Source organism: Nilaparvata lugens, chromosome 13, assembly GCF_014356525.2.
Source record: "Nilaparvata lugens isolate BPH chromosome 13, ASM1435652v1, whole genome shotgun sequence".
NCBI classification, from domain to species: Eukaryota; Metazoa; Arthropoda; class Insecta; order Hemiptera; family Delphacidae; genus Nilaparvata; species Nilaparvata lugens.
Genome location: NC_052516.1, coordinates 16,571,777 through 16,715,955, shown reverse-complemented (window position 1 = coordinate 16,715,955; position 144,179 = coordinate 16,571,777). Strand labels below are relative to the sequence as shown.

At 33.8% G+C, this 144,179-nt stretch overlaps 3 protein-coding genes across 3 annotated transcripts; 2 read left to right on the top strand and 1 right to left on the bottom strand.

Annotated features, from left to right (window-relative positions):
• Positions 1-37,731: 37,731 nt before the first annotated feature.
• LOC111057057 (ATPase inhibitor mai-2, mitochondrial-like) lies at positions 37,732-42,065 on the bottom strand. The gene is made up of 2 exons (XM_039440371.1): positions 41,981-42,065; positions 37,732-37,955 (listed from the first exon to the last, which is right to left on the bottom strand). Exons 1-2 carry the CDS (start codon positions 42,063-42,065, stop codon positions 37,732-37,734), a joined length of 309 nt encoding a protein of 102 aa, XP_039296305.1.
• Positions 42,066-48,607: 6,542 nt separating this feature from the next.
• On the top strand, positions 48,608-135,787 carry LOC111052245. The gene is made up of 21 exons (XM_039440370.1): positions 48,608-48,623; positions 48,712-48,820; positions 51,628-51,894; positions 53,471-53,639; positions 56,595-56,675; positions 59,438-59,638; positions 60,498-60,664; positions 64,397-64,508; positions 85,416-85,597; positions 87,627-87,671; positions 91,925-92,046; positions 93,683-93,844; positions 104,436-105,078; positions 106,976-107,352; positions 110,776-110,943; positions 116,975-117,103; positions 123,012-123,182; positions 129,915-130,054; positions 130,429-130,511; positions 132,595-132,784; positions 133,466-135,787. Exons 1-21 carry the CDS (start codon positions 48,608-48,610, stop codon positions 133,565-133,567), a joined length of 3,636 nt encoding a protein of 1,211 aa, XP_039296304.1. The 3' UTR covers positions 133,568-135,787.
• On the top strand, positions 133,646-135,325 carry LOC111052244 (uncharacterized protein DDB_G0283357). The gene has a single exon (XM_022338875.2). The coding sequence runs from the start codon at positions 133,646-133,648 to the stop codon at positions 135,323-135,325; it is 1,680 nt and encodes a 559-aa protein (XP_022194567.2).
• Positions 135,788-144,179: the final 8,392 nt, after the last annotated feature.

The window sequence follows — 144,179 nt, the reverse complement described above, 5'->3', positions numbered from 1 at the left end:
AATTCGAAGTGAGTGCAATGTGCAAACACTAACAGCAATCATTAAATAATACAGATTAAAATGGACAAATCACCTGCGCCGTATGCCACCAACTCGTCTTCCACTACAAGCTTGGAAGTTACAGTTGGATGGGAAAAGGGACGTCGGAAGACCGAGGAAGCGGTGGGCACCGGAACAGGCTTTACAAGCCTTGTATAATATTTGTAGTTTTGATGTTTACTTTCTTGTTGGGGGCTGCGTCTATTTACATTAAAATTGTATATATATAATAGTGATATCGAGTGACCTGGCTGACTTAGGTCTGATGTCACAGTTGAAAATAAAAATTTGAAATCAGAGTACCCTTCTCAATATATTTTTTTATTCTCCACAATACGTATCGGCGTACATTGGTTTTCAATTTTTGTATGTAGTCTTACTAAATAGGTGGTTTCCATTCAATATGGATATCCACCACAACATCATCTCCATAACACACAGAGCGCCGGTTGCACAACAGCCGGTAAATTTTAATCATGATTAATCCCACGAGAACCATCAGAAAAGCCGTCTTATCAAAAAGGCATTCTCTTATTGTTCTCGTGTATTAACCACGGTTATAATTTAACCGGCTTCTGTGCAACCGGGCCAGAAAGTTGGATATTATCAACTGAACTTGTCAGGAATATTAACGATAGTTGGAAATACATACAAACCTCTGTACTATAACCATGTCAAATAAGTGAAAAATATCGTCAAATCATCTGTAAGATAGGAAAGTTTTTAGTTTTTAGTTTGAAGTGTGGTGTGTGTGTGTGTGTGTGTGTGTGTGGTGTGTGTGTGTGTGGTGTGTGTGTGTGTGTGTGTGGTGTGTGTGTGTGTGGTGTGTGTGTGTGTGGTGTGTGTGTGTGTGTTGTGTGTGTGTGTGTGTGTGTGTGTGTGTGGTGTGTGTGTGTGTGTGTGTGTGTATGAGTGTATGTGCGTCTGTGTACACGATATCTCTTCTCCAATTAACGGAATGACTTGAAATTTGGAACTTAAGGTCCTTATACTATAAGGATCCGACACGAACATTTTCGATCAAATGCAATTCAATATGGCGGCTAAAATGGCGAATATGTTGTCAAAAAAAGGGTTTTTCGCGATTTTCGCGAAAACGGCTCCAACGATTTTGATCAAATTCATACCTAGAAAAGTCATTGATAAGCTCTATCAACTGCCACAAGTCTCATATCTGTAAAAATTTCAGGAGCACTGCACCATCTATGCAAAGTTTGGTTTTAGATTCCAATTATCAGGCTTCAGATACAATTTAAACAAAAAAAATCAAGTGGAAAAGATTGAGCATAAAAATCTCTACAATTAATGTTCAGTAACATTTTCACCTAAAATTGAAAATAAGCTTTAAATTTGAGAAAATGTGATTATTCAATTGCAAATTATTGTTGATTCTATTAAATCATTCACTATGAAGAGATAGCAGACTTCGTGTGTCTGCAGCGCTATTGTCCTGTCACCAGCTGGCTCAGATCTTAGAAAAGTAGACTTGAGATGCGCGGGAACACTAGCGTCAGTTGATCAATTTTCATAACGGCAAGGAAAGTTGTGTGAGTGCACCACACCAGATTTTTATATTCGCTCCAAACGGTTGAAATACTGACCCAGTCGTTGCAGAATGTGGTTGAGGGTAAATTTATTCAGTCAGAGTAATAGTGAGAGCATGTTGATAAACTTAAAAGTCAGGACTGTTGGGTATTTCCTAAACCAACGTTATTTGAATACGAAAACTCAAGTATCATCCCTGGGTTTCCAAATTAATAACTGCAACAAGACCATTCAGGAATGCAGAGCTTCATGCTTGCAGCCAACAATGGGAATTTTTAATGAGGAAGAAATTGGAAAATGAAAACGCTTGGTGTGGTTACTCTTCTGAGCTGGGGGAGGTTATGTACAGTTATACAATCATTACTCTATTTGGCACACATTCATGGTACATTCAAACAATATTTGAGTATTTTTCTGTGAATAATGTGGGCTAATTGCTCGCTTCATCCAATAAATAGATGAGTGAATTTTATACAACTTTGTATCCGTTTGGAACACATTTATCGATCATTCAAGCAATTATAGAATCATGACTCCCTTAGAGCAGATGCATCATTACATTATACTGTCATCACCTCTTAAGCCGAGCCCACACTGACAAATGTTCGACAAACATGTTTGTTGAAAACGTTTGGGCAAATTTTATCATGTTTGACAAGCAATGTTTGCCCGTAGCCAGTGTGGACGCGTCACCAAACAAAATATTTGTAAGTGGGAAGAACAGGTTTTATGTTTACAGCTGTTTTACAGCTGTCGACCCTAAAAATGTTTGTAAAAACGGTAATTTTTGTTTGACAAACAATGATAAAACAGGGGGTTTATACCCCAACACATATAATTTATTGTGGGGTGTATATTTATTCATTGAAGTTATCATTATTCATTGTTGAAACACCGCTGATTTATGTAGTTACACTACAATACTATATTATCAATATTCTAATGTTCCATTCAATCTTCATTGTAATTAATAAGTTTTCATAATGTGTGAAATTTGTTGCATAATTAGCTGTTGTACTGTAATTATTGTAGATTCGTGTATAGACCAGAATGTATTGTGACTTACTTGAATAAATAAATTTGAATTTGAATTTGATTGTCCAAACTTTTTGAAATGTTTGCCCCTGAGCTTCTCAACAAACATGTTTGCCGAACTTGTATGTCGAACATTTGTTCAGTGTGGACACGACTTTAGGTAGAATCAAAACTTTGTGGAATCAGACAATTCTACTGCCTGAAACAATTATGATTGTAGAATCAAAACATTTTGAAATCATAAAATATTGTGAGTTCATTCATTACCAATTCATATGAAATAGAATCGGAACTTTTGAGATTCATACAATTATTGGAGAATCTATGCCATCGTACGTACTAGAATAATACAATTATGAATCCAATTAATAATACAATAAAGCAATCACAATACAATACATTATATAGAACTGGAATCATAGTTCAAATTATAATTAGAATGATGATTTCATATAGTCATACAGTTGTGTATTTATGCCATCATAGGTGCAAATTAGAATAAATTATACATCCATAAATCCTCAGAATCATAGAATTATAATTTCATAGAATATTATACAGTTGTGAATTCCCGCAATCATGTCTTCATACAAGAGTCATACACTTGTAATATTCATGCAATCATACATACATCATAGATTTATACACTAATGAATCCACATAATCATAGAATTATAATCTCATAGAATTGTATAGTTGTGAATTCATACAATCACGACTTCATACAATTGTATATTCATGCAATCATACATACATAATAGATTCATACTCTAATGAATCCTCAGAATCCTAGAATTATAATTTCATAGAATTGTACAGTTGTGAATTCATACAATTGTAATATTCATGCAATCATACATGCATCATAGATTTATACACTAATGAATCCTCAGAATCATAGAATTGTACAGTTGTGAATTCATGCAATCATGTGTTCATGCAAGTTTCAAACAGGACAAGTGGGTTTCGAGAATTGTATTCAGAGGATCTTGTTGTTCAATTGAATCTCCGTATGGGCCAGGCCATTAGAAGGCCCATTGTACCAGGTAGAGTGCCGTCTGGCTTTGTATGATGTGTAGGATAAGCTTCTGAATGGTGGATGAAATGAGATGAATTGAAATCAGAGAGAGAATTTCAGTAGTGGAGGGGAGAGAGAGATAAGACCAGTGAGAGAGATGTAAGAGGTGATGACAGAGAGTTTCAGGTAATCCTAGATCCTAATCCAAAACGCACTTCAACATATTAAAGTACTACTTTTCTAAATAATTTTGTATCATTGAACCAATAAATGGATTAAAAACATTTTCGATGAGCATGATTTGAGCTGCGTTTACACCAAAGTTATTAACAAAATGTTATTAACTTGATCATTATAGATCTATTAGATTGAACATAACGTATCATACACATGATGAACATAAGTGTTTGTCAAGTTACGTTCAATGAGATAGAATCTACAGCATTTCGAAACAGTAAAACGAAGAATCTCAGAATATTTTCAATTGACCATATCTCCTGAACGGTAAGGAATTTTTTAATTTCGATTCCAGATTCGTGCTCCTCGCATCTGAGAGCACACTGTATAAGGATTAACTTATTAACATTTTATTTATAACTCTGGTGTAAACGCAGCTTTATTTTGCTCAGACGACAAACTATTTACAAGATCTCGATGCAAATGTTTCTATGATCATAATCTAGGTGGGCAAAATGATATTCCGACAATAATCTACGAATCAATGTGTAGAAAGGTCACTTACTTTATGAAGAATTCCCGGTTCTGACAGTGAGATAACTCTATATAGAAAATTCAATACTTTATCAATAGATCCAAAATACATTCACTCCATACATTCCAGCTTACAATTTCAGATCGCCATCAAATTACAGTGTTTCCAGGGCAGACCTAATAGTGCCGTAGACAGTTCCCCTATGCAGTAGATAGAATTTTCAAGCTGTTACCCGAAATTTAATTTAGATAGCATCACTAACTCAAATACTACAAAAAATTGGTGTGGCGCACTCACACAACTTTCCTTGCCGTTGAGAATTGATGACTTGACGCTAGTGTTCTCGCGAATCTCAAGTCTACTATTCAAAGATATGAGAACAGCTGGTGATAGGACAATAAGTTGGAGGCACACGAGGTCTGCTATCTCTTCATAGTGAATGATTCAATAGAATCAACAGTTGCCAACAGTTTGCAGCTTATTTTCGATTTAGATGAAAATGTTACTGAACATTAATTGTAGCGATTTTCATGCTCAATCTTTTCCACTTGAATTTTTTGTTTAAACTGTATCTGAAGCCTGATAATTGGGAATCTAAAATCAAACTTGCATAGATGGTGCAGTGCTCCTGAAATTTTCACAGATATGGGATTTGAGGTAGTTGATAGAGCTTATCAATGACTATTTTAGGTATGAATTTGATCAAAATCGTTAAAGCCGTTTTCGAGAAAATCGCGAAAAACCCTGTTTTTGACAACATTTTAGCCATTTTAGCCGCCATCTTGAATTGCATTTGATCGAAATTGTTCGTGTCGGATCCTTATAGTGTAAGGACCTTAAGTTCCAAATTTCAAGTCATTCCGTCAATTGGGAGATGAATATCGTGTACACAGACGCACATCATACACTCATACACTCATACACCACACATACAAACCAACCCAAAAACCACTTTTTGGACTCAGGAGACCTTGAAACATATAGAAATTTAGAAATTGGGGTACCTTAATTTTTTTCGCAAAGCAATACTTTCCTTACCTATGGTAATAGGGCAAGGAAAGTAATGAAACGTATAGAAAATATGAAATTAGGGTAGGTACCTTAAATTTTTCGGAAAGCAATACTTTCCTTACCTATGGTGATAGGGCAAGGAAAGTACAATTGATTGGATTAAATCAACAAATGTTTTTCACCTATTTACAACACAATTTGATTTTTTTTCTCTAGAATTGCCATCAACTTACATACAGTATAAATATGTGTTTTCCCCAATTTCACCTTGATTGAATTGTATGTTATTATAATATTAAAGTTTGGCTCACCTTGTTGAATCAATGTTTTTCTATTGGAAGTGATAGTATCGTTTTCTGTTTTGTACTCGTCACCGGCACTCAAACTATGGTTTTGCTGGCTTCACCGATTAGTATATTATTATGTTGAAAATTATACTTCTTATTCTAAAATATCAATTTTGTAATCTGTATTTATTTGTGATCATTTTTAAGGCAATAAAAATTGATTTGATTTGATTTAGAATAGTTATTTGTGCAACTAGTGCGCAAAGTGACAGTTTGCTGCACCGAAAGAAACGTTTACGCCCGAGCCGTAGCGAGGGCGGAATGGTTTCTTGAGTGCAGCAGAGGAACTTTGCGCACGTATTTCACATGAAGTTTTTCCTAGAGTTACCATTGAATATGAAAAGTGGGTAATTATGGGTAAAATGCCTGAAATCCATCAAATGTATATCTGTGTATTTTATTATTAATAAATAAATAGAATGTAGTATGTGGTTTGAATGGCGGCTGTGTGCTGTCAACTGCTGTCATCCACTGTTGTCCACCCCATCAAGATCTTATAACGCACCCCAGTCACAGTTACTAACTTAATTTTGATTTTGCTGCACTGTTGCTCCATATAACCTACTAACATATTTGCGTTGCCATGTTGCAAATCTGGAGTCCTGGAAAAATTTTTCCCGCACCAGAGCGGAAAAGTGATTCTTTGCGTTCTGTAATCAGTGCAGCAATGGCCACTTTTCAACGTAACTGTAGGAAAATAAATTTCTCTACAAATATAATGTGTGGTTACAATACGCAGGTTTTAAAGAAAGTGAAGCTACATTTTTCTATCACAATCATTTTGTCTTATGTTTGCATATTATGGTTGTGTTCATATACTTTTTATGTGCATAATAAAATTGATAGGCTAATGTACGACATGAGGATACACGTAGTACAGAGATAACAGAGAGAACTACAAAATAGATGGAGCCTCTATGTTGAAGGTGGAGACGGATGTAGGTGGAATAAACCACCTTGTGTCTAAGAGGGGGGTGGGGTGAGAGGGGAAGGTGGTAAAGGGTAAAAGGGGTATTCAAGACCAACAAGGTTAAGGCCGGGACTCTCTCCGTACTTTGCACTATACACCGGATAAACCATGGAAACTAATGGCTTTATTCACGATTCACGTCACTCTGTTCATCCATTCATTCACGCACATGCTCCACGATCCACGATCTCTCTCTCTTAATTCCTTCCTCGCTCTCAATTCCTCTCTCTCTTTCTTGCAGATACACACTTTCAATTTGTTTCTTACTCTTTCTATTTTTGTCTCCTCCTTTCCTTCATCCTCTCATCCTCCCCCACATATCATTATGTTTCTTACCGTTCCTCTCTTTGTCTCTCTCTTCCTCTTTCTCTCTCTCGTTATGTTCCTCGTTAGTCTACCTCTTTTTACCTCATCTTCCTCATGCTTGCATCTTCCCCCCACATTTCTTGCTTCAACTGATTCATCATCTCAATCTAGTCTCTCCGACTTTTTCTCACACTCTCTCTTTCTGTTACTCTCTTTACTCTCTTTCACTCACACTCTCCACCCACTCTCTTCCTCTTTCAAGTCTCTCTTACAATCTCTCTTCCTTTCTCTATCTCTTCATTCTTCTCCTATACTCTTTTTCGCCTCTTTTTTCCACTCTCCACCTATCCAATTTCTGGTTGAACTGGTCCACTATTTCTATAATTATTCTCTCATTATTTCTCGTTCACTAACATCTATATACTTTCTCTCTCCTCCTGTCTCCCATCTGTTCAGTTTGTTCTCTCTCTCGTGTCCCTCTCTTATTGTTCTTTCCTTTCTCTGTCTATTCCACATCCTACTTCTGCTCCAATGGCCTCACTAATTCTATCTCCATTCCCGTAGACTAGAATCTTCTTGAGTTGAAAGTTAAGTATTTGATTGAGATCTTATCTGTATCTTTCTCTGTTCACTCTCTCAAACTTTCTTTCTCTCTTCTACTCCATTTCTCCCTTTCCTTCTTTACTCTTTTCCACACTATTCGTATATTTTATATAAGACTAGCCGTCAGGCTCGCTTCGCTCGCCATATCCGTCTAGCTAGGGGGCTCCGCCCCCTGGACCCCCGACTGGATCGTCCAAGAATGAGATCAGCAGGCTCGCTTCGCTCGCCTGCATTTTTCATTTGAGCATTTTCATCATATGTTAGAACAATCCAGTCGGGGGTCCAGAACGTCTGGCTAAACGGATATGGCGAGCGAAGCGAGCCTGACGGCTAGTAATATAATATTCCCAGCATTGAAGTAGCAGTGCCAAATCAATTTTTCCGCGATAAATGCATTTAAATCTTCAACTTGGTGCCAACCTAACAAAGTCAACTCAACTTAATTCCAACCTGAAAAAATTATTAATTTAGTTGCCAGTTAACAACTGTTTCGAAGAGGTACTCTATGTAGATTATAGTTCTATAGTAACATATGATATGGAGATTTCAATTATAATTAAGAGATTGGGAGAAGAAGAATATACATGCTAAAAGACGAACTTTAAACCCTTAAAAACAACACTTAGAGTTAAAATATTGCCAAAAGATTTCTTAGTGCGCCTCTAAAGGGCCAACTGAACATACCTACCAAATTTGAACGTTTTTGGTCCGGTAGATTTTTAGTTATGCGAGTGAGTGAGTGAGTGAGTGAGTGAGTGAGTGAGTCAGTCAGTCAGTCAGTCAGTGAGTGCCATTTCGCTTTTAATATAGATGAGTAATTTTGTTTATACTAATAAAATTAATTATTTTAATTATATTATTTAGTGTTTCAAATTTATTGAATCTGAATTTGACATCAAGTGATACATCTGGACGTGTTTTTTAATTTGAATTCAATAAATTGGAGATAGAAATGCTGCTACATTGACTTTCTTTTTGTGAAATTTACATTGTCTATGACACTTCCTCACAACTAAACGAGAATGGAATAGGAAAATTCGATTCCAAAGAGAAACTATTGTGTATAACAGAAGGAATGAGAGGAAATATCAACTATCCAAGAGAAAAAATTGAATGTCTGAGCACTTCCAATTTTTTCTCGTAATGACACTGATGAATATTAGAAAATTGAACCTGTCGAGAAAATACCACGGGGTTTATAAACGCTACGTTTTTACGGTTCATCTGACAGAAACACCTCACATCTCCACTTCAATGTAGCACATTTCTATCTCCGATTTATTGAATTCAAATGATGAAAAACACGTACAGAGGTATCACTCGATGTCAAATACAGAATCAGGAATACTTATTGAATACATACACAACCACAAAATAAATGCCCAGGAATACAACAATACAACGGCTTTCACGACCACAAAATGATACAGCTCGTCAATGAATAATACTCGTTGAATAATAATTTTCCCACTCGTCAAATCGTAATTTCCCACACATAATATCTGTCATTAACATACATTTCTCTTGTAGCAGAACTGATATTCATCATTTCAACGTCAAATGTGTCTATTCAAAATGCATCTGATTATGTAGATGTGTGAGGTTCACGTTATAATGGCAGTGGAGAAAGATAGGAGAAGAACGTTGCCCAACCTTTAATAAATTTTCAACATTTTCAACTTTCCTAAATTCTAAATTCCTAGTTTATAAATATTATGGAATCAAAATTGGACAAAAATTGTGAAGTGTGAACATAACCTATTTTTGGACAATTTCTATCTAAATTTGGGAAAGGAACAGTTTTGGGCTTTAAGCCTGTTGTTCCTCTCCCAATCATTCATAGTTGAGAATGATATTGTAATCTATGTATCAATGTATTAATAAATAAATGAATAAATAAATAAAAATAAATAAAAATAAATAAATAAACCTCTGTCTCGTCATGCCTTCTATAGACGGTAGCAGATACAGGTTTATTGATGTGATATTAAACTGTGCATACTCGTTTTAAATAATAAATTATATTTTATTAAGCAATAGATTATATTTTTAAATAATTTCATAATGGATTTGCATAATTAAGATGAAATATTTTATTAATATTAATTATTGTTAATATTCTACATTGTTGAAAGACGATCTGGCAACAGAGCAAAGCAAAAAAGAGATAGCGCTATCCGCTTTGTTGAATGAAAGACAAGGATACAATACCATTGCTAATCAAACACTGCCATTATAACGTGGACCTCACTATAGAGTATGTAGTTTCAAATGATCAATTCTATTTTTTAATAATTTCGTAATGGATTTACATAATATTTCAAAAAAAGCTCTATATAAAAAATTTAATACTGTACCTGAATAAATGTAAAAATATATTTAAACCATACATGATGTCATACAACTTCCGAGCGCAACCGAACTATATTATAAATAGAACTGACTTAACTGTTTGCCGAAGACAATTCACTTACATCAGCAATAAACTTATTAACTTGGTACCTCAACACTTTCTAGTAAAAATATAACTAAGTCACCATAAGAAATATAGTGAATGGATAAGATCTGTTAATGTATCTCACCTCTTCATAATTGATCTCTTATCTTTTGTCACCTCCATATAGATTTTTAGTTTTAATTCAGGTGTTTTCCTATAGCCATCTCTGTAAAAGCACTCTTTTGTTTATTATTTATTTCATTTTATTTATTTTTTTTCAATATTGATATATCGATTAAATGGTTTATTAATTTTGTAAGTTAAGATTTCTAAGATTGATACTCGTTGCAGCACACAAACCTCTGGTTTTGCTGGCAACGCCTATAGCTAATTTTGAGAAGATTATTATTTATTCATGTAATGTTTAAATTAAGTTTTTAATTGTGTTTTGTTTTGAAAAAATTGTATGTATTATGGCAAATAAAGAATTTGAATTTGAATTGAATAAAGATGAAATATTTTGTTGATATCAATTATGTTAATTATTCTACATTGTTAAACGACGATCTGGCAAAAAAGAGCAAAGCGAGAAAGAAATAGCGCTATTCGCTTTGTTGAATGAAAGACAAGGATAGCTACCATTGCTAATCAAACACTGCCATTATAACGTGGACCTTCTATGAGTATGTAGTTTATTTAGATAGAATAATATGTATGCAATATATTTTGAAATATTCAGACGGGATATATTATGAGATTCGCTGAGATATGGGAATAATCCTGAGGTGAAATTGTTGAGTTGACGGATGAAAATTGGAATTAGATTATCGGGAAGAGAGAGACAATTGGAGAGAGTGCAAGAGAGAGGAGGGGAGAATTGATGGGGACGAAGATGACAGAAAGAGAGGAATCAAAGTCTTCTCTGTCACAATTTCTCCCTCCATTCGAGGATGTGATAGAGAGAGGTGTGAGAAAGTCAGAGAGAGAAAGATGAGAAGAGAGAGTGAGAGAGAGAGGGTGTTAGGAAGTTAGGATGTAGGAAGAGAGAGAGTGAGAAAGAGAGGAAGAGAGATGACTGGTTGAGGAAGAGGAAGAACATTATCCCATGGTAATTGCCATGAAATCGAGTCTCGTTCAGATATATACATAACGTGTGATATAAATATACATACTGAACAACCACTTCTTCAACCAATGTGAATGTCAAATCCCAGGGGCAAATCCCCTCCACCCCATCAATTTGCAAACAACCAATCAGATGTCTTGGTTTTGACCGCTGTTAATCATATGGGTCGATTTCACCCCTCAGTGACCTACTGATATAAATTATGATGGGAGTGGTAGCCTTCGGTTACCCTCAACGCAAATGGGAAAACATTTTTCACACTTGTTTACTTCGAATAGCTATGGATTTCTATTTTTTCTCTCACTCCCTCTTCCTCTTTTGCCCACATCACTTTTATTGTAGAGTGTAAATAAAAGTTATTCATCTATCTATAATTTATCTCTCTTAAATTAGTCTCTTGAAGATCATTCTCCAGCATTTGTTCCTTACATGAAAACCCGTTTTTCTAGAAGGATTCAACATATATTTAAACACTGTAAAGCATCGAATTGGGTAGATAAAAATCCCTAACCGAATAGTAATAGGTTGAAAATAAAGTAACTGGCTAATATCGCCAAATAGATAATAACTAAGATTAGATAGCATCAGCTTGTTCTGGCTAAACGGTACAAAAACCTAAAAAGGATTTGAAGGAATTTGTTGCTAATAAATAGATTATTATATAAAATATTTTGAAGATTGAGGTTAGGTATATGTATTCACGGATCGGTGACCTAGAGATCGATCAAATCGAGCAACGTAGAATCTGACCAAAACCCCTTGGCAGAGCTCTATTGCAATCAAACGGTATGCAATGTGAAAAAAACATGATCACGTGGCTAATTATTAGGTAGCATGAAATTAATATTAATGTATAGAATATTAGCTAGCATGTAAAGAGCATAACCAAAAACCAAATAAAAATAATTAAGTGTATTCAGGAAATAGGAGGTACCAGGCGCATGAATACCGAATAAAATTTGCATGCACCAATAGCAAAACGGCAGTTAATAGGCGGCAACTGTAGGCCAATTCAAAAATATTTCTATATATTTATATAAATGTACTGGATTTGGTTAACACATTGTATAGTCTATGTTATCGATATGGCTCGAAGGCAAAGAAATTATTAATCGCACAACCTAAGTAATAATTTGATATTTTTTGTACGATCTATTTGAACCTAAATGGCGGAGGACTAAGATATTCAAATTTTATGTTAATTTGAAAGTCGGAAATAAGATTTGTAAAACTTGAGAAAGGAGAACCAGCACTCGCCAGCCAAATGCCACCATAAGAGGACCCCAAATATTTTAGAGCGTAGTACCTTGCTAATAAATTTGTAAAAGTTAAAGTTAAATCAAATTATTAAATTTCTTAAAAGACTTCGTGATGCTATTGTAAAGCAGAAGTCATTTTCATTTTCAAAAAAATTTATAACCCCTTGGAAGAGACGATTCCGGCTACCATATTCCCGGACCACATGGAGTTGGATCGACATCGGCGGCTTACAAGAAGATTTTCGACACGTGAGTGATAAATATTGAATTAGTGATGGGCGCCCTAGTGCTTCGAATTAATCTAATAATCAAAGCTAGCTCGTCGAAAGGGTTTTTATTATAAATTAGAAATTAATAAGAGTAATACTTGCGCAAGTAAAATTAGTATTAAAGGTATTTTTATTGAAAGAAAAAGATAGATCAATACATTTCAGAAAATTCTATTGAATCAAAGAAGTACAAAATCTAGGCTATTAAAACATATGCATATGATATTTAATTTTTGCAATATAATTTGCGATAGTTTGTTATAGCTCTAATTCACTAGATGAATGGCTCTACCTATTCCGTCAGGTGCCGAATCTTGCACCCTGAGATAAAAATATATATTCGATACAAAGAAATCTGCTAAGTACTAGAGATTTTAATATATATATATAGTTGAATTATTAGTGGCTAATTTATCAAGTTGATCTTAAAGAACATATTTTTTAATTGAATTGTCCAAGTCGACAAGTATTAGCAAGCGCATATCGCAGCTACATGCAAAAGAATGCATATGATTTTAAGATAAAGGCACATGGTAATGATTCGTGCCATAAATCTAGAATATAGAGTTTAGCCTGTGATATTTTACTGATTTCAATTATTGTTCTAGTTTTATATTATATTTTTTTATCGCTCTTTATATATTTTTTGCCTCGATCTATTTTTTTGCATTATTTGTTTAATATATGTATGAAATGTTTATGGTGTGCAATTTATTTTTATTCCTCAACACTATAGTATAAGTATCATATTTATATATATTTATTTTTATTGAATTACAAGAGTTATAGGAGAGGCCCATACCTAGGCCTAGAAAGATTTTTATGAGACTGAATCCTATTAAAAAACCACGACCTAAATATATGATTATATCGAATATCTCATGCTTTACCAACTGATGCCAAGCAGGAGGCTAATCGTTATTTAAATATAAAGAATAACGTGACATAAACATGCCGTACCAACGTGGGACTGATGATGAGAGCCGAGCTCATTGAATAATTATTTGAAATTAAGTCAATAACCATATTGAAAATTATAGATAACTTATACGAGTATTGAGGAAAACTGGCGAAGTAAAATTTGTATTACTTTTTGGGGAATCAATAGCTTTAAATAAAGAGAATTATATGTTTTAAAGAAAATTTTATATTATTAGTACTGTAAAAAATACATGTTTATAGAGAGAGATTATATTTTATAAGCCTAAACTGCTATTACTTTCTAGTCAAAAATATATTATGTGTTTAAGCCGGTTGGAAAATAAGTCACAGCCTGTAAACTAGCAAGAATAAATTAAAACAAAACATTGGGGGCGCTAGAGCATTATAAAAAACTTAAGTATAAATACCTTGTCTTTGAGTATCCAAACACGTTACACATCACTGTTTCACTGTAAGTCCCGGTTTGTGTCTCTTTTTTAAGCATTTTCGCTTATCATTTATCACTTTTTTAATTAGCATTTATCATATTTGACACAATGAATCACACTCCCGCAAACTCTGAAGTTTCATATATGTACGGCGGTTGCACAGATCCCACTTTGTCGACTCCAAGCACATCAAACCCCACCACGGTAGATGCCAATACGCCACGAGAAAGGGAACCAGGAAGCGTCGGGTCGATAGTCTTCGATCCACAAGGTATGCAACCTCTATCATCCACTCGAATCGACGCCGCTGACACACCATTGAATCAACGGATAGCAGAGATCAACTTTGAAGGGGGCGAGGAGCAGCCTGCAGAACCCGCATCGCCGGAGGCCGAGTCACACCTGGGCAAACAAAGTATATTTTCAGTCACAGAGTTAGATCCGTTTCAAAAGGTAATAATGGAACAAACTAGCAGTATGTTCAATATTATGTTACAAAACACAATGGACAATATGATGCAGGAGATTAAAAAAGAGAATGCTGCAATAAAAGAGGCAAATAAAGAAACAGTGGAACAGGGCATGAAAGAAACAGCAGGCGCTATAAAATCAGTAGAACGACGGTTGGATAAGATTGAGACTAAAGTAGAGAATCATAGGGAAGAACTGAAAGCAATGATAACTCTACAGAAAGAAAGTCAGGATAAAGTTACGGCAGGATTATCGGAAAGGTTGGATACGGTTACCTGTGAACTCAACGAAAGGATAGATAACCTAACCACACAAATCACTACACCCATTCAGGATATACCAATAACATTAAGGCCGATTGCCATCAAGAAATCCACAAACAATTACCGTTGCCAATCAAAATTTAACAACTACAGTTGACAAAAATATTAACAGTATTAAAGAAACACAAATAAACAGATTAATATGTCCACAAAAATGAACCAACTGCAAGGTAGCATCAATCAAAATACAGAAACCTGTAAAGCTTTAACGGAACTCTACTAATTCAAAAATCCACTCTGACTCAATTAAATCAAGAAATAAACGCTAATAAAATTACACATAATAGTCAATGGCAGATGACACAGGAAAAATAACAGCATTAGAAAATCATATTCAACAACGACCTCAAGGGATTCAAACAGACAACCTCAACGCACATAGTATATTACAAGGACTGGGCAAATTTGATAATACTGATCGCCATTTGCAACCTCAACCATTCATTGATCAGATAAAATTAGTACAAACTCTTGCACCTACCTCTTGGAGCATGTGGCGTCTTCGTTTGACTAGTTTATTGATTGGCGAACCCCTGATGTTCTTTCGAGTAGAGCCCATGAATTTACATCATTGGATGAGTTTGTAGCTGTCTTCCTGGAACAGTATTGGAGCAGAAGTAAACAGTTGGACGTGCTAGCGGACATTATATCATGCGATTTCAACCCTAACTTAGACGTGCATGTACCACTTTCGTCACTGCCCTACAGTTTAAAAATTCTCAATTGAGCGAGCCCATTAATGAATCGGCATTAGCAAGTATTATTTTAAAAAAGCTACCGTATCAAGTTAGAATGGCACTCGCCACACAACCCATTACTGATTGCAAACAGCTGATAAATCATTTATATGGCATACAGTCTGTGATGGCAATATCAAACCACCGTTCAGACCAGAGATACGCACAAAATCAACATAACTCAAAATTTAATCAGTATAACAGCCAAAATTATGAACCGGTATCATATGATCGCTACCGATCTGCCCCTCAATTTGAACGCCGCTATGAGCACAGGCAAAATGGTAACTGGAATAATGAAAAATTTCAAAATCGCACAACCAACCACTATGCCCAGCAGAGCAACCGTAGGAATCACTATGATGGCCGTGATCGATTAAACTCAAATAATAATCACACTTAGAACAATTACAACAGAAATTATAAACTGCCACCTCAACAAGTAAGCACAAATTATACATTGACACATGCAATAGGATTGAATCAACAAAAAACCCAGAACCCAGCACCCAACGACCCGCCACCAGATATACAGAAAACTACAGCTAATAAACCAGGACTATATGATACCCCTGATATAACAAGCACAAGCTCAAATGAAACAAACCAAGAAAAGCAGGATATTTCAACGTCATACACCACATTCAGAAGTGATTTACCGAAAACATTATTAGAAGAACCGAAAATATTAGAAAAACAGATGTTAATACAAGATAAACCACCACCAAAAACCAGCTGTAAGCATCAATCCCTACTGAGCATCCTGTTCCCTACCAAAGATCCCTCACCGCCGGAGAACACCAACAGCCACCAGGATCATGCACTAATTAAGGAGTTAGTGAATACAGGAAAGATTAAAAACGTAACAGATCCGCGCACCGAAACTACAACCGCCTATCAATCGACCCCACCGAAGCAGACAAAGGACCCCAAGATGGAAGAAAGAGAGGACGGCATACGGAGAAGAGGTACCAACATCACAAGGCCCGGAGACGGAGGCGCCCGAGGACACCCGACCGGTATCAGGACGAGGAGGACAGCATACAGGACCGTAAGAACATGCATCGCAAGGCCCGGAGGCGGAAGAAGCGACGAAGGAGGAACTGCGCGCGCGCATACTGGCCGCATGCACGATTTAAACGCCCGAGGAGGATTCCGGACCGGCACCGAGGAGGACAGGAAGAGATCACCGACGGCGTGCATCCGCGGCACATACGCTTCAAGAGAGATATTCAGCGATGTGACCGAAAAAAGGAATCAAATAATTGGAACAAAACCGGAGCTGCTTACGAAACTATTATGGATTCGTGCATGGGCAACAAGGAAATGGAAGATAGACTAATGAAGAATGGGAGTGTTAATAAGAGTGGAAGAAATAAGGAATTATATTAATAAAATGGAAGTACCTGGCTATATTTGAAAGATTATATTGTTAAAAAGTTGATAAATGTTTTGATATGGTGTGTAATGTTTGTAATAATGGCTGTGATATTAATTAAAGACTGTGTTGTAGATAGGATGAAAAATATTGTATTGTTGTTGTTAAATGAATCTACTATTGATGATTGGAATTTAATATTACAAGAATGTTTGTTGTTGTGAGCCTACTAATTTATAAAGAACTGAAATCAAGAATTTTAAACGAAAAGGAAAGGAAGGATAAGTTAAGAGTGCAGGATGATTGGGAAAGAATGGATTAAAAGGAATTATCATAAATGAAGTAAGGAATTGTTTGAAAGAATACACAGATACCGGGTTTTATATTCATGAAGATAAGTTAATAATAGGACAGCCTCAACAATCAACAACCGGATAGCAGATAACCCAACCAGCCTACAGTATAGCTACAAGCAGAAAGCCCAAAGATACGGGAAAATCACAACATTTTCTACATGCTATATCTTCGAATTTGAAATAAATACGATAAGCAATCAAAGAAAACACCACTATCAAGCCAATTACTAACCTTTCGTAATAAATTTAATATTGGTGAGGCCACCTCGTGTCAACAAATCAGATTTTTCGTTTCCTTCCAACTATCAAAACCTGCAACAAGCAAGGGAGTAATTTTTAAATATGTAATTAAATTAGTTACATCAAATAAAAAAGGACACAAGCGGGGATAAAATATTTAAGATTGTTAATTACCTTTAAAGAGGAAAAATGTAGAAGCTAGGTTACTTGGCAAGACTCAACAACCAGTTCTGACGTAAGCAATGTAAAACGTAGAACCAACAATCAGCTGGCCAAAGCCACCAGAATCAAATGAATGTAACGTCTGTTAAACACATGATTATAAAAAAGAAGCACTGTACCCAAAAGTTATCTATTATTGTTATTTATCATATTTATTAATGTCGGTATATTTATTTATATGTTTTATATTTATTACCTTTAGTTATGCCACGTTTGTTACCTGAAAAACCTAAAGTGAATGCAAGCTACCAAAAAACCAAAGAGTCATTAGCAAAAGAAAAGTATTGTACCTGATGTATAGAAATTTATTTATATTAAGACCTAAGAAGTACTATAAGATATAAGCCCAGAAGTTTTGTAAATCGAAATTATTGTCTGAAAAGAATCAATTGTGAGAATCATGAAATGTGTGTAGTTAGGTTGGCGGCCCTGTGAGCGGAAATTTCAAAAATTACTATGTTTAAGTGTTGTCAGGAGGAGTGCGTTTAGAAGTTTATATTTATGATATTTTATGTGTGTTGAGGAGGAGAATTTATTATTGTATTTGATAAAGGTATAAAGGAGATGCAGCAAATATGTCTGCGAACTGTGATAGAAGTATGAGAGTATAATTAATAAATAAAGTATAGTATATATCGATGTATTGAAGGGTGGGTTTTCATTAAAAACATTGTGATTCTCAAATATTTTGAATTCAAACCCAGGGGCGCGTGTAAAGTATCAAATTTGGGTAGATAAAAATCCCTAACCGAAATAGTAATAGGTCTGAAAATAAAGTAACTGGCTAATATCGCCAAATAGATAATAACTAAGATTAGATAGCATCAGCTTGTTCTGGCTAAACAGTACAAAAACCTAAAAAGGATTTGAAGGAATTTGTTGCTAATAAATAGATTATTATATAAAATATTTTGAAGATTGAGGTTAGGTATATGTATTCACGGATCGGTGACCTAGAGATCGATCAAATCGAGCAACGTAGAATCTGACCAAAACCCCTTGGCAGAGCTCTATTGCAATCAAACGGTATGCAATGTGAAAAACACATGATCACGTGGCTAATTATTAGGTAGCATGAAATTAATATTAATGTATAGAATATTAGCTAGCATGTAAAGAGCATAACCAATAAACCAAATAAAAATAATTAAGTGTATTCAGGAAATAGGAGGTACCAGGCGCATGAATACCGAATAAAATTTGCATGCACCAATAGCAAAACGGCAGTTAATAGGCGGCAACTGTAGGCCAATTCAAAAATATTTCTATATATTTATATAAATGTACTGGATTTGGGTTAACACATTGTATAGTCTATGTTATCGATATGGCTCGAAGGCAAAGAAATTATTAATCGCACAACCTAAGTAATAATTTGATATTTTTTGTATGATCTATTTGAACCTAAATGGCGGAGGACTAAGATATTCAAATTTTATGTTAATTTGAAAGTCGGAAATAAGATTTGTAAAACTTGGGAAAGGAGAACCAGCACTCGCTAGCCAAATGCCACCATAAGAGGACCCCAAATATTTTAGAGCGTAGTACCTTGCTAATAAATTTGTAAAAGTTAAAGTTAAATCAAATTATTAAATTTCTTAAAAGACTTCGTGATGCTATTGTAAAGCAGAAGTCATTTTCATTTTCAAAAAAATTTATAACCCCTTGGAAGAGACGATTCCGGCTACCATATTCCCGGACCACATGGAGTTGGATCGACATCGGCGGCTTACAAGAAGATTTTCGACACGTGAGTGATAAATATTGAATTAGTGATGGGCGCCCTAGTGCTTCGAATTAATCTAATAATCAAAGCTAGCTCGTCGAAAGGGTTTTTATTATAAATTAAGAATTAATAAGAGTAATACTTGCGCAAGTAAAATTAGTATTAAAGGTATTTTATTGAAAGAAAAAGATAGATCAATACATTTCAGAAAATTCTATTGAATCAAAGAAGTACAAATCTAGGCTATTAAAACATATGCATATGATATTTAATTTTTGCAATATAATTTGCGATAGTTTGTTATAGCTCTAATTCACTAGATGAATGGCTCTACCTATTCCGTCAGGTGCCGAATCTTGCACCCTGAGATAAAATATATTCGATACAAAGAAATCTGCTAAGTACTAGAGATTTTAATATATATATATAGTTGGATTATTAGTGGCTAATTTATCAAGTTGATCTTAAAGAACATATTTTTTAATTGAATTGTCCAAGTCGACAAGTATTAGCAAGCGTATATCGCAGTTACATGCAAAGGAATGCATATGATTTTAAGATAAAGGCACATTGTAATGATTCGTGCCATAAATCTAGAATATAGAGTTTAGCCTGTGATATTTTACTGATTTCAATTATTGTTCTAGTTTTATATTATATTTTTTTATCGCTCTTTATATATTTTTTGCCTCGATCTATTTTTTTGCATTATTTGTTTAATATATGTATGAAATGTTTATGGTGTGCAATTTATTTTTATTCCTCAACACTATAGTATAAGTATCATATTTATATATATTTATTTTTATTGAATTACAAGAGTTATAGGAGAGGCCCATACCTAGGCCTAGAAAGAATTTGAATTTGAATTTGAATAAAGATGAAATATTTTGTTGATATTAATTATTCTACATTGTTAAACGACGATCTGGCAAAAGAGCAAAGCGAGAAAGAAATAGCGCTATTCGCTTTGTTGAATGAAAGACAAGGATAGCTACCATTGCTAATCAAACACTGCCATTATAACGTGGACCTTTCTATTGAGTATGTAGTTTATGTAGAATATGTATGCAATATATTTTGAAATATTCAGACGGGATATATTGGATGAGATTCGCTGATGATATGGGAATAATCCTGAGGTGAAATTGTTGAGTTGACGGATGAAAATTGGAATTAGATTATCGGGAAGAGAGAGACAATTGGAGAGAGTGCAAGAGAGAGGAGGGGAGAAATTGATGGGGACGAAGATGACAGAAAGAGAGGAATCAAAGTCTTCTCTGTCACAATTTCTCCCTCTCATTCGAGGATGTGATAGAGAGAGGTGTGAGAAAGTCAGAGAGAGAAAGATGAAGAGAGAGTGAGAGAGAGAGGGTGTTAGGAAGTTAGGATGTTAGTAAGAGAGAGAGTGAGAAAGAGAGGAAGAGAGATTGACTGGTTGAGGAAGAGGAAGAACATTATCCCATGGTAATTGCCATGAAATCGAGTCTCGTTCAGATATATACATAACGTGTGATATAAATATACATACTGAACAACCACTTCTTCAACCAATGTGAATGTCAAATCCCAGGGGCAAATCCCCTCCACCCCATCAATTTGCAAACAACCAATCAGATGTCTTGGTTTTGACCGCTGTTAATCATATGGGTCGATTTCCACCCCTCAGTGACCTACTGATATAAATTATGATGGGAGTGGTAGCCTTCGGTTACCCTCAACGCAAATGGGAAAACATTTTTCACACTTGTTTACTTCGAATAGCTATGGATTTCTATTTTTTCTCTCACTCCCTCTTCCTCTTTTGCCCACATCACTTTTATTGTAGAGTGTAAATAAAAGTTATTCATCTATCTATAATTTATCTCTCTTAAATTAGTCTCTTGAATATCATTTATCTCTCTTAAATCTCTCTATCATTTCTTCTCTTTAATATTCATATTAATTAAAACTTTCACAATATTTCCATTTATAAATCAATCCTTAGTTTAATTAATGGGAAAAATAGTGGGAAGGATATTTTTAATATTCTTTCCGAAGAATGGACATTGATATGTCCAAAGCTCCGCCAATTTATGTAGATGCATAACAATATCTTCTTCTTGTAGTTCCTATCCGTTTCGGATGTTGGCAACCAGCATGGCAAGCCTAATTTTGTCCACAGCCATGCGGAAGAGTTCAGCAGATGTTTTTTCCCGTCCACTTTCTAAGGTTATGCAGCCAAGATATTCTTCTCCTTCCAGGACCTCTTTTTTAGTCATCGATTTTTCCTTGGATGATTGTCGGTAGTAAAAAGTACCTGGAGTCGTTCCTCATGATGTGGCCCAGATATTGCAGTTTCCGGATCTTGATAGTGTTCATAATTTCCCTTTGTTTATTCATTCTTCTAAGTACCTCTTCATTAGTGACATGTTCAGTCAATGATATCCTTAGCATTCTTCGATAAAGTCGCATTTCAAAGGCTTCTATTCTCTTGGATATGTTTTCATTGAGTGTCCAAGATTCTGCTCCATACAAGAAAACAGAAAAGATGTAACATCTCAGAAGTCTCACCTTTGTTACAAGAGTAAGATCATGGCTTCTGAAGAGTTTACTCATTTTTGTTGAAGGCGGCTGTGGCTTTGGCAATTCATGATTTGATTTCATGAGTTGTATCCCAGTTCTCATTTATGCATGTTCCCAGGTATGTGGTGTGTTTAACTCTCTCTATTGGCTGATCGTTGATGAACGATCATAACAATATAATTATCTATATTTATTTCAAATTGCTTTTTCCATATTATATACGGTTCAATAATTATTTTCTTAGTCTATATTATGTAAATATATTTATGTAAATAAATCTATAGTTTTGCTGTATTGTAAGCTATTGCATATAAGTGTATAAGCCAGTATTTATATTGTAATCTACATAAAGTACTCAATCAATCAATCAATCAATCTCTCACACTAAAAATTCGAGCTCCTTCTTCAAATTATCATCGTTGAGCTAGTCTTGAAAAGCTACTACGAAATAAACAAAAAATGTTCTATTCTCTAAAACGTTGTGTCTGTGATCTTCTTCTATACATTATCATCGTTGAGACTAGACTCGAAAAGCTACTACAAAATTTCAATAAAAAATGTTCTATTTGGAACAGTTTCACGGAGCAAAGAGGGTATATTCGGAGTGTCTATTAAATTGATCTTTTGAGCACTTTAAAATAGCTCTTATGAGTCACAACATGCTGTGAATTAATAGAATATTAGAAGGGTACTTTATGATTTCATTTCAATAATAATTTATTGTAGGCTAGTAGCCCTATGGAGGAAACGGTAATATACAGAACTAGCCATCAGGCTCGCTTCGCTCGCCATATCCGTCTAGCCAGGGGGATCCGACCCCTGGACTGGACCCCTGACTGGATCGTCCAAGAATGAGATCAGCAGGCTCGCTTCGCTCGCCTGCATTTTTCATTTGAGCATTTTTCCCATATGTTAGGACGATCCAGTCGGGGGTCCAGACTAAACATCTGGCTAAACGGATATGGCGAGCTAAGCGAGCCCGACGGCTTGTAATATAATATTCCCAGAAGTAGCTCTGATTGAAGTAGCAGTGCCCAATCAATTTTTCCGCGATAAATTCATTTCAATCTTCAACTTGGTGCCAGCCTAACAAGGTCAACTCAACTTAATGCCAACCTGACAAAATTATTAATTTAGTTACCAGTAGTTAACAACTGTTTCGAAGAGGTACTCTCTCTAGATTATAGTTCTATATTAACATATGGTATGGACATTTTTAAATAATAATTAAGAAAATAAGAAGAATGGTCCGGTAGATTTTTAGTTCTGCGAGTGAGTGAGTGAGTCAGTCATTCAGTCAGTCAGTGAGTGCCATTTCGCTTTTATATCTATATATATATATATATATATAATATATATATATATATATATATATATATATATATGAATTAGCAACACGTGATCTTGAGTGTATTTAATGAATATTGCCATAGCCACCTCTAATACGAGGCCCCGGCCTACGATATTATTGCAACGTCGCAGTGTAGGACTGGAGTCTAATACATGATTGGTGAAAAAGATTTTTAAAAAATACCAGCTGATCTTTTTCACCAATCATGTATTAGATTCTAGGCCTACGCTGCGACGTTGCAATATCGTAGGCTGGGGCCTTGAGCACCTTGAGGTGGCTATGGTATTGCCAATCCAAGAAACCATTCTTTCTCATCATCACTCCATTTATAATATTTACATTTATGTTCTTACAATGATTCCTTCTCTTATTTCTCCTTTAGTCTATCGATTTTGTTAGTATTGACTTTTTTGTACTGAAGACATATTCCATCCTTCCTCACGTTTATTCAATATTGTTCAATTTATGAGTTTACAAGAATTTACTTGTATCACTCGCACATTTATAATATCGGGGCACCGAGCTTCGCTTGTTATTTTTATTATTGATAAACAGAACACAATTCTCTAAAATAATCGTGTTCATAATTTTACAGCTGGCTATACGTCGGCTTGTGAATTTCGGGGATGCGATATTTTGATTTTCCACAGAATCACTCGCTCACTTTTTACTTTCCTTGCCCTATTACCATAGGTAAGGAAAGTATTGCTTTCCGAAAAAAATAAGGTACCCCAATATTTCTAAATTTCTATACGTTTCAAGGTCCCCTGAGTCCGAAAAAGTGGTTTTTGGGTGCTGGTCAGTATGTGTGTGTGTGTGTTGTGTGTGTGTGTGTGTGGTGTGTGTGTGTGGTGTGTGTGTGTGTGGTGTGTGTGTGTGTGTGGTGTGTGTGTGTGTGTGTGTGTATGAGTGTATGTGCGTCTGTGTAGACGATATCTCATCTCCCAGTTAACGGAATGACTTGAAATTTCGATCAAATGCAATCCAAGATGGCGGCTAGAATGGCGAAAATGTTGTCAAAAACAGGGCTTTTCGCGATTTTCTCGAAAACGGCTCCAACGATTTTGATCAAATTCATACCTAAATATTTATTGATAAGCTCTATCAACTGCAACAAGTCCTATATCTGTAAAAATTCAGGAGCTTCATCCCATCTATGCAAAATTTGATTTTAGATTCTCAATTATCAGCCTTCATATACAATTTAAACGAAAAATTTCAAGTGGAAAAAGTTGAGCATGAAAATCTCTGCAATTAATGTTCAGTAACGTTTCCCCCTAAAATTGAAAATAAGCTTGAAATCCGAGAAAATGTGATTATTAAATTGCAAACTGTTGGTTCTATTAAATCATTCACTACGAAGAGATAGCAGACCTCGTGTGTTTCCAGCGTTATTGATCTATCACCAGCTGTCTCATATCTTTGAGTAGTTGACTTGAGATGCGTGAGTACACTAGCGTCAGGTGATCAATTTTCATAACGGCAAGGAAAGTTGTGTGAGTGCACCACACCAGATTTTCACTATCCACAGACGACGAAAGTCTCTGATTTCATCCAAGGATGAATTATCCTTTAATGTCGTTCAGCGAGTTTACCCAAGTATGAGACCTAGTACAATCGTGTTTTTATATCATAAACCTACTGTGTTCCAAATTTCGTGAAAATCGTTAGAGCCGTTTTCGAGATCCGTTGAACATAAATAACCAGATATAAAAATATGAAAATATAAACAGATATACAGAAATTGCTTGCTTAATATAATGGGATATAAATGGATGCATCAATACTTTCTATTCACACATGTATGATTATTTTAAATACATTAATACATCGCGAGAGATCAACTTGATAATCCTCTTCACAGATTTGCAGTTATCTACGCTATTAGATCTCAGTTTTATTGGGGATTGTAAAATAACCTGCTCTTACAATGAATCCTTTGCTTATTTCTGTTTTGGTCCAACGATTTTGTTACTATTAACTTTTTTCTATCAAAGGCATATTACATCCTTTTCCAAATTCATTTATCGGAAGTACATGATACATCTCACTCTAACATGTTCAATTACGTTATCAATACATCTCACTCTAAAATGATTGTATAATTACGTTATTAATACATCTCACTCTTACATGTTTAATTACGTTATCAATACATCTCACTCTAAAATGATTGTATAATTACGTTATTAATACATCTCACTCTCACATGTTTAATTACGTTATCAATATATCTCACTCTAAAATGATTGTATAATTACGTTATAAATACATCTCACTCCAACATGTATAATTACGTTATCAATACATCTCACTCTAACATGTATAATAATTACGTTATAAATACATCTTGATAGATCACAATTCTCTACTAAATAATCTTCTACACATATCAGAAGTTGTCTACGTTATTCTATCTCAGTTTTATTGGGGATTGTAAAAGCAACCTGTAACCTAAACAATCTCCAAGAATAGAATGATGCTCCTTACAATCAATAAAGCCGGTAAGGGAATGTGCTGGGAAGACGCTGAGGTGATAGATCGTAATAGAATGGAACCGTTGAGGATCTCAGGCTGGTTTGGGGTGGTCCTGGGGGGGTAGACTGTTGTAGGGGAGGTTGCCTGGGGGGTAGGTTGTTGTAGGGAAGGTTGGTGGAGGTGGAAAGGTTTGTAGTAAGAATAATGGTAGACATCGAGCCCAGATCCCCATGATAATGAAGAGAGGTTTACCGTTGTGGGCTGAAAAACGCATTTAGGGGGAATGAAAAACGCATTGTTTATGTACTTTCCTTCTTCTTTCTTCACTTTTTCTCCTTCTTCTTCAACTTCTCCTGTACTTCCTTCAACTTCTACTCTCCTTCCTTCAACGTTTCTTGTTTTTCCTTTAACTTCTCCTATTCTTTCTTCAACTTCTCTTGATTTTCCTTCAACTTCTCCTCTTCTTCCTTCAACGTTTCTTGTTTTTCCTTTAACTTCTCCTATTCTTTCTTCAACTTCTCTTGATTTCCCTTTAACTTCTACTCTCCTTCCTTCAACGTTTCTTGTTTTTCCTTTAACTTCTCCTATTCTTTCTTCAACTTCTCTGATTTCCCTTTAACTTCTACTCTCCTTCCATCAACGTTTCTTGTTTTTCCTTCAACTCCTCCTCTTCTTCCTTCAACTTCTACTGTTTTTCCTTCAACTTTTCCTGTATTCCTTCAACTTCTCCTCTTCCTCCCTCAATTTCTTTTCCTTATCCTTCAACGTTTCCTTCTTATTTCTCCTGTTTTCTTTATTCCTCTATGCTACTCAACTTTTCCTTCTCATTATTCTTTGGAAATATTACTTCAACTTCTAATCCTCTATTTCTCATTCTTGTGTTCCTCTCCTGCCTTGTCATCTCCTCAACTTTCTCCTCTTACTCTCTATTATCCTATCCTCTTTCTTTTTATGCCTTATCTCCTTACTCTCTTACATCATCTCAATATATATGTCACTCATCTCCTCAGGAGAATCTAGTCCTTCAAGAAGAAGAATCAATAATTTTTATTTGCTACAAAGACTTTACAAAGAGCAATAAGCATCGTCAATCAAATACATTACAATAAAAATACAAAAACATGAAGTAAGGTAAGCTAATAGCATAGAATACTTCTTCTTCAACTATTTGGTTCTCCCATCTGTAATAATTTATCTTCTTTCTCAGCAATTTTTGTCGTGTCATTCATCAGTTTTATCCTTAGTTTTTATTGTCCTATTCCCCTCCATATTATCTCTCTTCCCCATTCTCGACAGTTTAAACTGAAACCACTCTGAAAATAAATGGAAAAAGTGGATCCAAATCAAATCACATTTATTCACCAATTAACAACAGTGTTACAAAAAATTGATAGATCATTTTTTGATAAACAATTGATGTGGCTAGAAAAAGAAAGCTTGTGCTCTAGCCACGAGTTCAAACATTCCTCACTATATTTACTATGATTTTAGAATAATACAGCTCTTAAAAATATATTCAAGACTAGTAGAATACAGATGAATAAATCAAATAAACAAACATATACATAATTAATGTAATGTAGTTGATCATATAATATAACCAAGATACTTCAAATATTCAAGATAAATTGTCAGCATTAGTTTAACGGCAACAGTGGATTTAATCACAATGGTTGCTGAAAGTTGAAATTGAATCTACTCTAAAAAAAATTAATTTCAAATTCATTGACAAATGAAAAAATCCTGATTTGTCAGAATCATTTGAATAGGAAGCTGTAAAGCTACGTATGGGGGATTTCTGACACTTCAGATTGAATTTATAGACTACTATTCTGACAGTTTATAGTGAATCTATCCGGTGTACATTTTGCAGTACAGCGTCGCGTTGTTGTTGAACACACCTGACCTCGTACCCCACTTTCGAAGGGGGAAGGGGGTCTGCAACACCCCCACAACACCCCCGACACTCCCCTAGCTGCCCCTAGCCCAAAATTACCCTAACCCCGGATGCCATATCGATCCTCCCAGTTTACCTGGGCTATAGCCTACAACCCTACAACCCTACAACCCTTACTTGCAATTCACCTTACAACAACTGTTGCTTCAGCCTGGTTCCTCCTCTCACTCACTCTTTCTCTGTTTCTGGAACTCTGGTTATTGCGCTTAGTATGACTCTCCTCGTTTTTTCTTTCTCACTACAATTTTCTTCAATATCGACTCCTGCTTTGTGTTCTTTATTCTTTATTTTTTATTGATTCATACAATAGGTACATCAAAAAAATTATAGGGAGAAACAAACAAAGACCTTAAAGAGATATAGACCTACAATGCCTATGCCTTCCCAATGATAGCTCTTACTTGAAATTGAAGGCCGCCATTGGGGTATTTTAGCACGAGATATTATATATATAATATTAGTAATACTATAGATCACAAAGGCATTGGTGGCATTGGTATGTAATAATCTTATGGTTTGCCCCCTCAATGGCGGATTTCAATTCCAAGTACGACACTAGCGCTGCATGTGAGTCTATGCATCTTTAAGGTCTTTGGAAACAAATAAGGTAACCTTGTGCTATTCCACATCCAAATTTAGATAAGGTTACACATAGTCCAAAATAGTGATGTAGGCAAGGCCTACATGGACACTGATCATGTGGACCCGGTTACCAAGGTGATTGTTTTTGGTAACGAACTGTTGATGATAAAATAACTAGTTGAGGTTTAAGTTGGATTTTGATGAGAGATGTTCAAATATGTTTTATTTTATTTTGATCTTGCTTAATATGTAAACTTTTAATAAATAAATTGACAATTAAAAAGCACATCTACAACAATAGGTTAAGTCTTGCAGTTGTTCACTTCACAGAAGTTTCAGTACTCAATCATTTTCATAAAGTAGATTTCAAATTTAGATGTTTCTAAAGTTCCCTTTCTCTCTCTGTTTTGGTACTTTGGTTATAGTGTTTGGTATTACTTTCTTCTACGTGTTTTCTTTTCCGCTTCTATTTCTCCTCAAAATTAACTCCTCTTATTTTTCCTTCTTCTTCTCTGCTTCTCTTTTAATTTTCATTTATATAATACTATTCACCTCGACTCCTTTATCCGAGTTCCCCCTTACTCTCTGTGTTTTCAAATCAAATTCAAATGTATTCTTCATAAAACATATTTACAAAACAATAGGGTAACAATAATAAATATAAAGAATATACTCCCTGCGTGGATGATTTGTCCGTGTGCAGGGAGGAGTCAAACTAAATCAGAAAGTTAAAATACACTGGTTTGAATTAATTAAGGAAATTATGATACTTGAGCATAGCTTGGAATTGAAAGTACTCTCTTCTCAAATTCTACTTCTTCTTTCTCTACTTCTAGCACTTAGAAGATCCTTATCCCTCTCTTCTCCTACTTTTTCATTTTTTTCTTCCTCTTTTTCCTTTATCATATTCCTTTTTCTTGGAGTCACTGGTTCGTTCTTTCATTCCCTCTCCGTATCTACCTGTACTTTCCCTCCATATACCCCACCAATTTTTCTTCTTATCTGTTCCTAAAGGGGACACGGAATCCCTATCTTAACATAAGGAACATTTTCTCAAAAACTACTGAATATTTTTGCTTTAAATTTTTACATAATCTCAATAGGTATGTTGTACACAACCATGAGTTTTTAGAACAAAAAATATCCAACCGTTTTCAAGGAAATTTTTTTTTATAATCAACATTTTGAAAATTAATTTTTAAGACAAAAATATTCTATTTTATTTTTATTATTCAATTCAGGTTATACAAAAAACTCATGATTGTGTATCTTGGCATCGTACATGATGTGTCAAAGTTTCAAAGGAATTGATTGAATGGTTTTTGAGAAAATGTACCTTATGCACAAAAAAATTCAATTTATGAGAAATGACCAAAAACTAAAAAAACTTGTATTATTTGTAGTTCTAATGAAATACATTGATACTGATCGCTACTATTTTTCACTCTTTTCTCTCTCATCTCTCTATCATCGAATTCATTCTCTTAAACTATTCAAATGGAACTATTAAACTCTATTAATCTATTAAACTATTTAAATAAAGTATTATCTTGAACTATTTCGAATTCATTCCTTAAACTATTTTTCACTCTTTTCTCTCTCATCTCTCTATCATCATATTCATTCTCTTTCATATAAATATTCATTTATTCTCAATTTCCACTCTTCTCTTATTTGTTAACTAAAACAGGAATGTTTTAATCCTCTTATCAACCTTTTTCAGAACTCCTTTTTATCGTACGTTTCTCCCTTCTCCTGTCTCCCTCCTAACTGACTCTCTCATTCTATTTCTCTCTTTTTTGTCTCTCTCTCTTGCTCTTTCCCTCACACTCTCACACTAACGTAGCAGTCTCAATTTGACCGCCACTTGTTGTGTGTGTAACTGCGGTTAAATTGGAAAACTTTATTGGCGAACGAAGTTTTTCTCATTTGGCGAATTTTAGTTGTTGCAGTATGATAACCTGGAACACCTGTAGCAAATTTAATGGTGGATTCACTGAGAGTATTTTTTTTTTTTGAGAAGTTTAAAAGTTCAATAACTATAAACGTATCTATCCGCTAAATTGATCGATGAGAAATGCGGATAACATCTTTAATCACTTGTATAGAATCGGTCATTACTTTATATTTGACATTTTGCCAATTTTTGTACAATTTTACACAATTTGTATAGATTATGAACGTGCAACCAGGTATTAGAGAAGACAGTAATGTTTTTGTACTCTCTATTATTTACTCACTTACTCCTCAGCTCTACAGGTCGCTACAACCCTTGGTCTCCCTCACGAAGCCTTTCCATTTCTCCCTATCCACGGCCTGTCTTTCCCAGTTTTGAACTCCAAGTGTTCTCAAATCCTGCTCTCAATCATATATCCATCTCTGATATCTAGGTTACAAAATAATAAATTGTGCTACGTGTAAGCACAATGAAAATTTAAGAGACCTTTTAATATTTATTTTTCACAAAATTTTTCACACAAAACGTTTTAAGGTGTGAATGAACAAAATTAACATAGTTGAATTGACACTCCCATTTAAAGTATTGTTAATGTTCAACAAAATGGAGCCGTTATGGCATCAGCCAATGAAAGTGAGTTGTGGGCGTGGACCTTTACAATGCACTCTATGTTTACTCGCTCGTGATTGGTCGAAGTTGTGTGACGTAGCAGATCTGTCAGCTGACTCTCAAATAGCCTTTCAGCAATAGGATTAGAGAGGGAGTTTCTGTATCAGACGGTTCTTTCTCACAATAATGATCACTCTATCAATCATTTATTTTCAAAGCATGCATGAAAATGTACATGAAAACGTCAAAACTAAAACTAGCTTAGAGCTAAAGACAAAAAGTGACAGTTTATTAACTGTGAAAGTGAAATTAAGATCTTCTTCTTTCAAACAGGCTATTGCCTGTTCCGACTCACATTCAGCTTATAATAGAACAAAATATATCACGTTATCTATGATAATCAAGTAGTCTATGATAATCACATTAGTCACTAGATAATTCCAATGCACACTACTTGTAGATCGTGGCTTGATAATGTTCAAATCCTTGACCGGATTTGGTGAAACCGGGCATCAGTAATTAAAATGATTATATATATTCTAAATTGCAATAATCTTTGTTCTGATCATTCATTAGCTTAGTTACATGAGCTAAGAACAATGATATATGAATAGCTTATTTCCGTGGAACAAAGAAGAAGATGTAAAATTGATTATTTGCAGCTTCCTTATCTTTATTTAAAGGTTGTTTTAATTGTTACCTATGTGAGTAATGAGAGGAACTATATTGAGGTCCACTTGATAATGACAGTGTTTGATTAGAAATTGTATTGCCATCCTTGTCCATCGTTCAACAAAGCGGACAGAGCTATCTCTATCTCGCTTTGCTCTGTTGCCAGATCATCTTTTAACAATGTAGGAATATAATTAATTAACACAATATTTCATCTTGATTTTGAAAATACATTATGGAATTATTGAAAAATATAATTTCTTGTTCAATAAAATATAATTTACTATTTTAAACGAGAACGAACAGTTAATATCACATCAATAAACCGGTATCAGTTACCATAGAAGGCATTGACAAGAAAAGAGGATCGGCAACGTTGTTCTCCTATCTTTCTTCACTGTCATTATAACGTGGACCTCACTATAGTGTGTGAGATATTATAGTTCATGAATTTTGACTACGCAAACGTCTATGCATTATAATATTTAAAAAGGTGAGATACTTTATTAACTGACCTACTGTTTCATATGGGTTCCAATTTACAAGCAACTCATTTTGGAGCGTGTAACTGTCCCTCATATAATATAATATAATATTTAAAAATATTCATACATATTTATTTATATTATTTGAAAAGGCTGAGATACTGACCCAATGTTCCATGTGGGTTCCAATTTACAAGCAACTCATTCTGGAGCGTGTAACTGTCTCTCAGTTGAGCTTAAAATCTCTACGCAAATCCAACGATTTATAGAGTAGGCCTACTTGGATCCTAATCTCAGGAGACTTATCCTATCTCCCTGCATGGTGATCAATATCAATAAACACTTCCCACTCTGTATTAAATAATTCTCAACGGCGCTGCCTACCGGATTAAGCAGGCCGGGTCTTCTCTAATTGAATTATCAATTATTAACAATTAATCAGCTGATTTCGAGCCTAGGCCATCAATCAATGTCAAATCGGAGTTTATCCGGGGTAAACAGAGTGAGATGGAGCTTTCAATCAATTTCAGCCTCGCAAAGTGGAGAATTAACAGATTCCTGGGGAGTTGAATCGGAACGCTAGAATAACGAACGTCAAGACTCATTCATTCCTCAACTGAAATGTCTCTAATATTCTCTTCTACATCATCTTCATATCCCACTCTATTTCTCCACTTCATTTGCTCTTTTCAATAAAATGGAAGATACCTGTCAAATTTCACGAAAATCTATTACCGCGTTTCGCCGTAAATGCGGAGCATATAAACATAGAAACATATAAATATGAAAAAAATGCAAAACCGTCGACTCCAATCTTAGACCTCACCTCGCTCGGTCAATTATTTCTTCCATTATTCCTCCTATATGATATATTTATCCTATCTTCTCTTCCTCCTCTTTATGACTTCATCTCTTCTTATTCTCGTTTACTTTCACGCTTCTATCATCTCTTATTCCCAGTTTCAAACACATATTCAATCACTCATTTGAGTAATAAAAGGTCAGATAGGAGAGGAAGAAAAATTCGTTTCTAAGGAGATTCTTCGTCTCCTTGTTAATTCTAATGTCATTACGATCTCCCTATTTTTTCCTATCATTCTCTTTTCTTTCTTTCCTTGTGATCTCTTCTTATTTCCGTTCACTTTTGAGATTCTTTCAGCTCTTTAACCTCCTTTCAAACAAGTCAATCTTCCTCTTATTTGCATATTACAATCTAAATCGTAACGTGTTTCGGATGGAAACGTTATACTGTCGGTCCCGGCTGCCTAAAAAGCAGTCGTTAGGTCATGTCAGAGGCCATGAAATTAATCAGTTGCGACCTGAAAAAACTCTGGCACCAGTCCTGAGCCAGCCAGGTCACTCGATATTATTTTATTTTTAATCTCATTACAAGTATTATATTACATGATATCACTATTACAATATAATAGTACTATTCTTCTGTGAATTCGTGTATCATTCCGCATATGCTCTCCATCAACTTCGTCAAGATCACTCATGATCATTCCTTCTCTTTCCTTTTCTTTCTCTACATAACCTTGTCTCTTTTCATACTCTTCACTTCTCTATACTCTTCCTCTTCGTTTTTAAGACGTGAATCCACCTCTATTTTACGTATATTAAACATTCTCTCACGGTATTCCCAATCTCCTTAGAGACGAAATTCTCGATTTCTCTTCCTTTCTTCTCTAGCCTTTCCTTCCATCTCCTTTCGACCCCCTATTTCCTCTCTCTCTCTCTCTCACTGCTTCTCCCCTTTGTATTATCTCACCCTCTCTCACTCTCTTTATTATTTGTTAGAGAGTTAGTGGGAAGGATATTTCGAATATTCTTTCCGAAGAATGAACATTGATATGTCCAAAGCTCCGCCATTTTATGTAGATGAATAACGATATACTTATCTATAGTTATGATATTACAAATTGCTTTTTCATATAATATACAGTTCAATAATTATTTTCTCAGTCTTTATTATGTCAATTCATCTATAAATTGCTGTATTGTAAGCTATTGTATATAAGTATATATTATAATCTACATAAATAAAGTACTCAATCAATCAATCAATCTCTCTCTCCTTCTCTCTCAATGATTTAACCCTCTGTATTTTCTCTCTCTCTCTCTCTCTCACACACTGCTTCTATCTCCCTCTCAAAAAAGGCAATCAATCAATATCTCTATCTCCCTCTGCATCTATCTATCTCTTTCTCTCACTATCTCTCTCAGTGCTTTTTCTCTTTGTATTTTTTCTCTCTTCCTCTCTCTCGCAGACTGCTACTCTTCCACTTGTTGTATTTCATCTCTCTCTTTTCGATTTGCGCTGTTCTCTTCCGAATTTTTAGAAGGATGTGCCAGCTCATTTCCAATCATCTTCTCAGACGGTTAACTGGGAGAGACTTACCATCAATCCTTCAAAGTAGATGCAAATTATTCAGAGATCTTCCACTTCTTATTCTCCTCAGTTTCATTCACTTTCTTCTCGTAGTCCTCCATATTCTTCTTCTACTTCTCCAATATCAATCCCCATTGTTCTTTCTCTCTTTTCCTCAACTTCTTGTATTAAGGCTGCCCTTACATTGCACATATAATTGTTGTTAAGTGGTAGAGTGAATATTATTGTACAAACTTTGCCTCGTCAACAGATAACAGAGCCAGTCTATTCTATTCATATAATATGAATATTCGTATCTGGCAAATGTTTACGTGAATAATACTTCATCATTTGACACAAGAAGTTCATCTCTCCATCAAATGGATACCAATTATCTAGGGTACACTTTATTAGTCGTGATAGGAAAAATGTGATTTCAAGTATTGAGGATATCACGCATTCGGTAAAAATCCATAGAATCTCATGATTCTTTACTTCAATACTTCTACTTAATTCTAAGAATAATTCTTCCTAATGACTTTTCTACTTAATGATTTTATGATCATTACTTCAAATCATTTTGATACTGCTTTACTCGCGCGGGGTCAATATGACCCTAACAAGAATTTTCGTAATGTACTGCTTCTGCTTGGATATCTCAGTAGTTCCTGGTTTCAGTGTCTATATGACAATCATGCACTTAGAACTCTGCTGCCTGAAACGGGGTTTTCTGATTGATCATTTTCCAGGCTGTAGTGATATTTACAGTAGTAAAATAAACATTGAACTCGTACAAATAATGAGTATGATTTTATTTGCTTCTTTGACCTTGATCTACGTGAGACTTTACATTTTAGACGGACAATTTTGGAATAACATCACACAATAGTTCCTCATAAATTCTATTTATACAAGTTCAAGCTACAGTAGATGAATTGTGATACTTCAAAATTCAATTATGATACATTTTATCCTGGATTTGAATAATAATAATATTGTATTACACAGCGTACTGATTAAATTTATTTATAGTTATTTTAATAACTGAGTAAAACAGCGTACTATTTTCTTAACAGTAAAAATTCAAGCAAGTTTACGCAACTTGTAATTATTGAAAAAAAGGTTGACGTGGAGGTTTTATACGTGGAGAAGTCCTCTGAATTCATCCTTCTAGTTAAGGTTTTACTCGTGTGGAATCTTATTGGAAAAACAGTTAATATAACTTCCTTCTTTGTCCAATTCTCCATTGAAGTATCAATTCAGAGACTCTGAGTATCTAATCAGAAGAGAATCTACTGTGTTCTCTGTTCTACTTTTTATTATTTTTCATACAAAAAATATGTGGAGGCAAACAGGTAAACCCCAAAACTTGCCTCCTTAACACAAGTTACATAATACAAAATGCTCTAAAGATATATTTATGTTGTCAGATTCATATCATTGAGGCTCGTACTGAAATTTGTCTGTATAGTAAGCCTTTCTATGTTTGAATCGTATAAATAAATAGAATAAATGAATGAAGTATTAACATTATTTGGGAGAAAAATAAAATCTTCAGTTGATTTAATTTATTCTCGCCCAATCATAGATTCGTTCTCGTGCTTGTGTGAAAAAATTAATAGATAAATACAGTATTAAGAGAAAAACTAGACAAACCCACAAATCTTCTTCATTACTAAATTTCAAAACCAAATCTCCTATCATAAAAATTGCATTTTAGTTGCTGATCAAATTATTCCCCTTGTTTCAAATGTATTACTTCAATTTCGAGAATATTTATGAAGAAACATTTTAGGAATTTGCAGGAGTAAGCTCAATCATGTAGAATAGGTCGACGGTTTATGACAGGGTGTCATAAAAGGGAAGATGGAAATTTTATTACCCCAACTAGAAGTAGCCTACACTATCAAAAGTATTCTTCATCTCATTTCATATTCTTCCGATATCCACTACCAATATCTTATATTATTCCACTTCTATCATTAAAAAATTCCTTTTATGCTGCCGCATTTTGAACTTACCCGCTCTTATCTCATGGTGAAAATAGTATGAGTTGTTACCATCACAAAGACTCTACAACATTGTATAAATGTTGCTTTCTATTATAATTTGAAGTTCCTTCTCTAATCAAGTCAATCTTTATTCTTCATTGATTGCAGTGAATCAATCTTTATTCTTTATTCTTCATTGATTATTTATTTATACAATAAGTACATCATCAAAATTATAGGGAGAGAAAAAATAAGGTAACCTTGTGCTATTCCTCTTCCAGATTAAGATAAGGTTGCACATAGTCCAAATAGGTTAAGACTTTTAGTTGTTAACTTCACTTAATTTTCAGTCCTCAATTATTTTTACAAAGTAGATTTTTGAATTTAGAATCATAATATTTCCTTCCACTCCTGAAGATATACGCCCTCCTCATCGATTCCTTACACTCTACTTTCGATCAACCGATCATGGCTTTTGATCATTGACAATGATTATAATCAATGAGTGGATAATCTATTATAGTGTTCAAAAATGGATTTATTCCCTTGTGAAATCTATGCTCTAGTGGTGGATTATTCCTATTGTAAAACCAGAGTCAGATACAACAACCTTTTCTTAACTTTTCAAATCTATAAGTTAAATCACAAAAAATACATCAATCAACTCTGAACACATCCTTTTTATTACATTGGTTTATCTCCTGTAATAATATTACAAACAAAATATGAGTGTTTGAAAGCTCAATATAGTTTTACAGTTGTGGAATAGAAAAGTTCTTGAGATAAAATAAAGTTCTTTTTGAAATTTCTTGGGACAGTGATTGCAGAGATAAAGCCTGAGGTAACGGAATTCAAAAAATACATGAATCAACTCTGAACACATCCTTTTTATTACATTGGTTTATTTCCTGCAATAATATCACAAACAAAATATTAGTATTTGAAATCTCAATATAGTTTTACAGTTGTAGAATAGAAAAGTTCTAGAGATAAAATAAAGTTCTTTTTGAAATTTCTTGGGACAGTAATTCCAGAGTTGGAGCCTGAGGTAATGCAATTCAAATAACTGATAAAACAGAGAATTTGAAACTCTCTTAGGTACTTCTTTCCGTGGAATGATACTAGACGATCCATCTTTGTCACAATGATAATTTATGAATGAACTGTCTTTTCTAGTTTTCTCATTACTTAATTCTCTCCATCCCATTTTCTTCTACTTCTTTTTTGTGAATTCTTCGAGCATTTTCTCATGCTGTCGTAACTCGTTCTTGAGGTTTTCTATGGACTTTTTCAGATGTTCTATCTGCTTAGGTCTGTCACTTTGCAAGGAATCAAGTTCTTTCCTGGTCTTTTTGTAGAAATATTCTTCCTCTTTTGCTACACCCATTTCACCGAATTTTCCTCCTCCATCTCGAATTTTCCCGTATCTTCTCGATACTGAAAAATTTAAATCAAATCAAATTTATCCTTTAATTATTAACAACAGTGTTACAATATAATAAATAAATAATTTTTCGTTAAATTATTGACCTACGCCAATTAAATCAAATCTATTTTAAATATTAAGTAATGATTGAATTGTAACATTATTGGATCATAATTATAATATTACGTAATATCATGATGTAATTATGTCATGATGTAATTAATCACTACTTTCCATTGTATTTCTACTTTGATTGTATGGGAAGAGATTTGGTATAGACTAACTCGTAATGAAAAGGATAAGACTCTGATATTGTCAGTACTACTATATTGTGATTTTATTATTTATTTATTGTATAGAACATTATAATCATAATACAATTATGACATTGGAGGAAAAACTAGGCTGAGCCTGTACTATTTCTCTCCAAAAATTCTGATAAAATGATAATGTTGTCCAAAAGTTAAGGTTATGTAATCACACACTGCTTCGTCACTTGATTCTCGGTCCAGGGATAATGATCTAAAAATTTTGAATTTTGAAGGTTGATGTTATACTCTTAATGAATCACGGTATATATATGTGCTATACTGTGATCAACCACGATATAGTGGTATTAGCTTATAAAATTAGTCTTATTTTTCTATTCTGCAATATTTTCAACTTTTCAATACTTAAATTATGACCACGAAGAGGAAGGAATCTCTTTCATTCTCTGTGTTATGACGTAGCAGTCTGATTCAGATACCAGACTGGTATATCATAATTCAAGTATTGAAAAGTGATCATTAACAAGCAGTTTGAATGGAAAGAGAAATTGGAAAGCAATATTCTTGTTACATCATGGATAAGTTTACTGTAATGAATCTACATTTAAGTATTTTGAAATCTATATTCTAATAAGGGATTATCAAATTGTAACATTATTCAAAGATAGTGAATGCTACATGGAACTCTTCTATGTTTGATGTTCGGTAGATGATGTTATGATGTAATGATGTCACATAAAAACTAAGGCTAGGCACACACCAGTTTGACAAGACAAGACTAGTCACGATTAGTCACAATACTTCACATAGTTGCTTATGAAGACATCTAATTGCAATGACTAATCGTTGTGTGCTGCTTCAGATATAAGATATGTTTTATTGCCAATAAACATATACAGTGCAGTAATAGGCAAAAGTCACATCATAAGCAACTATGTGAAGTATTGTGACTAATCGTGACTAGTCTTGTCTTGACCAACTGGTGTGTGCCCACCCTAAGGCTGGTGTCACACACCCGATTAGTCAAGACAAGACTAGTAACGTTTAGTCACAATACTTCACGTAGTTGCTTATGGAGTCATGTCTAATTGTAATGACTAATCAGTGTGTGTTGCGTCATAAGCAGCTATTTGAAGTATTGCGACTAAACGTGTCTTGTCTTGACTAACTGGTGCCTAGCCTAATAGATAACCTAGAAATCCAATTATGAACTGAAGAGTGGTTTTTGTGATAAAATAGAGAAACCAATTCAATAAAAATAAAAGTCAATAAAACCACAAAGTGGTTTACATTTATAGCCAAGGATTCAACATATTGAAAAGTTGTAGAAACTAACTCAAATATATGCGTCATACACAATAAAATTATGGAAATATAAGAGGAATGACATATTGACAGCTTGAACAGGCATTAATACAAACTGTTATACTTATTTTTAGAAGAATCTAACGTAGTTGGCTAAAAAAACAAATGAAAGTACAATGAATGAATCAACCTAAAATAGTGAGTGAGGAGCTGTAAGTTGAGTATTAAATAATCATTTAAATAACTTACAATGGAACATAAATAATTTCTGGAAACTAGACAATTCAAGTAGGATTTGTCTTCTACTCATTATTTATCAACTTCTCCAGAACCGCTCAATCAATCTGGAAAATAAAAGTTCACATAGTTCAATTTTAGAAAAAGTATCAGTAGCCTAATACTATAGAGCTTTGGACAAACTTAGATTCAAGATTCAAGATTTCTTTATTGCAGAAAACATTTATACAAATGCATAGCATCGTCATAGATTAAACATGGTAAATAAAAGTATTTAGGCTACATTCAAAGAAATAAAAATACAAACACAAGCATACAAACATCAAACAAAATACCCTCAAATTAGAAACTCCTCTTTTCTATATGGACATATTTCTATTAACATCTTTTTTATGGCTCTTTTAAAATTACCAACTTCTAGCTCTTTTAAATGTGCAGGAAGCTCATTATAAGCTCTTATACCGAACTCCTTAAAACAGTTTCAATGTATTTGCATAATTGCACTGGTTCACTCTAAGCGATTCAGAATTTCTAGTGTAATGGTTGTGAACGTTGCTATTTACAAAAAATACTTGCTAAATTAATTTTTACATGCATAAGACATTCAAGAATGTAAATAGCTGGTACTGTCAAAATCTTGAATTTTTTAAATAAATCTACACAGTGAAAACGACTATTCACATTAGCAATGACTGCTCGTACTTACTGCTCGTTTCTGTAACACAAATACTTTATTTACATTCGTATCATTACCCCAGGCAACAACACCATAATAGAAATGGGAATGAAGATAAGCAAAATACACTGAAATTAAAACACTCTTATCAACAATTCATAGAACATTTATAGCGTAGATTGTTCAGATAAATCTGAATGTATCTCATCTCAATACGAATGAAAAAATTTCAATAACAAGAACAATTAATTTGTCTTTACTAGTTCCAAACCCGCATTTCCATTGGTATTGATTATCCAAATTATAACATAGTTTTAATCTAGTACATTCCTTTTCAAATAATTGAGAATTCGACTTTGAACTGTGTTGCCCCCTATTAGACTATTAGGACAGAGTATTAAGACTATTATTTTATGGACAGAGAATGATGCTTTTAGATTGGAATGACATCTATACGACATAATATCTTGTACCCTATAATAATAACACTTTGATCTATCTTTATAGATTACCTGTAATGTGTTAAATTGTTTCAAGTATGATTAAGGTTAACAAAAATTAATGTCAAGTTCTCAAAACGTTCACTCCACATCAACATCTCGTTGCTGTATGCTCATCACAAAGAAAAACTTTGAAAAAACTCACCTTAGTTTTATCAATTTTGAATAATAAACTAGCTGGTTTTTATCCTTGTATTATACTCCTTTTCAGAAATAATCTATTCTCTAAATGTATTTCTTCATGAAATTTTTATAAATCTGTAGAATGGAATATTGGCTTTGAAGAAATTGGCATGATGTCCAAAACACACATGTCGTCTCCGAGAACAAAACAGTATAATAATCACCTGAAATCTTTGAAGCCTTCCATCAGCTGTTGGAGAGTGGCGAATTTGAACTTTGAGGTCTGGGTAGACAGGAGCCTGTTGAATTTCAATTATCATAAATTCCACATGATCAAATACTTCTTTGATCGTTTTTAATAATATTTTATTACGGTTGAAATTGAAGAGGCTTTTGTGCAACTGGGCTCGAGCAATTTAGCCTAATCACGGTTATAATTGAGGCTTTTGTGCCACCGCGATATAGCCTGAAAATGTATTATTTTTCCAAATTAATCATGTCCAGGATGGAGAGATAAGGAAACCATTATATATTGGCACTAATAAAAGCATTTTTCATTGTAAATCTGAAATTCAGTTCTCGATTTCATTACCGGAATCAAATGGAGAAATATAATTATATGCAAGGATGATGGTGGAGGAATGAAGTAGCCAACTGATTTTAAAACTAATTTAAGAAATTTTCATTTTAAAACTAATTCAGCTCAAAATTTCATTATCAAGATCAATGGAAGAAATATGAATATAATATAATCAACTCTCTTGTTTCAATTTGAACGCTTTTCCTCTACCCTGATAAGCGTTGCGCAATCAGATAGCTACTGCCACCTGTTGGCGGAATTTGGAACTATTCCACAACTGCATACCGACTCCAAAACAATAAATTGCAGACCTGTTGCACACACACTGTCTTCCAACTCTAGTTACTCCTTCTCTTCCTAGTCATCCTCCTTCTCCTCCTCCACCAACTCCTCCTCATCCTCCTCCACATCTTTCTACTCCTCCTCATCATCCACCACCACACCTCCTCCCATTACTCCGCCACCTCCTCATGCATGTCCGACCCTTTCTGCTCCTCCTCTTCCTACTCCTCCTCCTCCTTCTCCTCATCCTCCTCTTCCTCCTCCTCTTCCATCTTCTTCTTATCCTCCTTCATCACAATCTTCTTTATCTCCTTCACCCCAATCTCACTCCTTTCCTTCTTCCCTTTCCTTCTTTAATTCGTTCTTCCCTTACTGTTTGTTTTGCAGCTCGGCTGATGACATAATTATCTTAGTAATTAATTGCTACAGAAAAGCAGCTGGCTTAATTTCTCTTAACCTACTTGTGATAAGTCGACCGCTTCGCAAGCACTTGTTGGATTTCAGTGGCTTTGTACAGGCTTAAAATGTTGTTAAGCCCTTTGTTGTATTCAACTGCAGTACATACTTCATTCTCAAATTCATATTTTATTAGTCATTGAATTTCAAACAGTTTAACTATCAAATCGAATCCATCTTATTGCACAAAAACATTATACAATTGTGATTGATGATAAACCAAGCTCAAGCAAGTAAAGTAACTAGAATATACTATAGATTCGTGACAGTACTTTGGCAAAAGTGAACTTGTACGCCAATATGAAGTCTCAAATTTCTCAAGATTCAAATTCGATTCATTTCTTATAAGATTACAAATCAAACAAACAAAATACAATGAATGTATATTCTAATATCTAGTCAACTCAACTCGGATTATATCTAAATATCTATTTATGAATATCTAATTTACTAAATTGAGGAGTCCAATTAATTATTATTAAATGAAAATCCAAATTAAATGCTGTAATTCACCCCGAAGACTTCTGCTACTGCAAATATTGACAACAGGGCAAACAGCTGGATGGAAATTCGATGAGCGCTACTATTCAAAAATTATTTGTCATTCCCGGGCTGACAAATAATTTTTGAATAGTAGCGCTCATCGAATTTCCATCTAGCTGTTTACCCTGTTGTCAATATTTGCAGTAGCAGAAGTCTTCGGGGTGAATTACAGCATTAAATTGGATTTTCGTTCAATAATAATAATTAATTCATTAGCATTTGAATAAATTGCAATATATCGGTAATTTCCATCTGTAGAGTCCAATTAACTCAACTTATTCACCTGCAGAGGTACTATGCTGAGTACTTCATAATACTTGGTTTCATATATTTCTCCCATCAGAGACTCAGATACATTTTATTTATTTATATTTTTCACAAAGAAGCACTGATTGGGAGAGAAAAACTAAGGATACTCCTTGTACTATTTCTCTCCCAAATTTAGATAACATTTTAAAAGTCCAAAATAGGGTTATGATATCACTTTACTAAAATTTAGTCCATTTTCACTCAAAAACAACGAAAATTAAGATTTTTAAATTTTGACGGTTGAAAACAGAATAAAAAACAAAAATATCACACTTAAATCACCATTAATTAGAATTTTTTTGAGTATTTTACATCATTGACATGAATTGTATTTTTTGTAATGAGTTAATGTGGTATCATGATATCATAAGGTATACATTACATTCATTCACATTCGTGAATGAACAATTACGTTCGTGCACATTCGTTCTTACATCCTTGCATTTGTGGACATTATCAGGGATAATTTGCAACAAATATCAATCAAAAACGTATAACTTGTCAGAATAACAACTGACGTTCCTAAATGAGTGACAGCCATTGATGAAGAGTGCTAAAAATTGATGAGAGAGGGTGATGGAGAAGAAGGGTGAAACAGAGAGACAAAAAGAGAGAGAGAGAGTGAGAGTGAAATCTACACTCGATCAATCACTGGTTTGCTTTCAACGGAGCTCTATTGGCTTCCGTCACAAAACATTGATAATTGCTTAAACGTCAGCTGTCACCTCTACGTTAATTACACCACAATCGACTGCTCTCTCATTCTCTTCTCTCTCTTTCTCTCTCTTTCTCTCTCTCTCTCTCTCTCTCTCTCTCACTCTCTCTCTCTCACTCTCTCTCTTTCTCTCTCTCGGTAGGTAAAGATAAAGGCAGCTATTCTATTCTGTTCTATTCTATTCTATTCTATTCTCGCTCTCTCTTTTAGACATTCTCTCGCATTCTCTTACTCACTCTTTCCTCTCTTCTTCCGTTTATTATTCTCTTCCGATTTCCTTTCTCTTTTTGTAACTCTCCCTCTAGCAACCCCGTTCCCTGAGCAATTACATATTCTAATTTCCTGGCATTTTTTCATAGTCCTTTCTTCTCACAGGCTCTGTCATACCCTAAACCATTGGTCTCGCTTCAGAATAATTTTTTATATTTTTCTTCATTCATAGTAACTTGTGTTTATTCTACAGTAATTTTATCTTGTCATTATCTGTTTTCTCTCTTAAAAGTGTCTCTCTCCTATTACTCACAGACTGACTCTCCATGTCCTCCTCACCTTTGACCTTTTTTCTATCTCCATATCTCTATCTCTTCCTCTTTCTATCCATATCTCTATCTCTTCCTCTCTCTCTCCCCATATCCCTTTCTTTTCCTCTCTCTCTCCATATCTCTTTCTCCTCCTTTCTCTCCTTATCTCAATCTATTCCTCTCTCTTCACACATATTCTAGACAATCTCACAGCAATCGCCCTTTTTTCTGTCTTCTACTACTCCTCACAAACTGAATCCATATCCTCCACACATTTGACCATATTTCTCTTTTTAAATCTCAATCACGTCCTCTCTCAATATGGAGAGAGATATCTCTTTCTCTTTCTTCAAACATATTTTTGTCTCTCTCACAACAATTCCCCCTCACTTCTAATAGCCTACATAGATCCTCTACCCCTACTCTTAGTTTCATGTTCTCTTTCACATTATAACTGCCTTCTTCTCTTTCAGTTTTTGTTTTTCTCTTGTATGTAGTATCATCCGTTTTGCACTCTACTCCCTCACACACTCCCTTCTTCCATCCCTCACAAATTCACATCTTCCCCCCTGACTCTCCAACCATTTCTCTACTTCTTTCTCTTTCACATTATTGACTCTCTCTCTTCCCTCTCTCTCCAAATTACTCCTCTTACTTTCAATATCTTTTTTATCTATCAGTATCTATTTCACCTTGCTTTCTACTTTCTTCTAATATTCTCATTTTTCTTATTCATTCTCTTCACACATGATCATTTCTGTCACGATTCTTCTCTATTAGTCAATGGAGAAAAATTTTGAGGTTCCTTTTCCCTCAAACTTCCCTTACCAACTTCTCCAAACTCACATGATTCTACAAATCTCTCATCATTATCCGCCTAATTATTGACGCACAAGACTAGAGCTCATGTGGGCATCATCCTCAGCTATAGAAACGCAGTTCTTTTTACGTCTAATCCTCATAGACATAAAGTAGAGATGGTTCTGTGGGGGGGGGGGAGATATGGCTGATTCTTCTTGTATGTTTACACTGTATCTGACTGACAGCTGTCTTGAATGGCTTTCTTGTGTGTAATTGATCTCTTTGTGAACTCCACTTCCTATTTTTCTTCTTCATTTCTTCGTGGACTTAATACTCACTTCATTCTCTCCGCATTCTTCTGCTTCGTCCATCCTTGCATCCATGCTTCTTCTTTTTTCTTCTTTCTTTTTCTATTTCCTTGTCGTAAATCATCCCCTATGGTGGTTCCAAATAATAGAAACTGTCAGCGTTGATTGGATTGTTATTCACATTTTGAAGTGAATGTTACGATCGACTGTTGATCGGCTAACTCCATTTCAACTGCTTCTTTATTCTCATCTTGTTGATAGAAAGACCAAAAAATTTTGTGTGGCGCAGTCACACAAATTTCCTTGCCGTAATGAATATTGATCACCTGCCGCTAGTGTTCACGCACATCTCAAGTCTACTATTCAAAGATCTGAGCCAGCTGGTGACAGGACAATAAGGCTGGAGACACACGAGCTCTGCTATCTCTTCATAGTGAATGATTTGATAGAATAAACAGATCGCAATTGAATAATTACATTTTCTCGAATTTCGAGCTAATTTTCAATTTTAGGTGAAAGTGTTACTGGACATTAATTGTAGACATGTTTATGCTAAATCTTTTTCATTTGAATTTCTTTATTCAAATTGTATCTGAAGCCTGATAATTGGGAATCTAAAACCAAACTTTGCATAGATGGGGCGGAGCTCCTGGAATTTTTACAGATTTTACAGACTTATCAATGACTATTTTAGGTATAAATTTGATCAAAATCGTTGGAGCCATTTTTGAGAAAATCGCGAAAAACCCTGTTTTTGACAACATTTTCGCCATTTTAGCCGCCATCTTCAATTGCATTTGATCGAAATTATTCGTGTCGGATCCTTATATTGTGAGGACCTTAGTTCTAAATTTCAAGTCATTCCGTTAATATTGGGAGATGAGATATCGTGTACACAAACACACATACAGACCAATACCCAAAAACCACTTTTTTGGACTCAGGGGACCTTGAAACGTACACACACACACACACACACACACACACACACCAACACACACACACACACACACACAACACACACACCACACACACACCACACACACACAACACACCACACACACACCACACACACACACCACAACACACACACACACACACACACACACACACACACACACCACACACACACACACACACACACACCACACACACACCACACACAACACACACACACACAACACACACACACACACACACACACAACCACACACACACACACACCACACCACACACACACACACAACACACACCACACAACACACACCACACACACACACACACACACACACACACCACACCACACACACAACACACACACCACACAACACACCACACACACAACACACACACACACACACACACACGCACACATTGAAAATCTTTTATCTTCTATTGAATGTTTAAACAGTGTTAGAAAAGTTCTTAAAGAATCCAGCGAATAAGGAGAGCGGTCCTAAAATGTTGATCCACACACGATAAAAAATTGTTTGAAGAAAGATATTCATGAGAGATACTTGATGAAAAATTATTAATGCCTCGATAATCTTCAATCAGGCTTGAACAATCTTTAAGAATGTGGAGCGACAAAATTGTTACAAGCTTGAAAGTGTTGAATATAATGTACTATGTATATAAACCATCCAATATGTGCGCTACTATTCAATTATTGACCGAACGAAGTGAGGTCTAAGATTCAAGTCGACGGTTTGGCATTTCTCTTAATGTTTAAATGTTTATATGTTGCGCATTTACGGCGAAACGCGGTAATAGATTTTCATGAAATTTGACAGGTATGTTCCTTTTTAAATTGCGCGTCGACGTATATACAAGGTTTTTAGAAATTTTGCATTTCAAGGATAATATAAAGGGAAAAAGGAGCATCCTTCATACGCCAATACTACCGTAAAAATCAGACTATAGAATTATTCATCATAAATCAGCTGACAAGTGATTACACAGATGTGTGGAGAAGCCAGTCTATTACTGTATTTGTATAAGGTCTTTAGTTTCAATTAAATAAAGAGGTATGCATCTTAGAGCTTGGTTTACACCCAAGTTATCAAAAAAATGTTAATAACTCAATCCTTATAGATTCTATTAGATTGAACGGAAGTTGACAAACACACATGTTCATCATGTGTATGATAAGTTATGTTCAATCAAATATGATCTATAAGGATTGACTTATTAATTGACTTGGTCTAATCGCAGCTTAAAGGACTCGCCACACCAAGCTCGCCAGTACCGCCGAGGTAGTACCACTGGTGGTAGTTTTCTCGGCTGAGCACGCCACACCGAAAAACGTCCGCTAGCGGTAGTCTCCGAGTAGTGAGTCTAGTAGTGGGGGGAGTGAGACGTACTAGTTGCGTTGTGTTGCAAGGAGGAACGCCGAATGAGTCATCACTCTGTGCGCATGCGCTACCTCTTCGAATCGCCTGTCATGTATTCAGGTTGAGTGCGCCACACTGAGCTCGCTTTGTCCGCCGTACTACCTCTCAGCGAACTTTTGTTGAATCGCCTAGCAGGCGGTCGTAGGTGGTAGTGCGCCGTACTACCGCCGCGGTAGCGAACTCGGTGTGGCGCGATCAACCTGAATACATGGCTAGCGATTTTTAAAATTTCGCTACCGCCGCGGTAGCGAGCTTGGTGTGGCGTGTCCTTTAAGGTATTTGGTTTCGATATTTTGTTTTGCAGTCATGGTATTATTAAGCGTGCCCATCAGTATCAATAGTCTCACATTCGAAAAAACTATTTTAATAATAATTAAATGAACTGAATAATGCTGAAGAAATTATAATATTTTTATTGTAAAAAATCAATTTTCATCAGATGGAAATATTATCACGGAACTGGAAGAATTATATCATATGGGATACAAATTAAAAAGTGAACTGAGTTTGTTAACATTTAAGCAGGTGACATCAGGTACTTGTAGATGAGAATACTGCGTCAGGTCTACTGTTCACATAACTACCTGAAGTACTATGTATTTAAACCATACTGCTCCAATATTTGCGCTACCATTCAAATACATCATGCATTCAACACTCTGTATGTAAACATTATTTAAAAGTTTCTTCTCTGTAAATTTATATTCTAGTTAGAAATTACTTCAATTATTTTCTTCCTCTTTTTGCAGTTTCCGACTTCACCCAGGAACTGAGTCAGATGTACGAGCAGCACGCAGGCGAACTGCAACTTTTAGTGGCCAACTTTAGAAAAAAGAACGCAGAACTTCGTAAAGAAAAGTAAGTAACTTTTGTCCCCAACATCGGAAAAAGTATCATAGGCTGTAAAGTAAATATAAAAGTAATCGCTCGGTTGTGTGCTGCCTACAAATCCCCTCCATTGTATGCTGTCGCTAAATCAGTTGAGATCTTTTTTCCAATCGTCATAATGTAGGGTTGCTTCGCCGACTAGGAAGTCACGTTTCCAGTTTATTACTCTTTTATTGTTAGGAGAGAGATGGAAGGAATTAGTGAGGGAAAGATGTAGGGTAACGAGAGAAAGAGTGAGGGAGAATGCGAAGAAAATTATGGAGGAAATGAGGGAAATGGAGGGTGAGAAAGAGAGAAAAGATAGAAAGTATGGGAGAGGACAGTGTAAGAGAATGTTTGATAGAAAAAGAGAGTGGATTTTAATTGTTTGACCAAGAGAGAGAGAGAGACAGAGATTTGATGGCAGACTACAAATCATTTAGAACAACACATCAATCATTATTATTATTTTTATCGTTGAGCAATAACACTATAAATTACCTACAATGCTCATTATTCGTGTTTTGTTTACTGTTTTCATGTTCTCTATTCATGATTATACAGTGGTTATCCATCAATATTAATATGAATTTATGTCAGTATAATCACTCGAAATCTAATTTCATACACTCTTGTAATTAAAATTCGAAGGTTGAACTACGTATTAACTCTGTGATGTATAGTTAAATGGAATCCTGAAATTGTCACAACACAGGGATTGACATAAAAACTATTATTAAGCAAAAAGAACTACAAAGCTGTGATAGTTATATATTCAAGTTTGTATATATTCGAGAGTAATGAGCTTTTTGATTGAGGTTGGATTAATTTGATATGTTCGTGACCTATAATAGTTAATGGTGGAATAAGGGTTTAATTAACTTTAATTGTTTTATTATCAACCTGTGAGCTATTACAACACCTGAATGGCTTTCCAGTGAAGTTGATTTGGAAAGGGAGTAGCTAGGATTATCAGATTACATTAATTTCGTCGAAAAACAATTATTCTAAAAAAAACTTGTGAATAACGAGAAGCAGGATCAATAAAACCGCCGTTTTTATCATTAAACGAAAATCCCAATTAATTATTTATAAATTAGCATTTGAAAAAATGCAACTTCCAATTCATTTCCATCTGTAGACCGCCGTTTATGTTCATGTTCAAAATTGAATTTGGTCATGATCTGAAAAATAACTCATGATTTTATTGAAATTTAAAATGATAAATAGTATTGCAGTTCTTTGTCGAATCTTCCAAAACTCATATCCTTATCTCATTGCTAAAATAATAAATTGTAAAACACATACAGCTTGGTTTATTTACTTTATTTTTTATTTATTTATTTACAATGCAAATGACAGATGATGATGATGGCACTGGCGTGGTTAAAATGACTCTCCATGTCGTTATCAACCAAGCAGTAGTTTTGTACTATTTACACTATCCACTAGATATTTGAGTTCTTTGAAACCAATAATTATAGCAATGAATGTAGATTATTCAGTGTGAAATTGGTAAAAACAGAGCTATACTTTTTCAAACTACATTCAAAACTCACTCCGGTGATTCAATACTTGTTCTCTACTTGAGCTCAATATTGTATTATCAATTGAAAACGAGAATGATTTAATCTCCAATAATTTCAATAATTTTAATTATTCAGCTTTGAGTCACCAGAGTGGATTTCCAGAGGAGTTGTTTCATAAGGATTATGAATGATCAAAGTTGTTAAGTAACTTTTGAAACACTCTTTATAATCATAATACAGCTCTTCTATAATAAATTACCATGTTTTATGAATAATTCATAATGGATCATTTGAGTTGTAATATGTATTTAGGTCTCGTGAAGGGGAATTGGCCCGTTTGTAGGCCCGAGCATTATGTTTCCAGTCGAGGCGTTAGGCGAGACTGGAATTTTGTTGCGAGCCCTGCAAGAGACTATCACGGACAAGTTAATAGAGTTTCTAATCAGTAAATAATATGTAAATGAAAAAACATCAACAAGTAATTGAAATACGTAACTAAAACATAGTAGTTCAGTCACTGTATACATTGGTGCATGCAATTTTATATTGTAGTTCTGATTTTTTAATATATATTATTTGGGTACATAAGAGAAGTCCAGAACCAATGTCTTCATGCAAAATTTCCTTGTGCTAGATACAGGTGGCCGAAAAACCACGTATTTTCGGCTCAGTTTCCAGCTATTTTCGCCAAATCTCGTAATCGGACAGAAAAATTCGCTCCCGCCTTTTTTTGGATTATGAAATTCTGAATAAAATGAGATAATTCGGAACTCTCTATCTCCCAATGAGTACTGAGTAATGATTTTTCAAAAATGAGTGAAATTTGAAGAAAAATCAATATCGATGAATTTTGGTTTTTGATCAACAATGTATTCCGATTGTTACAATAAATTTAGATGTATAATTCGAAATCACTCTGGGCGTATTTTTGTATTCTACAATCTGATATCAGGTAGAGTGAGTGCTCTATCTAATATAGATTTCTAGGTACACCTGCCAACAATGCTCCTTGTATTGTGAAAAACGCCTAATTTTCAGCTTCAACCATCATCACCAACTACATTGTCGTCACATTGATAATTCGCACAATGATATAAGTTCATGAGATTATGTTCTATGAGAATCACCCGTTAGATGCACTTCATTTCAGTATTTCCTAGTGGAGAGGCGCGTTTAAGGACGCCTCAAGGATCAAAATTTCACAAGTAACTTGTGAAACACTCTGTATTATTACTTGAATTAAATAATTTTTTCTCGATTTGTCCTCAGACCGAACTGCCCCAGCTCCCTGTTCCACACCTGGGAGACGCTTTTGCAAGAGGTGGAGGCCGACTCTCAGGCGCACGGCGACATAGCTTCGGTGTTCGGCCGCCAGGTGTCGCGACCTCTGCTCGAGCGCAGTTTCCATCGCAAAGTGCAGGCCAGAAAGGTGTTCGCGCACCGGGAGAACTTCGAAGTGGTCATCACAAAGGCCGAGGATAAGTTGGCCAAGGTCAGTTGTCATAAGTCCTTCTTCAATATTAAGTATTATGAAAAGTAAGGTTTGAGAAGCTTGTTATACAGATCCACAAGTGTAATTATAGTCCGTGCAAATTTACTTCAGACTTGGAGGAATATGCAGTGCAGAGAAATTGAGGGAGATCAGCCAATTACAGTGATTAATAGAGTCATAGGTAGAAGCGCAGTTGCCAATTTGTCAGAAATCTGACTACTTTCAGACAGGAAACTTCGCATGTGTAGCATGAGCACATGAACAGTCACTAGAAGTTGGAGAACGCTGGCCGCTTCAAAACTGCAACATCGCGCCTCTGTATCCCTCCCGCTGTATGGTTTCTTTCTCTGCTGCGCATGTCCATCCCAAGTCCGAAGTAAATTTGCACGGACTATTGTAATTTCGAATAGTATTATTGAACGAAAATCCTGATTAAATGCTGTAAATCACCCCGAAAACTTCTGCTACTGCAAATATTGCCAACAGAGTAAACAGCTAGTTGAAAATTCGATGAGAGCTGCTATCCAAAAGTTATTTGCCAGCCCGGGATCGAACCCTTTATTAGCAGGAGTGCTTACCCTTACCCTTTTCCCCAGTAATTTTGAGGGAAATCTCATCAATTATATCATTATCGGGAATCACAATCAAATCGAAAATCTTTAATTTCGGCAACACTATTGTGGCTCTTAATGATGAGCCTCTATGGCTGGCCACTAACGGTAGGACATGCAAGTTTATCATTCACACACACACACACATGTTCATCATGCATGTTTTGTCATCAGTGAGAGGCTTCTAACATAAAATAAACAACTAATAATAATAAATAAACCACTGGAAAATTACAAATTATAATAATAAAACAATAATTTATCTTCAAATAGAGCAGGGGAAGAAAATAAACAACAAAAAATCGGATATACAAAAACCTTTCCTCAGAATATTCTGCTCGAAGTCTTTCGCTGTGATGTCACAACAATGTATGACGACATGTATATCCTACCGTTAGTGGCCAGCCTAAGATCTTGCTTTCCAAAATTGATTCAAAAGACAGAAAAGAGATTGCATTATGAAAATTACACTGGACACAGATATGTTGTTCAATTCCTCCATATTAGGTTTGAATTGGATAAGGTACTGTTAGCTCCATATTATTAATTATTACATTCATTTTTCTATTTTAATGTAACATTTCACTGTTCAAGCTTACCACTTTACAATTAGATGAATTGAATGTGTAACATACAGTAACAGTATCTCATTAATTCTTCATTTTCATCTAGCTCTTATGGGAGATATTACACATTTTCAGTCCACCAACGTACAGACGGACTGTATGAAAACTTCTATTAGAAAGAATGGTATTCATTTTCCACACAATGATATTCTTTTATGTATATATTTGCTAGATATACAGAAATAGGTGATACCATTGCTAGCCTCCTTTTTGCTTCAACCAATGATTTTCTAATAATCGGAACAATTCTAATTCATGCAAACTTTTCTCAGTGCGGGAAGATCATTGGATTTATGATATTTCTCATAATTGTACTAGTGATTCTATCTGATAATGATTTGAAACTCTTTGTAAAACTAAGAAGATATCTTGTTTTGTTACAGTCTCGACAAAGACTACAAAGCGGCTTACTTGGCTCACCACAACTCTCCCAATAGCACAGCTACCCTGGCAGCTTACCTGGATGCCCACAATTCCTACGTCTCTCAGTTGCATGCCACAAATGGCATGGTCGACCAGTACAGTCATGAAACACTGCCGCAACTGTTGCAAGTAAGTTGCAAGTCAGGGCATGCAATCTTTGTTCAACTCCAATAAATATTCAGAATCGGATTCAGAGCTCACAATGTTCTATCAAAGTCGATGATAGTGGAATCAGTTGTAATTTTGTCAAAAGATCCAGTATAGTTAGACATACTATAGTGAAGTCCACGTTATAGTATTTGATTAGCTTTGATGTTGCTATCATTGTCTATCATTCGACAAAGAAGGTACTACTATCCTTTTCTAGCTCCGCAACGATGCAAAATCTGTTTTTGGCAATGTAGAAATATAATAATGATTAATGCAGAGAATACGCTGTTCTTCTATCTTTATTCACTGCCATTATAAAGTGGACCTCACTATAGTATCTTGTAGTGACTAATAATGAATAATGACAATTCCTATCTAAATTTGGGAAAGGAATAGTTTTGGGCTTTAAGCATGTTGTTCCTTTCCCAATCATTCATAGTTGACAATTATATTGTATCTATCAATGTATAGATAAATGAATAAATAACCATGAATCTTCGATGAAATAGATATCTTCACAAAGTGATCAGTTGTGAGTTTGTCAATGAATCCAGTCTAGCTACAAGTATCTTGTGACATAGAGAAACAATAGCGTAAGTAGATATCCCATGGTATAGGACGTTTATGTCGCAACATTTACTGTTATCTCAAGCCGATTACTGTTGATTATTGTAGATTTTTACTGTTTTGACCGGGTAAGAGTGTATGAACGGCACAATTTGAGAGACTAACAGCGTCACACAGCTTCACAGGAAAGACCTAAGTGGACTGTCGGCTTGGGATAAGAGTAAAAGTTGCGACATAAACGCCCTATACCATGGGATATCTACTTACGCTATTGTTTCTCTATGGTAGTATTCAGTGAATGATAATCATTTACGATTTGTAACTGGTGTCTCTAGATTACGGCATGGTTGTAGTTCGTGAAGCTGTGTGACGCTCGTAGTCTCTCATACTGTTCCGTTCATACACTCTTACCCCAACAAAACAGTAAAAATCGATAATAATCGACAGTAATCGGCTTGAGATAACAGTAAAAGTTGCGACATAAACACCCTTTACCATGGGATATCTACTTACGCTATTGTTTCTCTATGCTTGTGATGACTGATAATTATTATAAAAACCACAAATCGTTATCGAAACATCTTCTTTATTGAAATAAATACAAACAAACAAATCCTACCAATCAGATCAATCGTTTCATGAAAACCTTGAAATTGATTTTGTCATGAATGTTGAATAATATTTGTTCTTCCTTCTCATCTCCATTAATGAAATGATTTTAATTGAAGAAATCTTGGCAAACTCAAGAATCTTTTCATGGAAAAACTATGCGTGATTCTATTGCGACATTGTGCTTCCTATTCAAGAAGAGTCAGCCTGTGAATTGAAAACTGTCGATCTGGATTCTCACATATATTATAAGTATAGACTACGTGTCTGGTTCATTGGAGATTTTGTTTCCATGAGCCCTAATATTCCAACTACCAATATGATAGTCATGATGGCCATAGTTATTCCAGCTATGAGTATAAATTGTATCATTAGAACTCAGAGGAACTGTACCTGATTCTTGATAATCCGCCCTAACAGAGCTTTGTAGGATAGGCTGATTCAGGTAATATTGGAAATTCTCACATATTATATTTATATTATTGAACAAAACAGAACCAACCTTGAGCTTCACCTGAAGAAACTAACAAAAACATTTCACTATGAAAAACATAGCATCCGAGAAAAAGCAATGTGCTAGAAAAACAGACATGCATTTGTCCCAAACCCTTCCAATTTCAAGAAGAAGCCATTATTAATCTATTATTAGTTCATGGAAAATTTCATTACCTAATCAGTAATAGCATAGCATCCTCTAATAAAAGGCCCTGGCCTACGATATTGCAAAGTCGCAGTGTAGGCCTAGAATCTAATACATGATTGGTGAAAAAGATCAGCTGGTATTTTTAAAAATATTTTTCACCAATCATGTATTAGATTCTAGGCCTACACTGCGACGTTGCAATATCGTAGGCCGGGGCCTTGTATTCGAGGTGGCTACGGTAAGTTAATAGTTGAAAATTGAATGTATGTCCTTAGTCACATTTTTTTTTTTAATTCAAATGACTGTACGTGAAGAAAATCTGTTGGTATGAAGGAGAGATTTGATTTCTAGTCAGTCTAGTCCACTAGTCATATACGCAACGGTATATTATCTATCAAAGCATCTTCATAGTGCCATCAAAAACATAGAAATTCCCTTTAATAGCTCCAACGCTCTATAATTATAATTGCACAATGAATGGAGCTATATGCTCGCTTGGAACAACTCAATACTCGAGTAAGCTCGGAGCGTGTCACGCATTAAGATTAATTGCATAGATTTATGAAAAATTCAGCAAGGGGTGAGTTTCAAATGAAGGGGTAGCTGGAATGGTGGAGTTTGCTCCCATCTGTTGGGTGGAATAGGAACTTGAGTAACTTGAGTTAGTTCACAATCAGCCGCTAGATGTCTCTACTTGCACTGTTTGGACAACTGTTGATTGTTCAACATTGTGTATAGATTTTGGCCTATTTAGAACAAAAGTCTCGATCTGTTTATTTTACCTACAATGGATTGTAACAGGAATTCTCATGAGTAAAATAAGCATGATTATTGTGTATGATAATCCGGCCAGGGTAGCCGAGAGGGGACCCAAGTCGTTGCACCGTTCAGTCAACTAAGACCACCTGGTCCTGGGTTCGAATCCCGCCGGTAGGCATGGACGTTTCATTATCTAACCAATCAACCATGCACTCATTTTCATCAAAGATAATCATGAACTATAAATTATGATAGAATACATGAACCAGGGAAAGCGATCATATTTTTATCAGTGTGATAAAATTTATGAATTTTGTTCTCTTCAAGTTGTTCCTAATTCTGTTCTGGTGTTTCAGGAATTGGAAGATGTCTACACGGATCTGTGCAGTACACTTTCTGATTCAGTTCTTCAAGGTGCCGAAGTTATATCGGCAAGGGTGAGTATAGAAAATTCAGAGTTCTCTCATTTATAGATTCGAATCTAATTCAATCATACTCATAACTCAATGTTCTATTGCACAACAATATTATTTAATAATCGAGAAACTTATAGTAACAAACAGATATATTATATTGAATGTCAAGAATGGTTTACTGGAGATTTACGTTTCGAATCTAATTCAATCATACTCATAACTCAATGTTCTATTGCACAACAATATTATTTAATAATCGAGAAACTTATAGTAACAAACAGATATATTATATTGAATGTCAAGAATGGTTTACTGGAGATTTACGTTGATGTGATATTGGTGTAACAACCAAAACAAGCTTCTCGATTCACCATGTGATAATGATAATTGTCTGTTGTTTGTTGTCTGTCTCCGCCCTGCCAGAGAGTCATCACAGGCGTTTCCGTGGAAGACGTTTTCATCACGCGTCAGCGTTCAAAATGCAGTGCTCCCTCGTGAACAAAGTGAGACCGAAACCCAGACATTTTAGGGAATGTTGCAAAATGGAATTGGGTCCTACACCAACACTCAAAACTCATCTCCAATGATAAAATTTTCTGGAAAGCCTGGGTCATCATCAACTGTGACGCGTCACAAAAAACGTCTCTCACGGAAATGCCTGTTATGTGATATCAGAGAAAACTTCTATATTTGTATTCTGTGGTGATATGTAATATGTTATGTAATTACATGCCTGTTATGTAATATGTGACAACTCTCCGACAGAGTGGAGACAACTGGCGCGAAATCAGCTTTGTTCACAATACCCCAAACCCAAACTAGTAGTCTCTCAGTGCCTCAGCACTCTGGATAGTAGGTCCAATGGCTGTTCATAATTTTAGTTTAGTCCATTATTCGCCACAGTAGAATGAACTGAGGAATTGTCAACTGATCATTTTTCAGTTAAGGCTGTGCAAAGGCTAAAAATAAGCTTTCTACTGATGATATTTTTCAACTTTTTTTTATTTGTATATCATCAAGCTATCAAAATGTAAAAGTTTTCTCAGGAGAATATTTTTTTTTATCATCACTTTTTGAGATATGAGCGCTTAAAGTTCAAATTTTTGGGACAACATTTCAAATTGGGTAAGAGATAAATCCGAAAAATTTTGAGGATTAATCCTCCATGGTATTGGTGATTTAATAAAACAAAAGTTTTCTAAAAATTTCAATTTTTGATAAAGTTATTCAATTTACTAAAAATGACTTTTAGTTGAGCTATTTTCGGTAAATTGAATAACTTTCTTAATAATTGATATTTTTTTGAAAATCTTGTCTTATTCAATCAATAATACCATGAAGAATTTTATCCTGTAAATCTCATCGATTTATCTCTCATGGAATTTGAAATGTTCTGTCCCCAAAAATTTGAACTTTAGGCGCTCATATCTCAAAAAGTAATGTTCGGGAAAAAATCTTTTCCTGAGAAAACCTTTGCATTTTGATAGCTTGATGATATACAAATCAAAAAACTTTGAAAAATATCACCAGTAGAAAGTTTATTCTTAGCCTTTGCACAATCTTGAAGAAGAATGAACAGTTCTTCTGTTTATTGTCAACAGAAAATTATGTTGAACCATTACAGCATTCAATTTGGATTTTCGTTTAGTAATAATCATTAATCAACAGATTGTCTGAAATCGTTTCTGTTGAACAATTTCAACAGAAATATTGGGAATTGTCAACTAACAATCACTTACTTTCCGCACAGTGCATGACGCATGTAGCTAAAATAATTATTTCAGACAAACCGTGAACACTACTGTAACAACGAAATGTATTATTTCTTGGTCGTTATTGATGGGGCATGGCCTGTGAGATTGAGATTGATAAAATTAGTTTTCCTCCACCTACTGTCTAAAGTACTCACTTTACTCCCTGAAACCTAATACTAAAGTGTCACTTTTTCGCTCTCGGTAGTAAAAAACAGAAAAACTCACTAGGGAGTAAAAGTGACTCCATTTAAATAACATGGGGAGCATCTCTATTTTGAAACTTACATTGTAATAGGTTAGAAGGTCTAAGCTCAGATGAGAAAGCATAATAGAGGTGTCTGTCATTGAGTCAACTGAATTCAATACCACAACCAGAAATTTGATCAACTCAGGAAATATATGTTTGTATGATAATTATTATATTCTTAATATTAGTAGACGATAAAAATTTATACAATCTTTAAAATATTTTATTCTATTCAAAATACCAGCCAACAAATATTTTTGATCTGCAATTCAAATCTGAACCGCGTGATCTGGAGTCAGCCATTTTTGGTAGCTGCCCAGCTGATATAATTGTTACAACTTTTGCCGATAGATAGCGCAATCGGCAGTGCCAATCAGACGACCGGTTTTTAGGTTTCAGATTTAGGTTATGTTGTTAGGAATCATTGTCACCAATACGTAAGTTATAAGAATGATTTTATTTGCAGTTTCTATAAAAAAATGTAGATGGAGGAAAAATGTTGTGTACATCACGAGCGAAAAATACTTTTTCTCCCTCAGGAAAATTGCTGCCCTCGGCTTCGCCTCGGGCTTCAAACTTTTTCCCACAGGGAGAAAAAGTCGTACTTTTCACTCTAGATATACAAATAACTATTTTTTAACTCCTGCTCACGTACAAAAACTTCTTACTTTTTGTTGAGTAGTAAAATATTATTGTTTACTTTTTAATTACAGTTTAAATAGTCCTTATTCTTTGAACTCTCTATACTTAAATTTTTTTTAAATTATTCCCTATTGTTTCAGGCAACGGACCAAGCAAAACGCTATGAAGGCCTTTCGTCGCAGTGTCGCACGGTGCAGGCTCCTACTGACCTCTCTCACTTTGTGCGCTGTCTCTCTCCCCTACCTCCTCACCCACACCCTTCCCATAGGTTGCGGCTATTCACCCCTCCCCAACCACCACCACTAGGCGATGGCTCGGATGACAATCCGGCATCTCATAATGTGAGTAGATTAATTATCAGGAAACTATAATAGAAGTTAATTGTTCATTTAGGAAATTAGATAACTGAATGATGAACTGAATAACAATGAAAATCTTAGGCTAGGCACACACCAGTTAGTCAAGACAGGATAAGACATGATCAGTCACGTTTAGTCACAATTCTCCACATAGCTGCTTGTGACGCAAATCTCACTGATTAATCATTGCAATTAAACATGTCTTCATGAGCAAATATGTGAAGTATTGTGACTAAACGTGACTAGTCTTGTCTTGAATAACCGATGTATGCCCAGCATCATTTTGCTGGAATCAACCTTTTTGTTGCATTTGAATTCAACTCACTCAATGTATTTTTTTATAAGAGAACATGAATTGTATTTCCGAAGAAACAATTATTGTACTCCATCAGTACAAAATTACTTCAGACTTGAAGGCATTTGCGGCACAGGGGAATGGAGGGAGATCAGCCAATTACAGTGATGGATAGAGTCATAGGAAGAACCGCAGTTGCCAATTTGTCGATTAAACTCAGTCGACTGAGCGCTTACAGAGAGGAATCATCCGTATGAGTATCATGACCTCTTGAATACTCACTGGAAATGAGAGAACGCTTAGGCATCATAGCCGCCGTTGTATCCTTGCCGCTGTATGCCTTCTCTGCTGCGCATGTCCATCCCAAGTAAGAAGTAATTTTGTACAGAGTATAGGGTGACAATTGTAGACCGGATTATCTTCCTAATAACAATCTAACAATTAAATCAGGTTGCTTAACTGATTCAATTAAACTGATTAAATTATCAATTCTTAGTGTAGCTTGTTTCATTTTTATTTATAACTTGTTGTTTTCTGTAATTGAAGGACATGAACTTTCCGCCTCCCCTGAAGAATGAGCTAGTGATCGACAGGCTAGCCTCAATCAATGTGAGGCAGAAATATGACTCACTTCGCGCTGAGGCAAACGAACTGGAAACTCAAATCAAGCAGTTACAGGATGCCCTGGACTCTATGCAGAGAATACAGCAGAGGTGAGATAAAACTATTATTTTTCGCTGAGTATGTTGCAAAAAGTTGAACTATATTTTTGATCATTTTTATAATATCATCTACATTATTGCTTTTTATAGCTTTATCAGAACGTTTGTGGACAACAACTAATAAAGAGAAACTTTGTACTATACCAACTAATAATGATATGAGAAAGAATGGAAGAATATACTATATTAAATAGTATCATAGAGAAACAATAGCGTAAGTAGATATCCTATGGTATAGGGAATTTATGTCGCAACTTTTACTGTTATCTCAAGCCGATTACTGTCGATTATTGTTAATTTTTACTGTTTTGTTGGGGTGATAGTGTATGAACGGCACAATTTGAGAGACTACCAGTGTCACACAGCTGCATAGGAAAGAACTACGTGAACTATCGGCTTGGGATAACATTAAAAGTTGCGACATAAACGTCCTATACCATGGGATATCTACTTATGCTATCGTTTCTCTATGATAGTATTCAATACAATCATGAATAGAACCTATGCCTATGCGGACGATGTTGTTTTGTTAGCAAGGAATGAGCATAACCTAGAAGAAATGTTTTGCACACAAGGAGGAAGCTACAGTTTTAGGACTTGAAATAAATGTAGATGAAACAAAGTACATGCGAATGTCAGCAGATGAAAGGAGAAGACTGATTAGAAACTTGAAAATAGAAGATGATTGTGAAGTGGAAGGCGTGAGTGAGTTTAAATACTTGGGAGTAACACTGACAGCTGATAATAAAACAAGTCATGAAATATACACCCGAATTATGATGGGTAATCGGAAATATTATGCTAATCAGAGAATTTTTAAAAGCAGATTGATTTCTAGGCAAACCAAGGTAAAAATGTACAAAACATTGATAAGGCCGGTTGTGACTTACGGAGCTGAAACGTGGACCATTTTGAATAAGCGTTGAGGTCTTTCGAGAGAAAGATGTACAGGAGGATATGGGGACCGGTCTGCGTTGAAGGGAACTGGAGAGCCAGATTCAACAATGAGATGGATGAAGCAATTGGCGAAAGAAATATCATAAAGTGTATCAAGGCGAAAATAATAAAATGGCTGGGTCACGTGGTAAGAATAAGTGATGAAAGAGTACCACAAAAGCTGCTTGATGAAAGGATGATGGGCACCCAAAAAAGAGAAAGGCCAAGAAGAAGATGGATCAGCGATGTGGTGGAAGATCTCCGTGTGCTAGGTGTGGCGAACTGGCGGCAGGGAGCACAAGAGCGGGATGTATGGAGGCGTCATGTAGAGGAGGCCAAGGTCCACCCAGGACTGTAGAGCCAGATAAAGAAGAAGAAATAGTATTCAATTCAAATGATCAGTTATTTCGGTCTGTTAGTTACTTTGTTTCTCTTCATTGTTTGTTGTCTAACGTTCTGAATACCATATTTGGAATACTTGTGCGTGCATTGTCTCGGCCAATGGCAGTAGAGCTCATCCTCTATTGGTCGACAGTTAATGGCCCTTCACGTAGAACTTCTCCCACACTATATGTCCCGCTGATGCTGATCAATTTTCAAGCTTCTAGTTTACTAAAGTTTGAGAATATTATAATAACCGAAACTCATATCTCAAATTGTTTCAATAAATCCGTGGTTTTTACAACATCAAGACTGACTTTCAAAATATCAAGTATACTGCAAATACAGAAGTATTACTGGTTACATAGAATCAAATTAAGTTTTATCATTCATTAAAATATGGATGAGCTCCCACCCAGTACGTGCTGCCATCTATCGACAGAGTTTGGAAACACATTCCTGTCATCATTGTTGATAGCCAATCAGGTTACAGTAGCCTGAGATTGAAGGTGTGTCTATGGGCGTAGTTTCAATGTTGACTTGTTCGTCATTGGTTTGTCTTTCCAGATATTCCACGTTCCAATATTCCATCGTTTATGCATCTTCTTTTCTAATCGTTGTTTTTATTAAGCAATAGGTGTAATTATATAGTTTTTTCATGTTTTCAAATACCTCTGAAATAGTTATATTATGTGCAAGAGTAGTAGTGGATCAGCTATAGTGTTGGGAGTTCGTATCCAATTTAAGTTGTCACAAACACATTCATCACCAACATTAAGTAATCACTTACAGGATAAGTTCTTGTGATAATGCAAAGAATTTCAAATATAGAATACATAATTTTAATTTTATGTAGTTGAGAATATTGTGGTAATTATTCATATTGAATCAAAAAGACTAAGAAATTGTCAAAAACCACAGATTTATTGATACTTAGAAAGACCGGTTTCGGTTATTACACCATTGTCAATCTCTGATAAACTGACATCAGAGATTAAACTGACATCTGATAATTGACATCTCTGATGTCAGTTTATCAGAGATTGACAATGGTGTAATAACCGAAACCGGTCTTTCTAGGTATCAATAAATCTGTGGTTTTTGACAATTTCTTAGTCTTTTTCATTCAACATAATTTTACCTTGTGGTAGTTCAAATTGAACAAGGCTATGTCATTCTGAAGTATATTTTTCAATTTTTTTAAATCAACTATTTCAATTATTCATTGATTTTTCAATACAATGTGAACTTAAATTTGGAGAGAAATAGCGCAAGTTTGATCTTTTTTTTCTCTCTCAATCATTTTCTTGAAGTGTTTTGTGAAAATGGATAAAGCATGGAGAAATTACAAATCAATAGCTGTTCTACTCAACAGTTTCTACCAACGAACAGTATTGACACTTGAAACTAAATATTTATTTTTCAGTACTTTATACTGCAATTACCAATTTGAAAATTCACACCTACACTTAATATACGTTAAACTTCTGGGAATAAGCCTTGATTCAAAACTTACTTGGAAAAGTCATACGGATGCGCTTTGTAGCTACTCGATTATCTAGAGTTGTTGTATTTCTATTAAGGAAGTTGAAATCTTGTTCTAGCATTAGTCTCACCCTAAACGCATATTTCGCACTGTTCCACTCTCACCTTTAATATGGTACATTGCTGTGGGGAAATTCTAGTGGCGCAAAAGAGGTGTTTCTGTGTCAAAAAAGAGCTATACGTGCTATATTTATTTAACCTGGGCATGAGGGAGTCCTGTAAGCCTTTTTTCTTAGACAATGGTATATTGCCACTTCCATGTATTTACATTAGGAATTATTTAATATTTGTAAAGCAAAATTCTAATGTTTTCAATTTGAGGGGAAGCATTCATGAGCATAACATATTAACACTCGGTCAGGTAGTCAGATTGATGTGGGCCGTGCTAGGCTTGCCAAAACACAAAAAATGTACTGCTATAGAGAGTGAAAATTTTCAACAGGTTATCACTGGAAGTGCGGAATTATGATTTTGATAGTTTTAAGAGAGCAATAAAAGGATGGTTGGAGAATAGAGCATTTTATTCAATCGAGGAAATGCCGGTCTGTAATTATCCATAGATAAAATATTTGAGTAGCCTATTTGTATTTTAATTTGTAATATTATAATATATATAACGTGTACTTGTATACAAAGTATCAATGTTACTGTATCCTTATGAAGTGACTTTTGTCAATGCAATTATTTTGTTTGTGACAATAAAACATTCTTGATTCTTGATACGTATAGTATTATTGATTGAGATGAGAATATCATAGAGACTTATAATGTACAACAGTAAGTGTGTATAGTAGTGTATTTGTAGTTAGTAGTGATTTTGAAATAATATATTATAATGTTTAAAAAACGTTTTGTTGATAGGAGTTTGGAGTCACAAGTGTTCAACAAAGTCAACGAGCTCCAGGAAGACATCAGCATGAAGAGGTTCGATATGAAAACGGCCCAAATTCATCTATCGGCAGTGAAGGCTCAGGTAAATTATATTTTCTTATTGTGATATGCTATTACCCATGGAAAACAAGTATTTGTACAAATTTCATAAACTGAATCTAATACATCTGAGAATACTGGAACAATCCTCATATTATAAACTAGTAAAAGCTGATAAGTTTTGTAATCTTGTAATCTTTTCATGTAATGGAAACAGCCTTCTAGATTCGATTTATTTCAAGGATCAAGGGTCCCCAAGAATCAGGTTCATTCAAGTGATTCAGCTTGCTAGCGTTTTTCTAAACTTATAACTTTTATGTATAAATCAATTATTCCAAATGTTATAATCATTGCACAGTTATTTAGTCACATAGATTTCCACCTCGACTTTCTCGATATGTTTACACCTTTAAGCTGTTAGTCATCTCATCTCTCATCATTAAGGTATGCGCACACCGATGCGTACAAATTTGTTGCGGATTTTCAAGAATTCAGACTGCAGTTTCCAAACGAAGTTTTCGTTGCGAAATATTGGGGCTCGCATACTGGGAAGCGAAATAATCGCAATGTGGAGCGCGGGAATATTCGAGTTGACTTATATGTTGTTTACAAGGCAGACGAAACTATTATAGTTCCAGAACTCGCCACAAAATTCGCAACACGAAAAAGCGCTGCAAATGCTGCATGTAGCAAAAGCTGCGAATCATTCGCAAGGAAATATTTCGCAACGCATTGGTTTGCGCCAGCACATACACCGCAATGGTATTGAATTTCCGCACGGCAAATTCTGCGAATTGAATTCGCACCGCAACAAAACTTTCGCGTTGGTGTGCGCCTGGTATTATCCGTCTAAGTAGCCACGCACAAGCCTGGAGCTCTTTTGAGCATCATCTTCAGCAAATAAAAATTCCTATTTCAGTAGTAAATCTACTTCTATCTAGTCTCTCAAATAATGAATAGGCTAATATTCTATAAAAGTAGCATCTGACAAGATACACAACTTGTAGCTAAAGCTGTCATTCACAACTTGCAGCTAAAACTGTCATTCAGCTTGAGACAGGTTAGTGCTTTACATTAAGATTCACTTTAAACTGTCAGAATTACTTATATATAGAACACTAATGCAACCAATTTATTCAATGATGACAACAGACTGAAGTCAATCTCACTATGGATAAATAATGAGATTCAATTCAAAATGTCAGCTTTGGTTGAATGTATTATCCATTTGAAGCTTATCAATTTCTAATGAGGGTGAAATAATGATGACCACTGCAATCAATTTCATCCCTGCATTTTGTCAAGTGAGATCCACTACGAACTGTCAGAACGCTGTGATAATAACATCAATATACTCTCGATTCAACCGATGCTGACAGATTGGAGTGAACTCCACCAGCTGTCATTGATCTTTCTCTTTGTCATAAATTAATGATTGTTGTTTGATTCGTGGCTCGTTTAATTTGGTGTCATGAATAATTATTCATCTTAGATAAAACAGGTATCATGATGTGGATGTATTTATAAGCTCATAATCTACCGGTTGATTGGTAGATATGTTTAATTTATTGGTGGATCACTCTGGATTTCATAATTAGGAATATAGCTATAACCATTGAGACTGTTTATCTGCTATCTCATTGAATACTTCAAGTACAGTGCAGCTACAGGCTCTAACAAATTTCAATTTTAAATTGAAATATTTTGCAATTTCTCCATAATTAGGTAATGAATGAGATAGATATTGTCATTTCCACGTGAGACTTTCACCTTCAAAATTTCCAAATCATTATTCCTGGACCGAAAATCAAGTGACGAAGCAGTGTGTGATTACATAACCTCAACTTTTGGACAACTTTAACATTTAATCAAGATTTTTGGAGAGAAATAGTACAGGCTCAGCCTAGTTTTTCCTCCAATGTCATAATTGTATTATGATTATAGTGTTTCATACAATAAATAAATAATTAATGAATAAAATAAATAAATATGTAGACTTCACCAAGCCTATCAGTAGGTTTTCATTATCTGCGGTATTTTTTCCAGAATGTAGATTATTTAAAATTTTATAGAAATCGTCTACAAAAAGTAGTTATCCATCCTTGTTAGTTACTCTCCCAAGGCATATGAAACTCTCACATTGAAATATTTTTATAAATTACCAGCCTAATAATGAAGTAAGTAAAAGTAGACCATGAAAAGGAAGGTGAAAGTAGAATATTGGTATACAACAGAAAAAATAAATAAAAAGTTGCCTTGAGAAAAGGGAGAAAAAATTCTGTGATGAAAAGGGAAGGAGAAGAGTGTTGAAGGAAGGAGGATGGAAAATATGATAGAGAGGAGAAGGATGGAAAGAAGAACGAGCAGTGCTAGACGAAAGATGATGAAGAAACAATTGGCGGGTTATGATAAGAGGGAGAAAAAAGATAAACCTGAAGAACAAGAAGAAGACGAATATTATGAACAGTGAGAACAAGAGGAACAAAAAGGAAAATAACAGGAAGTAGAAGAAGAAGAAGAAGAAGAAGAAGAAGAAGAAGAAGAAGAAGAAGAAGAAGAAGAAGAAGAAGAAGAAGAAGAAGAAGAAGAAGAAGAAGAAGAAGAAGAAGAAGAAGAAGAATAAGAAGAAAATTCAGGTGGATTCGGGAAAAATAATTGCTCGATTTTTCACAGTTGACAAAACCGCAATTAAAATTGACCCCATTCCTGTGCAAAAATGAAGGGTACACAGCGAATGAAGGTACAAAAAAAGAATCCAATACGGTACGATCAATGCCAAGCTCGATCGGAACTTCCCATCTAGATTGGAATGTACAAAAAAGGAAAGCTCAAACAAAAAGGCTGGCTCGAGAGGTTTTCTAAACCTTTGACAAGACTGTCATGTTGGAGCCAAATACTGTCTGTGAGCGGGCGGAGAGAGGAAAAAAGCAATCATCTCTAGTTGACTTCATATAATATTTTAAACGCTATTTCAAACTGCATGGAGTAATTTCCCAATTCTTTTTACCAGGAACTCAAATAAAGTGAATAAAAAGAAATTGACTATTTCTTGAAATGTTGAAATATAAATATTGAAATGTTTGTGTTTGAGATGGAAAATATTATTAGAAATTGCAGTTTGAAACAATTATTATACAGGTTTGTGTTTGATTATTTTGATTTTTTGGAAGGTTTGTAACATGAGAGGTAGATAAGAACGGAATAATGATTGTTCTTCAAAATAGCAAACAAATATGTCAATGAAACATTTGAATGTGAAGGTGCGAACAAACTTACGCGCCACGAGCATGCGCATTTCACTTCTCATCAGCAGTTGCTATGCTAATTTATCTGTATCCTACTGTTTCTGTACAAATACAGATATAACCAGCGGATGAAAAGCGAACTGCGCTTGTTCGTGGCGCATAAATCTGTACACACCTTCAATATGATATGAGTATGAAGATGAATTTTCAAAGAATATTGTGTTGAAAGTTTGAAATTCATTGATAAAAGCAATCGAAAGTGATCGTTGAACATGCGTACTACGACTCAAGCCTCTAGTCATCAGTAGGAACTCACTACGAGCGTTTAATATTTCACTGTTTATCTCATTCTACAGAGAGACTTTTGACAGAGTAATTATTGTAATCAACAGAATAAATTGTACTTGTACATCTGAAGCTGCGTACACATATTCGCGCTTCCAACCCGCACCGTGCACGCTCCTCCCTCGTACCGCCCTCGTACCACCATCGAACCACAGTCGCTCCGCCCACGCACCCATCATGAACGTTACGGAAGATGTTAGATCTTCTCGCGTTCCCCAGTCGAACCACTGTTGCTCCCCGGTCGATCATCAATCGCTCTTCTTGAGTGACGTTCGGTTGCAGAGCAGAGCGAAAGTCTGTACGCACTTTTACATAGGTACAGTTCATCTCGTTAAAACCGTTCAAACAGTGAATTAAGTATAGAATTTTCCCGCACTTTCTCCAATGATGGTAAAGAATTCCATTATACTGACATGAAGTGACTATCCGTACATCACAGTAATAAGTTGGACATGACACATGAAAACTGAATACTGTCCCATTCAACTCTGTGTTGTCAGAAAATATGACCTTTTCCAAAGACTGTGAAGTATTTCGAGAGCGTGACACGATTGATATTCTTAAAAATGGCAAACAAACATAAAAATAAATACTTGAATGTAATATGAATAAATAAATAATTTTATTTCCATCATAAATTTCACTTGACATTCATTTTAATTTTTGGAAATTATATGACCACTTTGACAAGTTGTGTGGTCATTGTTAGTAATGTAATTACTAAATGTAATTACTAAATTGTTAAGACATGGATATCTTCTTGCAAAAGTTAAAATAGTTAGGATTAAGATATTTGATACAGAGAGGCTTTTTGTGCAACACAGGAACAGATCAGACACCACACACAGAAACTGTATAAGCTCAAAAAATGCAAACGATTCAAAAATTGTGCAACCTGTATTGTCCAAAATTTCACACTGAAACACACCTCACAATCTCCGTTACCTTCTTTGCCGGAACCATAACATTTCTCTGGGTGAGTCTATGACGGGAGAGTTGAGATGCAGCTTTTTCCATGAGCTCTCAAGGGGGGAAGGGGAAACCTAGTAGTTAGAAATGGAGGTTATGGTGGGGTGAGGGTTGGGGAGGTAGTTCTCTGACGTCCATTGTTATCTAAGCTTTTTGCTGCTTGGAAAAGTGTCGGAGGCTAAATTGGAGTGCCACTTGATTATTTAACCCTCTTGCACCTTTGATTGGCTTGTGGCAAAAATCGAACAGCATGTTCATGGGAGCTCAGACTCCCAGCTCGTTATTCGTAGTAGAATAATTATTACTCACTTCTCAAAGGGGACTATAGTTAGATTCTCCTTGAAAGTCAGTTGAAATGATAGGACGGCATTGTTGCCTTGTACAGCCTTGGACTGAACAGCCTTGTACAGTTTTAAGACTTGCTTTGAAATTATTGACCTGACTTGTATATACTCCTGGAGTCCTTGGGACGTGATCTTAGAAGAAAAATCCAGAATCTATTCCAGAAAATGTAAGCTTCTTATTCGTCAAAAACATTCAATGTTGTATTTGTTATTCTATTCCAAATTTATCGTTAAAATATTGGATTCAATCACCTATTCTCTCATTCTATTCAACAAGCAACTGTCTCTTTCTTCCTAGCAATATGTTTTTAAATTCCTCCCGCTATAAACCCTAAAGCAAATAATAAACAATCTATAGACATATGTTTTCTATGCCCTGAAGTTATTACCTGTAAAATATGGATTGGATCCTTGAGAACAACCCTTGTTCTTTATTCATCTATACATGTATTCACAATTCTATGTTCAATATCATGCATTCAACTCACTAATTTGATTGATTTATATTTGTATTGAAAATACAAAAATCTCATACATTCAAATTACTAACTGTACCCAAATCGATTACCCAGTTTACTATTGTCCTCTTGAAGGAAGTTGAGTTATAATCGACCCAGTAGCTTCTGAGCTCTAGCGGTAGAATTTCGAATTGAATTTCTCGACCAATCGGAAAGGGAGTGGGCGGAGCTTGGAGGCATGCTCTCTATCATGATTGGTACTTCAGACTTGCTTAGACTTTGAACGTGATTGCTCATTATAAGGACTTGCTGTCCTTCTTTAGACTTCTGTATTCAATGTAGGTTGAACACAGGTGAAGGAATACAAATTGTATTCCAAGTCAGAGATACATCGATATCAGAGTGTTCCATTATTATATCGGCTGCGTTCACAATATCAACTATTCTTCTATAAAATATATTCATAAAGATATTTGTTTTCTATAGAGTGGTTCAGTTTGGCTACTTTGATGTTATGGAGATAATAGAGATTGTAAATGAGTTTAAAGATTGTAAATTATAAATAAATAAATACTAGTTGGCCGTACCCTTTTTTCTTTGTTATTTTTTATCCTTAGTTTCATCTAATACGAACTATTTTGTGTTCTCAATTATTAAAGAGTTTCCATATCCTCATTTGGACTATTTTAATCAAAATTAGGGAGAGAAACAGTCTTGGGTTTATCCTGTTGATTCTCTCCCAATCATTAATTTTATATTGTGATTGTGGAATTTAATAAATACCTATATATTCTTCGCCTGTTACCTATTCCCGTATCTTTTTCCTTTATATTGAGTAACGAAACAATTCATCATCGTCCAGCTCTGTTTCAATATTCTTTATAATTTCCTGTCTGATTTTCTTCTTCCCTCTTCTTCTGTGATTCGATAATATTTCATTTCATTCTCATTTCACTTGCAAAATAACATTTATACAATTAGGACATGTTTTCATTTCATCTCATCAAATGTATACTTTTTGTGTTACTTGAAGCAGAGCAAGAATACTGTGAAATAGTGTTGATGAAGTTGATTTTGAGAAATTTCAAAGCCTATTTTCTCCAAAGGAACAAACTTATTACTCTTCGTTTATTTATCTAAACTTTTTTGGATTTAGTAACTGGTGAAATAAGAAAAGTACCTTTCAACAGATCAATGGCTTCAAACAACAAAATAATGAAGATTAAAGTAATAATTTCAATGTTCGTGAGAAAGCATAGTTCCACAAGAATAGAACCTATATATCATTAGATTTCCTCCTTCACAGAGCACCCTGATACGAATTCACTTTTAAGAGACTCGGAAGTCGAAACCCACCTTGAACTGTTGGTCCATTCATTTTCAAAATTCCTCCCTCACTTGCTATCCTTGGGCTCGAAAAACAGAAAAATCAAGATAATGTGCTCTTATCATGTGATGTAAATATTAAAATTTCAAAAGCAGGTGAATTCAAGTTTTGAGAATGGATGATTAGTTTGAAAGAGTTTTGGAATCAATTATTTTCTTTAGTCTGTGCAAACCTTACAATGCATTCTATTGAATATTCAAATCACTCCTTTTTGTTGCCAACACAAAAGTTTCGAAAAACTCCACCCCAACTCCCGTATTTCAAACTTGGCTTTCAAAACTTTCAGTTCTTCCCAGCAAACCACTCGGAAAACCTGTGACAGTTCAATTGTTTAACAACACAGGTCCGGGAAAAACTAGCCGGAAAATTCGGTCACCCCTGTTTTAACCCAATTTTGACCGCGCCGCTGGGGCGGGAAATTCGCGGCCGCTGAGTTGGCATCACTGCGATTTCAGTCAATATTCCGGTTGAGTTCAGTGTTGCTTTCAGTCTATGGTCCACTGCAGCCGTGTAAGGTGGTCCATGATCAGAAGCCCGAGAGGGTGAATTTTCCGTCTGTTTTCAATCTTATGCGCTTATTATAAACACTAAATCGAGATTAATCACGCACATTACAACATACCTATTAGAAATAATCGTATTATAACAATTCTAACCCCTTAAAATAAGATAAATTCTAGTGAAATATTGTGTAAGACTTGGTACATTCTCCAGCGTGAGTATACACGAGATTTGGACTCTACCTGATAAGATAGACTTGCCCAATTTGTGTTAATAGTTCTCCAAGGGTACAGATTTCTAAAAATACCAATCATAGTCTGCTCAAAACCATTTGAGGGTTGTCATTGTTGTATAACATGTGGTTCACACCCTAAATATGGTTGTTTACGTGATATTTAGGTTAGATTCACAGGGAAAACAAGGGGTCAAGTTTGTGAAGTTTGTATAAATAATTCAGGAGGAACAGAGTCGTTGAAAGTGATACTTATTCAAATCTATAATGTTAGGGATGATTCTATATAATAATTTGAAAGGATACATTCATTGTAGGATAGTTTAGTTGGAGGTTGAGATATGTGGTGGATTTCACGATGTTGCATAAATAATATAAGTAGAAAATTCTATTAGAAATGACATTATGTCGAATTTTTAATACATTTTTGGAGCAAGTAATTCATTTATGAGAGGTTCAGTGATAAGAGTATTAGAAAAAGTGGTAAATTTGAATCAATTATTCGAGAAGAAACGTTTATTTCTGGCATATATAGTATTGTATCTATTGCAAGATTCACGTTCATAACAGTATCAGGGATTCTATAATCCAAGATAGTATGCATGATTTGAAATAAGAAATACCTGATGTAAATAAGATTAGTAAAGTATGAATCTGCTCATAGTAAGGGATAGAAAGGATAGAAATCTAGTAAAAGATAGAGAGGAAAATACGTAGTGGAGAATAATAATAATAATAATGGAAAAGTGGGGGAATGGTATTTGATATACGAGTATTAACAGGGGATTATTATGTACAATTGAAGATTATTCAAGGGTTGAGAATCTAAACCAGCCGGTGCATTATAGGTGTAACCAGATTTGATGGTTTACTTTTTTGGGTAATTGGTTCAAAGTCGAAGGTTTCTTATCACCCCACACATAAGTTCATAAGATAAGCTTGAGGAGATATCATTTGAAGAACGACTTGAAGATTGAGAAGATGAACTTGCGAAGATATGATGATCAATGATATATCATCATCATTATCATAATACATGAGTTTGTGGATTTGAGTGAAATTTTCAATATTTTTTTGCAATTGTGAAGGAAGAGTTTTGTTTGGATTCGTATTTGGAAATTGATCAATCTAATAAATTCAAAATTGTAGTGCATACATTTTTTGGACTCAAAATTGTGTACGAATTATCATTTAAGTTACTTAAGTAGCATAACCTTTAGACTGTATTCCAAATTAAGGTTTGAAGCAGTTTTGGGCAAATGCCTGTTGTTTTTACCTGAATTGTATTTGCTTATCAACAGACAAACAAGTATTCAATGATCAAATCAAGCTAGTATTCATCATTGAGTAGATTAATTGATATAAAATAATTGATATAATGATTAATTGATAATAATCTATATAGAATCCTTATCATGCTAATTAAATCCTACAAGACGTTTTTGGGGTAGAAACTCTTCATGAATATTTGAACGAGCGTTAGCAAAGATCTCACTTTCGACTTACTGAAGGACAAAGTCGTTTTCTGTCTGTAAGTTTGACAAGAATATTAGAGAGAATTGATCAATCAGCTTCAAATTTTGAACTCGAATTCTTCGAACCTTTTTACAGGTCAAGTTCGTTGGACAACAAATTGACTCACTCATTTGTCCTTTTTCAGGATACAAAAACAACATTGAAAGTGCATAAGAAAAGAATTGTTTTGATTTTATTATTTAGTCAGCTGGAATTAATTGCATGCTATTTCTTTAATTTTTCCAACCATTTAAAAAAGCTGATGCTATTTGGGAGATATCTCACAGACTGTCAGACAGACCGACTTTATGCAGACAGATTCAAAATGAAGTTGAACCATATGCCGGATCCAAGATGGCGGACAGAAGTTTTGAAGCGACAGAAAGTAGTTTTTTTCAATTGGAACAGGATCCCCATGAAACCTACTACTGTAATATCATACTTTTAAAAGATCTCAGAGATCAATACAACACTTCATTAGCGAGCTCTTTAACCCAGGGGGTCTCTCGTTTATTTATTCATTGGATAGAGCAAACAATACAAAAGTCAGAAAAAACAGACTATTGCCCAAAACTTCTTCTATTTCTAAATTTGGTCTCAAATCGTCCAAATATTATGTAGGTTATAGAAAAATATAATTTTAGGCAATTTATAGAAGTACAGTTCCAGGTTGGAAGTTTAGTTTTTGTATTGACTTTATCCCATGTGAATGAACTGAACTAGTGAAAGGTGCTATAAGTGAAACTTTTTGTGCAAATAAGTGGACAACATGGGCTGGACAACGCTTAGAATGCACTTGGTAAGTTGCCATGAATTTTCATTCAGAAACATATTTTGTGAATGCAATGTTTTGAATTTTTGTTAATATGGTAAATATAAAAATAATATTGATTTTTCTATCGTGTTCCACTTATTTGATGGACTAGAATCTATAAATTGTCTATTACTTCTCATTCCATATTATGTAGAGGCTACAACGGGATTTCTTCACTCTGCTTGTAACGTTGCTTCTGCTCAAACCCAGATGATTATTTGAAAATTCACTGTCTCTGTTCAATCGTGTAGAAATATTAGACTATTCCGTTACAACTCTCATTATTGGTTGTAATATTCAACCTCATTCACAAGTCAATCTAAATTTGATCGAGTTATTATAAAGAAATGTCATTGATCAGATGATTGTCATTGATGACCCATCCAAGCAATAATAATAATATCCAAGCAATAAACAAAACTGACGGCGCTCAGCAAAACTTCGAGACACTTCCCTGTAAAACTCTAGAAGCCCAAAACTCACACTTTTGGAGCAAATTGACAACGTTTTTAACAGTTAACTTATCAATCTCAATTTATTTGTATTCTTGCTAACGACATAAACAAACTGGTAGAGTGGACATTACAGTCAAAACCTCACTACGTCAACAAATAAGTCATTCTATCCATCTTTAATTAAGTTTGTAGACTTCTACTTGAAGTAGAAAGTAGGAAAGTAGTAGGAAGTAGAAAGAAGTCTTTCTTACAGCTGTAACTTACAGCTGATAATGTGTGAGCACACACGAAAGTATGCTCCTGTAAAATATTACCATAGGTAATATAATATACCATAGGTAAGGAAAGTATTGCTTTCCGGAAAAAATTAAGGTACCCCAATTTCTAAATTTCTATACGTTTCAAGGTCCCCTGAGTTCAAAAAAGTGGTTTTTGGGTATTGGTCTGTATGTGTGTGTGTGTGTGTGTGTGTGTGTGTGTGTGTGTGTGTGTGTGTGTGTGTGTGTGTGTGTGTGTGTGTGTGTGTGTGTGTGTGTGTGTGTGTACACGATATCTCATCTCCCATTCAACAGAATGACTTGAAATTTGGAACGTAAGGTTCGCAATATAAGGATCCGACACGAACAATTTCGATCAAATGCGATTCAAGATGGCGGCTAAAATGGCGAAAATGTTGTCAAAAACAGGGTTTTTCGCGATTTTCTCGAAAACGGCTCCAACGATTTTGATTAAATTCATACCTTGAAAAGTCATTGATAAGCTCTATCAACTGCCACAAGTCCCATATCTGTAAAAATTTCAGGAGCACCGCCCCATCTATGCGAAGATTGATTTTAGATTCTCAATTATCAGGCTTCAGATACAATTCAAACCAAAAATTCTAAGTGGAAAAGATTGAGCATAAAAATCTCTACAATTAATGTTCAGTAACATTTTCACCTAAAATTGAAAATAAGCTAGAAATTCAAGAAAATAAGATTATTCAATTGCAAACTGTTGGCAACTGTTGATTCTATTAAATCATTCACTATGAAGAGATAGCAGACTTCGTGTGTCTGCAGCGCTATTGTCCTGTCACCAGCTGGCTCAGATCTTAGAATTAGTAGACTTGAGATGCGCTAGAACACTAGCGTCAGGTGATCAATTTTCATAACGGCAAGGAAAGTTGTGTGAGTGCGCCACACCAGATTTTTATTTAAAAAAAGTGGATTTTTGACATTTCAAGTCTCTTCAATCATTCTATTAACTTGAATCATTTCAGTTATATACTAAATATTACTGGATTATTTATTAAATCAATCAGTTTCCGTGGTACATTTACTTTCAGCTGTCTTTTCAGACTAGAATTGAGTGGACACCCATCCAATCACAGACCTCAGTTTACGTATCTTAACAACCCCCACGATTGTCTTGCTTCTGTAACAAAGTGCTACAGGGGTCATCAATCCAATCAAAGTCCACAGCACAAGTGGCTTAACAAACCTCTGAACTTTATCCGACAAAAGTAACTTTGACTTTTTTTTGTCCTTTTACGCTACCTCAGTCCTCGTTATTTGATGCTGAATATTTTATGGTACCTCTTTGGATTGATAGGTTTGTTCAGGAAAGGTTCAAGAAGTCATGAGGAACTTTTTTGGAAGAAGGAGAGAAAGAGAAAAAGTCGGAGAAGAGGGTGAGGAAGAGGAAGAGAAGAGGAAGGAAAGGAGGAGAAGGAGGAAACATAATAAGTGAAAAGGTTAATGAAAGATACGGATTATAAGAATAAGAAGAAAAAAGATAAGGAGGAGACGGAAAAAAAAGAAGAAGAAGAAGAAGAAGAAGAAGAAGAAGAAGAAGAAGAAGAGGAAGAAGAAAAAGTAGAAGTAGAAGTAGAAGGAGTAGGAGAAGAAGAAAACGAGGAACAAGACGACGAAGAACAAGAACAAGTGGAAGAATATTAGAAAGAGAAGGAGAAAAGGGAGGAGGAAAAGATGGAGTAGATGGAGAAGAAGAGAGAAAAAAGAAAAAAAGAGTGAAAGGAATATTATCGTAGTAGTTGAAAGATTAGATTAGAGTAGAAGTGGAAGAGGAAGAATAGGAAGAATAAGAGAAAGGAGTAGGAGATGAGGAACAAGAAAAGGAGAAGAAAATAATAAAAAAGAATAGAAAATATGAATAAGAAAAAGAAGTAGAGAAAAATGAAGAAGAAAACAAGAAGAAGTAGTATTTTAGTATTAATAAAGGAATAATACAGGTAAGTGGAAAATAAGAATAGTTAAAGTAGTAATAACTTAGTTGACCGAGCGAATTGAGGTCTAAGTTTCAAGTCGACGGTTTGGCATTTCTAGTCGACGCTTTCATTGAATGTTTATATGTTGCACATTAATTTACGGCGAAACGCGGTAATAGATTTTCATGAAATTTGACAGGTATGTTCCTTTTTAAATTGCGCGTCGACGTATGTAGACCTACAAGGTTTTTTGAAATTTTGCATTCCAAGGATAATACAAAAGGAAAAAGGAGCCTCCTTCATACGCTAATATTACCGTAAAAATCAATCTAAGGGATTATTAATCATAAATCAGCTGTTCAGTGGACTATAATACTACCCGTTGAAAAACATCGAACATCTTGAAAATGTATCTTTCCATCAACGTTAGTAGACAGTTGTCTACTAACTTTGTCTTTTCATAAGCTGAGGCCATGATTCCAATTTAGAGTTTGGAGTCATTGATAGAAAACATTTTTCATTTTTAATCTGATGATCAAAATTGCAACAAATATTATTGAAAAGAAATTGATTTCCAAAATCATGGAAAGTGAGAAATGATGTTTGTAGGAAATCAGCATTATGGTAGTTTATTCTGTTAATTTCAACACACCGATTTCCCGCCAACACAGAATGTTCTCTGATGGGTTGATTGGATTGGCGTATCGACGGCAGCCAGACCTGATAACAGCGCTCACACTCACATTCCGGGACGACACGTCACGGTACGATAGGACAGAAAGCTCTATGTTTATTTAGGCATTTTTCTAGACATTTTAAATTAATAAATTATTTATTAATTTCTGAGAAAACATAACAACAGGTCAATGTAACTTACTGAGCGCGAGGTCTACTGTTCACAGAACTACTAGTAGTAAAAAACAGACGGAAAAAAATGAAAAATAAAAAGGAGAAGGAAAAAAATGGATAAGAAGAAAAAGAAGAGGAAGGAAGAGAAGATAAAGAAGTAGAAGTAGTGGAAGGAGTAAAGAGTAGGGAAAAGTAGTGGTGGATGAAGAAGGGAAAGAGGAAGAAAGAGGAAGTAGAGAGGAAATGGAATATGGCTGTGTGAAAGTGAATTCACATCTACAAGTTACAGCAATGCAAGTTCCCTCTGAGCGCTGAACAGAGTAGAGCGTCTGACTTCCAATGAATAAAATATAAGAGACAGTGCTTGCTGTTCGGGTGATTCACAAGTAGTATAGTGTTCTTCTCGTCCCATTTCCTCTTCTATTACTCTCTTTCTTCTTTGTTTCCCTGATCGTTATTTCTCTTTTGCCGTATAATCTTACTGGACTCTCTCTCTCATTCACATCTTCACATCTTCATCAACCTACTTTACTAATCAATTTGAACAGGTGCAGAATAAATTGATGAGAATCTTACTATTCATTCAAATTATGATGAATGAAAATTTTTATATTCGTTCAATAAAATTAATATCGGGGCACCGAGCTTCGCTCGTTATTTATTTATCGATGAACAGAAAACAATTCTACAAAATGTATATTTATTCATTGAAAAAATGATTGGGGAAGGACTAACAAGCACAGCCCAAAACTGTTTCTTCCCTGACTTTTGATTTATACACTACAAAATAGTCCAGAAAGTAGGTTATGTTCCACACACTTGAATTCAGGTTCAATTTTCAGTCCAAATAATTTAAAACAAAAAAGTTTTAATTTGGATTATTTACAAACCGAATTGAAGAACAGAATAATAGCTGATTGATTACACAGCTGATCTCCCACACAGGCACATTTATTTTCTGTGATGGAAAACAACATTGAAGTATTAACATTTTGTTAATAACTTTGGTGTAAACCCAGCTTAATATAATAGGATTTTTCAGTTATCAGTGATGATTTAGTGAAGTAGCCTATTCTTTAATTTGGTTTTTTTTATTTATTTAATTTATTCAATTTGGTTTCCAACTTTCCTAAATTCTTAGTTTATAAATATGTTGGTCTCAAAATTGGACAAAAATCATGAAGTGATAACATAACCTATTTTTGGACAATTTCTATCCAAATCTGGGCAAGGAAAAGTTTTGGGCTGTTCCTTCCCCAATAGTTTATAGTTGAAGATGTATCAATGTATTAATGTATAAATAAATAAATAAATAAATAAATCCCGGTCCTGTGTTGATGGGAAGGATATTATATTATATCCTTTTCAGAAAATCCAAAATTATTTGTTGGAACACCGCCGATTTATGCAGTTACATCACAATATTTATATTATCGTTTTTCTTATTGCATTTAATTTTATTCTCATTGATTAATTTTTTATACTTGTGATATATGTAAAATTCGTTGAATTCATTCATTCATTTATTTATTGTACAAAATACTACAATCATAATAAAATTATGACCTTGAAGGAAAAACTAGGCTGAGACTGCATTATTTCTCTTCAAAAATTTTTATAAAATTCATAACACTATATAATCTACAATATATTCTTTGAATAAAACATTCCTATTTCTCACAATATTCTTATAAAATTCTCTATCCATTCAATATCTTCGTGGTTGAGTGGTGGAGTGGATATTATTGTTCAAACATTCTGGGCTTACCAGAATGGACAGAGTGAGAAACGAGGAGATAAGAAGGAGAATGAAAGTGGAATGGGATATTGTAAAGTTGATTGAGGATAAAAGGTTGATGTGGTATGGCCATGCTAGAAGGAAGAGTGTTCTAGCAAATGGATAGGGATGGTGACTGATTGGAGTCCAATTGGGCGAAGGAAAAGAGGAAGACCTAAAAGATGGAGAAATGAGGTGGATGAGGCTATGGAGGCCAGGAATTTAAGGGATGGTGAATGGGAGGATAGGCAAAGATGGAGGTCTCGACTAAAAGAAGGAAGACGGTGAATCGCTGTAAAATCCTATTATATATATATATATTATATATATATATATATATATATATATATGATGTTGTCCAAAGTTTGAGGTTATGATATCACACACTGCTTCGAATAATTAGCAATACCGTCATTTAATGTGAATTATTGTATAAGCCAGTAAATATTGTAACATACATGAATCTAAAACTCTAATCTCATCAACCTCATTGATACTTTCATCTAATAATATATCACTAAATGGAAAAATTCATAACACTATAATAATCTACAATATATTCTCTGAATAAAACATTCCTATTTCTCACAATATTCTTATAAAATTCTCTATCCACTCAATATCTTCGTGGTTGAGTGGTGGAGTGGACATTATTGTTCAAACTTTCCACGTCATCAAATAAAAAACTCATTTTATTCTATTATCTTATTTCTCATTAAAACGAAAAAAATACACCGTTGTAATACAATAGGTATACACCATGGTGATGCATTATTCCACAATACATTTTTCATTAAACCATTCCTATTTTTCACGATATTCTCCTGTCATTCTCTTTTCACTCTATATCTTATTTCTCATTCGAACGGAAAAATACACCATAGCAATTGAACATCAATCGATTCTATGAATGACTCCTTTGTCACAACCCTCATTCTTCTAGTCTCTTTTCTATTCTTTGTCTTCATTTCCCATCCTCCTTCTACCATCCTCCTCCTCCTATCCACCTCCTCCTCGTTCTCCTCCTTCTTCTCCTCCTCTTTCTCCTCCACCTCCTTAACCTCCTCCTTCACCACCTCCTTCTACTCGCACCTCCTCCTACTCCTCCACCTCTTCCTCCTCCTTCATCTCCTCCCTCCTCTTCTTCCGCTCACCCACTCCGAATTTCCGGTAGTTTCAATCTACTTTATTCCGCTTCCCATTCACCAGAAAGAATTCCAACCCTTTCAAGCTTTTGCTTTGTGTCAAGGGCACGGCTGTTGAGACAGAACGACAATTGGAAACCAATTGATTCCGATTGAATAATTCGCAAGTAGGTCAGGATGTCGGCGCTTTGATGTCTTTGATGTGCCGACATCTAGAGAGAGAATAGGTGAGTGTGTTCTGAATTCAAATTTCAGACATCAAAGCTCTACTCATGTCCCAGCTAACATTTTCGGGTTGAGATGTAGCGTATGACTCTCTGAAGATTCGTTTTGTCTGTCTAGCTTATTCAATACTTGATGTCTTCGAAATAGCTCAAAAAATCCTAGAATCAAATTTTAGAATTGGAAGTACATCTAGCGTTACGTTTTTGTTATCAAATAGAACAACTAGCAGTCAAATTTATCCAATAAATGAATCAGTTAGGGCCGTTTGCACAGTAAAAGCTATGAATTCAATTAGCTATCGAATCAAAAAAAAACTGAATTCAATCAGCTATTGGCTTAGACTCAAAATGAATCACATAATAGCAAAATTGATACTTTACATATATTTAATCCAGTGCAAGATGAAAGTGCAAGTGAATTCAATCAGCTATTGGCTTGGACTCAAAATGAATCACATAATAGCAAATGATACTTGATATAGATTTAATCCAGTGCAAGATGAAATTTAGTTTAAACTAGTGCAAACGGCTCTACTGTGACAACGAGATCTTTCGGCAGGTCCGCTATCTTCATGGTTGTCATGCAGATGACACCACTAGTTTGCCAAAAGATCTCGTTGTCACAGTAAGTAAATAAAATCATTTATTGAAGAAATAACAGAATTTGTTATGTAAGTGATGTCATTAAATAAAACTTGATTTAATCTAATTTTAAATTTGACTGCTAGCCGTTCTATTTAACAGCAAAAAGTGAGTTAATAGTAAGCCGTTAGTGATGGGAAAAAAACATTAAAGAATACTTCTAGAGATTTATCATGACTCTCTAAAGAATCGTTTCCTTTGTCTAGCTTATTCAATATTCCATGTCCTATCCTTTTCCAAAATAGACCAAAAGCCTGATAATCAAACTTGAGAATTGAAAATACTTTAAAGCAAGACTGCTTTTTCAGCTGAGTTTGAATAAACAGAGGGATTCCCCTAGTATTGTTATCTCTGTCTGGCTCATTAAATATCCTATTATCCCTTTTATTTCAGAACCTTCCAATAATTATAGTTCAAACCTCTTTCAATATTCCATGCAGACATAGTTCATACCTGTAGTTTGCGGAAATGACGATCATTTAAATGAGAGTTTAGGCCTAATTTATCATTGAAAATGACTATTTCTTCCCATCACCATTAATTTGTTACAAGAGTTAACTGATTTTCCCACATGGTATTGATAAAACCATCTTGAAAATTATTAAGGGTAGTTCCGTGTATTTTATGACGGATAGAGTAGACATGTAAATACCGACGTAGGAAGAAAACAGCAGTAAAAAATTAAGGATGTTTTGAAGATCTTGTTATAGGTGAGATGAACAAAAGAACAAGAGAATAAACACTAGTAGGAGGAGGATAATTTGAGAGAAAGAGGAAACAAACAGAGAGAAAGATAGAGAGTGATTAAACAGAGGAAAAAACAGAAGAGAAACGATGGCTGGGGTGTAAATGTGTAGTATTTACTAATACAGTCTCATGTTTCTAGTCTTTGTATTCCTACACTGGATTCTGATTTGATTAGAATTACACTTCTAAGTTTTCAATCACGTAATCTCTGATTATTATTTACGCTCACTGTCTATTCGAACAGTAGGAGTGCAGTGTTCTTTTAGTCAGTTTTAGAGTGACAGATCTACTGTCGGTGAGTCGAAAATATTGGCAAAACATAATTTTTTCCATTGATTAGAAGTGATTTTCAAAATATTTCAAATCTCACTGGAATTAATTCGTTAGTGAATTTTCATTTGAAGTATCACAACTTGATTCTATTCTTTTCATTCATTCATATTGATTAATCGTTTATTTCAAGTGATTCACTGTGTATCATATTGATGTTTCCAATCTCAATGGAGAAACAATTTGTCACTTTGAAGTGATCTATTGACTAAAGTGATCCATTTGAACTGAGTTCAAACCTGATGAAAGAAAAATAATTTTTGTTCAGTAATTTCAAGTGCTTCACTGTGCTCACAGAGTTGTATAATTTGAAGAAAAATTGTTTGCTCACCGAAAGTTCATCATTTCAAGAAAATTTATTTGTGATTTCGGAAGCAGACAAACTGGATAAGATTCATTTATATTTTTTGACATGCACAGAAGTTTCTTGAACAAGGTGAATATTGTGTTTTATGATTGTGTACAAAATTCTGGAAGATTTTGATTGCAGCCTATAATTTTTTCCAATGAAGGTTGAATTGATTGCTTTTATCGTTTCGAAAACCAACACTGCAACCTTTGTTTGTTACTTTCCTTCTTATTTTTTCTTGTTATTTTTTCCTTCATCTTCTCTCATCACTTTATTGTTTCTTTTTAATTTTTCCGTTGTTTCTTTCTTCTTCTATCCTCTTCTTCGTCTCCTTCACTGGCTCCTTCTTTTCCTTTTTCATCAGCTCCATCTCTTCTCTCCTGAACCTTCATTGTTTTATTTGTTTATTATTTTGCAGATGGAAATCTGTTAAATAACATACAAAAAGTTAACAAATTGGAAGAATCGAATTTCCATCTAGCTGTTAACCCTGTTGTCAATATTTGCAGTAGCAGAAGTCTTCGGGGTGATTTACAGCATTTAATTGGGATTTTCGTCTAATAATATTTTTTTATTATTTGTTTATTATTTGCTACATCTCTTACCTTTCCTGCTTTCTTCGAGAATCATGAAAGCTTGAAAAGGTGAAATACCGGTTGTAGGCCTGATGGAATATTACCTTATGAACTAAATCTTTCCCACTAGTTTTTTAGTTGTAAAGTCCAACTGCAAACATCAAGATAATACTTCCATTTTAGCAACTCATTCATCCTACACAATAATTGGTTCATGATCCATTCACTGCTGCTATCTACCGGCAGAGTTAAAAATGAATGTTCGTCGACCAATCAGGAGAGAGAGTGGGTGAAACTACGAGGTGTATCTGTGGGCGTGGTTTTAATTCGTTGGTCACTCTTGTTCTCATTCTCATCTCTTTTCTATTATTGTGTTATGAATTCATTTCTTATCAATCATTCTAATCTATCGTGAGCCAACCAAGTCATTCGATATAATTTCAGTTATCGAGATATGATGATTATAATAATAATTGAGTATTGAGTAGCGTAGGAAGAAATCTGAAATTCACCTTTTTCAGACGCTCAAGTTTAATGAGGTCGAGTGTTTCAAAGTGGCACATTTTTCCAGTGTATTTTTTATTAACTCATTATTTACAAAATATTTAGTTATTATTAGACGAAAATCCCAATTAAATTCTTCAAATCACCCCGAAGACTTCTGCTACTGCAAATATTGACAACAGGGTAAACAGCTAGATGAAAATTCTATGAGCGCTACTATACAACAATTTTGTCAGCCCGGGAAACAAAATCATTTTCCCGGGCTGAAAAATAATTTTTGTCTAATTTTTAATCTCGTTTTGTTCACCCTGTTGTGAATATTTGCATGAGCAGAAGTATTCGGGGTGATTTACAGCATTTAATTGGGATTTTCGTTTAATAATAAATATCTGGGCACCGAGCTTTGCTCGTTATTTATTCATTGTTGAACAGAAAACAATTCTTTGAAATGATTGGGGAAGGACTAACAGGCACAGCCCAAAACTGTTTCTTCCTCGAATTTTAATTTATATACTATAGATAGTCCAAAGAGTAGGTTATGTTCAATACACTTCAACTCAGGTCCAATTTTCAGTCAAAATATTTGAAAACAGAAAATTTCTAATTTATAGATTGTTTACAAACCAAATTGAATAACAACATAACACTCACTAATCACTTAAAACTGTAAACTAATTATTAACTTTGAAAATTATTAAATACTCTAATGATATACCATATTATGTCAACAAATCAGATTATTTTGTTTAAGTCGATGAAAATTTCTAGATAAGTTTTCTCGTGTGATAAGCTGATTGATTGAAAATAGTTCAACAGCTGAACATAATTCTGTTTCTCTCCCACACAGGCACTCCCATCTTCCGTTTTCAACAGACGACGAAATTATCATGTGTTTCTCCAAGGATGAATAATTATTATCCTTTTCATGTCCTCCAGCGAGTTTTTCCAGGGATGAGACCTAGTGCAATCGAACTTTTATATCATAAACCTACTATGTTCCAAATTTCGTGAAAATCTTTAGAGCCGTTTTCGAGATCCGTTGGACATAAATAACCATTTATAAAAATAACTAGATATAAAAATATACATACAGAAATTGCTCGCTCAATATAATAGGATTAACTAGCATTTAAACAAATGCAACTACCAATTCATTTCCATCTACAAGATATTTCTTCAGCAGCTACCGGTACTGTTTTTACAAACTATATAGTCTTGAACCGACGTTATAAGAAAATATTTCTTTTGAACTGAACTCTTTTTCATTTTGTTTTCTAGACCTAACGATTTTTCAAGAATGATTTTTAATGTTTTATTTGTTTCTTGTGTTGCAGAAAGAACTTTTCGGCAGTAAACTAGAGTCGGCCGATGGCGGGGGAGGGGGTCGCGATCGGAAAATGTCGTCTGCCTCGACGGGCAGCATGAAAAACAAGTGGCTAAAGGCTTTCAAAAGTCTAAAAACCACCTCCAGTCCCCCGCCACCCAACGGAACTACCAATAAAGAGTCGGCCGACAAGTAAGTAGAGTTAAAAAAACATTATTTGAAATCAAACATTGAAAGTTCGTTGTCAAAGATAGTATTCTTGCCATAACAAAGTCTCTATAATTTATCACTCAGATCCAATTACAAGAAAGTGAAAACAAGTTGAGTATTCTATTGCGAATCAGAAATTAAAGATTGATATAACTTAGAGTATCAACTATTGATATTTTGGAAAATAGGTATTGAGAACCCGTTAAGTATAATTAAGGATTGAGATAACTTTGAGTATTAACTGATGATATTTTGGAAAATAGGTATTGAGAACCCGTTGAGTATAATTAAGTATTGAGATAACTTTGAGTATTAAATGTTGACATTTAGGAAAATAAGTATTGAGAACCCGTTAAGTATTAACTTATGAGATTCAGAATATTGAGTAGTGATAACTATTAAGATTTTTGGAAGATATAAAGTTTCTGCTGATGAGCTGTAACGTTCATCAAATTTCATTTGAATTTCCTTCTAGTAATTAGAGGAGTTCATTGAATTTAATTCATTTTTCAATATTGAACTCAGATAGGAATGATTACCACAGAGACGTAATCTCAACGAATGGAAAGATAATGTTATTGGAATGAGAATCATATCAAATTTGATATATTACTTGTGATTGTTCCCTTGAAAATGTCTACTGATATGAGTAGAACATTTTTTTTAAATTCAATTCATTCTCGAAGATTGTATTTTGGTTCAAGTATGTCTCATGATAACGTAAAAGCATTACTCAAATGAATTATTTTTTTCTCTCTTGTAACATTGAGAAAAACGAACAGTATTTCATAAAGACTTGAGTTAAGTTGAAGATTTATAGTCATTAGAATATAGTTAGTACATATTTATTGATAATCTCAGCTATGGGTTTAATCAATGATTGAAAGGAGTATGGAATAAATGATATAGTTCAGTATCACAGATCCATTATTGGAATCAGTTTCTTGAATGAATACATTTTTATATTTCAATGCTGATACATTTTATTGATGATCAATGAATAGAAATGAGTTACTAGTCTCTGTTATTGTTCAATTACAAACAAGATCATCTTGATTCTTGATATCTTGATTATTTGACTAATCTTGACTAATCTTACAACTTGACTAAGTTCTACAGCAATTTCGTTGATTTCATTATGCACATTATCTTGTTGAATTGATTGTTAGTTAATACGAAATTCATCAAGATAATTAGTTGAAGTTTTTTTTAAGATCAGGAATTTTAAAATACTTGTATTTTATATTTTATGGATCATCATCTCATGAAGTTTAATATTTATCAAGCTTTTTAACTAGTTGCTATTTTCTATTTAAAGCTTATGCTGCATGAGCTCCATGTATATTTGATTCATACTTCTCATTTAGAGTTGAACAGAAATTTTCAGTTCTTCAAGAAGTTTTAGATTATCATTCTTGAAAATCATTTCTCTAAGTGTTTTTTCTCATTGGAAATTTTTATCCAACGATATATGTGTTTTTTTACAAATTTCGTCAGTCATTGATGTTTGATGTAACTCTACCCTTTTCCTAAAAAGTGTACCCAATCTTATAACTTCATAGCGTGTAAGATTTTTCTCTATGAATGTATTTTTGGAGAAACTCTACTAATACTTGGTGTTTTCTCTTTCTCTCTTTTCTCACTGCTCTCTCCATCTTTCTTTCTCTATTCAATTTCAATATTTTTTGCAATTTTCATCCTCTATTCCCCTTTTATTTTGTTCTCTGTTGAATGCTTTTTTTATTTGAATGTCACTCCATCTGGTGGAATTGTCTGTTGTGTGTTAAACTAACTCACCTAATCCAAATCATGTTTGGTGTTAATCCTGACTTGTGTGTCCCAATTCTCAATGTACCCCTTGTGAATCCGTCAATGTTCCCTTATTGATTTTTATGTGTTTTGAATTTTTCCCACCTTTTTTCGAAAATTCCCTGTCTTTCTCTTTGTTTCTTCCCTGCTTTTTCTCTCTAAACTCCTATTTCTGTCTTGTCTCCAATGCACTCACTTTTAGAAAGAACCAAATGTACCACGCGGTATCAGCCATCATTGCGATGAGGTAATTATCATGGTTTGTTTTTCTCATGATGCTTCAATGATTTCGTCACATTGCAATCTGCTGTTGTATGATTTTCAATTGTTTTTGAGCAGTTATATTTGCTGATTTCATGTCAAATTAGCACAAAACTATGTGATGAAAAGAGTGAGAGAAATAGATTTGCAAATCACAAGCAATTATTGAGAAGAAGTAATAACAACCAACTTAGAAATAGAATTGAATAAAATTACCTCTACTAATTATCAAGGTAAATTGATTGATCGATTGTATTGATTAACATTTATAGCAAGGTACCTGGAATACAGGTATTCTACTACATTGATTTATAGTATATCTAGCAACATCATAAGGGAACTGTACTTTTAACTGTGTTTGTAAAACATTTTATCTTTTATGTGATGGGAAGAGTTGTTAAAACTTTTCACTTCAATTTCCTTAAATTGAAAAAACATCACAATTGATTTTCAATAAGAGACTGCCGAACTATAAATATATAAAATATGAATTTTGGACAAAGTATAGAATAATATGAGGTAAATGCAAGTGGAATCATGACAATATAATAGCATAGAGAAAAGATAGGATAAGAAAATATTCCATGGTATAGGGCGTTTATGTTTCAAAAATCACTTAACTCAAGCCGATAGTCACCGTAGTTCTTTTTCTTGAAGCTAGTTATACATATCTAGTTATACATATGAATCTCCCTCCATAATAACGGACGGAAAAATGCATTTCTGCACAGATATGGGCTTAGCAAGTTAACCCCATCTTGTGCGGGACTCTCTATTCCTGAGTTGAAATCCCAGCCTTGTAAGAGATGTCTCACAAATTATGTGATAAAATCACTCCATTAGTACTTGAAAATGGCCAAAGTAGGCCGAAAATGGTTGTTTTAAATAAAAGTGTACTTCATTTTTGTTTTAGAAAAATAAGTGATATATACCTCAATAATAATAATAATAATTATATGAGCTGCAGCTAGAGGCTCCAATCCTATTGAATGATACTTGAAAAAATATTTATAGGAACATGTTGTTGAACAAGATGATCATGAACACTGTTCAATCATTTGAAAGAGATTTCTATTTAAATCGATTCAATAATAATAATAATAATAATATGTGCTGCAGCTAGAGGCTCCAATCCTATTGAATGATACTTTAAAAAAATATTGATTGGAACATGGTGTTGAACAAGATGAACGTGAACACTGTTTAATCAAAGGAGACTTTTATTTGAATCGATTCGAACAAACTTGAATCATTCTGAATTCTTATTGGATATCCTACATTTCATTGTAGCCTATTAATTTCCCTTGTGAAGTTTCAAGAAAAACTTGGAAGTTCTTGATCAAAACTTTTAATAATTGTCTCACTCAAGTTAATTATAATACAAGGTATTTCAAATATCACTTTCCTACTTGGAAATATAAATTATGTGATATATAATTCAATAATAATAATATGGGCTGCAGCTAGAGGCTCCAAACCTATTGAATGATACTTAAAGATATATATTGATAGGTATATAGTGTTATACAAGATGACGTGAACGCTGTTCTATCATTTGAAGGAGATTTCTATTTAAATCGATTCGAACAAACTTGAATCATTCTGAATTCTGACTGGATATCCTTCATCTCATTGTAGCCTATTAATTTTCCTTGTGAAGTTTTAAGATAAAGTTAGAAGTTCTTGATCAAAACTTCTCATAGTTGTCCCAGCCCAAGGTATTTTAAATATCACGTTCCTATTTGTTCAAATAATAAAGATTAATCTATAATAATCTTTTAACTGGTAATGATCTTATATTATAACTCATAACTGATAACTAACTTGAAACTGATGACTTATAATTATAATAATGATATCAGCGCTACGTCACGTTTTTTGGGTGTGAACCACTTTCACCAAAGCTTCGAAGGAAAGCATTGTATCACTAAAGCACATCGATTTTTAATTTTAATGGAGAAATTTGATGTTCAATATTAATCCAATAATATCTAAATTTAAAATCGTTTGTATTATTAGTGTATAAATTGAAATGGACATAATCTACATAATATTTGGAAAATTCAAGACAAAATTAGGAAATTGAAGAAGTTTTGGGCAATATCCTGTTTTTTTCTTTTCCCACTACTGTATTATTTACTCTATCCAATGAATAAATAAATATTTCACATTTTCCAAATAAGATTTTGGTAACATAACACTACTTCAATACAATTCAACAATAATCATCAATGATATCACAGATATCACAAGTGCACTTTTTCACAATATTTCTATTGTTTCCAATTTATGAGAAAAATTAATATATTTTTATTCTCATCGCATTTTTCCCACTTGGATGACAACATTGTGTTGCATTGTTCAACTCCGTGAAATGGTAATTGTTGAGTTCTCCATACTCTGAATGCTCTTTTAATACTCCTGCAATGTATCCCGAACACATCTTCTTCTTATGAAGCATCTTTCAATGTGTTTGATTCACCAATCACACGATTCGTCACTGCAGCGCATGTTTACTGTGTGTGTGTGTGTGTGTTCAAGAGAATATTGTCAAATTGAGTCGAATCAAATCTTATTTTATTTTCTTTCACGAAGTATTTCACAATAAAGATTGTTGTTCTTGGCACAAGATAATTTATGCACTGTGGAAACTTATTTCAAATTTAATATTGACATTCATTTCATATTGCCACCTCACAATAATTTCAATTCGAAATTTGGAAATTGAAGCTTTCTCTAATATAAATCCGATAGTATGTTGCATCATTTTGAGCTGTGCCTGTTTGTCTTCCACCAAATTATTTTAAAATAATCTTTTATCATTAATTCAATAAAACAATAAAGAATGATATAACTGATGTCAATACTTGATATTGACATTTATTTCATACCGTCAACTCAAAATAATTTCAATTCAAACTTTGGAAATTGAAGCTTTCTCTGATATGAATCCGACAGTATATTGCATCATTTTGGGCTGTGCCAGTTTATCCTCCACCATATTATTTTTGAAATGATTGTGTATCATTTATTCAATAAAACAATAATATAGCTGAAACTACAAATATCAATGAAGGTTCACATCAAAAGTTATTATGAATATTGATAAATAGGTGAGCTTCATTTAAATAAATTTTTATCACGAGTGCTCGTGATTTCTGGAAAAAAAATGTTGAGAAAAATCTCGAGAAAAAGATTTCTCGAGAGTTAAAACATGATGTGAGGTTACCAAAATAACTTACGTTTATAGAACTTACAACAATAAGTCTATAATAGACTTATGGTTATTGGACGTCGATATAGGAACTCTCTCATCACATACTATGGGAAAAGATCTATGTTTTTAGCCAGCTGCTCATGTTTATTCAACCAAAAATGAATATTTTACCGTATATTTATTATGATATTACCAGAGTTTTTTCCAACTACAACAATAATGATTACTTCAACTTACTGAAGATGTTTTCCAATAAATTATTATAAGCCAATCTCTTGAGTAATTGCATTCCTTCATCAAGGTGTCTGTGGTTATATTTCTTTGTGCCGGTTGCAAAAAAGCCAGTTAAATTTTAATCCTGATTAATTCCACGAGAACCAATCAGAGAAGCAGTTTTTTTAAAAAAGTCTTCTACAGAATTCAATCTGTTCAACCGTCTTTTTAGAAAGGTCTTCTCTGATTGGTTCTCGTGAAATTTAACCGGCTTTTATGCAATCGAACCTTTATCTAACAAATGAGACCTATTTCTCTCATACATCAAGTTGCAAGTATCATATATCATGTTAGTTTGTACTAATCATTGATTTGCCAATAAAAAAAAAATATTTTAATATTTATTATGAACTTATAATTCAATTCTAGAATCATTATAAGTTGTATTCCAGTTTATTATTGTTCCCATATTTTCCACAAACGTTTGGTGAGGTGATATTGATAATATTTATAGATATTTTAATATTGATAGATGATACATAATACTATTTTCAATAGGTGACGTTCATATTAAAAGCATGTCTCTATCCATTCGCTAAATGCTTGTAAGCTCTAACACTAGGTTCAGTTTATAATGCTTCAATAGTTTTACAATCAGAATACATTGTTTCCAATGCATTATCGCATACTAGGTCTAGTTCATGAAGCTTGATTAGTCATTTCACTCTCAGAGTTCATTGTTTTCAATTTATAATCTCACATTGTTAGGATTTATTTCTGTTTGGTTGATTAATTTCTCTATTTTTTAGGAAAAACGGTAGAGATGGAGGAGCTTCATTGAATATGTCTGGTGATAGTTCAGCCCATCAGTTCCAGGAGTACACCTATAAGAAGATTACACCTTGTGATGTTTGCTCGCAGGTTCTAAGAGGTAAGTTTGCAATTTTCAAAACATTTTCAAAAGTAGATTTTCAAAACTCGTAGATGTTAGTTTACCAGAGGGTATCATTACATTTTATAATCTCTGTAGTTTACTAGTGAGGTCCCCGGGCTGAGGAACTCGCTCAAAATGCCGCTGATATTCAGCTGTGGAAAGTCAAGAGGAATAGTTTAAGTTGTGTCAGAGAAGAATAATACAACGGTAATCTAATCAACGTAACTTTTTCTCTATGGTTGTGTTGAGCTACCAATCGCATGTATCATTGCCATTGGCTGTTGGCAAATGGAGGTTGAGCTATACTATCATTGGCCGAGACTAGACAAGTATCGCCCTGTTTCGGCCAATGACAGTAGAGCTCAATCTTCATGGTCTACAGTTAATGGCCAATCGCAGGGCTTCACCCGTACTATCTATGCTGCTGCTCAATTTTCAAGCTTGATGTTCACTGGATATTGATAAATAGTGTCTTCTTCTTCAGCTTCAATCATTCGATTGGTAGGCAGCTTTCCATCGTTTTCTGTTCAGAGATGTACTTTTCAGTTTGTAGCTCTGGATCTCTAGATCTTTGGCAACTTGCTTCAGATATTGTAGCCGGGGTCTTCCACGAGCCCTTTGTGCAATTATTATACAGTATTCTTAACGTGAATTCGTTGTGTACAACGAATGTACATGGCCAAGCCAAGAATGACATCTGTCCTTTGAAATACGCAAAAGAGAGCGCTTTTCCTCAATCCTTTGAAATACTTTCCCATTAGTAATTCTATCAGTCCATTTCAACTTGAGCATCCGTCTCCAACACCATACTTCAAAGGAATTTAGTGCTCGTTCTTCTGCCTTACCAATAGTCCAGGTTTCTGAACCATAGAGTGCAATACTCCAAATGCAGCTTCATATTAATCTTCTCTATATTGTATTTTTCTTGACACAGGTACAAGAAAAGTTTATTTTCCTGGTTGGTTGATATTGGAGTGGAGAATTGTGAAAATTTAGTTAGACTGTAAATATTGAAACTATTTATTCTCGATTCTCCTCTTTACTGTTTTTCATTTTTCTAAAAATAACCTTTCTTATTATTATCCTTAAAAGAACATTAATATTTATCTACTAATTTCATAATTTTGTTTGTATTATTACTGTTCTATGTGTCCTCCTTTAGAAGCTCGGACGACATCTAGACGGTAGCCAAATTTATCTCAGACTGTTCGCAAGATGTCTTCTCGGACTGTAGCTACTGCATCATTTATCCTGGTTTTCAGCTCCACAATATCAAGTGCTAAGGGAGGAACAACGTTAAAGATCGTGTTCATGTTCCTCCCTTAGCACTTGATATTGAGGAGCTAAGAACCAGGATAAATATTATGCAGTAGCTACAGTCCGAGAAGATATCTTGCGAACAGTCTGGGATAAATTTTATTTCGTCCGAGCCTCAAAATTAGGGCACATAGAACACTTATAATACATTACCATGAACTTGATACTTCTGTGAGTAATTTGATGTAAAATTGGTTGGTGTACACCACTTTTTTTGAATGAATATAACTGTTAAAAATTGTCATTCTTTTTTAATCACCCGGTAGTATTGAACATTCAATGACAGGTTCTATGTATTTTTGTGTTTTTCCTCAAGGTCACACCCGCCAAGGCCTGAAATGTCGAATCTGCAAGTTGAACGTCCATCTTGACTGTCAGGAGAAGGTAGGCCGATGTCAGGCCAAGTCCAGATTGCTGAGGAGGCAAAAATCAACGTCCGAAATCGAAACTCGAATCACTCCAACTCAAGAAGAAGAAGGTAATCTATCGATCTATCGACCTTGAATCGATTTCAAAAATAGTCTTGATGTTGCTTTTTTTATATTAATATAGTAGTACAGTAAGTAGTTCAATTAATTCAAGTAATTAAGGTTTCAGTGAACTCCATTAGTCTTAGTGCAGGTCGCACAAAAGCCAGTTAAATTTTAACCGTCATTAATTTCACGAGAACAAATCAGAGAAGTCGTATTTTCAAAAAGGCTTATCTGATTGGCTCTCGTGAAATTAATCACGGTTGAAATTTAACCGGTTTTTGTGCAACCGGGCCTTAGTAATGTAACTGAGGTAGCCCACTCTTTTTCATTGACAATATAGGAATAAATTATTGAGTTCAATGAACTTTTCTATTGAACAGTGGATGGAGAGGAATTAGTAGGAGATTAAGACTTGTCAGCTCCTAATGAATATAGGGAAGATTGTCTTTTTTCTTTAGGACTTCTTTTAATACAAATTAAAATATAAATCTTAGTACCCTTTTGAATTATTTTGACATTACTTGTTTCGGCTACTAATGCCATTTTAGTAGCCGAAACATGTCGTGTCAAAATAATTCAAAAGGGTACTCAAATTTATATTTTCATTTATAGGGAAGATTCTTTATTGGGAAATATAGGAAATTATCATTTTTCAATTAAAAGATCAAATTGTAACTTAAATTTCAAGGCTTTCTATTCTAATTCTGATCAAAATTCGAGTCTTGTTGAGCTCTAATTCAGCAAGGTTTAATCTCGTTGGCGAGTGGGACGTGGATCTTGAAATATCTTGTAGATTTATATCTAATTCTAAATAGGAATATTTGGTCACAATAAATTTATCTATGTCCTCTAGAGTATTTCTATGTTCAGAGTGTAAGGTAGTATCAAATATCAAGTATAAAGCTTGTATATAAAGCAAGCTAAGTATACTGTATAAAACTTGTTGCTTTTCTAAAACATTCTCAACGTCACTTGCCTTTTAGAATTTGGAATTCAGAATTTTACCACAAACGATTCACGTTCACTACATAATTATTATCATTTTCAAAAACATCTATCTTATCTTAAGCTCATACAATGTACCATTTAGTTATATAAATATACCAATAATAAATGTAATAATACTATCGTGTCATCTAGCTCGCTTAAGTTTTACAAATCATAAAAATAGAACTATATGAATGTTGAATGCCATTCTTGCATGAGATGTTGTGTATTTGTGAATTTATTTTGCAAAAATCAATATCATAGATCGCAGAAAATATTGATGTTGTATTGAATGATCGTTGTCAAATGTTGTTTCAGTTATCAATGTTGTGAACTCTTGATATTGTCTATCATTTATGCTTGCGTTTCAGCATGTTCACCTGATCTTTCAAGCTTGATATTATCCAATCCATCATTCGATTCACAAAAGAATATATTATTTATATTTGTAAAATAAATCATACAATTATAATAAAATTAGCGCACACTCCTTGCATACATGATACACAAATCTCTTATATCACATATTGATTCAATTATTTTTATCATGTTGGCAACTATGAATTTTATTAGTTTGTTTTATCACTGTATACTATCAATAATCTCATTGCACATTCATTTCATAGCACACAGATTCTTTTGGAAGCAGGTTTCTCATCTTTCACCATACAGCAGATTGATTCTGTCAATCTGAATCAATTTTATAAATATATCCTGTTTGAAATTAACAGAAAAAGGAAAGTACAGTACTTCAATTTTCTTCTCTTGAAAGGAACCAATTCCTGTGTTGGTAACAATGAATTGATGTGTTTGTTGTGTTGGGAGCACTGTAAATTTTCAAATAAACCTGTCAACATTCAATCTAAATCAATTTCATTAGCAGTCAATTTCAGATTTTTTGGAAGTAATCGATAATTTTGCTAGTTTTGGCAACAATGAATCGATGGGTTTGTTCTGTTGGGAGTACTGTGAAATTTCAAATATACCTGCCAACCTTCAATCTAAATTCTAAATAAATTCCATAAGCAATCAATCTTAGATTATTTCTTCTTGGAAGAAACAGATTACTTTTCTTGTGTTGGGAATAATGAACGATTTGATGGTTTTTTGTGTTGGAAGCACTGTTAAATTTCAAATATACATTCCAACCCTACTTGTATCTACAGGAAATTGATAAATAACCTTCAATCTAAATCAATTCTATAAAACAATCAATTCTAAAGCCGTGTCCACACTGAACAAATGTTCGACATACATGTTCGGTTAACATGTTTGTTGAGGAGCTCAGGGACAAACATTTCAAAAAGTTTGGACAATCATTGTTTGTCAATTACTTTTGTTTGTCAAAAAAAAAATTACTGTTTTTCCAAACATTTTCAGTTTTGACAGCTGTAAAACATAAAACCTGTTCTTCCCACTTACAAATATTTTGTTTGGTGACGCGTCCACACAGGCCACGGCAAACATTGTTTGTCAAACATAATACAATTTTCCAAAACTTTTTTCTACAAACATGTTTGTCTAAAGGTGCATACAGATATACGCGCCGCGAACATGAGCAATTCACTTTTAATCAGCTGATTATATCTGTATTTTTACAGAAACGGTAAGATACAGACATAAAAAGCTTGGCATCAGCTGATTAAAAGTGAATTGCTCATGTTCGCGGCGCGTAAATCTGTACGCACCTTTACATTTGTGTAGTGTGGACATGGCTTTAATTCTTTTTCTTGGAAGAAACCGATTATGCTTCTTGTGTTGTGGCATGGTGCATTTTACAAAATTAGGAAAATTATCAGTTCTTTTACAGTTGGCAACAATGAATTGATGAGTTTGTTGTGTTGGTAGCACTGTCCCTGTCAATCCCGCGACCGGGCCGCTGGTCTGTGAGTCCCGGCGGCTCCCACAGAACTGTCACCTGGCGAAATCCTCCCTCCAATTCCATTTCCAGATATAACAGTTCAAGAAGCCTAGGTATCCAACATGAAAGTATTCTCTCACACTATACTAGGCTGTCTGATAGCTTCTACTTAAAACGTTACAACGCACTCAATTCTGGGGTGGATCTGGGTTCGACTCAAGGCTAGGTCTGATATACATATTGATTCGTATGTATGGGAACACTAAATAAATTGGAGACTTCTGTAGATATAACACTCTAACTTTTAGGATAAGTTATTGCTCGAATACTCTACCTTTTGACATACGTTAATATGAATTTCAACCCCTTATAAAGGGGCTACTTAGGGGTTGTAACTCGAATCTAAACACCCATTGCGTGGTACATCATTTCCAAGGCCTTTTTTAAACAAGAAATTCAACCTCAATTAAAAATTTCTATGATACTTGTATCCAAAATGGGGGCTGATTGAAATTTTAGTTTTTAAGGAAATGAGGTGTTGTAACTCAAATATTTTAAATGTTAACACCCATTGTGTGGTACATCATTCTCAAGGCCTTTCTAAAACAAGTAAGGAGACATCAATAAAAATGTTCTATAATACTTTTATCCAAAATGGCGGCTGATTGAATTTTTAGTTTTTAAAGAAATAATTGATAAAGTTTAATCAGCCGCCATTTTCGATAAAAGTATCATAGAAAATTTTTATCGATGTCATCTTTCTCGTTTTGAGAAGGCCTCAAAAACTATCTAACACACAATGAGTGTTTACATTTTTTAAATATTCAAGTTACAACCCCTGAGTCTCTCCCTTATGAGGGGTTTGAAATTCAGTTGTACGTCAAAAGCTAGAGTATTTGACCAATAACTCATCCTGAAAGTAACAGTATTATATCTACAACAGTCTCCAATTTATTGAAGGATTCCCTTACATATGACTCACTCTGTATACATATCATTCACAAAGATAAAATTTGTTGAAAAAGAATTAAATATTGTGGAATTTTGAAAGGACACTGTGTTTCAACAATCATTCATAAATATTTAAAAACTTGAGGCCCGAAGATTGATAAAAACTTATCATTCATTTGTCTGGAAGCTCAAAATAGATCATCCTGTTCTAAAGAAATTTCAGCTGAAATATAAAAGGCACATGCTAGGAAAAAAAGTAGGAATATTTCAAGTATACTACAAAAACTAATGACACAAATTGATTTGAGAACAACATTCTAAAAAAAAAACAATTATTCGGAGATCATACAGTAGTGAAGAACCAAATAGGAAGTGTTCGATACACCACAAAATAAATCCAACATACCGGTATCTGAAAATTACAGTACAGTAGTTGAAATAAGAGTTCGATCGTAATTAACTGTAAAGGGAAAATTAATAGAGAAGTGAAATTAATTAAAGTAATATAATATATGACTTTGAAATTTTCTCTAATAACGATCACTTGAAAATTGGTGAATAGCTCGACTGCCTCGAGTCAATAATTCGGTCAATTCAATTTCAAGATTGATTCTAATATGATGAGTTTCATTAAAATAAGAGGAAAATTTAATAGAATTTATTGCAGCCAGATCCACTCTAGAGGAGAGTTTTCCTGATTACTTTAATGCTGATGCCTTGTTGATACTGGCTATCTCTCAAACAATCTTCGCTAACGAAATGGTAGTAGCCTATGAACTCTGTACTACCTATGCTATCAATTTTGTCGATTTCAAAATACTCGTGAATTTGCAATTAATCGGTAATTGAGTTTCAACAGAAAGCAAATGTGAGCTTTTAACTAATGGATATAACTCAACTCTGTAAGGCTTTGAAATAAGAGATTTGATTTGGTACAACATTGATTAAATTTTAATAATTATGTATGAACAACTCATAGGAAGTTATAGATTCTATAAAAAAGCATTCTCCAAGAATGTTGAATTGTAACCTACCACAACATACTTTCTAAATCTACCTACTAACCGACAAAATACCCTCACCAAACATAGCCTACTCACCTTACAAAACATATCATTATTCAAAAGGGCGGCTTCATCGATAAGAGTATCAAAAACATTTCAAAACCATTTTCTTGTTTTTTTCAACGATATGTTATGTTTGATAGTCATTTTCAACGACCAGTTAACAAGTGTTTGGTTAGAATATTCAATGATCTAATGCAATAGAATGCTTCAATAAACTCTTCAATTTTTAAAATATTGTTCTTCATTGTGAGCAACACGAAATACTTATAGCCCACATTTTAAAAAGTGATATCTGTTTAAGGAAAAAGAGACTTAGACTATTGATTTTGTAGATTAAAACCATATGCAGAGCTATACTAAACATTAATTTATCAGATAACAATAATTCTTATTCTCTATGAAGTAGAGGCTTAACAGTTTGATATTATTATGGTTACTGTGGGTAGTGTTGATTAATCTATCTTGAAAAACTAACTTTTGCATTGATATATTTAATTGTAGTAAGTATTTCTCTGATTAGTTTGTTACAACCTTTTTGGTGGTTGAGATCTGAGATTTGACGATATGAGAAAAAAATAGCAAGGTTCATAATTATTGAATATAACAAAATGTGAATTGAGGTGAATGGTTGTAATAATTATAAGTGAATGGTATACGACTATAAGGATAAAGCAATTTCTGGGATTTTTGAACTTGAAAAATGAAATATTGAATCTCCTAATAAGCTAGGAAGGCGTATCAAAAACTCTGATGTAAACAAAATACTGTAGTGTAACGAGTTTGTCGCATGCATTGCGGGTTGCCTATCCTACTCCTTCAATACATCACGTCACAAATATTCTTTTCCTACAGTTACGTTGAAAAGTGGTCATTGCTGCACTGATTACAGAACGCAAAGAATCACTTTTCCGCTCTAGTGCGGGAAAAATTTTTCTGCACTCCAGATTTGCAACATGGCAACGCAAAATACTTAGTAGGTTATATGGAGCAACAGTGCAGCAAATCAAAATGAAGTTGGTAACAGTGACTGCTGTGGCTGCTATAGTGAGCAGAGGTGCAACGAAGCACAACGCGCTAATTATTACTATTATATATTATAACGAGGACAGCAACAGCACAGTGCCACCACAGCACACACCACACAGCCGCCTCGCCATTCAAACACTACTAAGTTATTTGATGGATTTCAGGCAATTTTACCCATAATTACCCACTTTTCATATTCAATGGTAACTGTAGGAAAAACTTAATGTGAAATACGTGCGCAAAGTTCCTCTGCTGCACTCAAGAAACCATTCCGCCCTCGCCTACGGCTCAGGCGTAAACGTTTCTTTCGGTGCAGCAAACTGACACTTTGCGCACTAGTTGCACAAATAACTATTTGAGATTATTTACTTTAGAAATCAAACTGCCGTTAGGAATTTCCATGAGATTGATCTACAATATTTTGCTAATATCCTATTCTTTCTTGAAACTTTACCAAAATTCCTTCTATGGTCTAAGTTTTGCAAGATTTTTCAATCAGCCTGGTAATTGTCTTGAATAGTATTTATAGTATACCTTATTCTTCCCTACTTCCAACTACGTCATACGTTTTTCTCTTTTCGTTGTACGTTTCACTTCGTTTTCGCATCAGTCTGGATTCATTACTTGCTTGTATCTATGATCAGCCTGAACTTTATCTTCAATACTATTATCTTAATCAAATCCTTTTCATTTGAATATAATAAGTTATGAATACTCTTGAAATAATTTGTCCTGTGCTATTTTTTGGCTACTGAGGCTCAGTCATGGACCATATCACTTGGGTTGAACCATTGTTATTGGGATCCATCAAGATCTGTGCTATATCTACAGGCATAATTGAGTGGTTCATAATATAAAGCTGGAAAATAGAATCTCGAGCAATTCTTTCGAGATTCAAACCCGACTGCTGAACTTATTTATTTATTCATATGCAAATACAATCCAGGTAAAAACAACAGGTATTTGCCAAAAACTGCTTCAAACCTTAATTTGGAATACACAGTCTCATAGGTCATGTTACTTACGTAACTTACATAAGTCGCACACAATTTTGAACTTGATTGAACTAGGATCTTCGCTCTGATTTTTCAGTAAAACAATGTAATTCAAGACGAATAAATTCTGTGATTGAATGAGCCTTGATTATAAAAATTGCATAGGCTATAAACTCATCTATCAGGATGAATAGATTGAATCATTTTATTATTGTAGCATTATTTTAGTAATACGCTGTTCTTTTTTTTCAATCATCTCCAAATAAAATGATAAATCTGCATGAATCAGTTACATTTGATCGATATAATCCTTAAATAACCCTACGATCGTACACTCACACCCAGTTCATGACAAGTTACTCTCACTTCACCATTTCATACCTTGACAATTGTCACGCATCCACCAAGGACATACCTTTTCCATTATCGTAGCATTACAATAGCTCTTCCATTACAAACCACGTGTACACTGCATCCACATTCTATTAATGTGGATTCTCACATATCTGTGTCAGGGAAAGTGAGAATATTAATTCCATAGCTTCTAATGGGACTATTCACACTCGATGAGTGTGAATAGTCCAATAGGAAATCATGGAAATTATATTTTCACTGTGCCGGTCACTTTCACTGATACTGATAAGTGGGAATCAAGCTTTATGACTCTTTGCCACGGTTGCACAAAAGTCTGTTAAATTTTAATCGTGATTGAAGGCCACACAAACCAATCAGAGCAGCTTATTTCTCTATAAATCCTTCTCTGATTGGTTCTCGTAGCATTTGATCATGATTTAAATTTAACAGGCTTCTGTGCAACCGGGCTTTATGATTTTAAACATCGTGATATGAGTACTCGTATGAGATAAATAGGTGTTAAAAGATTGTTTGTTCTAACTTCTGCATGATTATGTATGCGAATGTTTTTTGGCAAATGTGGCGTATGTTGTGAAGTAATTGGAAAATGTTTCATTTACATTCTCATCAGAACATTGATAAAATGTTGCACTCTCATATCTATATAGCTTAAAATATTGATTTATATAATCATAGAATAGATCCACATAGAAAAGGCTACTTATAGAAATAGTTCTGCAGAGAATTATAAGTTCTCTGTCTTCTGTATTGGATGGAATTATTATGCATTGGATGAAATAATATTTTGCAGATCAGATATTTGTGTTGCAGGAATGATACTTGAATATTACTGTGTACTATACTATCTTCTAAGGCCTGGTTGCACAAACGTCAGTTAAATTTTTACCGTGATTTATTTCACGAGAGCCAATCAGAGAAGGGATTTTTCGAAAAGACAGCATGTCTGATTGGTTCTCGTGGAATTAATCACGATTAATTAAAATTTAACCGGCTCAGAGAAGGCTTCTTCGAAAAGACAGCTTATCTGATTGGTTCTCGTGGAATTAAAATTTAACCGGCTTTTGTGCAACCGCCACTAAGAGTACTGCAGAGATATTGTTTATCTGTTGTAATTACCAATCAATACTAGATTATCTGGCTCATAACTGACTTACACTGTTACACTACGTCAGTTACAATACACGTTTTTCAAGTCTATCGGAAAACTTGACTTTGGAAATGATGACACACGTTTTCCCCAGCACTTCATTTTATTTCATGGAAGTTGGCAAACATCAGCTTTGTTCTCCATTTTGCATTCACATCACATAACATGGAACATAATCATCCAGGTTTCATGTGAATAATATATATGCTGTAGTGATGTTGAGTGTAGAAGGTAGAGTTTGGCCTACGCCTAGTGTATCATTGATTTACTCGAGGTTGAGATTTCTAGAGATCACAACAGTTTTTTTCATAAATCAGAATTTGAAGGGACAAGTACTGTATCGAGGACCTAGTGAGCTTTCCTTAGGAATAACATTTTTCAGAAAACTATCCCTTTACATTACATGTTTCAAATAACTTTTAACAATCTTACTACGATAATAATTAAAAATAAAAACACACATATGTTGTCAAATTCTACAGTTTTATTTGGTACAGGACCATGGTTTCGTTACCACACAGGTCACATTTTCAAGCTGACTAAAGCACTACCTTCGTAAACATACGGAGGTAGTGACTAAAGTCGGATCTGACAGTGACTCACTCGAATCTAGTAAGTTATTGTCGGTTATGTTTCAGAGTACCATCGAAGAAGCATGCTAATATATGAAAATGAAAATGAAAAAATTCTTTATTAGGCGAGGTTAGGACTTTTAAGTCCTCTCTACCACTCAACCTCATCATAACAAATGCAATTGAATTAATAATACAGTGTAACTTGATATTCAAGGCATATATATCATGCTTGGATAACTGCAATTCAAATTGAAATTAATTTTTGGACCAAATTCTTGTAATTTGGTAACAAACTCATTTTCAAATTGAAGTAAGAACCAATAAAACCATTTTTCGGACATGTCACTTTTAAATGTTCAAATAGACATTCTTGTGTCCCAGTGATCAGAGCTTTATTTGATCACTCTCAACTAAGTAATGTGTCACATAACTCCTGTCTAAGAGTGGACTACTCAAGGAGATCTCCATTATGTTGATGAGGTTGGAAATCAATCTCCAGTCCAGTGGTTCAGATCACACCTGATCTCCAATCATCATCATCATCATCATCTTCTTCTTCTTACAAACAAGAATTAGGCTTTAAATGCTTAAATAGACATTCTTGTGCCCCAGTGATCAGAGCTTTATTTGATCGCTCTTAACTGAATAATACTTAACTGTCACATAACTCCTATTTAAGAGTGGACTACTCAAGGAGATCTTGAGTAGTCCGACTCACACTCTAGCCAATTACTCAAATAAAAAAAATCCTAATATTGCCACCGCTTGAGTGGTCTGCCAACATCTCTTCTGCCTACTGCCTGATAATTATAGACTTTAAATGGTGTTCCTTCAGCTGACATTCTTTGAACATGCTCCCTCCATTGATGCCGATTCTCCATAACTCTTTCATTCATGTTGCAGATATTCAATTCTTTCCTAATATATTCATTCCTGAAATGATCTCTTCTGTCACATCCCTTGGTTCTTCGGAGAAATCTCATCTAGGCTGCCTGCTCTCTACTTTCAAGTGGCTTCGTAGTAACCCATGATTCACTACCATAGAGGAGGTCTGAGCGGCTATTACCTTATAAAAAATCAATGATTCAATCATCATCCCCGCCATTATACTCGCATAAGGCCCTAGAAATCATATTAGAGTTACCATCTATAATCCTCAGTGAAACAAAATAAAAATGTTTTTATCAATTCATAATTCAAGTGATGTCTTCACTATTTTATCACACAAGGGAGGAGAGAATAAAACATTTAGAAGAATTCTTAGCATGTTTGTAATATTATCTCAATTGGATGAGTCCATGATGAAGGATGTTGATGATGATAATAATGGAATTGCAATCAAAGTTTCAAATTCAGTAGCCAATGTTATTTTCCAACTTTCACCACCTCGTGTTAAGGCTTCTTTGAAGACACAAAAGCCCTCTCTCAACCTCAAGTAAATCAGGCAGTAACCTAACCGCATGCAAGTGAGTAGCCGCAAAGCAGTTAGTAGGCTGCTAGCGTACATACGCATTGCTGTTGTCGTGTTTTTGAGCGATGCCTGTGTTTTTGTTTTGTGTGTTGTCGCTCGCTCGGCTCGCTTGGCCTTGACTTGGTGACGTCATCAACGCAGGTGTGACGTCATCAACGCTGGACGCCCAATCGCCGCAGACCGGCGACGCGCCGACCGACAACGTGTATCAGGTGCTCAAAACGGCCAGCTACTTCTCTAGTGCGCCTGCGCAGCGAGAAACGCGGTCGGTCACGATTCGAACCGTGCCTGAAGCGTATCCGCCAAGGTCGATCATGGTTAGCGACCGCGATTCAAGGTCACTGATGCCTAACGATCGTGATTCACGATCTATGATGCCTAGCGAGCGTGATTCACGATCTATGGTGCCTAGCGACCGTGATTCACGATCTATGGTGCCTAGCGACCGTGATTCACGATCAATGATGCCTAATGACCGTGATTCACGATCAATGATGCCTAACGACCGTGATTCACGATCTATGATGCCTAACGACCGTGAATCACGATCAATGATGCCTAACGACCGTGATTCACGATCTATGATGCCCAACGACCGCGAATCAAGGTCGATCCTGGTCACCAGTGACCGTGATTCAAGGTCAATGATCCCCGGTGACCGTGATCCAAGGTCAATGGCACCTAGTGACCGTGACCCAAGGTCAATGATGGAACCAGTTGGACGTCGGATGCCTCAGCCACAGCCACTCCATTATTTCTTCAACCATTTCATCCCTCTTTTCAAGTTATCACTTCCATGCCCACAAATTAAAGATATAATTTTACAACGATCTTCGTATCTATCTTCATAATTTGTTGTTATCTTATCATTTTTTCAACTTTTTCATCCCTCATTTGATGCTATCACTACCATATCACAAATTAGAGAAGTAATTTTTCAATAATCTCTAGTGTCTATCTTCATAATTGTTTCAACTATGTTGTCTCTTCAATTTTATGTATCACAATCATGTTTGAGAATCCATTTCTGCTTCGTCTGTAGTCCCTTCCTTCATCATAATATCATTATCATTTTTTGTTTAAATTCAATGGATATTTTTGTTTTCATCCACTTTCATTTTATTATAACTTCATCTCATAGATTTGAAAATCTATTTTTATTATTCCTATAGTCTCTATCTCTATTATAATACAGTTTTATCACTTTTTGTTTTTGATTCACTCATCATTGTTTTGAATATTGTATTCCATGCCTGCATTGATGTTACCACTTTCATAATCATGTAGTTGAAAATCAGTTGTTCTTCACACAATTTTTGTAGTACAGTATCATTGTTAGGACTTTAATGAAGGATATTTTCATTTCAACATATTCGAATTATGTAGGATCAAATTTCTCCACTCACAGCTTTTGTTTTATTTTACAATTCCGTTGAATTATTTTACAATGCACGAGCTTTACAGATATCAGAGTTGACAAAAAATACAGATTACATCAATATGCATTATCTGTTCATTCACACAAGCACCAATTACAAAACCACATCAATCCACATTTTGTTCTCCAATCAAACAATTCTAATTAAAATGGCCAACCGATGGTCTCACATATTCGTCATTTTGATGCGCGGGATATAAATTTATGAAAATGCTATCCACTTTGAGTAATAACTTATGTTTCTTGAAACTTCCAAACCCAACTATTGAACTCATATTAATTGAATGATCATTTATAGATAGGGGAAAGCTTACAGGTGTCATATTACTTATATGAATTAAGAAACTTTATTTATTTCAATTAAATTATTTTATTTCAATTCATTTACTTTTATTTTGATTTTGAATTCTTCTTGATAACACTATATTTCCTCAAGGTTGTATCACCAGAATAACAGGTTTGGGATTTCTACAACTCCTTTACATTTCATTGAGTTTCTTCAATTTATTTCTGCATGGCTTACATTTTTATTAACATTTCTCAAATCGCTCATTGCTTCAATATTATACAACTGCAAATACCTCTACCTACTACAGAAATCTGGAAATCTCATATGCAAAAAATATCATCGAACAGATAGATTGGTGAATATATTTATATATTATCACTTCAAAAACCAAGTTTAGAAGAGTAGGTCAATAGTATCAAGTTATGAGATGTGCTTGGAATAGGACTATTCTAGAAGATTTGTTGCTTTCGCTTTTATTTTTTCTCAAATAATCAGTCCATCTCCATATTTCAATCCATTTCCAATGCCAAAGAAGCAGAATGGCAGAACTCAAGCTGTTAGGGATGTTTAAGCTTTTAGGGATATTCATGACATGTTTTTCCACTACTTCGTCGATAATTCGAGGATCGATACCACATCCTGAATCGAGTACAAGCAACAGATTCCACAGATAATCTCTGGGAAATAATTCATCAATTAATTAATAATTCAAATGGATTATATTCATAGTCGATAATTTGAAGATTGATACCACATCCTGAATCAAGTACAAGCAACCGATTCCACAAATAATCTCTGGGAAATAAATCATCAATTGATTAATAATTCAAATAAATCATATCAAATCAAATCAAATCGTTTATTGCACAAAAATATATACAGAATACAACTGAAAGGAAATTGACAACTTTGTGCTACACGTCGGCAAAAGAAAACTTGTACGCCGACGTGGAGTCTTAATATAACTGATTCACGATCAATGATGCCTAATGACCGTGATTCACGATCAATGATGCCTAACGACCGTGATTCACGATCTATGATGCCTAACGACCGTGAATCACGATCAATGATGCCTAACGACCGTGATTCACGATCTATGATGCCCAACGACCGCGAATCAAGGTCGATCCTGGTCACCAGTGACCGTGATTCAAGGTCAATGATCCCCGGTGACCGTGATCCAAGGTCAATGGCACCTAGTGACCGTGACCCAAGGTCAATGATGGAACCAGTTGGACGTCGGATGCCTCAGCCACAGCCACCTCCCTCACTTCTACGTGGTCCATCCTCACTCACCGTCGGTCCCCCCTCACATGCCTCAAGCTCAGGTATGCACTCTCATCAGTATCCTCAATTGTTTTTCAAGACCTTGAATGCATTTTCAGGTACCTTTATGTGAAATGAGGTAGGTAAAACCACTAGTTTTCATCCTTATTATTTCACGTAATATATATCTTTCCAAGATGTAAAATTATCCTCAATCACCATATTTATAATTGGTTCTCCATTATTTCTTCAACCATTTCATCCCTCTTTTCAAGTTATCACTTCCATGCCCACAAATTAAAGATATAATTTTACAACGATCTTCGTATCTATCTTCATAATTTGTTGTTATCTTATCATTTTTTCAACTTTTTCATCCCTCATTTGATGCTATCACTACCATATCACAAATTAGAGAAGTAATTTTTCAATAATCTCTAGTGTCTATCTTCATAATTGTTTCAACTATGTTGTCTCTTCAATTTTATGTATCACAATCATGTTTGAGAATCCATTTCTGCTTCGTCTGTAGTCCCTTCCTTCATCATAATATCATTATCATTTTTTGTTTAAATTCAATGGATATTTTTGTTTTCATCCACTTTCATTTTATTATAACTTCATCTCATAGATTTGAAAATCTATTTTTATTATTCCTATAGTCTCTATCTCTATTATAATACAGTTTTATCACTTTTTGTTTTTGATTCACTCATCATTGTTTTGAATATTGTATTCCATGCCTGCATTGATGTTACCACTTTCATAATCATGTAGTTGAAAATCAGTTGTTCTACACACAATTTTTGTAGTACAGTATCATTGTTAGGACTTTAATGAAGGATATTTTCATTTTAACATATTCGAATTATGTAGGATCAAGTTTCTTTACTCACAGCTTTTGTTTTATTTTACAATTCCGTTGAATTATTTTACAATGCACGAGCTTTACAGATATCAGAGTTGACATAAAATACAGATTACATCAATATGCATTATCTGTTCATTCACACAAGCACCAATTACAAAACCACATCAATCCACATTTTGTTCTCCAATCAAACAATTCTAATTAAAATGGACGACCGATTGTCTGACATATTCATTATTTTGAAGCGCGGAATATGAATTAATGAAAACACTATCCACTTTTAGTAATAACTTATGCTTCTTGAAACTTCCAAACCCAACTATTGAACTCATATTAATTGAATGATCGATCATCTATAGATAGGGGAAAGCTTACAGGTGGCATATTTCTTACATGAATGAAGAAACTTTATTTTAATTGAATTATTTTATTTATTTTTATTTTGATTTTGGAATTCTTCTTGATAACACTATATTTCCTCAAGGTTGTATCTCCAGAGTAACAGGTTTGGGATTTCTACAGCTCCTTTACTTTTCATTGAGTTTCTTCAATTCATTTCTGCATGGCTTACATTTTTATTAACATTTCTCAAATCGCTCATTACTTTAATACAATACATCTGCAAATACCTCTACCTACTACAGAAATCTGGAAATCTCATATGCAAAAAATATCATCGGACAGATAGATTGGTGAATATATTTATGTATTATCACTTCAAAAACTAAGTTTAGAAGAGTAGGTCAATAGCATTAAGTTATGAGATGTGCTCGGAATAGGACTATTCTAGAAGATTTGTTGCTTTCGCTTTTCTTTTTTTCTCAAATAATCAATCGATTTCCATATTTCAATCCATTTCCAATGCTAAAGAAACAGAATGGCAGACCTCGAGCTGTTAGGGATGTTTAAGCTTTTAAGGCTATTCATGACTTGTTTTTCTACTACTACGTCGATAATTTGAGGATCGATACCACATCCTGAATCGAGTACAAGCAACAGATTCCACAGATAATCTCTGGGAAAAAATTCATCAATTTATTGTTAACTCAAATGGATTATATTCATAGAACATAAAATTATATTATATTGCAGCTTATCTCTGTTCAGATGCATCTAGATTAACAGTAGTATGGAAACACTTGATAGTCTGTACTCTCTGGTTCTAAATTGTCCTCCTCTAAATGAGACAAGTTGTGACTTCCACAAAATATTCGTGTTGCCAAAGTGTACGAGATTTCAATTTTGTCCTGCAAGCACCGCATAAAATTAATATGCTGTGTAGTGGATACATTGAAATCGATAACTCTGCATCTACCGTGTTGTCAGTTGTAAAATTGAATATATTTATTTTATTTTTATTCATTCATTTACTATACTAATGACACTAATGTAATAACATTGATAGATAAAGTAATAAGGTAGTCCTTGTGCTATTTTTCTTCCAAATTTGGACACAGTCCAAGATAAGGTTAGATATCCAGTTAAATGTGCCTGTATAAAAATATTGAAGTTTCCCACAATTTGGCATCACGGATAATATTGTCAAAATCTCAATTTCATTCAGAGTATAGACAGTTCAACAGTGAGTTACATTCAACATGCAACGCGTTAATATTAAAAATTTTTAAAATCTAAAGAAGAGTGCTTAGGAATTTAACTCACTTTGGGAAGAGAGATTCTCGAGAGATCCATACTTTGCAGACTCAACCTTATGACACTTCCTGCTTTATACATGGTTGACATTTAGATGTACATAGAAGAAATAGTGAGATAATTGCTGAAAACCACACCATTCACAGGTTTCCTCAATCTTTTACAACAATTTTTTTCTGCCCAAGCACAGACTTACCGCCTTTGAGAAGAGAGCCTTATTATATTCAGGCATAAAAATATATAATTATTTGAAAAACGAGTTGAAAACTGAGACTAATATGAAATTATTCGAAAATAAAATAGGTTGTCCCTACTTTGAAGAGTTGTCCCTATAGTTTTGAAGGGGGAATGAGGTCCTTGTCTGGTAGTTTGGATATATAAGCTTTTAAGAAAATTAATATATTGAAAAATGTATCGTATAAAACCAATCTTGTATGTAACATTATATATGTAATTGACAGATGGCATGTTGTATGAGTTATAATGAAGCTCACATATATACAACTAAGCGTCATGAATAACAATAATAATAATAGCGTACCTGAATTTAGAGGCTGGGCCACACCTGTAATGCAGCGTTTCGATTTCACTCTGATCATACAGTCAACAAATCAACAACTAGTTATTAGTAGTATCATTGAGAAATAATAGCGTAAGTAGATATCCCATGGTATAGGGAATTTATGTCGCAACTTTTGCTGTTATCTCAAGCCGATTACTGTCGATTATTGTCAGTTTTTATTGTTTTGTTGGGGTGAGAGTGTATGAACGGCACAATTTGAGAGACTAACAGCGTCACACAGCTGCATGGGAAAAAACTACGTGAACTATCGGCTTGGGATAACAGTAAAAGTTGCGACATAAACGCCCTATACCATGGGATATCTACTTACGCTATTGTTTCTCAATGGTAGTATTCAGTGAATGATAATTATTTGCGATTTGTAACTGGTGTCTCTAGATTACGGTATGGTTGCCGGAGCTGCGGCAATGCAGCCGCAACTGCAGCCGCAGCCGCAGACGACAGCGGAAGCGATGCGTCGCCGGCGGCTGTTCGGCGGAATCCGCAGCCTCAGCATGTTCAATCGAGGTCCGCACCCGAACGGTCGATCCATCTCCCTGCCAGAAAGTAGGCTCTGTTAGACAGAACACAATTGATGACTGTGCATTTTTGACCGAATTGATGACTGTGCACTTTTGAACCAGATGCTGACTGCTGACTGGATTGGATTGTTTGTTGGTGTTGTTCCTTTTTTTGGTTTTCATCCAGTGAGTAGAGAATGTGAGTATTACATTCTATACTCACTGGTTGCTGGCCAGTTTTTGAACGTTTTGACAGAAATGAAATAATGACTCTGCACTTTTGAACCAGATGCTGACTGCTGACTAGATTGGATTGTTTGTTGGTGTTGTTCCTTTTTTGGTTTTCATCCAACCATTGGTGTTCTTACTTTTTTTGTTTCCATCCAACCATTGGTGTTGTTTCTTTTTTGTTTCCATCCAACCATTGGTGTTGTTTCTTTTTTGTTTTCATTCAACCGTTGGTATTCTTACTGTTGTTCTCATCCAACCCTTAGTGCTCTTGATTTTTTGTTTTTATCCAACCAATAGTGTGTGGTGGAATGAATTGTATGAGCTCATACATTCCCTAACATCTATAATTTGTTTACTTTTCGAGTACATCAGGCACATTTCTTACTTTCAATCTTACCTTCATTTTTCAATTATTACATTTTTGCAATTTTCCTTCTCTCGTTTCTCCCCTCACCATTCACCCTTCTTTCTTATTTTCTTCCCTCATCCGTTTTTCTCTCTCCTCTCTCTCTCTCTCTCTCCTCTCTCCTCTCCTCTCTCTCCTCTCTCTCCTCTCTCCTTTCTCTCTCTCTCATCTCCTTTCTCTTCTCTCCTTTCTCATTCCTCCTCTCTCCCTTCTCCATTCTTCTCCCCCTTTTTCTTTCCTCCTTCCGTTTTCCCCTCTCTCCTTTCAGGAGAGAATCCATTAACTTCTCATTCATCTAAAAATTACCAAAATTCATCTATGGTTTTGTTGAATTCTCTTTTTTATCTTTCTTCTCTCTCCTTTCTCCTTTCTTATTTATTTTCTCCTTTGTCCATTGAATAATTCCCTTAGAGGGAAATAATTCCCCTTTGCATTGTTTTCTTGAATTGGATTGGTTGAGTTGTTTACGCTCCATTCATAACATTCATGACACTAATACATTCATTGTGTTGTGTTTTATTTCTAGTCCATGATTTTATATCTGATTCATTTTTTTCCTGGATGATTTTGAGTTTTTTTGTTCATCTATGAGACCCATCCAATGTATCTGTTCAATATTATATTTGATTCATTGTTTTTCCTGGATGATTTTTAGTTTTGTTGTCTATTCTCTTCCATTTATGAAACCTTTTAAATGTATTCACTCAATACAACTCACATTGTTTCCATCTGATACAAATTGTATTGTATTTTTCTTCATTCTCAGTTTTTTATTATTTTGCAAGTAAAGGGATTTCCTATCAATATACTTCAATATTTCATTTTATATTATTCTACCCTGTAGGTATTTCTCCTCTTCTCTTGTTCCTAATAGCTGTTATTTATTCCTCTACCTCTCATTCTCTGCATGTTTCCTATCTGTAATATTGCTGTTGTTCTGTCTTCTTGTTTCAATACTATTGTTGTTATTGCTGTTTCTCATTGTTGTAGCTTATTCTCTTTTCCTCCTCTCTTTATCAATTTCCTCACTCACTCCTCTAACACTCGTTTTACTCCATAACTTGTTGCTCATATCCTCCCGTTTTTAGCTCTCTCTTCTTTTCTGTCTTTCTTCCATTCTCCTTCTACTTCTCTCAACAGTCCAATCAAATCTCTAAAACTAAATCATAAAAATCTCTGGTTTGTCATTCTTCTTCTCTTATATCCTTTCTCTGTTAATTTCCATATTGACTCCATTTCCTTTCAACATCCTCCTTTATTATATTTGAAACCTCATTTTTCCAATCGAACTCCCTTAATTCCAATGAAATTTTGTTTGGAACAGCACTATTATAACACTTCAAAATTAAAATTGACTTTTTGTGTATGTGCACAAAGAAAGTGGTCAGGCGTATATAAATAGGTACCTATATCTACAACTCAAAGGCCCGGTTACACAAAAGCCGGTTAAATTTTAACCGTGATTAATTTTACGAGAACCAATCTGAGAAGGCCTTTTTGATAAGACGGGTTCTTCTTTGATAAGACGGGTAATTTCCACTAAAGTGTGTCTTTTACTAGCTGCGTAAATAAACAAAGGCCTTTTTGATAAGACGGCTTCTCTGATTGGTTCTCGTGGAATTAATCACGATTAAAATTCAACGGGCTTTTGTGCAAACGAAACTTAGACTCCTCTGACCGCTCTCTGTGTGATTATACCCTTACGCCTGGTTTCTAGGACACTCATTAAATCTAATGAACCCTCGAACCTATAGATTTAATATAAATTCAAAGGCATATTAGATTTAATGAGTGTCCTAGAAACCGAGCTTTAATCCCCCTGGTTTTGTATTCTTCCTCTGGCGTGTTTTCACATCAATAATTTACTTGACCATGAAACCCACAGCTCAGTCCCCTTATCATTCTTCCCTCACCATATATTTTCTGTCACGTTTGTATTTTGTCTAGAAAATCATGGATTGTTTGTTGTTGGAAAAAAACTGACCTTGATGTCGCATGGGTGACTGTTAGATGCATTCTTCTTGATCTATTATTTTTTTCAATTTTATCAGATTTTCATAATTTAACATACCTAGAGTGCGAGATAAATTACTTTTAACATGAAGAGGAGAAACCCATTTCTCCCTCCACAGTTTGTAGCGTAGACACAGACGGACATCCTGCGCACAATTGGATGCGTGTCATTTTGCTTCATGTTCTTGTGATGAAAACATCTCTTTAACATACACAAACCAATATACCTGGGGAGTGTTGCCGCGTCGCCGTCGCGTTACAAAGCTCTCTCACTCAGACACAAAAGAAGGAGAATGCTGCTAGGTAGTGGGAGCGATTAGTGGAGGATAGAGCATCGGACCTCTCCGTCTTCGAGAAAGAGCCCTGTTAAAAGTAATTTATCTCGCACTTTAGTTCAGGTAGATCAATTTATAGAGAGTTTCTCCTCATTTCAGTATTGAACCAAGTCATATTAAAGCTTCAGAATCCAGTAATTCTAGTTGAGTCTACAGTTATCTGCGGTTGATTGGTAGAGAGGACATTACTGTCCAAACTTCGCCATGTTATCAAAAAAAGTCATTGTATTCTATATTCCTCCAGAACAGTTATTACAATAGAGGAAATTAGAAAGAGGAACTTATCTCATTAGAGGAACTTATAGTAAGATTACTTTCAAATCATATTTCCACCACCTGGATGAGATGAGCCAGTTTTTTATTAAACCTTCATTTTCTATGATCGATTATTTTTTTCTAGTCTCAGAATTACCTGATTAATAATTATTTTGATTGTTCAATAGTGTCATAAGAATGTTCATTCAATTCATTGTGATATGATACGGTTTATTTTAAATATTATATTCCTAATCAGGTAGGCTACTTCTAGAACCGAAATTTACCAATGGAATAGATGACACTGCTCTAACATAGCTTAGGCTGGGCGCACACCAGTTAGTCAAGACAAGACAAGACAAGACATGATCAGACACGTTTAGTCACAATATTTCACATAGTTGCTTATGAAGACCATGTCTAATTGCAATGGCTAATCAGCGTCATAAACAACAATGTGAAGTATTGTGACTAAACGTGTCTGATCATGTCTTGTCTTATCTTGACTAACTGGTGTGCGTCCAGCCTTAGTAGAAGTTTTTTGGCTCACTATTGAATCTTTTAATTCATTTCTTTATCTTATTGTTCATCTCATTAAAAACATGAGAGCTTTAATAGAATAGAATGACGTTTTATTTGTTGACATGGCAAAGTTTGTACAATAATGTCTACTCTACCAGTTAACCATGAAAGTGTCAGAATTAACCGAACTTTGTGAGTGAATTATTCAATTTGAAATAATTTATCAATTATTTTATTGTAGAGATCATTACGATATTCAAATTTTCACGGCGTTCTCATTTTTATCCAAAGTCTATTTGTGAACATATAGATGCAAACGACAGATCAAATTTTATATTGGAATATTATTTTTATGAACTCTCATCATATCTATGATGAGCTTATGAGCTCTAATTCAGGCAAGAATGCATCTATTACAAATCAAGTTTAAATTTTAATCGTGATTAATTCCACGAGAACCAATCAGCCGTCTTATCAGGAATGTCTTATTGTTTGATTAGTTCTCGTGGAATTAATCACGGATAAAATTTAACTGGCATTTGTGCAACCGGGTTCAAGTTAGGTTCGCCAACCTTCATCTTCATCTATGATTCATTACTTTCAAGCCTCCATATGAGTTTGAAGGTTGTTTTATTTTCATTTCCTCATAGCATCTTCACTATTTTTGGCCTGCTTTTGTTGTTATGTTTGCTCCTGATATTTCTAACTTGGTTGTTGAGTTTGGGAATGGATCTGCGTTGAATAGCGTTCATAATTCTGTATAATAATATATAATCATAAAATTATTGCACTTGAAGTCATGTTTTCTGCGTTGCTGATGGTTATGTTGCATTGGGATTGTTGCAATGTTGCAGCATTGCATGTTGCAATGTTGTTGATGCAGCATTGATGTTGCATTGATTTGATGTTAGTGATACTTTTACTGGTCGATTTTCATAAGGTTCAATGGCTGGTTATTGATTTTCAAACAACTAATCAAGATCTAGTCAAAACAAAACTATGGGATTCAATTATTCATCCATGCTGCACCTGAGATCTAAAGGAAAATCCTGATAATTTCAAACATTGGGTTCAGTTGCTAGCTGTGTAGTTACAACAGAAAATCATTGATTGCACAATATTCAATTCATCAAAGCTCAATAGTTCAGTCTCCAATAAATATTTGTTATCTTATTTGAATAGTTTATTGTTTTTAGTTTTTAGAACGGATGGATAACGAGTGGGTAATGCTGTAAGACCACAGAAAAAGATAAAAATTTATTAAATTATCTTGTTAAAACAGTCATTGTGAAAAACTTGAAGGATTCTTGTTACTCTTCACAGGATAACATTGTTAAATTGACTAAATAAATACGCTATATTTGTCTAAATTGACTTGAAATCTCATATCTCAAATTCAAGGATCTCAAAAACGTTTGCTTCTGCTGTTTGGTTAGCTTTACAATAACCTACCTGCCAGGCAATTCAAGTGTTATTTTTATCTATTATGCTATATCTATAATTATTTTTAATAGAGGATTCATTAAATTTTTGAATTTATTTTTTTAAAGAATTGATCACCTTATTTTTTTCAACTACAAAGGATCTCTCTGCCGATAAAAGTTATAAGAACAAATAAATAACCACAATAGAAGTTTCATAGTTTAATGTTTGATTCTCAAATTATTATTTTATTACGGTACAAAAAGTTATTACAAGCTCAGGAACGAATTAGGTACCTAATAATTATCTTAAAATTATTTTTTCTCATCTTTCCATTCCCAATATATTCAATCTAACCAGATATTGAATATGGAGAGAAAACCTGGAAATAGAAGTGCTATAATGTTCTATTTCTTCTGTTGATTATCTCAATTTTTGTGCGGTACCAAGCCGTACTCAATTCTAGAACTGTAGCATTTAATTTCAAAATTCCTCTTACTATACTGAGAGGCTATTTAACAAAGATATATATCATACAAACTATTATCCAAATCACATTTTGTTCAGCTCCCAAAAAATATGATTCCAATATTTAATATATGTTATTTAATGAATTAATTCAATTTCAATTCAAGTTACATGTTTTTGAAACTTACAATAATTCTTTGATGAGCTTCAGTTATTGAATAAGTTATTAATTCCTTTTCTAATCGTAGCTTTTTTCTTTTATCCTATGTTGTTAATTTCATTATATTATAATTTATAATCAATTTCATTTATTTTGATTTGATCAAAAATACTTGTTGAAACGAACTACATAATTTTATTTATTTCGATTTAATCAAAAATACTTGTTGAAACGAACTACATTTGTTTGTGTATTGGGTTTACAGAGCAAAGTCATTACGCCGCCGGCACAAGACCTTTTGGACAGCCCTTGGTTTTGGGCGGATTTCAGGAAAATGGCGAACCCCCTTCTCCACCCCCCACCTCGAAAAAAGGAGGCGCTAATAAAAAAAGATGATCACATTGCTGATTTAGCTGAATTTCTCTCGATAATCGACAACTCAATACGTACATGTTTCCCCCAGCAAGTTAGGTCGAGATATGGTTTGTTGGAATGAACTATGATAGGTGATAGCTGTTTATTTCCAAATATGAGGCATCTGATTGTTTATAGAATTATCAGGATATTCCCAACATTATAAAGGAGATGAAATTTAATTATGCTGTTCATTTCCAAAGATGGGGCATATGAATGTATATAGATACATTCATATATCAAAATATTCCCAACATTATAAATGAGATTAAATTATGCTATTCATTTCCAGAGATGAGGCATCTGAATGTATATAGATACATTCAAGGTGCCTAGAATACATTAGGTATTTTGGTACATTGGATACATTCATACATCGGGATATTCCCAACATGATAAAGAAGATGAAATTGAATAATCATCCTCTTTAATGTTTATTTCCTCCCGTGGGATAGGTGACAGCTGTTCAAGATATTTGAACCTATTTTCTCAGATTCTGGAAATGAGAATTTTCACGAATATAAGAATGAATAAGGCATTGTCGACGATATTATATAGGCTACTATTCAATTTTTCTCTGACTATTAGAGCGATTGTAATAAGTGTGAATACGTCATAGATTGAGATTGATATGAATGAGTTTTTATTTCAATATAATATATGAATTATACTCATCTATTTCACTATCCATTAAGAACTGCAATCAATAATCCGTTTTGAGCTATTCTCAACGACACTACAGTCTAATTTTTGAATATTAGTTATTAAAGCTAGTACCTACTCATATGTGAAGCGCTTTCAGACTTTTTAAATCAATGTTGAAAATGGGTTTGAAAACTCCGAAAGCTCTCCACATGTGAGTACTACTCTTAATAACTAATATTCAAAACTTAGACTGTAGTGTCGTTGGAAATAGCTCAAAACGGATATATGATATTATGATTAATATGAACGAAATATGAATTAAAAAATCATATGGGAGTTAGGCTACTACTGTAGTTTCATAGGTTCTTCATGATTGTTGATAACTCCTCAGAGTAGCAATTGAAATAATATCAAGAAACAAATCTCATTTATTTCAAAAAAAAATTAAAAAAAGTATTTAAAAAATCTCAGTATTCGGTTTATCTCAGAAATAAAACTCCCCAACCACATAGGAATATAATTGATGACCTTTTAAAAAATTGTAAATCTTATAAAAACATAATAATAAAGCAAAGAACGACCAATTCTATTGATATTTGTTCAAGACATTATCAAAATCGAAATAATATTATTAATTCAAATTCAATATTCTTAATATTGATGTATCTTCTTAATTTTCGAAAATAGCCTACCTATCACCTATTGACAGCTTTTTAGTTTAATGTATATATAATATAAAGTTATTCTTAGATTTAGAACGAATTTTCGAAGGTCTTCATCCTTATCGTATTGCAAAGGACTACCACCATTAATATTCCAAGTACACTTAGTCTATTATAATTTTATGTACTTAGTAAGTACATTTTTTTGAATACAGCGATACCTTTCTTCCCATGACTAGTTCTGTGTTCAGGGAATTTTCAAATAGGTAATATGAAGTTAAATAATTATTATTAAACGAAAATCCCAATTAAACGCTGTAAATCACCCCGAAGACTTCTGCTACTGCAAATATTGACAACAGGGTAAACAGCTAGATGGAAATCCGATGAGCGCTACTATACAAAAATTATTTGTCAGCCCGGGAATGATTTTTGTTTAATAATTATTATTTATTAATTAGCATTTGAACAAATGCAACTTCCAATTTATTTCCATCTGTCATAATAATGAAGTTATTTGAAGTTATACACTTCAATCAATTCTCACCCATTATTCTATCAAGTGAAACATCAGAGTTTTACCAGAGTAGAGTACTTTTCAAATATAATAGTTGAATATAGAGTAATTTGTAGGTCTATTAAATTCAATCAATTCTACCAAGAGCAAATCTAACATGAGAAACTATCTCCGTTGCTTATAATCATAAAGTTATTCAAACCTTTTCAAAATAACTTTAGCTAACTTTAACTTTAAATAACTTTTCAAAATGACTTTTTCCAAATATCAGAAGTATCTTCACAAACTTGAATCAAATAAGCTGAGTGAAAACTTAACTTACTATAAATTAATTCTGAATGTGGCTATAGCCCATTCACCCTCATTAAATAATTATTTTTTGTCATTTCTTTGAATCTAATTTTGACCTGGTTTTGGATTAAACCAACTCCCAAGATAACCACACTCCAAGAATTATAAATTATGATTATGAATTCTTATAAATTCCTTTGAACAGTTATAGTTTATCGTCCAATAATAATGAAATTCTTGAAGAAAAATATTTTTCAGTTGATCAGGCTTGGAATTGAACAAATTCCAAAAAAATATCCACGTTCCGAGAATTATAAACTATGGATATGAAACTTATAAATAATAGGTGAGACTCAATTTATTACAATAGGTAGAAATCGATTATTTCCCATGGATTACATTTTCTTATGATTGTTTGAAAAAGTAATAATGACTTTCCTGAATTGCCTATTTTCATATGGAATCAAAATTATTCGAAAACTGAATTCATATAATCTATTATTTTCACGAATATAATTAGTTTCAAATACAGTAACTATATTACTCAATTATTTTCAGGTACTGTAGTTTCAAAGAGTATCAATCACCACCCATAATTAGGCAAAATTTAGTTATAATCAATTCATCTGGCTAGTATCATAGAAAACCTTTTCTTCATGATAGTATTCTTTCTGTAATCATTTCTCCTTTCCTCAAAGCAATATTATCTTCTACATTCTGTGATACCTAGTTAGCTAGACTATAATTTAGTGTATAAATTTGCGATTATTTCAATTAAATATACCTTATTACCTAGTTGTTTATGTTTTTATTTATGTTCATTTCCATCATCCATCATCCTTTTTTATATTTTATATTTTTGTGGTACCGTATGTTAAGTTCATAATTCCAATTATTCTATTCTAATTCATCGTGTTTACGAACATATTTTACAAACTATCATCATCAGTAGATCTTTATTCAGTGTACATAATCCTTGGTTTGTTGTTTACATGTGTCAATCAATTCAATCATTTAATTGTCACTTTCTTGTCGTCCAGATTTGCACTTATATATTCAAAATTTATGTTGATTTACTCATAATTTGATTAACAAGCTGGTCATATTATTTATGTGTATTCTATGTCGCACATTTCATTTCAACTTGGAAGACAATCATCATATTTGTTTAAAAATTAGTTTTTTTGTTTAACTTCCATATATAATCTACTCCACAGTGTTTTGTTCGTGAAAATAATATTAATTGTGTAATACATGAATAGCTAACAGTAAAAACACAAAATTCTAACTCATTAATAAATAGTTCGTCTATCGTCTATAAGTTTCACAATGCATAAAAAATTGTGTTTATCTAGTAAGTTATATGTGAACACCTCCCGTCTTTCGGAGGAGACGAAAATTCGTCGGTCCCGACTTTTCTTATTCTTATTCTTATTTTTATTCTACCTAGAAAGTAATCGTCATTTCTCATCATCATCATCTCTCACTCATTACCCACGCACAAGCCTATAAGAGCTTATGTGGTCATCACACTCAGTATTATTATTATTATTACCTTACATTCAGCTGGTCCTGCAGGCTAGGTACTCTACTCTTGTAGAGTTCTGATTGTTTATGGAACAAGCCACCGGATTTCCTGAAGTGATGAATGAAATTCCATAATGAAATTTCATTGCAAAATCATTCTTTAATTTGATCTTCATAATAAAGTTCTCATACTTTTCTGGACTTAAATTATTTTGTTCACCACTTTCCAACACACTTTATCACTTCCGTTTAGATCCATCTATTCAATAAATTGTTTATTCGTCATTATCATTAATTATTTCAAAATTAATTCACTCAATGTATTCATCAGTTTATTTTCCAAATTTCTATCCGCAAATAATTATTATCATAATAATTACACTTCATCACTTCCGTTTGGATCCATCTATTCAATAAATTATTTATTCTTCATTCTCATTAATTTATTTATTCATTGAATTCATCAGTTCATTTTCCAAATTTCTATCCGCAAATAATTATTATTATTCTTCAAACATTCATCTCCAGTACCAATAAAAACATTCAGCATTGTACCAATACCGTATTAATGTTTTTCCTCAAATCTCTGTTGAGTACTTCTCATTAACTACATCACTGTCTTATTTAAAAAATCATAATGATAATTTAATTGTGCACACTATTGTTCCGTAGTGTACCACATATTGTATGTATGTGACTTCTAAAAGTGGGTTCAAAAATCTTTGTAACATCATCTTCGTATACAAGGTAAATGAAATATTATTTCTTAATATTTTTGGCACGTTTAAGCTACTAATCAGTATGCTTATCTGCACGTTTTAGATCATATGATCGAATTTTTGAGGTGTAAATAATAGGATAGTTTTAACTTACTTGATCATGGAAGTGCTTGTTTTGAATTATAATGTAGAAACATTCGTTAAGTTTTGTAAATTAATCATTGTACTAAATCATTGAAGGTTAGACTTATTTCAGATTTTTTACAATCCAATAAATTTTGGTTGTGCTCATTTTTCATGTCATTTAACTGAGAAATAATAATTGAAATCACATTCAAAAACATTGATCTTATTGTTTTCAGTGATAAAGTGGAATGATTGACAAAAGAATCATTGTTTTTGAATTAGACCTATGAACGAGTTTCACTACAGTATCTTTTCAACAAATTTTATCAAATTTGAAATCCCATCTTAGGCAGCTGCAATTTCCTGTCTTATCCATATACTAACGTATCTGATGAGGCTATCATTAAAAAACTGGCAATAAAGAATAATAAATGATGAAAATTGAAGATTGACCCAAAAACATTACTGGTGCAGTAATCTTGAAATAATAATTTATTTGGCTGAAACAATATAAAAGTGTACCAGCAGTGCTCAATGATGTCAACAATAAAGTAGTATCACCTTTTTCACAATAATATGTATTTTTTATAAATTTCAAACGAACTAATTTAAACGGTGCATTGGTTATTAGGTTTTTTATAACAATGTATGAGATCTTGGATAATAATTTTAACTAACAATGTAGCCTTTAGTGTTTTGACAATTTTATCACTTTTCCCCAATTAACTCTATCTTAGAATTGCAATTCAAACTAACTCCACGCAAGGGAGAACTATATCATATACATAATCAACCTTAGAAGCATAAATAGAACTAACTAGTGTACGGTACAGTGTTCAAGCTTTTTGACAATTTTATCACCTTCTCACAATATCACAATCTATACATTTTAGAAACTATAACCAATCAAGGTAGTTGAGTTTAAATAATTATAATATTTTGTACCTTGAAAATATCATTTCAACTAACTATAGTGTACATTTTTAAGCTTTTTGACAATTTTATCACCTTTCCATATATTATCACATTGACTCTACCTTTTAGAAATCAATCAGAGGTTTGGTATTCAATTTAGATAATATATTTAACCTTGAAAATATAATTTGAACTAACTATAGTGTACATTTTTAAGCTTTTTGACAACTTTATCACCTTTCCATATATTATCACATTGACTCTACCTTTTAGAAATCAATCAGAGGTTTGGTATTCAATTTAGATAATATATTGAACCTTAGCAACATGATTTGAACTAACTAGTGTACAGTGTTCAGGCTTTGACAGTTTTATTATAATATTAGGACCCGTTTTACATGATTGATCTAGTGTAGCCTGTATATTTGATATGCACATGTAGACGAGTAGACGTGGTATGTTTTTCTGTTCCATATAACTTCTCAGCCCCGCACAGTCCCCGCAGGCAAAAATTGAATCTGCGCATGAAAAGTTTGTCTCTCGATTCGCCGGAATCCACCGAGCAGGCGCGTAGCAGGAGAGGAGGGGCGAGCGGGGGTCCCAGTGGGAGCCAGACCCAGCCGGGTTCGAGCCAGTCTTCATCATCACGTTTGCAGTGTATGCTTTTCACAATATTCATTCCTTTTAAATCATACTTTTATAATTTTATCAGTTAAATCATAGTTTTACTCAATAGCACTATAGTATCTAGTTTTAGTGATATTTGACTCCTTTTGGTTTGCTAGATTTATTCGTACTAACCTAAGCTAAAATCGACCTAACCTAATCAAAAAACCTTCCTAACCTAAGCTAAAAACGACCCGACCTAAGCTAAGTGACATACACCTGACCAAAATCACTTATTATTATGAATCACTTATTCATTACCATACCTCAGGGATAGGTCACGAACTATTCAATTTTGTTTGATGTTGTTTTTCATGATAAAACACTTGAAACTTTGTTGTAGTCATCGACTGACATTTCTTTTTATGTGTAGGAGAATTTGTTTCTTTTATAAACAAATATCAAGACTATAGCAATAGAGATATTCAATCCTATGACAAAAATTAATTTGATCTATTTCAAATTTGATTTGAATCAAAATATTTTCAAATTTAATTTGATTCATTATAGCAATTGGGATGATGAAGGTCCTTTCAAATGTATATGGTAGGTACTATTCTTATAAACTTCTCTGTAGGTACCATATATATTTTATACAAGTGTAACAAAAAATTGAAACAAAAGTTTAACAAATTTTCAAGAACATTATAAATTATGAATTCATAATTCATTATGGATTTTGAAGAATGCAAATAATAGTACAATGGTTTTAAAATCCCATTTATCCTCTCTTGAACCCTACAAAATGTTCATATAATACACTCTCATATAGCCTACATTTAAAAATATTTTTCATTTGATATCAGAAGCTGCAATTTTTGTTGAGTTCTCACACCATCCATTGTTTGAAGTTTGAAATAAAGTAATCAAGTAGAGTAGAACTGTATTTCAGTCAAAGAAAAGAACTTCCAGGCATTGATGGCATCTACATGGGTAATTGATTCAACTTATATTCATAATTTATATTTCCAATGAATCAATTAATTTATCTTGTTAACTATGAGTACCCATAGATATCTTTATATAGATCTTTCAACATTAGTTTTCTGATTGATAATTTCTATGCAATAAAAGTATTTTTCATACAGTATCACAAATAATGATGATAATCATTATTGTTCCAGTAGAATAGTTTAAACTATGTCTACACTATGGAGACTTGATAAATTCTTCAACAACATTATTTTCAGTTTCACAATTTTTCATCTCATACAATATGCCTACAATTGGATAGAAAAGCTATAACTTTTCTACTATAAAATATGTATGAAATATTTATTCGGTTATTTATTTAGTGACAGTGGCACATCATCCACTCATTCATTTAGTGAAATGAATGAATATTTACTTATAAGTGGACTACCGTATTTGAAACAATATATGGAAAGAATATAATGTTATACTACTAATCATATTCTGTATGAAATATTTATTTGTTGATTTAATTAGTGACAGAGTGGCACATTGACTTATTTAGTGACTTAGATAAATATTTATTTAGTTCATTTATTGATACTTGAGTTAATTTTGAAAGAATATAATAGATTATATTATTCATTATTCAACTTGCAACCATATGAATATAAAACATATACGGTAACAGTAGGCTACTATATTATCATAGAGAAAAGACAGTATAAAATTAGATTATACTAAGATAGTATTCCATAATAGGCCGATTATGATGAAAATTTCAATCCAATTTATTATTTACCATCGACTACTGTCAATTATTAGTGTTTTGTTGGGGTGAGAGTGTAAGAACGGCACAGTATGAGAGACTGCCAGCATCACAAAGCTTCACGAGAAAGAAGTACTTGGACTATCGGCTTGAGTTAACAGTGAAATTTGGAAAATAGACGTCCTTTACCATGGAATATCTTCTTCAAGCTATGTATTTTTTATTCAGTATCATAATGATGATAATTATTGTTCCAGTAGAACTATTCTTTGTATAAAATAATAAACTGGAGACTTGACAAATGTTATTCTTAAACAGTGCACTGTTTCATGAAATTCTTCTTGATAAAATATTTGGAATTTTTCTTATGCTATATTTCCTCTATGGCTACATTTAGTGACAATCTAAAGTAGAAATATATGGTTGACATAATATATAGAACTGATCAAGAAGGTGCTAGATCATTGAAATGCTTTTGTTCGTGATAATTTCACCCACCTTTCATGATCAGCCAACGATCTCGACACGACTTCTTCACTGAACGATCTGACCAATGAGAGAGCAGAACTGCTGACCAATGAAAGAGGAGATCAGGCCGCCCATGGATTCCTGAGAGATCAGATTCGCATGATGGAGATGCGGCGCAGGCAGCGACCCACCACAATGCACGATAGTCAGTGCTGGTCAAGTAGGTTGACAACTACAACATTTCTAGAAATCCGGCAGTTTTTGTAGGAAATCGACAGTTTTCCATCCAGAAGTCATCTTAGGTCGTGAGACAAACCATCAACTTTTGTTATTAGCCTACCTACTGTAGTAGATGTTGTTCGTTTTAGTTGTAGAAAGTTAAATTGGAGAAATAATAAACTGTAATCATTTTTGAAAAGCAACAGTTCATTCATCCAGAGGTCATCTTAGATCGTGAGATCAACTATAAATTTATTAGTACTGTAGCTATATTTACATAGCTATATAGCCTAGCTGTAGCTATATTTTCAACTATGATTGTCATTTAGTTTGTTAGGTACCTAGTCATTCAATTAAAGCAGGATATATTAATAGAAAAAAATAGAAAACTGTGAAGAATAAGCAACTTTATTCATACCATAGATGTCATATTGGATCGTCTGATAAACAATCAATTTGTTAGTAGGCTACATATTATGTACAGTAGATATAGATCTAGTTTCAAATAAAGATAACATTTAGTTTTTAAAGGTTCAGTGATAGAAAAATCTGAAATAAATTGTAGAAATTAAGCATGTAGATGTAGTTTAGTGTTGTTAGTTTTGTGATGATGTAATATGTGTTTTCAACTATACTGTACCGTATTTTCATTTAGTTTCAGAAGATTCAATTAAAGACAAAAGTGTTTACAAATTTGTAGAGAATCAGCGGTTTTATTCATCCAGAAACTCTTTTAGAACAACAAACGAAACATTCATTTGTTAGTAACATACTGTAGATAGGCGTACAAAACTATTGTCATGCAAGGCTCAATTGAATAGTATATAAATTTCTTCAAAATTTATGAAAATCAACAGTTCATCCATTCAAACTGTCGAATGTTCCTAGCTAGTACCTATACTGATGTGGATAATGTGCAAAACTGTAGTATTTAGTTAAATTAACGTTTAGTTAAAGATGGTACAATTAGTGGAGAAAATCTTTATTTCTGTAGAAAACAACTATACGGTACCCGTTCTATCCCCATTCAGATATTGTCCTCTTGGATCGTTGGATTATCTTAGATAATCAATATATTTGTTATAATTAGTAGAGAATCAATCAATTTAATCTGTTAGAATTGTAGATATGCATGGAAACGTCATTTTTCAGTTGTAGAGGATTCAATTTCTTGAACATGACTATTTTTAGAAAATCAACAGTTAGTGATTAAATTTCATTATGATTGGAACATGTTACTCTATGAAATTCGGACAACAGTGTAATTTTTTGTGTACGATAATCTAATGTGAAATTCCAACTATCAATTGTATTTGAAACAGTCATGATATAAGGTTAAATAAATTTAACTCGAATTTGTAGGATGTCTTCAGGGAACAAGAATAGTTGCAACCATCTATCAATAGTTGTTTAACTAACTTATTTTATACTCATTAAGGCTTGTAATTTTTTAAGTCGTCTAAATGCCAGTACTGGCAATGAGAATAAAAATTTAAATAAGTGTCAGCACCAATATTTCATAACCAACAGTGCGATAGTTTATAGTACCTATTTATTTGCATCTTATGACTAGTGTAAATATATGTCAGTTGTAGCCTTCTGATATTCTTAACCATTGTTATATGCACACCCAGAATAACATTCTGAATAATATTATGTTTATAAGGAAGAAGTAAGATTCTAGTAATGTACTTGCCCAAATAATAAATAAAATGATTGATGATGTTTTACATAATGAAATACTTTATTACATTTTTTTAGTCTAGACACTGTGTTTTTACATAGGGTAGTCTGACTATGTGACTAAACTACAACAAAGACAAATTGAATAACTTTTATTGAAAATAAGAGTAAATTTCAGGTAAATTTAGCGTGAAGAAATCAAATTCTTTTAAAATTTATTGAAGTATTTAACATCTATGAAATGATACATGATAGTTTTTATTTTATACGCATAACGAAACAATTAATTCAAATACAGTGTATTTTATCATACATCAATCAAAGTAATTCAGTTCATAAAATAATTTTCCAAAGTCTAGAAAATGGTTTTATATGATACGATTTTTTCTGAAAAATGAGAGTGGAAATTTATTCCTTATATATCTTTATCATTTTCATTTCTGATCACGTTATAAGTTACTATTTAATTTGTAGTTTAAAGGAGTTGTGATAATTACAACTCGAATTCATCTTTCTTATAAGGTGTCCTTATATTCAACATTTCGAATTCTTTTATTTGTTAGTTGATCTTTATCATTTCCATTTTTGATCACGTTATATGTTACTACTCAATTTGTTGTTAAAAGGAGTTGTGATAATGATGTAATGCAGTAATGATAATAATGTGTCAAATTTTCACATTATCCTATTTCTAAATTAACAGTAATATATAAAATTAATATACATACGAAAATTAACATTTATATCAGTAAGGTACCAGTACCCACTCAGGATTATGACCCCCAATAGTTTTTGTTTCTACATCATTATAAAAAGTGTTACAGTATCGACAACCAATGCCACAAGTATGTAGCCCAGTAGTAGGCAATTATTGTTAATTAATCTTATAAAATACTTACTATACTCAAAATGTAACTCTATGTGTAACCTTATCTAAATTTGGGAGAGGAATAGCACAAGGTTATCTTAATTTTTTCCTCCCTATCATTTTGATGATGTACCGTACTTATTGTATCAATCAATAAAGAATCAAGAATTATTGGAACAGCTTTAATTTTTCACTACGAGTAATTGACACAAGAGCAGCTTTGAAGGTCAGGGATTTTTTCTTATTGCATTCTTCCGCCCCTTACGGAGAAAAAAAAATGTTTCTATTGAGTACCAACTATCAAAATAGGAATATGAACTTGATGTTCTTAGAATGTATATATTCAGGGCTTCTTAAAATGTATGTATTCAGGGCTACTTATTTTTATTTATAAAATAGAATAATTATAGTACCTTTTGAAATTAATAAAATAATAGATTGAAAATACAAATAGCAACTAGTTTCAGAGACCCACACCATAATAATTCAGGTTTTCAAAACCTGTGTGGATCAATTTGTATGTTTAATCTACTAAATTATTGAAGTATTTAGCATCTATGAAATGATACATGACTTTTTTTATTCATAGCAAAACAATTCAAAGACCATGGCCCATATGAATAAAACCAGAGCAAATGCTCATGAGCAAGAGCATGGAGCATAAGGTTTTGCTCATGAGCAAAAGGTAGAAGAAAAAGCATTTGCTTATTTTTATATGAATAAGCTTTACCTTATACTCTTACCTTATGCTCCTGAACTCTGGAGCAAATGCTCACGTATTTTAGAGATTTTTCATCAGCTGATTCGCTTTTGTAGCCTTAGTTTGTTTTTATAGCTCACGGAAGCGCTAAATATGCAAGTAGGGTGCACCGCTTGTGTTTGCGTCGTCTGTTCTGTTTTCTATTTATAAATAGAGTTTTAGGTTAGTTGAGTTTGAATTTTGAAATAATGGCGTGAAAAAATGTCATCTCTATAATAATCTTCAGCATAATCTTATAATAACAATAGCCTTCTTATAATCGTCCACACTCTCATCTTCTTAAATACCTATCTCCTATTTTGTGATGGCTATCTTTATAGCAGGTAGCTAGCTATCTTTTGTATTTATTCTTTTGTAGGGATAATGGTGATAGGCCTATATATCATGGTTGAATCTAATAAGAGTTTTATAGTTCTCAACTATTGGTTGTGATCGTATCTGGTATAGTTTCCTCTTCCTCATACGGATTAGTTGAGCCATTTTACTATGAGCAAAAGGTGATAAGCTGCTGTAGACTAGACTCACCTTTTTTGAAGCATTTGCTTCAAAAGTTGAGCAAATGCTCTAGTTTATTCATACAATTTTGAGCAGAATCTTTTACTTTTGAGCAAATGCTCAAACTATTCTTCTGATGAGCATGAGCAAAAGGTTTTTCTCACGTTTATTCATAGAAAATGAAGCAAATGCTCAACTTTATTCATATGGCTCAATGTATAGAGACCTGTTTATTTTACATTAATCAAAGTAATTCAGTTCATAAGGTGTTATTTTATTAATTTCAAAAAAGAGTATTTACTATAGTTCTATTTTTAAAATATTCAGGGCTACTCAATTCCTTATTTGTAAAATAACTCACATAACACTTGATAATAACTCTGTTCAAGTTGAAACTGAAAAGTGTCTCATTTTCAACAGACACAAGTGTCATCAATACGAATCTAATAGAAATCTTGGAAAATGTGAAAACTTGATACGACATTACCGTAGATAAATAGTTCAAAAAAAATGAAAACTCAATAATATTTGTCTTGTTTTTGGTTGCAGCCCCTTCAAGTCCAGTGCATAACCGGAGACTTTTGTCGGCGAGAAATATGCGCATGAGTTCCGTGGAGCTACCAGATGACAATGAAAAGTCCCTTTCCTCCGCCAGTACTTCTCCTTGCCCCTCCCCAGTGAGTAGTCGTGTACGTGTGATTGTCTGTCTCTCTCTTACTGTATCAAAAACTATTTATTTTGAACTGAATATTCGTATAGATCTCAAAGTAGTTGATTGAAAATAACAGAGAAAACCTTTGGAATAAGAGTATCCTAGTATAGCTCTGTAAATAAATTGACTGAGTTTTTAGAGTAAGATTAGCCTATAGTTCTATTAATAATATATTGAGAGTTTCTAGAGTGATCGTTTCCCTCTCTGAGTATTAATAGTAAAAATGAGTATGAGTATAAATTACTCATTACTGAGTTAAAATGAGCATGAGTATAAATAATAAATAATAGTCCCTCCCTGATAAACATTAATAATTCAATGTTTTCAATTTGTTGATTCAATCTGTTGCAGAAACCACACAGACTGCTGCCGACAAACTTGTATGTAGTTCTGTATAACTTCAGATCTCGACATGGTGATGAAATGGACCTCAAGTAAGTAAATAATTACTTTTGCTCTCTTTCTCACACACTCTATTCACCTCATCACTGTCTCTCTTTCTCACACTCTTACTCAAATTTCTCCTCCTTCTCCTCCTTCTCCTCCTTCTCCTCCTTCTCCTCCTTCTCCTCCTTCTCCTCCTTCTCCTCCTTCTCCTCCTTCTCCTCCTTCTCCTCCTTCTCCTCCTTCTCCTCCTTCTCCTCCTTCTCCTCCTTCTCCTCCTCCTCCTCTTCACCACCAACCACCTTCTCCTCCTCTTCACCACCAACCACCTCCACCTCCTCATTCAAACTCTTCTCCTTCCACTTCAATTTAAACAATAGTATTATAAGAGTAGATAATTTTTATAATATCCAATAGGACCTACTTTGTCTAAAGACACTTCAGACCAATGTTTGTATTTCTCTCCAAATAAATTAATGATATTTGGCTGAAGTCTTTTCAAAAACAGTTTGAAGATGACACCATACCTATTGGAACATGTTTGTGTCTTCTCCAAAAGATATCGTGATATTTGACATCAGACAAACCGATATTCATTTCCAAAAAAAATGCTTTTTACAAAATGAAAATCGTATGTACTCAAACACAGTTTCAATGCAAATAACAACAAAAAATGAAAACAATCTCATGAATACACTAAGCTGGATAACTTTTTAGAAAATGGTCTGCATGGGCAAATGCCTGTGCGCAAACCAGAGTTGTATACTCAGATTTTTACATAGAGGATTCTTGTAACATCTTTGTGAATCAATTGTAAATTATTATTCAAAAGAAATCTTGATATTTGACTACTGTTAATCTTTGTGTTATCGTATTACATTATTCAATTTAATAGACTATTATTAAGCGGTTAAGATCAGATTGAAAAAATCATTGCTGAAATTGATTATATTCAATTATTTCTATATGATAATTCCATAATCTGAGGTCAATATTTACCTGTTTGTATCTAAATATCGGGGCACCGAGCTTCGCTCGTTATTTTTATTTATTGATAAACAGAACACAATTCTCTAAAATGATCGTGTTTATATTTTACAGTTGGCTATACGTCAGCTTATGAATTTCGGGGATGCGATATTTTGATTTTCCACAGAATTACTCGCTAACTTTTTACTATCCACAGACGACGAAAGTCTCAGATGTTCCAGCCAAGGATGAATTATTATCCTTTTAATGTCGATCAGCGAGTTTTCCCAAGGATGAGACCTAGTGCAATCTTTATTTTTATATCATAAACCTACTATGTTCGAAATTTCGTGAAAATCGTTAGAGCCGTTTTCGTGATCCGTTGAACATTAATAACCAGATAACCAGATATGAAAATATAAACAGATATAATAGAAATTGCTCGCTTAATATAATATGACTTAATATTATATCATATGCTTGAAGATGTGAATTCTATTTGTATTTTTTTGTAATTATTGTGTCATAGCAATTTCAATTTAGCCTACAAGACTTTTTCTGTTGACTGAACAATAATAATGATCACTCAGAATGTGCTGCCCGCACAAAAACCTGTTTAATTACTTTATGAATTTATATTTTGCTATGTTCAATACTTTTACTCTGGTAATTATTTTTCAAAATTTTACAGTTTTAAAATAATAATAATATAACTTTATTCTCGCAAAGAAAGCACAAACAATAATTACAGAAAATGCAAACAAGAGAATGAAATAATATGTTGGCAATAGAAGTAAAAGTAAAAATAAAATGTCTATATCGTACAGTACCTATCTCAAAATACAAACAGCCTCTATTGAAATAAACATCAAAGTTAACAGAACAGCAAAAGTAAAGGAAAATTAGTATAACTGATGAACAAAAATGAAAGAAAAAAGTGGCTGTTATCCATTCATGTGTGATATCCAAGTATGACTATATTTTCATTTGATTTGGTATTCATTTTAATTTCATTTTTTTCTATTGTGAATAAAATTACGAAGAAGGATCCCACATAGGATTACCTTGAGGGTTTCATTTAGACTTTGATATACAATATATTGTGCATGCGAAGGTGTTTACTACACCAGTTAATTAAAAAAAATTGTAATGCTTGCTTTGTAGGGCTGGCGAGAAGGTGACAGTGATCGACACCTCGGACCAGGATTGGTGGAAGGGCAAATGCGTCGGTCGGTTCGGCTACTTCCCGTCCAAGTACGTCACCAAACTGCATCCAGGTGAGAGGATCCTTCAGGTCACCCACAACCTGCAGGTGTCAGACGGCGACAATGGCCTCACCTTGCTCAGAGATCAGGTAATTAAACAAGTTATTGAACAAAAATCGAAAGTTAAATTATGCAAATCACCCCAAAGACTTCTGCTAGAAGGAAATTCGATCTAGCTGTCAACCCTGTTGTCAGTATTTGCAGTAACAGAAGTCTTTGGGGTGGATTACAGCATTTTATTTATTTAGCGTATGGCAGATACACAAGAAATATAGCTCATGAGTCTCAAATACCTACATAAACACTGTATATTTCCAATCTCCTGAGATGTTGTGTAGTTTTTGGTCAGTAGAATATAAGTTTGTCAGACTACCATCATTTACTAGTGTATATTTAGCGTTAACCAATGTGCACCATTTGAAGGCAAACTAGAATTACACATATTTGAGTTATAAAAACTGATTGCTGGAACAATTTAGGTTAAAGAAGGTTGAAACTCAATCTTTCAATTTCAAAAATATAATTCCTTGCTTAATAGAACATAATTGATTATTTCAAAAGAAAATGAACAGTTAATATTACATCAATAAACCGGGATCAGTTACCCTCCATAGAAGGCATTGACAAGACAGAGGATCAGCAACGTTGATCTCCTATCTTTCTTCACTGCCATTATAACGTGGACCTCACTATAGATTTTTCAATGAAACTGGAAAGTTTTAAACCAAGATATGTCATGACTATTTAGAATTTTATAATAATTTTTGCAGATTGTGATCCAAGTTGGAGAAGACCTAGATGGTATGGTGATGATCCGCAGTGGAGACAACAGACAAGGTGTATGTCCACTAAAGTTCCTCCAGGAAGTGTGACAGCACCGGGCTCTGCCGGAATCACCACCAAGAAGTTTGGATTCCGAGGGCGACCCCACTTCTGAGGATGGCAGCAAGATGAGGATCAAGGCGTCTGCATCATGGGAGGATGGAAAGTCATCCCTTGCAGCTAGCAGGAAGGCAATGGCCACAAATGGTCAAATCTGCAGAAATGTAGAGGGGATCATCAAGAACCACCAACGTTATCCTGAAGACTTCGCTACGAATGGACAGACTTGCAGAGAAGGGATAATCAAGAGCTACCAACAATATCCAGAAGATTTTGGATCTTCTGCAAGCGGTACCAGACAGAGTAAATTGGATTCCTCAATGTTGTCAAACAACGCCATCCTGCAGAACTACTACACCAAGAAAATCAACAACAACAATCCGGTAAGGTCACATGTTGACAATCACCAACATCCATCTTCATCGAGAACCTTCCAACCTTCATTCTCGTTTGAAACTGATGAGTACCTCATCATCCAGCAACATCACACTGAGGTCTCTCATAATATGGAAGAAGAAACTAGTGATAAGTACATGTTTATTGATAGTAGATTTACCCATAAAAGCAGCAGCAACAACAACAGACCAAGTAATTTTAAGGAACCTAGTATTAAGAGCACCATTAAGAACATCACATCGAGTAGAAGTAGCCATGTAGATGTCACTGATAATAATCACTTTGATAGTAGGTTAAGCAATGGGAGGTCTTCATCGAATAGGGTACGGGATAGTTACAATAACTACTACAGGTGTCAACCATCAACAATTGATGAGTATAAAACTAAAACTGAGTATCTCTTGAGTAAGAATAAGCAAAGGGTTGATCAAAAAATAAAGGATAAATTGATGGCTGGGACTGGTTCATGGACTAGGGATAAATCTTCCAAGATGGAATACAATGCTGTTTCAAGGTATTCTTCAAGTAATGTAGATGGTAGAGCAATTTCTGAGAATGGCAACAACTACCAAAGGTATTCTTTAAGTAATATGGATAGTAGAACAGCTTCTGATAGTGTTTCAAGGTATCCTTCAAGCAGTTCAGATGGGAGACGGCTTTCTGAAAATGATTCCAACTACCACAGGTATGGTTTGGATAATATCAACCAAAACATCGACAATTCCCTTGATAGTCTTGATGATAATTCATCAGTGTTCAGCAACACAACCAACAACAATATCGAGTCATACAAGTCAGCGCCATCTAAATCCAGTACAGGGTATAGTAGTTACTCAGCAGGATACAGCCATCAGAAGAAGAGGAGCTTGGATTTGGAGTCAACCTACTCAGACTCCAGTACACATTCCAACAACAGCAGCCATTTGAACTCAGATACAAACAGCTGTCGTAGCAGGTATCAGTTGTTGTCAATGACGTCATCACTGGATGACCGATGCTACCAGAATGGAGGAGTTGATTATAGGGTTGGGAATGGATTTGACAGCAACAACAACAGTGATAAGAATAGGGATGTGGACTCTTTGAAGCTGTCCGATGATGACGATGATGATGATTTCAGAGATGCTAGGGACACAGAAAGACAAAATGGCGGCGCAACATCTGTGGTGCCTGTTCCTTCGTCAACGAGGCCTTTGGGTTTGGCGCAGCAGATTCCGAGGGCGAGAACCTATTATGAGACAATTTTGTCGGCTCAGTATTCATCGTCGGTAGTTCCATCTCGAACCGGTAGACAGCGCTATCGTAGCATCAAGAATTTCACATCCTTGTCAAGGCCGTTGCTCATTGGTTAGTTTAGGGCTGGTGAAGTTGAGAAGGTATAACTAAAACCTTCACCAAGATGGTTGGTGAGGGGGGTGAACCGTGGAGGAACATAGGGATGAGCAACTACAACTACAACGAAGCTTGGGGATGAATTAAGGTGAGGAGAAAGGAGAAGGACGAAGATGGTGAGATGGGTAGGGGGGTAGTAGTGTCAGTTTTAGCCAAAAGTAATAGAATGAGAAGAGTAATTATGAAATGAGTCAAGAAGAAGCTGACGAGAACAGGTAATGAGATAAAGTATGATAAAAACAACGAAATTTATTTGAAAAAGAAGAAAAGAAACTGATGGTGGTGGGGAAGAGGAAAAAATATAAAAAAGAAGGGGAAGAAAAGAAAATAAGAATGAAGAGAATGAAAAGAAGATGAAGAAGAAGAAGAAGGAAAACATGCAAGAAGAAGAAGAAGATGACCGGTGAAAAAGAAGAAGACAGGTGGAGGTGGAAAAGAAGAAGAAAACCATAGAAAAAAAGTAATCATAGTAATAAAGTGGTTACACATGGATAAAAGCGTAGAGAATAATACATAAAATAGAACAGAAAGAAGACAGAATTAGGAAGAGAGTTGAAGGGAGAGAAGTGAATTCCACCAGAGATGGAGAGAGAGAGAGAGAGAGAGAGAGAGAGTAATTGAACTCAATAATTTCCTTTCTCAAGGGCAGAGTTTATCAAGAGCTCTCTGCCCTATCTTTCTAAGATAGAAAGTGTGATAGAGAGTGTGAGAAACTTAGAGCAATGTGTGAGAGAAAGTAGAAGGAGAGACAAACATAAGGTAGAATTAAGTGAGATTATATAGCGCGGAGAAAGTGGATGTGAGAGACTATGATAGATAGAGATAGGAAAAAAGAGGAAGAAAGAGTTTGGAAATAATTAAAGCAAAGTGACAAAGATAATTAAAGGAGGACAGAGTATGTAGGAGGATGGGATGGGAAAAAGTAGGGCAATATTTTAATAAATATTGTAAATTAGGGCCAGTCCTATGTGATAGAGGGTGTTAAAGGATGTGATCTGTGATGAAATATTATATTATGGCAAAGTTCTGGGTGGAAAAACGAAGTAAAAATTGCTTTAAATAATGCTCGATGCGCCTTTCAGTGTTTTTCTGAATCAGATCTGAGTGACACTTTTCAAATTTCAAATTGATTATTTGATAATCAACTTATACTGGATAATAATAATATTTTCTGTCAGAATAAATTGATAATTATCTATGGCCATGAAAGACTCACATCACTGTGAACCTGTATTAAGGAGTATTGGACTACTCTAAAGGGTTATAGAGTCATATATCCATTTTTATTCCAATAACTATGATTTTGACTTATTTTAGCACCATTTTCAGAGCGACTGAAGTTGATAAAAAAATTTCCATTCTATATTTCCAAGATAGTTGTAAAATATTAGTCATTTTTTTCCATCCCTAGTATAGTCATAAAAATGACTTTGGATCTAGTGCAAGAAAGGAAGCATCTAATTAAGATGTAACCTTATCTAAATTTGGGAGAGGAATAGCACAAGGTCACCTTATTTTTCCTCTTCCTATCATTTTAATTATGTACTTATTGTATGAATCAATAAAGAATAAAGAATATATGTTGAAAATTCAATGTGGAGATAAATTGCCAAACAAACATAGAGATGGAGGAGAATAAAAAGCAGAAGAAGAGTTTTAAAAAAATGAAAAAATCTTTATTAGGCGAAGTTAGGACTTTAAGTCCTCTCTACCACTCACCCTCAATTTAATTCCAATTCAGGTTTAGAGTTTAGTATCAGAAATAAATTATCAGTCCATCACAGTTGGAAAATTATTGAAATAGAGTATAGGCCTAACACTCCACATTTGTGAGATCTCAATTTCTGACTGTCTGGTCCAGTTTCGCTAAATTGTACTGGTGCCTGTTGAATTTCAATCATGATTTAATGCCACAAGAATCAATCGGAGAAGGCTTTTTTTGAGAAGAAGTTTTCTCTTATTAGTTGGTTCTCGTGGCATTTAATCATGGTTAAATTCTAACAGGCCTTTGTGCAATCGAGCCTCTGTGCTCCTATCCTAGGGGGTAAACACTTGAGAGTTAAAATATACTATAAAAGACATCTTTCGAAAGAGAATTATAGTAAAATAGAAAAAACTAAGTATGGATATCCAATAGAGGAAAAAACTAGTTTAATGGAAATTTATCCAACAGATAAAGGGCCGTTTGCACAGTCAAAGCTTAAACTTAATTTAATCAGCTGGTGGCTTGAACTCGTAATGAATCACAAGATAGCAAACAAGACTTGATACTGATTTAATCCAGTTAAAAATGAAATTTAGTTTTAACTGTCACTGTGCAAACAGCCCTAAGAGGTCGAAATTGATTGAGAGTTAATTTGAAAGTGTCACTTTGAACTGATTCAGAAAATCACTCAGTTCGATTAGGTAGGATACTGTACAGTGACTGATATTCAAACAGACTAAGCCGAAATATTTGAATATTGTATTGATTTAAATATTGAGTGAATAAGTATTGTATTGATTCAAATATTTCATCGATTTAAAAATATTGTATTTTAAATATTGTATCGATTTTTTACATATTGCATATTATTTTTGTACATAATGTCCGTAACTTGTGTGTAATATTAGGTGTAAGTTATGAGAAAAATACCAGGACACTGTAGGAATATATGTATATGCAACTATGTATTGAACCCAAGTCCCTACGAATATGAATATAAAGTTAGTTTTCCACTGAATTACATTATTGGACCATAATATGGTTATTATTTATATTATTAAGCACTGAAAATTGAATAAAGGAATTGCAATTATTATTGTTTGATCCTTATATGGAAGCTGTGAATTTTAAAGCTTTTTTTTGTTAGCCTGTAATTATTATTATTCTCAACTTGTCTCATATTTTTCATTTTTCTGAAGTCATTTTCCAGAGCTTCTCATGTAAATATAAAAACACTTTTCAAGCTCATGCAAAAAAAAAATCGAGAATTATCTGAGAACTGAGTTTTGATAAAAATTGTCCAGTGAATTTTTACTTAGTTTTGCTAAAGTCCACATGAATGATGAATCTGGGATTTTGTGAATGAGCTATGAATTAATTATGGTGAAGCATGAATGAACATACCGGTACATTGAATGAATGAATCTGAGATCTTGTAAATAAAAAATGAACGAGGATGATATTTATCATGAAATATGAAAGAACATACAATCTGAGGTGGGTTCTAAACCCTTGAACGTTAATTTTAATCAAATCATTTCTCTCGTGATTTTGTAGAAATGTGTGGTACTTTTCCTTTTTTGGTGTATTTTCCCACACGACCTCCAGTCGCTTGTAACTGGACTGAAACACAGAATCAACCGCTCACCTAAAACTCCAAAAATTATTATTTCATCCTTATCACAATATCAACTAATTCCCTGTAGAAATGAATGTTTCAACGACGAAAACCAACCCACAATATCTATGTCACCTATAGAAAACTGTATATTACTGTTTTAAATTGAATGTTAATCAACATCCTTATGAACCCTGTAGATACAGTCTTCAATATCTCCATAATATGTAAGATATACTCTTCAATTCTAGTCAAAACAAATGTTGAGTCCTGACTAGATATATTATTGTAATTGATGGAATATATGTTTAGTGCCCACTCTTCCTTTAAAACATTAAATCTAGATAATTTCAATGTTATTCGATGTTATAAATAGGTATTCTATGTTGTAACGATGTTTATTAGCTGAATAAAATTACATGTTGTATTTGTTGGCTCAGCTAGAGGAAAAACACTAATTGTACCTAACTGAGATGATGGCGAGTCCTTGTCTATAAAACTACGTAAGCATTTTTGTAAAATTTGAAAGGTTGTCATACGATTTAAACAAATTGGTTGTATTATTCCTAAAAATTATCTTCTTTTGAAAATTTAATGTTTTTACTACTGTGATCTGATGATTTTTCCAAGGTTGAGAGGTAGAAAGGACTTGAAAGTCCTAACTCCGCCTGATAAAGAATTTTTTCATTTCATGATTTATGAAAAAAACTTTCTGTTACATTACCGGAAGATTAATAATAATAGTTCTAGTCAGTTTTCAGTACAATTTCAATGTGCTTATTGAACCTAAAGCTGCGTACACATATACGCTCTTCCAACCCGCACCGAACACGCTCCTCCCTCGTACCGCCCTCGTTCCTCCATCGAACTACAGTCGCGCCGCCCACGCACCCATCATGAACGTTACGGAAGATGTTAGATCTTCTCGCGTTCCCCGGTCGAACCATTGTTGCTCCCCGGTCGATCATCAATCGCTCTGCTGGAGTGACGTTCGGTTGCGGAGCAGAGCGAAAGTCTGTACGCACCTTAATATTGTAGTCTACATGTGAATCAAAATTGATTTTTATTAGCTTTAGGTGAACATATAATATGCGATATCCAAGAAAATGAAGGCAACCACGCAAAACTTGTTCTATTTTAGGGTACCGGTATAGCCTACAATATTCACATTAATTAATAGTCTGATAGTGATGATGCTGCATCATCTCCATTTTTCCGATCCCGTAAGTGTATAAGCCAGTTCTTTCCTTTATTAAAGTAAAGATTATACTTTACATTGAAGATTTATTCACTTCTTGAATAAGTACTGTATTGTGAAGGTGATATTGTGGTAGTTATCCAACCTTAATAAATCAGGTACCTGGGCAACATCTAGATTTTTGGCCAGTAAACATTAATTTTGTCGTCAATATTCACAGAAATCTTCAGAATCATTCACTGCTTTGAAATGAATTACTCCTGTTGAATTATTAATACACTTTATTTGAACATTACTATTGAACATTTTATTTGAACATTAATGATAGAAACATTTGTATTTAATTGAAGTTTTATCAAAATGTGTGTAAAATCACAGTCACATCTAATAATATTAAAGAAGAAATTTAAGATAATTAGAGGTGGCTGTGGTAGAACACAATCTGAGTTTTAAATAAGTAAATATAATTCTATTGCCATTCAACTGATCATAGTTACAGACAACGGCATATTCTAATTCAACACACAACAATATTGTAATAATTTATTTTGGACTCGCCACCTCCTGAGTTATATACATTATAATCAACACTGTCTACTCATATATATATCATATATTTATCGTTCCCTTTGCATGCCAAACTCAATGTGGAGCACATATAGTTCTATAGATCAGTTTTAGTTGTATAATTTATGTCGTAAAAACTATCGACTATGTTGTGGAACTTGTATATTTATTCGGTGTTAACTTGTAGTAGGAACTTTGCATGTTTGTGTAAATTATTTACTTAGAAATTTCAAATAAGATTTTAATTTAGGCTAAAGTAAATTTATGTGAAAAATTCGAAAAGCCTAAATGAGAAGCTAGATGAGTGCTTACAAAGTATAAAATAAATATTCAGTTTGAAACTCATTTTTGTTTAATTTTATGTCAGTATTGGTGTTTTGGTATTTGATATTACATTTTTTTTAACATTACTATAAAGTGAGACGACATAATGTTTTCTGTCTATCTCAACTCAAGCCCTTCTATTGTTCCAAAAACTATTAAATATTCTGTCTGTATCTTGAGTTGACTATAATATTATTGTAACACTTGGCTCTTAAGCTCAACAGTTTTTCAACTTGCTGTGATGATAAGTTGTTAAATCACTCACAACTAACATTTTTTTTCCATCATGAAAAAACTGTTTTATTTTAACTTTGATAGACTATTGTAAAAAAATATTGCTGAATATCTTGAAATTCTTTTTAACAAACTTTTGAAGGAAAATATGAGTGATATTATTCAACATAGAATGTGGAAACTTGTTCCTAATTCAAATAAGAATCTATTCTTATCAGTTGGCGTAAATTGTCTTGTGTTGCAACTGTTATAAAATTCAATGTGAAATGTAAAAGTTCAAGCATTTATGAATTTTTATGTTCATTTATCATGGGAAAATAAATTTTCGTCAATAGTCAAAATGGTTTTGAAACGAATAGTAATTTTATGAAGAGAGGGGAAGATTATAATTTAAAAATTTGAAAACAGAGATGAGAAATTTCGAGACAAACGAACTTGGACATTTTTTAAAATGTGTCTATATTTTAGGGTGATGCCTAGACTTGTGCGTGGATAATATAGGAGTAATGATGATTATGAAGTAAGAGTCTAATAAAACATTTGGATTAAATTTTCAGTGGATTCCAATAAATAACCAATATAATTTGTGACAAGCTCTAGTCATCCATAAGATTAAAAATTGAACTTTCAAGTATAATAATGTAAAATGTGACATTACAACAGAGTAATAAATAAATTATTAAAATATACTCACATATCATTCTCGTAATTGAAGAAAAACTCTGATTGAAAACTCCTTGGATTCTATGATGTTACTTAAACTTGACTTTATTTCTGTGATAATACTACATAAACTACCTATGCTAATAAAGTAATAAAACTGTTTTAAAATACTGTAATACCAAATAATATTGCATTTATAAACATTTTCAATAATAATAAACTACTGCACTTAGTCTACACATAATTTTAAAAAATGTGAGCATTTGAAAAAATTGTTGCAAGGAAAACTACCTAGTTGAAATTAATGAGAAATTTTCTACAGAGCATTTTAAAATTGCTTATGGTGTTTTATTCTTGGGGGATTTATTTTGGAAAATATCAGCATATTGTAATTTATAGACAGATACATTAAAAATTGGAAAATAATTGTGAAATATGCATTTCAAATCCATCAGTTTCAATAATTGAATCACATCAAAAACCAGGATTTCTTAAAATGTGCTTTCAATTTTTAATAGCTTCTAGATTAATTTCAAATTCCCTTCCAGCTAATCAACTCTTTCTGTTTCCTAGCTATATCTGTTTTAATTCATTTTATAATATTCATTTTATTTGTTACATCTTTCTTCCCATAAATCAAAAACATGACCTTAAAAACTTGTAGAATAAAAAAATCAAAATGAGAAATGAATGGAGTAAAGCTGCCTTCACATCAAAGTCAATAACGAAATGTTAATAATTGTATCCTTATAGATTCTATTAGATTGAACATAACTTATCATACACATGATGATCATATGTGTTTGTTAAGTTCCGTTCAATCTAATAGAATCTATAAGGATTCATAACTTATAATAAGGAACATAGCTTATCATACACATGATGATCATATGTGTTTGTTAAGTTCCGTTCAATCTAATAGAATCTATAAGGATTAAGTTATTAACATTTTGTTTGGCGTAAACGCGGCTTTAGAGTATGGAAGATCAATGTGATAAAAAATCAAAACCTGTGACATTATGAGAAGATGGTATTCAGAACTAATAATTGAATAGATTGAGAAAACAGGTATGTTGTTGGTGCCGTAGGGTAATAAAATGATTGTAAATAAGAGTGAAATAATATTGAGAAAATTTTTATTTTATTCAACTTAATGAATATATTGAGATAATTATATCTTGATTGTTGAAATAAATTGTATGATACAGTTTCTAAAGATGAATGAATGATACAGCTTCTAAAGATGAATAAACTGAAGTATAATAGCTGTTTATTGTAATGAGCATTTCAATTGATAATAAATTAAACTGACCGAATACAAACTTCCAACTTTAACTATAAAATGTGAGGTTTTATATTTTACATGATAAGTGGACTTCACTTGTTAAAATTATTGTAATTCTCAAGTAATAGGATTTATAGCTTTAAAGAGAAAAAAATTTCACACATTTCGTTTTGCTCTGGTAAAATAATATGTGTTTTGATCAATAATGGCTCTTGACAACTTTTATTGTGTTCTAATAATTCTCAGCAATATAATGCTACATCCTAACTAAATAATGATTTAGATGGTCTCCTTGTTGAGCGTTTAAAGTCAAATTACATTCATATTTGGATGTTATAATTCTTACAGTTCAAGTTTTCAACATGGGATTTTCATAAGTACAATAAAAAAAACATTTTTAGTTGTAAAATTTATAAGGTACAACTCAAAATAAATGTTATTTAATTGTAGGGGAATGGAAATGTTCAGAAAGTGAACGTGAAATGTCAGGTTTATCTTATTATGATGGAACCCATAATCAACAGGCTTGTTGACAAAAGAGCTAATCTTCAATCAACAGTCATTAAAACAAGTATTATATATTATTATATTTTATAAGCATGTTGAAGTTTATTATATAATTTATTCAACTTAAGCTTAACTTATGAAAGAATGTAAAAAGTATACTATTATACTCCCAAATGACTGGTTCATTTGGAAAATATGAAGATAAAAACATATATTTTATTTAAAAAATTGTTTGTCACGCTTACTCTACTGTGCTTTAAATATTGTAAACAATTTTTTATTATATCCTAAAAAATCCGACTGTTGGAATAAGATGATTATTAATCATGATAAGATTGAGATTATATTGTAAGATAGTAAGGTAGGTAAGAGAATTGATCCTTTTAGAATAAGAAATTTGGAAATGCATTTCAATTAAGAGTGGGTATCTCGTTCATATTTCTAAAAATTATTTTTATTATAATACCATCTAGCCACTGATGTACCTATTTCATAATATTGAAAAGGTCCTCTCACTCCCACATAATAATGTCTAGTGATTCTGGACTTTTCAGTATCAAAATGTTAAAATATGAAGTTGTAAATGTAATGAATTGATTAAAAGAGGTAATATAGAACATATTATATTCCAATCCTTTGGGAACATGGACAGGGTTATATTATAATAATCATCCTAGAATTCAATCTTCAACTGTTTTTCTGTTCATAACTTA

Bases quoted from the DNA above. Each gene is read 5' to 3' on its own strand.
- LOC111052245 (XM_039440370.1), top strand. The intron at 107,353-110,775 runs GTATGCACTCTC...TGGTGTCTCTAG, and splicing joins CTCACATGCCTCAAGCTCAG to ATTACGGTATGGTTGCCGGA. The intron at 130,512-132,594 runs GTAAGTAAATAA...CTTGCTTTGTAG, and splicing joins GGTGATGAAATGGACCTCAA to GGCTGGCGAGAAGGTGACAG.
- LOC111052244 (XM_022338875.2), top strand. From the start codon at position 133,646: ATGAGGATCAAGGCGTCTGCATCATGGGAGGATGGAAAGTCATCCCTT.
- LOC111057057 (XM_039440371.1), bottom strand. From the start codon at position 42,065: ATGATGAGGAGGAGTAGAAAGATGTGGAGGAGGATGAGGAGGAGTTGG. The intron at 37,956-41,980 runs GTAACTAGAGTT...TAAATTTTTCAG, and splicing joins GATGACTAGGAAGAGAAGGA to TATCGAGAAGATACGGGAAA.